Below are 144,179 nucleotides of genomic sequence, written 5' to 3'. Positions count from 1 at the left end.
ACAGTTCACTGCAAAGGGACAGTCTGACTTTTCAGCCTAATTTCCTGCAACCTTGTTATATTAACGGACACCTGCTCATTATTTCTATCTAATGAGTTCAGGATTTACAACTCGTTGCGGGCGATTCATAACCACTGGAATAAAAAACGGTGCATTTATGTAAATTGTGCTATTTTTTCAGTATGTGTTTCATTATTGACCAAGAGCATAGAAGGTCACTAGAAATTGGACATGGACTGTGGAATATGGAACATGATGATTAAAGACAGCCAAATTTCCATTTTAATAGACTATACATTGAAATGTTTTGGCTAATAGGAATGAATCGCTGAATCAAAAATTATGCTTTAATGCCATATTAACACATGGGATGTTACCCTTAACTAAGGATAGTTTTATACAACCATATTAAAGCAGATAAGTAGCGCCAAGGACAGGATACAGTAGACCCTGTCCTCTAAACTAGATCAGGAAAACTTCAAAGTAGGTTTGGTAAAGGCTTGGCGTTTCTGATATCACAGGGCAGGATTGAATCCCATTATAGGCCCTAAATGTATGGTTCCTGCACTGAACTGCAGTAAGTTAAGCACCCCAGAACAGGGTTACTGCAAAAGGCTAATTGTTGTAATGTTGCATTGTGTATTGTAAGGGTATTTTTAAGTACTGATTGGTTATATACCCTATAATTCTGTCCTCTTTTATATTATGTTTAATACTGTACTGTGTGTAATAGTTTACATTACAAAGTTTTCCTTGTAATGTAGTGGGTTAGAGATAGTACCCATTTCCCATTGTGCTCATAAGAACACATTCCGAGTGATCTCAGATACATGCGTAATGCACACTGGAGGAGGGTCTGATGGGAATAACTGAGGTGTGCACTAACAATTAATTGGGATTCCACCTGGAACTTCATCCTAGGTAGGATGTAAGTATTGATTTGCCCTATGTCTTGTACACCCTGGGGTGTCGGTTCTGTCATAACATGGTAGACAGCTGTTATAGCATGATTCACGGTATCTCCATTTAGGCTAGTGATGTTTATTTTCTTTTTATTATTCAGTATGTGATTTGTTTGTGTTATTGTATATTTAATCACACTTAGTAAATATATTTCTTCACTTAGCCGGCATAACTTTATTCATTCACAAATCTTTTTAATTCACGTTACTTACATATTGCTAAGTTACACCTTGACTCAACCCCTTTAGGTTGCTAGAAAATTAACCAGTATGTACCTCTTATTTAGTCAGTTAAAAGTATGTGCTTAGCTGAGGAACAGAGAGGACCTATGTTGTACAAGCTCCTCAGAGCTAGACCCAAGTTTCAATTATCTCTGAAATTATAGCTACCTAAGCAAGCTACTCTTCAACAAAAGTACTCCAGAGAAAGAGAGGAAACCAGACCATCAAGAATCTACAATGCTGTGCATTGTCATACAGCAAGGTATTGTGCACGCTTATGGCAGAGAGAGAGAACATTGCTAATCCTGTATGTAGCACTTCCTGTTGCTGTAGCCAACCAAACCGATGATGCATTTGCTTTTATCCCAGCTCCAGCACCGCTCCTAACAATGTCCAGCTAGTTTATAGCTCCTCCCACCCAGCTAGTTACATAGACACTCCTGGGAAGGTCTAGTAAGAGGCTGCCCAAGGCCTCTTCTAACAGCTGATCGGCATCCCGGGTGTCGCATCCCTGCTGATCTGATGACCAATCCTAAGCGTAAGGCCTCTTTCGCACGAACGTATTGTTTCCGTTCCGTGCATTGGGGACCACAACTTGAATGGGTCCGTGATCCATCCTTTCCGCAAAAATATAGAAGTTCTATTTTTTTGCGGAAGGGATGCACGGATCAGAACCCTACGGAAACACTCCGTAGTGCTTGCGTTGGGTTCCGTGCTTTCGTTCTGCACCGCATCTCTGGATTTGAGGACCCATTCAAGTGAATGGGTCCGCATCCGTGATGCGGAATGCACACGACTGGTGCCCAATGTATTGCGGAACTGCCGTATGCGTCCCGCAATATGGCCACGGGAGCACTACGGCCATGTGAAAGAGGCCTAAGTCATAAATATATTTTCCTGGATAATCCCTTTAAGACTGCTGTCAGATGTGCCAAATTTAGCCTCTTAAAACATTTGGCACATTTTGAGATGAAAGACTTTATACTAAGACTGGCATACGTAACGTCCATCTTAGCATATCTGCCCCAATATGTTTTGTAATGTCCAAAATGACCTACCGTATTTGGATTCTACTACAGATTGCCAAATAGTTTTTCTTTCACTGTACATTAGTTGCACATGCTTATATTAAATGCTGTATATAGCTTTGCATTCCCTCTAGGTATGTAAACTTGCCAAAGAACTGCTAAGTCAGAAATAGAAGTCCTTTGGGTACAAGAGTTTTCTAGTTTGGATGCTCAGCTATCTTGCATACATGGAAATATTCACAACTGTCAGCCTCTTTGAACTTTTTAAAGCAATTGCCACCTGGAGAAGGAGATAATATAATCGTGATGAAGCAAAAGGATATTTGCGTAAGCTGTTAAAGATTTTCTGAAACTAATTATCACAAATTATTACATTAGAAGCCAAACTACTTAATATAATGCAGCCTTTTCCATATAACACAATGTACCTGTATGTCATGTTCTTTAAGGAATCCCATAAAAGTACAGAAGACTTTGTGAGGCTGGCGGGGGAGATAATTACACTGTTTCCAGCCATCTTTATTCTTGTCAGCGAGGTATGCTTCTAATCTTCCATTTTTTTTCTAATTGGCTATATATAGCAGCATATCTCGAAAAGTGAAAATGTCAAGGTCCCACAAAGCTCATTTCATATTTAGTTTTTTTTTTATCCCTTTGCTTATTAAACTAGGCCCAAAAATATTGGAAACGCGTCAACTGGGAGTCCTTTCTTTTATGAATGTACAGTACAGAATGCAAATGTTATACCCAACATTAAGTACAAATGAAAGACATTTACTGGAAAGGAAACTTTGTCAGCCTATTGTCTTCTTGATTTACTGAACAGGGTAGAGAGAGTGAAAGCTCTTCAGAAGACCACCTCTTTGAGAAGACCATCCTTATATCTGGAGCAGATGTCCTGTGTCAGAGTTCCAATTTCATTATATACTATGCATGCTGATCATCTTTTTTGAAAGGACAATTCTACAATTTTTGATGGTTGTCTCAAAGAGGTTTCATTGTACAAGAGGCATTAATAAAGCATTAGGAAACCTCTATTTGGGTGACCTAGGATATCACATGGCACTAGGGGAAGAAATTCTCTTAGTGGCTCCACAGGGAAGGTGGTTGTCGATTTTAAGTTGCGGATACTGTGCAAATGGTATTATTAACAATTTTATTTTGTACTTTGGGAGGAATTAAAAAAGTAGTATTTTTCTTTCTTCATTTACACCGCTATACTTTAATTTCTTAAAAATAAAAAAAAAGTGGATTAACATGGAAGGTAAAGTGGGAGCCCTTTGAGAATAGTGTTGTCTTGCTTTGCCAACTATCCAATGTGTGTTTTGCATAGCTTGATGTGGTGCCAGCTTTACGTATAAAAGAAACATGTTTTATTCTGATCATCAAGGAGCATTATGTTTTTTCCAAGCAAAGCGAGCAATGTTTATCATCTCCCATATGCACAGGATTAACCATTCTCTCTGTGCATTCAAAGCAATGAAATGGAAATTCACACAACTCTTTTGTCTTTCAATAGAGTTGAAACTATTAACCCTAATAAAGATCACAGTGTCTGCCAATACATTTGATTACTATGTTAATCCAAAGTAGCGCATCTACTTTTTGCTTATAAATATGTCAGGCCGTCTGGCACACTGTGGCAAGTTGCTGTCAGTGGAGCTTAATAGACTCCAAATTGACAGACTGTATTATGAATCAACAGCCTGGGGTTTGCTCTGCTCACCAAGGTCTTTAGGCCTTGGCCTATTAGATTCATTTGTTTCTATCCATTTTTATTAATCTACACACCAATCCTGATATTGCAGTATGTAGAGATCAATTTGAAAAGCAAATCAGAAATGGATCAAATACATAAATCTCCTGACAATGGTTTTGTGTCGTGCTGTCTGATTCCTGCACAATCCTCTATCTGCCCACTAACTATGATGGTGTTTTCCATAGGGTGGGATATTCGCTGTTAATTTTCTCTGCAGCAATACTGAGAGTTCTAGGACACAAGGGAGAAGCAATTCCACTTTCTCTGGCTTTAATAATTGGATGGTGCAATTCAATCTACTTTGCCAGAGGATTTAAAATGCTGGGCCAATTTTCAATAATGATTCAGAAGGTAAGACGCCTGCATATGTAATGGGAAAAAAGAGCAGAAAATAACTAGCATGACTAGTTTTCCTGCAAATAAACTAAGGGAAGGCTCAACATAGTGTGTGCTGTATATATGACTGTATACAATTAAATGAAAACTGTGAAAGCATCTCAGCAGCACAGGTCCCAGTTCACACTAGCACTAGAGGGTATGCTCATCCTTCCATGGGAAGTGATGTACGGTAAAATTTCCTAGAGAAATAGGAATCAGCCAGTTAACCCCTTTAGGACACAGCCTTATTTCACCTTAACCACTTCCCATCTGGGCCATTTGCCCCCTTCCTGACCAGGCCAAATTTTGCAAAACTGACATATCTCACTTTATGTGGTAATAACTTTGGAACGCCTTTATTTATCCAAGTCATTCAGAGATTGTTTTCTCGTGACACATTGTACTTCATGATAGTCATAAATTTGAGTCAAAATATTTCACCTTTATTTATGAAAAAATCCCAAATTTACCCAAAAATTTGAAAAATTCGCAATTTTCTAAATTTCAATTTCTCTGCTTTTAAAACAGAAAGTGATACCTCATAAAATATTTATTATTTAACAGTCCCCATATGTCTACTTTATGTTGGCATCATTTTGGAAATGTCATTTTATTTTTTTAGGACGTTAGAAGGCTTAGAAGTTTAGAAGCAATTCTTCAAATTTTTAAGAAAATTGCCAAAACCCACTTTTTAAGGACCAGTTCAGGTATGAAGTCACTTTGTGGGGCCTACATAGTGGATACCCCCATAAATGACCCCATTGTAGAAACTACACCCCTCAAGGTATTCAAAACCGATTTTACAAACTTTGTTAACCCTTTAGGCGTTCCACAAGAATTAAAGGAAAATGGAGATCAAATTTTTAAATTTCACTTTTTTGGCAGATTTTCCATTTTAATCAATTTTTTTCTTTAACACATCGATGGTTAACAGCCAAACAAAACTCAATATTTATTACCCAGATTCTGCGGTTTACAGAAACACCCCACATGTGGTCATAAACTGCTGTATGGGCACACGGCAGGGCGCAGAAGAAAAGGAACTCCACATGGTTTTTAGATGCCATGTCCCATTTGAAGCCCCCTGATGCACCCTTACAGTAGAAACTCCCAAGAAGTGACCCCATTTTGGAAACTAGGGGATAAGGTGCCAGTTTTATTAGTACTATTTTTGGGTACATATGATTTTTTGATCATTCATTATAACACTTTATGGGGCAAGGTGACCAAAAAATTGGTTGTTTTAGCACAGTTTCTATTTATTTATTTTTACAGCGTTCACCTGAGGGGTTCAGTCAAGTGACATTTTTATATAGCAGATTGTTACGGACGTGGCGATACCTAATATGTATACTTTTTCTCATTTATTAAAGTTTTACACAATAATAGCATTTTTGAAACAAAAAAATTATGTTTTAATGTGTCGATGTTCTGAGAGCTATAGTTTTTTTATTTTTTGAGAGATTTTCTTATGTAGGGGATCATTTTTTGCGGGATGAGGTGACGGTTTTATTGGTACTATTTTGTGGGACATACGCATTTTTGATCACTTGGTGTTGCACCTTTTGTGATGCAAGGTGACAAAAATTGCTTGTTTTGACACAGTTTTTTTTTTTTTTTTTACGGTGTTCACCCGAGGGGTTAGGTCATGTGATATTTTTATAGAGCTGGTTTTTACGGACGCGGCAATACCTAATATGTATACTTTTTTTTATTTGTTTCACTTTAACACAATAATAGCATTTTTGAAACCAAAAAAATGATGTTTTAGTGTCTCCATGTTCTAAGAGCTATAGTTTTTTTTATTTTTTGAGAGATTTTCTTATGTAGGGGCTCATTTTTTGCGGGATGAGGTGACGGTTTTATTGGTACTATTTTGTGGGACATACGCGTTTTTGATCACTTGGTGTTGCACCTTTTGTGATGCAAGGTGACAAAAATTGCTTGTTTTGACAGTTTTTTTTTATTTTTTTTACGGTGTTCACCCGAGGGGTTAGGTCATGTGATATTTTTATAGAGCTGGTTTTTACGGACGCGGCAATACCAAATATGTCTATTTTATTTCATTTTTTCTATTTTTAATTTTTTTTTTTATTCCTTACTTGGGAAATTTTTTTTTTTTTACATGTGAAACTTTATTTTATTTTATTTTTTCAACCCTTTATTTTTTTTAAATTTTTTTACACTTTTCGTCCCCCATAAGGTCATACAGCGCAGCGCTGTACAGCCTCACAGCAGGGCTGATCGAGGTCTCTGAGAGACCTCACACAGCCCCTGCACTCTCCGGTCCCGGCGGTCACATGACCGCCGGGCCGGAACAGGAAGCGCACAGCGGACGTGAAGCGGTTAAGGACCAGGCCATCTTTTGCAAATCTGACCAGTGTCACTTTAAGTGGTGATAACTTTAAAACGCTTTGACTTATCCAGGCCATTCTGAGACAGTTTTTTCGTCACATATTGTACTTCATGACACTGGTAAAATGAATTTAAAAATTTTAATTTTAATTTATAAAAAAATACCAAATTTACCAAAAATGAGTAAAAAATTGCAAATTTCCAAGTTTCTATTCTCTACTTCTATAATACATAGTAATACCTCCAAAAATAGTTATTACTTTACATTCCCTATATGTCTACTTCATGTTTGGATCATTTTGGGAATGATATTTTATTTTTTGGGGATGTTACAAGGCTTAGAAGTTTAGAAGCAAATCTTGAAATTTTTCTGAAATTTTCAAAAACCCAATTTTTAGGGACCAGTTCAGGTCTGAAGTCAATTTGTGAAGCTTACATAATAGAAACCACCCAAAAATGACCCCATTCTAGAAACTACACCCCTCAAGGTATTCAAAACTGATTTTACAAACTTTGTTAACCCTTTAGGTGTTCCGCAAGAATTAATGGAAAATAGAGATACAATTTCAAAATTTCTCTTTTTTGGCAGATTTTCCATTTTAATATTTTTTTTACTTTTACAAAGCAAGGGTTAACAGCCAAACCAAACTCAATATTTATGGCCCTGATTCTGTAGTTTACAGAAACACCCCATATGTGGTCGTAAACTGCTGTACGGGCACATGGCAGGGCGCAGAAGGAAAGGAATGCCATGCGGTTTTTGGAAGGCAGGTTTTTTTGACACCATGTCCCATTTGAAGCCCCTCTGATGCACCCCTAGAGTAGAAACTCGAAAAAAGTGACCCCATTTTAGAAACTACGGGATAGGGTGGAAGTTTTGTTGGTACTAGTTTAGGGTACATATGATTTTTGGTTGCTCTATATTACACTTTTTGTGAGGCAAGGTAACAAGAAATAGCTGCTTTAGCACCGTTTTTATTTTTTGTTATTCACAACATTTATCTGACAGGTTATATCATGTGGTATTTTTATAGACCAGGTTGTCACGGATGCGGTGATACCTAATATGTATACTTTTTTTTATTTATGTAAGTTTTACACAATGATTTCTTTTTTGAAACAAAAAAAAATCATGTTTTAGTGTTTCCATAGTCTGAGAGCCATAATTTTTTACATTTTTGGGCGATTACCTTGGGTAGGGTATGATTTTTGCGGGATGAGATGACTGTTTTATTGGCACTATTTTGGGGTGCGTGTGACTTTTTGATTGCTTGCTATTACACTTTTTGTGATGTAAGGTGACAAAAAAAGGCTTTTTTTACACCGTTTTTATTTTTATTTTTTTACGGTATTCCCCTGAGGGGTTAGGTCATGTGATATTTTTATAGAGCAAGTTATTACGGTTGCTGTGATACCTAATATGTATACTTTTTTTTATTTATGTAAGTTTTACACAATGATTTCATTTTTGAGGCCAAAAAAAATCATGTTTTAGTGTTTCCATAGTCTGAGAGCCATGATTTTTTCAGTTTTTTGGCGATTACCTTGGGTAGGGTATGATTTTTGAGGGATGAAATGACGGTTTTATTGGCACTATTTTGGGGTGCGTGTGACTTTTTGATCGCTTGCTATTACACTTTTTGTGATGTAAGGTGACAAAAAATGGTTTATTTAGCACAGTTTTTATTTAAAATTTTTTACGGTGTTCATCTGAGCGGTTATGTCATGTGATATTTTTATAGAGCCGGTCGATATGGACACGGCGATACCTAATATGTATACTTTTTTTATTTATGTAAGTTTTACACAATAATATCATTTTTGAAAAAAAGAAAATCATGTTTTAGTGTTCTATTTCCATATTCTGAGAGCCATAGTTTTTTCAGTTTTTGGGCGATTATCTTAGGTAGGGTCTCATTTTTTGCGGGATGAGGTGACGGTTAGATTGGTACTATTTTGGTGAGCAAACGCCTTTTTGATCACTTTCTGTTGTACTTTTTGTGATGTAAGGTGACAAAAAAATTGTTTTTTCAATACTTCTGTATTGGAATGCATTGGTTGTATGAGTAATACAGTGCACATACAGCTTCCAGCCTGTGAGATCCAGGCGGCTGGATGTTACAGGCTCGTCACCGGAAAGCAGCGCAATGCCTTCCTTAGGCATCGCGCTGCCTTCCATGACATCGGGTCCCCCCTACAGCCGCATAGGGACCCGATGGCACTGCCGCCTGACGTCGCAACTGCAGGTAAAAGCCGCAAACTGCAGGACTAAATTGACCTGCGGTTTTCAGCGATCGCTGACTCGGGAGGGGGGGGGGTCACAGGACCCCCCCCCCCCGCGCATTTAGCCAAGGTGCCTGCTCAATGATTCCGGGCGGTGATCGGAAATACGTCATGTGTCCTTAAGTACCAGGACAACGTGCCGTACCGGTACGTCATGTGTCCTGAAGAGGTTAAAGGGGTTGTTTCACAAAACATATTCTACAATTTTCTAACCAGCACCTGGATCTGAATACTTGTATTTGCATGTAGTTAAACATTTAGTATAGCCAGTGAGCTATTCAATAAAATGTATCTATATAGCGCCACCTGCTATTTGTTGTTTTCCTTATTTTTTGTCCATCTCATTGAGCTGGTCGAATGTGCTCAGTTTAAATCTTCAGCTGCCACCAGTTAGATGTTCTGTTAGAAGCTGTGGCAGTTACAGGGAGAGAGCTGCAGCCAGGCTAAAGATAATCTAGCAGAGCAGTTGAAGCAGTGATTGTGGAGATCTCTGAACCCATGTGTAGTACAGGGCTGGTTCTAGCTTTGTTAGAAAGGTATTGTCATGTACTATATGATGTTTTCATTTTCTTCCATCAATCATGGCATCAATGTTAGCAATGTCACACATTCAATCCTGTTAAAGGCCCCATGAAGAAAATCAGCCCGGCTCTGTTTGACCCCATTCCCCTAATTATGTGAACCATCACGTACATCTTCATTGCCCTATGTCCAACGAGGTTATTAATGGAATACTAAACCTAGAAATGAATGCTAAAAGTAGAACATTTGATTTGTACCATGTTAGCCAGAAAATTGTCATCATCTGTTCAGTTAGCCATTAAAAGGTATCAAACACTGAGGAAGCTCAATTTTTATTTTTCTTATCTGCTAAAAGTAGACAAGATATATAGTTGCCCCTACTAACTGACTGTCTGCAGAATTTTCAGCATGATACTGATAAAGACAGTCTTGGAGAAATGACACAGAGGTTGGGAGACTAACCAAGGGAATGGGTCTTAACCAGGGGAGTAGCTAAAGGCTCATGAGTTCAGCTTGGGCCTTCCTTCCCCCAGTGCTTTGTGGCCAGGGGCATTGCCTTTGTGCTGCCTGAGGCAAAAATTGAAACGGCACAGGATTGAAAATACCCCCCCCCCCTTGCCAAATTCTTGACCTAAGGCCTCTTTCACACGACAGTATGTCTTTTTCAGTGTTTTGCGGTCCGTTTTAAACGGATCCGTTGTTCCGTTTTTTGTTTCCGTTCCGTTTTTCCGTTCCGTTTTTCCGTATGGCAAATACAGTATACAGTAATTTCATAGAAAAAATTGGGCTGGGCATAACATTTTCAATAGATGGATCCGCAAAAAACGGAACGGATACGGAAGACATACGGATGCACTTCCGTATGCATTCCGTTTTTTTGCGGACCCATAGACTTTAATGGAGCCACGGAACGTGATTTGCGGCCAAATATAGGACATGTTCTATGTTAAAACGGAACGGAAAAACGGAAACGGAATGCATACGGAGTACATTCCGTTTTTTTTGCGGAACCATTGAAATCAATGGTTCCGTATACGGACCGTATACGGACCGCAAAAAACGGCCCGTAAACGGGGGGGAAAAAACGGTCATGTGAAAGAGGCCTAAGTCCTTCCCTCCAGCCAGAGTGTCACTACCAGAGCTTTGAGACGTTCTCACAGCTCTGTTTCTCCACCCCTGTCATGATGTCACTACTAGAGCTGGGAGGAGTTCTCACTACTCTGTTTACTTTTGGTTTCTTTCACCACAGCTGTTCTTCATGTGTTTGATTTCCCTCTCTTTATATCACCCCTCCTCCTATGATAGGATGTGGATTATAGTTCTCACTTCAGTTGTAGCTCTTGCTTTAGTTTCTTCACTTGTGGCTATCAGTTCACTGGACCTGTGTTCTGCTGCAGCTAGCTCTCCGGATATTGCCAGCCTGTCCTTGGATCCGTCTTCTCTGCGGCTGCAACACCTCCAGCTAAGTGTGCAGACATTGTTGTGTTCCTGTTTATTTCTGACTGGATCTGAGGTGGCCACGGTTCCCTCCATATACTGAGTAGGGCACTGGTGGCCGTGCCCCTTCCACTATTGTAGGGGTTACAGTGGTCATTAGTCTTAGGCACGTGGGCATGCCTCGTTCCGCCATTGGGATCCGGGCATGTGCTTTAGCAGAATAGGGAGAGCGTTGAAGGTTGGACAGGGGTCACCCTTTATCCTCCCTAGTTCTGGGTCCAGTCAGTAGCTCTGTACTGTGTATTACTATTGTTGCTCACAAACAGCCGTGACATTATAATCCACCAAAACCGTCCTTTTTTGACATGGATCCACTTTCTGACCTGTTTGACCGCATGCAGGGTCTTTCTTTGGAAGTAGCGGATCTCTGTCAATCTATGACCCAGCTTCAAGCATTGGGCCCTGCTCCGGCTCATGGAGTCTGTTGCGAGCCAAAGGTCTCACTTCCGGAGACGTTCTCCGGGGGCAGTGAGAATTTTGTTCGTTTCAGAGAGGCATGCAAACTCCATTTTTGCTTGTGTCCTCACTCTTCTGGTAATCAGGAGCAGAGGGTGAGGATTGTCATTTCCCTGCTCAGGGGTAATGCTCAGACTTGGGCTTTTTCGCTGCCATCAGGGGATCCCTCCCTTCGATCCGTGGAGGGATTTTTTGTGGCCCTGGGGCAGATTTATGATGACCCGGATCATGTTGCTCTGGCCGAATCTGACCTACGTGTTTTATGCCAGAACAAACGGTCTGCGGAGCTTTATTGTTCAGAATTTCGGAGATGGGCAGCTGATTCGGGTTGGAATGATGCTGCACTCCGGAGTCAGTTCTGTCATGGTCTCTCGGAGAGATTAAAAGATGCGTTTGCTTTCCATGAGAGACCAACGTCCTTAGAGTCTGCCATGTCCTTGGCGGTACGCCTTGACAGGCGTCTAAGAGAAAGAAACGAGACCTCTCTGTCCAGCCATTGTCAGTCTAGGGGCAGTGGTGCGGACTCATTCGGTGTGCAGGGGCCTCATCCTGTCTCGCTCCCCTCTGAGGAGGAGCCCATACAGCTGGGTCGACTTGCCCCTGATAGAGGAGGATTTAGTCCTCAGAGTATGGTGTGTTTTTGTTGTGGGGGCATAGGTCATTTGGCAAATGTTTGTCCGTCTAGGAGATTCTTGAACCGTACTAAGAGCGATAATAAGAGAAAAATCTCAAAAGGTGAATCATCAAGTTCTGCTTCATCTGCTACTTTGGGCAAAGTTGATGTAGGATTTGATGCTTTTCCTCTGACCTGCAGTTTCCGTTTTCTCCTGTCTGCCAGGGTGGCGCTAGAGAGCAAAGTAATTTCTTGTGAGATTTTTGTCGATAGTGGAGCGGCCGTCAATCTTATTGACACTCAATTTGTAGCCATGCATGGTTTTCAGGTTTGCACATTAGATAAAGATATACCTGTTTTTGCTATTGACTCTGCTCCACTCTCACAGAGATCTCTGAAGGGCATTGTTCACAATATCCGGCTAGCTGTAGGTGACACTCATGTGGAGGATATATCTTGTTTTGTCCTTAACGGATTGCCGTCTCCTCTAGTTTTGGGGTTACCCTGGCTCACTAGACATAACCCCACTATTGATTGGCAAGGAAGGCAAATAAATGAGTGGAGTGAATTTTGTAGAGAGAATTGTCTCACAGCGACTTTTGCAGAGGTGTCTGCTAAAACGGTGCCATCATTTCTCTCTGATTTCTCGGACGTGTTTTCCGAGAGCGGTGTTCAGGAGCTACCTCCTCACCGGGAGTTTGACTGTCCCATTAACCTCATTCCCGGCGCCAAGCTGCCAAAAGCACGCCTCTACAATCTCTCACAACCGGAAAGAATCGCTATGCGAACTTACATCTCCGAGAGTCTCGAAAAGGGGCATATTCGTCCCTCAAAGTCACCTGTGGCCGCGGGTTTTTTTTTTTGTTAAAAAGAAAGATGGCTCTCTGAGACCTTGCCTAGATTTTAGGGAACTGAACCGTATCACGATTCGCGATCCCTATCCCCTTCCTCTGATCCCGGACCTCTTCAATCAAATTGTTGGGGCCAAGGTGTTTTCCAAATTGGATTTGAGAGGCGCGTACAACCTGGTCAGGGTCAGAGAGGGGGATGAATGGAAAACGGCCTTTAATACCCCTGACGGGCATTTCGAGAATCTCGTTATGCCTTTCGGCCTGATGAATGCTCCGGCCGTCTTTCAGCATTTTGTTAATAGTATTTTCTACCATTTAATGGGGAAATTTGTATTGGTGTATCTTGATGATATTTTGATTTTTTTCCCTTGATGTTCAGACCCATCAGGATCATCTTTTTCAGGTTCTGCAGATTCTGCGGGAAAATAAATTGTACGCCAAGCTGGAGAAATGTCTTTTTATGGTATCGGAGATTCAATTTCTGGGTTTTCTCCTCTCTGCTTCTGGTTTTCGCATGGATCCCGAGAAGGTCCGTGCTGTACTTGAGTGGGAGCTTCCTGAGAATCAGAAGGCATTGATGCGCTTTCTGGGTTTTGCGAACTATTACAGAAAGTTCATTTTGAATTATTCCTCTGTTGTCAAACCCCTCACTGACATGACAGAAAAGGGGGCGGATTTTTCCTCTTGGTCGGAGGAGGCGCTTACAGCCTTTTCTAAGATTAAAGAGAATTTTGCGTCTGCTCCCGTCTTGGTGCATCCCGATGTTTCCTTACCTTTCATTGTTGAGGTGGATGCTTCCGAGGTGGGTGTGGGTGCGGTTTTGTCCCAGGGCCCTTCCCCTGCCAAGTGGCGACCCTGTGCCTTTTTCTCTAAAAAACTCTCCCCAGCAGAGAGAAACTATGATGTGGGAGATAGGGAGTTGTTGGCCATCAAGTTGGCTTTCGAGGAATGGCGCCATTGGTTGGAGGGGGCCAGGCACCCTATCACCGTTTTTACCGACCATAAGAATCTGGCATACTTGGAGTCGGCCAGGCGTATGAATCCGAGACAGGCCAGATGGTCTCTGTTCTTCTCCAGATTCAATTTTGTTGTTACATTCCGACCTGGGATCAAAAATGTGAAGGCTGATGCTCTCTCTCGCTGTTTTCCGGGAGGAGGAAACTCTGAGGACCCGGGTCCCATTTTGGCGGAGGGGGTAGTTGTTTCTGCTCTATATTCCGATTTGGAGGCCGAGGTCCAGGCTGCCCAGACTGAGACACCTGCCCGTTGTCCTTCTGGGAAGTTGTTCGTGCCTCCTGAGCTACGTCACAAACTCTTTAAGGAGCATCATGATACGGTTCTTGCTGGTCACCCCGGGAGTAGAGCCACGGTGGATCTCATTGCTCGGAGATTTTGGTGGCCAGCTCTTCGTAAGTCGGTGGAGGGTTTTGTGGCTGCTTGTGAGACGTGCGCTCGCGCTAAGGTCCCTCGTTCACGGCCTTCAGGTTCCCTTCTCCCGTTACCCATTCCTTCCCGTCCTTGGACACACCTGTCCATGGACTTTATTACGGATCTTCCTCGTTCCTCGGGGAAGTCGGTGATCCTGGTGGTGGTGGACCGTTTTAGCAAGATGGCTCATTTCGTACCTTTCCCTGGTTTACCCAATGCTAAAACGTTGGCGCAAGCTTTTGTCGACCATATTGTTAAATTGCACGGCATTCCCTCTGATATTGTTTCCGATAGAGGCACGCAGTTTGTGTCCAGGTTCTGGAAGGCTTTCTGTTCTCGCCTGGGGGTTCGGCTGTCCTTCTCTTCTGCTTTTCATCCGCAGTCGAATGGTCAGACTGAGCGCCTCAATCAGAATCTGGAGACATATTTGCGCTGTTTTGTGGCAGAGAACCAGGAGGATTGGTGTTCATTTCTCCCTCTTGCTGAGTTTGCTCTGAACAACCGTCGTCAGGAATCTTCTGATAAGTCACCATTCTTTGGTGCATATGGGTTCCATCCGCAGTTTGGGACATTCTCGGGAGGGGCTCTTTCTGGTTTACCTGAGGAGGAGAGATTTTCCTCGTCTTTTTCTACCATTTGGCAAAAGATTCAGAGTAATCTTAAAAAGATGAGTGAGAGGTATAGGCGTGTGGCTGATAAGAGACGTGTGCCTGGTCCGGACCTGAATGTGGGTGATCTGGTGTGGTTGTCTACTAGAAACATTAAGTTGAAGGTTCCCTCCTGGAAATTGGGTCCCAAGTTTATTGGGCCTTATAAAATCTTGTCAGTCATCAATCCTGTTGCCTTCCGTCTTGATCTTCCACGGGTTTGGAAGATACATAATGTATTTCACAGATCTCTCTTAAAACCATATGTCCAGCCCACGGTACCCTCCTCTTTGCCTCCTCCTCCGATTTTGGTTGATGGCAATCTGGAGTTTGAGGTTTCCAGAATTGTGGACTCTCGCATTGTCCGCGGTTCTCTTCAGTACCTTGTTCATTGGAAGGGTTATGGTCCTGAGGAGAGGATGTGGGTTCCGGTGTCGGACATTAAAGCCACTCGCCTCATCAGGGCATTTCATAGGGCTCATCCTGAGAAGGTGGGTCCTGGGTGTCCGGAGTCCACCCGTAGAGGGGGGGGGGGACTGTCACTAGCAGAGCTTTGGGACGTTCTCACAGCTCTGTTTCTCCACCCCTGTCATGATGTCACTACTAGAGCTGGGAGGAGTTCTCACTACTCTGTTTACTTTTGGTTTCTTTCACCACAGCTGTTCTTCATGTGTTTGATTTCCCTCTCTTTATATCACCCCTCCTCCTATGATAGGATGTGGATTATAGTTCTCACTTCAGTTGTAGCTCTTGCTTTAGTTTCTTCACTTGTGGCTATCAGTTCACTGGACCTGTGTTCTGCTGCAGCTAGCTCTCCGGATATTGCCAGCCTGTCCTTGGATCCGTCTTCTCTGCGGCTGCAACACCTCCAGCTAAGTGTGCAGACATTGTTGTGTTCCTGTTTATTTCTGACTGGATCTGAGGTGGCCACGGTTCCCTCCATATACTGAGTAGGGCACTGGTGGCCGTGCCCCTTCCACTATTGTAGGGGTTACAGTGGTCATTAGTCTTAGGCACGTGGGCATGCCTCGTTCCGCCATTGGGATCCGGGCATGTGCTTTAGCAGAATAGGGAGAGCGTTGAAGGTTGGACAGGGGTCACCCTTTATCCTCCCTAGTTCTGGGTCCAGTCAGTAGCTCTGTACTGTGTATTACTATTGTTGCTCACAAACAGCCGTGACACAGAGGTATAAATTGACCATAAAACTAGGTGTTTTCTTATGCACCACAAGGGTCTTTGGGCCTCCTCAGGCTCCTGGGCCTGGTAGCGACTGCTACCCCTGCACCCCCTATAGCTACGCCCCTGGTCTTTACCAAGAGAAGGGGTCTTAATTATATTTTTGTCTTACTGCAGACTCAACACAGTAGGGAGGTTCGTGCTCCTGCCACTTGTCTTATAACTAACTATGCAGGGTTCAGAACCCTACAATCTGATAATGATGGCCTATCCTAAAGAAAGCCATCAAAATCAAAAGCATGGTCAATCTCTTTAACCCACGCTACAGTTGTAGCCAGTCGGTCCATAGTAATCTATTTTTTCAAATGTTAATGGAAATTACTCTAACAAATTCCAAGGTTATCATTTGGTGAACTAACACGATACACATATTAGGGAGTCATGCATACACAGTGACAAGATTGCCGTGACAGGAAGAGAGACGTATTTGTGTATTCTTGACACTTCTCTAGACTAGGTGACCAAAACAGTTTTCTATAACTTCCCAAATGTATGGCTGTAATCGCAACTTTTTGTCCCAGTTTAGGAAAAACAACTCAAGAGCACAAATAGGTAAAAGTAGCTAGTAAAGTACTTTGCAGAATATTCAAGAAGTTGTAACATTTTATTATTTGGGATTACAGGAGACATAAGGATCAAAGTCTCCATAAACAATTGGCTTAGGGAATATAAGGCGTTCCTTCATATATCAGTAAATGTACTTACAATATAAACCACTAAATTGTGTTTTTTTTCTTAGTCAATTCATGAGGATAATGCAATTGTAAAAGTGTATTCGTGGTGTTTGTGATTGTAGTTTCCTGGCACAGTCTTACATTTCACGTTTTACTTTTGCATATAATCTTTGAGGATCTTCTCTGTCGGTTCTGCTTAGTGTTCATTATTATAATTGGATTTAGGTCTGGTAGGGGATGACTGGTTTATACATTATTTCAATGTAAAAAGTTTTCTGTTATTTGCACAGTTGAGTTGCAAAGAGGTAGAGAAGGCAAACTATACAGTTACATACCTATACAACTTTAATTAAATAGATTGCAGATAACATTCATTGATCTAGTGTCTTTAAAGGGGTATTCCCATCTTCACTTTTCATACTTACCTTTGTTGAGCGCGAAGTTCACTTCCTGCATTCGGCTGGGCTTGATTGACGTCTTCCGGGCCGGGCCGCGCAATGTCCTGAACGCGCACGCCGCCGCGCATACGCCATGGTGACTTATTTCTGGCCTGTATAGTACAGAGCCGGCGTGTGCGTTCGCGGCTCTGTACTATACTGGCCAGGAAGAAGTCATCATGGTGCATGCGCGTCGGCGTGTGTGTTCAGGACAATGCGCGGCCCGGCCGGGAGAAAATCTTCAGTCTTCTGCGCAAGCGCGGCCCGGCGGGATTCGACAGGAGAGGTGGCTGTAACTATTGTAGACGAAAGACAACGATCAGGTAAGAGGGGACTTATTTTTTCAAAAATGGTGGGAATTGGGTAATTAAATGTATTTACAAAAATGATCACTGTCAAATCATTAACAGATTTAACTGTGATCATTGTGATGGCAATACCCCTTTAATGATAATTAGATTGAAAGCTCCATAGATCGAAAGTTTGAAAATGTTTGGGTAAATTATTTGCTGCATATTTTTTCTAAGCTATATGTATTTACTACCCAAATAACCATGTTGTTTAACCCTTCTAGCCCCGGAAGCTTTTTCATTTTTGCGTTTTTGTTTTTTACTCCTTGCCTTTCTGGGGCGATAACTTTTTTATTTTTCCGTTCACATAGTCGTATGAGGGCTTGTTTTTTTTCAAGACAAGTTGCACTTTCTAATTCCACTTTTTAATATTGCATACAATATAGTGGGGAGCCGGAAAAAAAATTCCACATGGGGTGAAATTGTAAAAAAAAAAAAAAAAAAGCAATTCCCCGACAGTTTTATTGGTTTTGTTTTTACAGTATTCCCTATATGGTAAGACTGACCAGTTACTTTAATTCTCCAGGTCAATATGATAACAGCAATAACACATAGAGGTGAAACTCGAAAAATTTGAAAATCGTGCAAAGTTCATTTATTTCAGTAATGCAACTTAAAAGGTGAAACTAACATATGAGACTCATTACATGCAAAGCGAGATATTTCAAGCCTTTATTTGTTATAATTTGGATGATTATGGCTTACAGTTTATAAAACTCCAAAGTCACAATTTTGAGGTACCCTTTGCTCAGGGGTATGGACTAATTAGCTGACTAGAGTGATACTTTGAGCCTAGAATATTGAACCTTTTCACAAAATTCAAATTTTAAGCTGTATTAATGCAATTCCTTTTAATTTGCATTACTGAAATAAATGGACTTTTGCATGATATTCAAATTTTTCGAGTTTCACCTGTATGTAGTTTTTCTTTTGTTTTTATACTGAAAAAAAAACCTTGAAAAAAATAGTTTTTCTTTTCATCTCCTTATTATAACACCTATATCTTTTTTGTAGTTATGTGTATGGAGCTGTGTGAGGGCTGATTTTTTGTGGGGCGATCTGTACTTTTCACTGATACCATTTTGGAGTGTTTACAAAGTTTGATCTCTTTTTATTTATTTTTGTGTGGGAGGAGAAGAGACAAAAATGCGGCAAATAGACCATTTTGACTTTTTTTTCTGTTTTGTTGTTTTCTGTATGGTTAAATATTTTTAGATTTGATTAGTTAGGGGCATTTCTGCAAATAATGTTGTCCATGATATGTATTTTTTTTATTTGTTATGCTTTTTTATTTCCATTTTGGGGAAAGGGGTGATTTGAATTGTTATATTAATTTTATTACTGTTGGTAATACCGTCGGGGAAATTAACTGCAGGTATCTACTTTATGAAACAGCAGGCACCCAGTTGCTATGGCACCCACTCCACTCCGAAGGGGGCACCATCTTTAACCACCTCAGCCCCTATGCAGGGCCGTCTTTAATATTGATTGGACCCTGGGCAAGAATTTACTTGGGTCCCCTGTATCCCGCCTTCCCACACCTTAAAAAAAAGCAAAAATCTTATACTCACCTGTTTCCTTTCACTGGCGCTCACTAGCTGCTGGTACGGCGAGGGATGGTGCAACGCAGACGCGCACACCTCACCGCATCCTGGCACAGGCGGGCGTGATGACATCATCACGCCTGCCTGCGCTGGGATTTCACTACCAAATAGACCTCAGGCCTGTAGTCTATGACAAGTCTTGTCGCCATCTGCAAATTTTAAGGCACATTGGCGACCATTTTGCTCGCCATCTGGAGCGCTGTATTGCATCAGTGACATGAACACTCTCCACATATAATGTTATATTACATCAGTGACATCACCGCTCTCCACATATAATGTTATATTTTACATCAGTGACATCACCGCTCTCCACATATAAGTGATATATTACATCAGTGACATTACCGCTGTCCACATATAGGCGATATATTACATCAGTGACATCACCGCTCTCCACATATATGTGATGAGCGGTGATGTCACTGATGTAATATATTACTTACCGGTATATGTGGACAGCAGTGATGTCACTGATGTAATATATTACTTATGTGTGGAGAGTGGTGATGTCACTGATGTAATATATCACTTATAAGTAATATATTACATCAGTGACATCACCGCTGTACATATATAGGTGATATATTACATCTGTGACATCACCGCTCTCCACATATAAGAGGCATATTACATCAGTGACGTCATCCCTTGGCGCTGGGGTGCGCAGCCATGGCCGGCCTTAGGTGTTCAGGCGCCCTGTGCGAGCTAATCTTGTGGTAGTGTTACCTGCAGTCCTATGTAAAACCACAGATAACACTAGTGCTAAATAATGTAGTAGTGTTACCTGCAGTCCTATGTAAAACCACAGATAACACTAGTGTAGATCATGTGGAAGTGTAACCTTCGTCCTTAGTGTGCCTCCCTGTGTCTATCGCACAGACTCCATGCTGGCGCTGCCTCCTCTTCCATCTTCTTCCTCTTGTCCCGCACAGAACGTTCTGAAGCAGCTGCGTCAAGACATAGGAACACTGTGGGCATGGTGATACACACAGGGAGAGACACACACACACACAGGGACTGACACACACACACAGGGACGGACACACACACACAAAGGGACAGACACACACACACACACACACACAGGGACGGACACACACACACACACACAGGGACGGACACACACACAGGGACGGACACACACACACACACACATGGCCGGACACACACACACAGGGACGGACACACACACACACACACACACACACACACACATGGCCGGACACACACACACAGGGACGGACACACACACTGGCACACTCAACATCAGCAGCAAGGAGTTAAAGTCCAACCCTTAATGCCCCCAAGATCCCTGGGGGAGGGGGGGGTTGATGTAGTAGCAGGAAAGCACACACTGTCCCCCTGTCCTATATGAGCCCCCCCCCTGTCCTATATGAGCCCCCCCCCTGTCCTATATGAGCCCCCCTGTCCTATATGAGCCCCACTCTGTCCTATATGAGCCCCCCTGTCCTATATGAGCCCCCCTGTCCTATATGAGCCCCCCTGTCCTATATGAGCCCCCCCTGTCCTATATGAGCCCCCCCCCTGTCCTATATGAGCCCCCCCTGTCCTATATGAGCCCCCCCCTGTCCTATATGAGCCCCCCCCATGGCTACCACATACCTGTAAGTTCTGTTAGTTGCTTGGCTGGCTCAGGCTGTGTCTGTTGTGGCTGCCGGCTGGGGCTCCGCCTCCTTCTTCTCTCTGCCTGTGCGGCAGCTGCATCATGCTCCAGCAGCCACTGGTCTGCTCTGTTAAAGAGACAGGCAGGCCAGGCAGCAGAGCGGAGCGCAGAGCGGCCCCGGGCCACGCCCCCTCCTCACTCTCTCTTTCTATAGTCCGGACCATGACTTTGTTATGTTACAGGGCCGGCGGGCGGCGGTCGGCGGCGGCGGCGGCAACAAAATATAGGGGGCCCAAGTAAAATCCAAGTAAAATGCTGCTTGGGCCCCCCAGGAGCAACTGGGCCCGGGGCAGCTGCCCCTTTTGCCCTGCGGTAAAGACGGCCCTGCCCCTATGGCTTAAACACCCTGAAAGACCAGGCCACTTTTTACACTTCTGACCTACACTACTTTCACCGTTTATTGCTCGGTCATGCAACTTAACACCCAAATGAATTTTACCTCCTTTTCTTCTCACTAATAGAGCTTTCATTTGGTGGTATTTCATTGCTGCTGACATTTTTACTTTTTTTGTTATTAATCGAAATTTAACGATTTTTTTGCAAAAAAATGACATTTTTCACTTTCAGTTGTGAAATTTTGCAAAAAAAAACGACATCCATATATAAATTTTGCTCTAAATTTATTGTTATACATGTCTTTGATAAAAAAAATGTTTGGGTAAAAAAAAAAATGGTTTGGGTAAAAGTTATAGCGTTTACAAACTATGGTACAAAAATGTGAATTTCCGCTTTTTGAAGCAGCTCTGACTTTCTGAGCACCTGTCATGTTTCCTGAGGTTCTACAATGGCCAGACAGTACAAACACCCCACAAATGACCCCATTTCGGAAAGTAGACACCCTAAGGTATTCGCTGATAGGCATAGTGAGTTCATAGAACTTTTTATTTTTTGTCACAAGTTAGCGGAAAATTATGATTTTTTTATTTTATTTTTTTCTTACAAAGTCTCATATTCCACTAACTTGTGACAAAAAATAAAAAGTTCTATGAACTCACTATGCCCATCAGTGAATACCTTGGGGTGTCTTCTTTCCAAAATGGGGTCACTTGTGGGGTAGTTATACTGCCCTGGCATTCTAGGGGCCCAAATGTGTGGTAAGGAGTTTGAAATCAAATTCTGTAAAAAATGCCCAGTGAAATCCGAAAGGTGCTCTTTGGCCACCTAGGCTGCAAAAAAGTGTCACACATGTGGTATTTCCGTATTCAGGAGAAGTTGGGGAATGTGTTTTGGGGTGTAATTTTACATATACCCATGCTGGGTGAGATAAATATCTTGGTCAAATGCCAACTTTGTATAAAAAAATGGGAAAAGTTGTCTTTTGCCAAGATATTTCTCTCACCCAGCATGGGTATATGTAAAATGACACCCCAAAACACATTCCCCAACTTCTCCTGAATACGGAGATACCACATGTGTGACACTTTTTTGCAGCCTAGGTGGGCAAAGGGGCCCACATTCCAAAGAGCATCTTTCGGATTTCACCGGTCATTTTTTACAGAATTTGATTTCAAACTCCTTACCACACATTTGGGCCCCTAGAATGCCAGGGCAGTATAACTACCCCACAAGTGACCCCATTTTGGAAAGAAGACACCCCAAGGTATTCGCTGATGGGCATAGTGAATTCATGGAAGTTTATTTTTTTGTCACAAGTTAGTGGAATATAAGACTTTGTAAGAAAAAAAAAAAAAACATCATTTTCCACTAACTTGTGACAAAAAATAAAAAATTCTAGGAACTCGCCATGCCCCTCACGGAATACCTTGGGGTGTCTTCTTTCCAAAATGGGGTCACTTGTGGGGTAGTTATACTGCCCTGGCATTCTAGGGGCCCAAATGTGTGGTAAGTAGGTAAATGACCTGTGAAATCCGAAAGGTGCTCTTTGGAATGTGGGCCCCTTTGCCCACCTAGGCTGCAAAAAAGTGTCACACATGTGGTATCTCCGTATTCATGAGAAGTTGGGGAATGTGTTTTGGGGTGTCATTTTACATATACCCATGCTGGGTGAGAGAAATATCTTGGCAAAAGACAACTTTTCCCATTTTTTTATACAAAGTTGGCATTTGACCAAGATATTTATCTCACCTAGCATGGGTATATGTAAAATGACACCCCAAAACACATTCCCCAACTTCTCCTGAATACGGAGATACCACATGTGTGACACTTTTTTGCAGCCTAGGTGGGCAAAGGTGCCCAAATTCCTTTTAGGAGGGCATTTTTAGACATTTGGATACCAGACTTCTTCTCACGCTTTGGGGCCCCTAAAATTCCAGGGCAGTATAAATCCCCCACATGTGACCCCATTTTGGAAAGAAGACACCCCAAGGTATTCAATGAGGGGCATGGCGAGCTCATAGAAAAAAAAAATTTGGGGCGGAAATTGATTTTTTTGATTTTTTTCTCACAAAGTCTCCCTTTCCGCTAACTTGGGACAAAAATTTCAATCTTTCATGGACTCAATATGCCCCTCAGCGAATACCTTGGGGTGTCTTCTTTCCAAAATGGTGTTATTTGTGGGGTGTTTGTACTGCCCTGGCATTTGAGGGTCTCCGCAATCATTACATGTATGCCCAGCATTAGGAGTTTCTGCTATTCTCCTTATATTGAGCATACAGGTAATGAGATTTTTTTTTCCCGTTCAGCCTCTGGGCTGAAAGAAAAAAATGAACGGCACAGATTTCTTCATTCGCATCGATCAATGTGGATGAAAAAATCTCTGCCAAAAAAGAAAAAGGAGGGGAAAGGCGTCTGCCAGGACATAGGAGCTCCACCCAACATCCATACCCACTTAGCTCGTATGCCCTGGCAAACCAGATTTCTCCATTCACATCAATCGATGTGGATGAATAAATCATTGCCGGGATTTTTTTTTTTAGATATATACAAAGTGTTTGCCAAAGTATATGAACACCGCCACCTCCTCAGCTCATATGCCTCGGCAAACGTATCTTTTACTGCAGAGGAGAAATCTCGTCTTGCAGCGCCGCATACACCGACTTGCGTGTAATCTGACAGCAGCGCAATGCTTCTGTCCGAATGCACATCAGTGCTGCAGCTAGTCGATCGGTTGGTCCACCTGGAAGGTAAAAAAAACAAAACAAAAAAGAAAAAACCAGGCCGCAACGCAATAAATTTATTAACTTTTGAACAGAACATATAAACTTTTTTTAACTTTTTTAACTGAACGTTAACTTTTTTACTTACCGGTAATTTTTTTTTTTGTTTAGTTTTTTTTACCTTTATAGAACAAACCTCTCCTTCCCCATGGGACAATGTGCAAAGCGCAAATCGCCCAAAGATGTGGTGAAGTACGTTATGCACTTTATCCCAGGTGAAAGGAGAGGTTTGCAGCAGCTGTGAGTAAAAGGGCCCTAATAGCCCTGTGTGCCTGTCCTGTGAGATGCAATCCCTATGCTAAGAGTACCTGGGTGTGGTACTTCCGGAAACACTCTCCAAAGCATAGGGCAGGGTGGTCAGGACAGTCAGGACAGAAATAGCGGGTGTCACGCCTTATTCCACTCCTGCTACAGACACGACATCTTTTTCGGGGTGACGGTTGGGTTGAGGTACCAGGAACGACACTGGGGAAATGTCGCTCGTGTAGACGGCTAACTACACTGGTGGATGGGGCCACGGAACCTCCTGGATAAAGGAGGTTCTCGATGATCTCTTCCTGGAATTTGAGGAAGGATCCTGTTCTCCCAGCCTTACTGTAGAGAACAAAACTATTATACAGCGCCAATTCAATTAAATATACAGACACCTTCTTATACCAGCGTCTGGTTCTGCGGGAAACTAAATACGGAGACAACATCTGGTCATTGAAGTCCACCCCTCCCATGAGCGCATTATAGTCGTGGACTGAGAGGGGCTTTTCAATGACATGGGTTGCTCGCTCAATTTGTATTGTCGTGTCTGCAAGAATGGAGGAGAGCATGTAAACGTCACGCTTGTCTCTCCATTTCACCGCGAGCAGTTCTTCGTTACACAAGGCAGCCCTCTCCCCCCTTGCAAGACGGGTGGTAACGAGCCGTTGGGGGAAGCCCACGCGACTAGTTCGCTTGGTGCCACAGGCGCAAATCTGTTCTAGAAACAAATGCCTAAAGAGGGCCACACTTGTGTAGAAATTGTCCACATAAAGATGGTACCCCTTGCCGAATAAGGGTGACACCAAGTCCCAGACTGTCTTCCCACTGCTCCCCAGGTAGTCAGGGCAACCGACCAGCTCCAGGGTCTGATCTTTTCCCTCATAGATCCGAAATTTGTGGGTATAGCCTGTGGCCCTTTCACAGAGCTTATACAATTTGGCCCCATACCGGGCACGCTTGCTTGGGATGTATTGTTTGAAGCCAAGGCGCCCGGTAAAATGTATTAGGGACTCGTCTACGCAGATGTTTTGCTCTGGGGTATACAAATCTGCAAATTTCTGGTTGAAGTGGTCTATGAGGGGACGAATTTTGTGGAGCCGGTCAAAAGCTGGGTGGCCTCTGGGACAGGAGGTGGTGTTGTCGCTAAAATGCAGGAAACGGAGGATGGCCTCAAATCGTGCCCTGGACATAGCAGCAGAGAACACGGGCATGTGATGAATCGGGTTCGTGGACCAATATGACCGCAATTCATGCTTTTTAGTTAGACCCATGTTGAGGAGAAGGCCCAAAAAAAATGTAAGTTCGGAAACTTGGACTGGTTTCCACCGGAAAGGCTGGGCATAAAAGCTTCCCGGGTTGGCGGATATAAATTGTGTGGCATACCGGTTTGTCTCTGCCACGACTAAGTCCAAGAGCTCCGCAGTCAAGAACAGCTCAAAAAATCCCAGGGCCGAACCGATTTGAGCCGTCTCAACCCGAACTCCAGACTGGGCGGTGAAAGGGGGAACTAATGGTGCGGCTGAAGTTGGTGACTGCCAATCAGGGTTTGCCAGCACCTCAGGGATTCTAGGGGCTCTACGGGCCTGTCTGTGGCTGCGACGGGGTAACTACTGCACGTGCCACCGTACCAGCTTCAACTGCCCTTCTGGTGCTCGCCACGTCACCATGTTGTACGGCAGTGCTGGTACTAGGTCCAGGGAGGGCTGCGCTGCTGGTGTATGCCTCACCACGTGATCCGGCAGCGCCAGCCCCACTCTGCTGCTCTTGAAGTGGATCCTGCACAACCTGTGGTCTAGCGACACAGGGCCGGGTACGCCTGGTTCTATCAGGGACCTCCACCTCCTCGTCCGAACTTTGGGTCAGAGAGCCACTGCTTTCTACAGGTTCATATTCTGACCCGCTAGATTCGTCAGATGAGGGTTCCCATTCCTCATCCGACTGGGTCAGAATCCTGTAGGCCTCTTCAGAAGAATACCTCCTGTTTGACATTTTGGACTACTAAATTTAGGGGTATTCCCTGAGACTACCCAAGAAAAAAAGCAAGCCTGTCTTACAAAGGGGAGGCTAGCGAAGTACCGGAGGCCGCTGCGGTTGATAAAAAATATCAAAACAGATTTTTTTATCGCCGCAGTGCGTGTAAAATGAATGTACAGTGATCAAAAAAATATATATTTTTTGTCACTGCGGCGGGGCGGGCGTGGGTGAACGCACGTGTGGGCGACCGATCAGGCCTGATCGGGCAAACACTGCGTTTTGGGTGGAGGGTGAGCTAAGGTGACACTAATACTATTATAGATCTGACCGTGATCAGTTTTGATCACTTACAGATACTATAAAAGTACAAAAGCGAATCAGTGACTGCGGTGCGGTGGGCTGGGCGCTAACCGATCGCTAACTACCTAACCAAGGGGCCTAAACTATCCTAAAACCTAACAGCCAATACTAGTGGGAAAAAAAAAGTGTCAGTTTACACTGATCACTTTTTGTCTTTCACTAAGTGATTGACAGGGGCGATCAAAGGGGTGATCAAAGGGTTAATTGGGGTGCAGGGGGTGATCTGGGGCTAAGGTGTAGTGTTGGTGCTACTCGCTGTGAAAGTCTGCTCCTCTGCTGGATCCAACCGACGAAAAGGACCAGCAGAGGAGCAGACAAGCCATATAACAGATCATATTTACTAATATGATCTGTTATATGGCTTGTGATTGGTTTTTTTGAAAATCGCCAGCCTGCCAGCCAATGATCATTGCTGGCAGGCTGGTGACGAAATTGTTCTTTAACTTTTGCCGGCCCGCGATGCGCATGCGCGGGCCGGCTTTGAGTGAAATCTCGCGTCTCGCGAGATGACGCGTATATATGTGAGACTGTGTGCAGCGCTGCCACCTCCGGAACGTGAATCTGCGTTAGGCGGTCCGGAGGTGGTTAAAGACCCGACATGTGACATTCTACTATATCACATGTCGGGAAGGGGTTGAAGGCAATATCCATACATACCATAGAAGACTGTTTGTTGAGCATTTGCAGAACTTTTGTAGAGGAGGTATGTGATGACAGACTTCCTTTAATTAGAATGTATGACTTCTAGGGTTACATGCTTAACAGGTTCTACTGCTAGGTTTGCACTGTTAAAATCAGGGGTATTGCTAGGGTCTCTATATGATCTGGAGCCAAAGCATATTTGCAAAATTCTTGATCCAACCTCCCCCAGCCCAAACATACAGGGGAATACAATACTAAATACTCATTACATCCAGTGATGTCTCCTTTGATTAAACACATTCTCTTACCTCATCTCCTCCATTCGGCCCAGACTGCAGTGATGACTTCATTAAGCCACATCTTGTCTCTGCACAGTTTGACACACAGACAGATTAGATTGCTCACTTTTCCATCATTCTCCCCCTCCTGGTGCCCCAACTTTGCTATCCTTCTGCTAAACCCTATACTGTGCTTCCAAATACCCCCAAATTCTATACTGAAGATGTAGTGCCCTGGAGCAGGTGGTACTTTGACATTTGGACATTTGTGGACATTTGTCTATTTCCCCTATGCAAAGTTAAAACTTCTTACTTTAATTCTTTTGAAAAGGTTAACTTATACTGTGTATTACTGTGTTACTGCATTTTATATGTATGTTGTGATTAGGGATTAGCGAATCGACTTAGGATGCTTCTCTCACTGCTGTGTCATTGCCATTGAGTATCATTGAAGCTCTAATGTAAGTCTATGAGAGACAGAAAGTGTTACAATTTATCTGTTTGTGCTGAGATTCTCCACTCCACCCCTCCCACTAGAAGATTCTAGTCTAGCTAAAACTGTATATACGGAGAGCAGTCAGAGCCCCTAGTGTGCTGCAGTTAGGGAGCAGTGCTTAGAAGAGGAGACTCTGCCAGACTACTTACTGAGTGACCAGAAGAAGACGCTGAGACGGAGATACGCCGCCACACACCCTGGATCACCAGCCTTGGACCAGAGTACCAACCTTCTGAAGAGAGAGGACAGCTAGCTCAGGCCTTTCGTCAGCATCAAACCCTTCTTCTGCCAGGGAGGAGTCTGGAGAAGCAAGCCCTATGCCTCACCTGTATTGTTTTGTACCTGAATTGCACCCTGGTTACTGCAGAGCATGACTCTCTGGACTTATTTCCCATTGGGATGCACCACACCTTACCATCCCTTCCAGAGAGCAGCAACATGTGGTGACACCTCAGCGGTGTCCAGGGGATTTAGCGTAGCTCTGGGGCCACCCCAAACCCGGCCACTGCAAAGAGTCAAGAGTGCCATACAGATACTCCACCCATAGTAATAGTGCTACCAAAAGTTCCACCAGTAGTAATAATTGTCTCCCAGAGGGCCCTCTTTGGTAATAGCACCCCATGAGTAGTAGAACCCTCCATATTGTGTCCAATAATAGTAATGCTCCCACAGTACCCCCAGTAGTTCTATAGTGCTTGTCTGCAATTATGGACTAGAATAGGACATGTTCTATCTTTTTTGCGGGGCCATGGAATGGAAGTACGGATGCGGACAGCACATGGTATGCTGTCTGCATCTTTTGCGGGCCCATTGAAATGAATGGGTCCTCATCCTGTCCGCAAATGTGAATGGTCCCCTACTACAGATGACTGTTGACTAGAGTTGAGCGGACACCTGGATGTTAGGGTTCGAAGAGTTTGGCCGAACTTGAAAAAAAAGTTGGGGACCCGAACTTTTGGGCACTAAAATGGTTCTAAAATAGTCCTGGAAAGGGCTAGAGGGCTGCAAAAGGTGCTTAAGAGCATGGCAACTGTTCTGCAAACAAATGTGGATAGGGAAATGACTTAAAATAACAGAAAATACAGAAAAATTGAAAATAACAATCTGGATCTAGGAGTAGGAGCTTGAGGAGGCGGTGGATTGGTGGATGTGGCGGTGTAGGTGGAAGCGGCGGTGAAGGAGGAATAGGTAGCCAACACTGATTTGTGTTATTTTTTATTTTTAAAATTGGGACATATAACAAAATAAAACAAAGAATAAGTGCACTTGAGTACAAGAATGAATGGTTGAGGCTGGTATAAATGTCTATTCTGCACAAGGTACGGACAAGTCCTGTGGGATCCATGCCTGGTTCATTTTAATAAACGTAAGCTTGTCCACATTGGCTGCAGCCTGTGATAATGCTCTCTGCCGTGCTAAACACACATTCACACTATACACTGGCTGCAGGGCAGGTCAGCACCTCCAAGGCTGACAAAGCTTTTCCACATTTTGGCCATGCTAACCCTGCCATCTCAGGTGCTGGCGGTGCCCCAGCAGCATTGGCGACCTCTTCCTCCTCCTCTGCCTTCACGTTGTGCTTCCACTGTGCCCCCGCTGTCAGGTGGGAATGCCATCAGCAGCGTGCGCTTGTAGTCGCGCATCTTCTGAGAACGAGGCCCATGTCACCCAGGCACAGCAGGGGTTCATTCACGGCAAAAGGGGGTTCATGTCACCCAGCAATAGAACAGAGGATTTTGAGAGATTTAGGCCCCTGTCACCCAGGCACAGTAGGGGTTCATTCACGGCAAAAGGGGGTTCATGTCACCCAGCAATAAAACAGAGGATTTTGAGAGATTTAGGCCCCTGTCACCCAGGCACAGCAGTGGTTTATTAACGGCAAAAGGGGGTTCATGTCACCCAGCAATAGAACAAAGGATTTTGAGAGATTTAGGCCCCTGTCACCCAGGCACAGCAGGGGTTCATTCACGGCAAAAGTGGCTTCTTGTCGCCCAGCAATAGAACAGAGGATTTTGAGAGATTTAGGCCCCTCTCACCCAGGCACCGCAGGGGTTCATTCACGGCAAAAAGGGGGTTCATGTCACCCAGCAATAGAACAGAGGATTTTGAGAGATTTAGGCCTCTGTCACCCAGGCACAGCAGGGGTTCATTAATGGCAAAAGTGGGTTCTTGTCACCCAGCAATAGAACAGAGGATTTTGAGAGATTTAGGCCCCTGTCACCCAGGCACAGTAGGGGTTCATTCACGGCAAAAGGTGGTTCATGTCACCCAGCAATAGAACAGAGGATTTTGAGAGATTTAGGCCCCTGTCACCCAGGCACAGCAGGGGTTCATTCGCGAAAAAAGGGGGTTCATGTCACATAGCAATAGAACAGAGGATTCTGAGAGATTTAGTCCCCTGTCACCCAGGCACAGCAGGGGTTCATTCACGGCAAAAGGGGGTTCATGTCACCCAGCAATAGAACAGAGGATTTTGAGAGATTTAGGCCCCTGTCACGCAGGCACAGCAGGGGTTCATTCACGGCAAAAGGGGGTTCTTGTCACCCAGCAATAGAACAGAGGATTTTGAGAGATTTAGGCCCCTGTCACCCAGGCACAGCAGGGGTTCATTCGCGAAAAAAGGGGGTTCATGTCACATAGCAATAGAACAGAGGATTCTGAGAGATTTAGGCCCATGTCACACAGGCACAGCAGGGGTTCATTCACGGCAAAAGGGGGTTCATGTCACCCAGCAATAGAACAGAGGATTTTGAGAGATTTAGGTCCATGTCACCCAGGCACAGCAGGGGTTCATTCACGGCAAAAGTGGGTTCATGTCACCCAGCAATAGAACAGAGGATTTTGAGAGATTTAGGCCCCTGTCACCCAGGCACAGCAGGGGTTCATTCACGGCAAAAGGGGGTTCTTGTCACCCAGCAATAGAACAGAGGATTTTAAGAGATTTAGGCCCATGTCACCCAGGCACAGCAGGGGTTAATTCTCGGCAAAAGTGGCTTCTTGTCACCCAGCAATAGAACAGAGGATTTTGAGAGATTTAGGCCCATGTCACCCAGGCACAGCAGGGGTTCATTCACGGCAAAAGGGGGTTCTTGTCACCCAGCAATAGAACAGAGGATTTTGAGAGATTTAGGCCCCTGTCACCCAGGCACAGCAGGGGTTCATTCACGGCAAAAGGGGGTTCTTGTCACCCAGCAATAGAACAGAGGATTTTGAGAGATTTAGGCCCATGTCACCCAGGCACAGCAGGGGTTCATTCACGGCAAAAGTGGGTTCATGTCACCCAGCAATAGAACAGAGGATTTTGAGAGATTTAGGCCCCTGTCACCCAGGCATAGAAGGGGTTCATTCACGGCAAAAGGGGGTTCATGTCACATAGCAATAGAACAGAGGATTCTGAGAGATTTAGTCCCCTGTCACCCAGGCACAGTAGGGGTTCATTCACGGCAAAAGGGGGTTCATGTCACCCAGCAATAAAACAGAGGATTTTGAGAGATTTAGGCCCATGTCACCCAGGCACAGCAGGGGTTCATTCACGGCAAAAGGGGGTTCATGTCACCCAGCAATAGAACAGAGGATTTTGAGAGATTTAGGCCCATGTCACCCAGGCACAGCAGGGGTTCATTCACGGCAAAAAGGGGTTCTTGACACCCAGCAATAGAACAGAGGATTTTGAGAGATTTAGGCCCCTGTCACCCAAGCACAGCAGGGGTTCATTCACGGCAAAAGGGGGTTCATGTCACCCAGCAATAGAACAGAGGATTTTGAGAGATTTAGGCCCCTGTCACCCAGGCACAGTAGGGGTTCATTCACGGCAAAAGGGGGTTCATGTCACCCAGCAATAAAACCGAGGATTTTGAGAGATTTAGGCCCATGTCACCCAGGCACAGCAGGGGTTCATTCACGGCAAAACTAGCTTCATGTCACCCAGCAATAGAACAAAGGATTTTCTGAGATTTAGGCCCCTGTCACCCAGGCACAGCAGGGGTTCATTCACGGCAAAACTAGCTTCATGTCACCCAGCAATAGAACAAAGGATTTTGAGAGATTTAGGCCCCTGTCACCCAGGCACAGCAGGGGTTCATTTACGGCAAAAGGGGGTTCATGTCACCCAGCAATAGAACAGAGGATTTTGAGAGATTTAGGCCCCTGTCACCCAGGCACAGCAGGGGTTCATTCACGGCAAAAGGGGGTTCTTGTCACCCAGCAATAGAACAGAGGATTTTGAGAGATTTAGGCCCCTGTCACCCAGGCACAGCAGGGGTTCATTCACAGCAAAAGGGGGTTCTTGTCACCGAGCAATAGAACAGAGGATTTTGAGAGATTAAGCCCCTGTCAACCAGGCACACCAGGGGTTCATTCACGGCAAAAGGGGGTTCATGTCACCCAGCAATAGAACAGAGTATTTTGAGAGATTTAGGCCCCTGTCACCAAGGCACAGCAGGGGTTCATTCACGGCAAAAGGGGGTTCTTGTCACCTAGCAATAGAACAGAGGATTTTGAGAGATTTAGGCCCCTGTCACCCAGGGACAGCAGGGGTTAATTCTCGGCAAAAGTGGCTTCTTGTCACCCAGCAATAGAACAGAGGATTTTGAGAGATTTAGGCCCATGTCACCCAGGCACAGCAGGTGTTCATTCACGGCAAAAGTGGGTTCTTGTCACCTAGCAATAGAACAGACGATTTTGAGAGATTTAGGCCCATGTCACCCAGGCACAGTAGGGGTTCATTCACGGCAAAAGGTGGTTCATGTCACCCAGCAATAGAACAGAGGATTTAGAGAGATTTAGGCCCATGTCACCCAGGCACAGCAGGGGTTCATTCACGGCAAAAGGGGGTTCATGTCACCCAGCAATAGAATAGGCGATTTTGAGAGATTTAGGCCCCTGTCACCCAGGCACAGCAGGGGTTTGTATACGCCAAAAATGGTAAAAAGTCACCCGGCAATTGAAAATAAGAATTTTTTCAATTTAGGGCACTAAAATTGGCACTTTTTTGCATTAAAATGTGTATGCCTGAAGTAAATATATCTTTGCACAAAAAGGCTGTATTTCAAATGGCTGTATTTCAAATGCCTAATTCAAACCACTGTATGTATAGGGGGGATCACACACGCCCTGAATCAGTGTAGGCCTGAAGTAAATATATCTTTGCATAAAAAGGCTGTATTTCACATGGCTGTATTTCAAATGGCTGAATCAAACCCCTGTATGTATAGGGGGGATCACACACGCCCTAAATCAGTGTAGGCCTGAAGAAAAATATATCTTTGCACAAAAAGGCTGTATTGCAAATGGCTGTATTTCAAATGGCTGAATCAAACTCCTGTATGTATAGGGGGGATCACACACGCCCTGAATCAGTGTAGGCCTGAAGTAGATATTTCTTTGCACAAAATGGCTGTATTTCGAATGGCTGAATCAAACCCCTGTATGTATAGGGGGGATCACACACGCCCTGAATCAGTGTAGCCCTGAACTAAATATATCTTTGCACAAAATGGCTGTATTTCAAATGGCTGTATTTCAAATGGCTGAATCAAACCCCTGTATGTATAGGTGGCATCACACACGCCCTGAATCAGTGTAGGCCTGAAGTAAATATATCTTTGCACAAAAAGGCTGACTTGTAAATGGCTGTATTTCAAATGCCTAATTCAAACCCCTGTATGTATAGGGGGGATAACACACGCCCTGAATCAGTGTAGGCCTGAAGTAGATATTTCTTTGCACAAAATGGCTGTATTTCAAATGGCTGAATCAAACCCCTGTCTGTATAGGGGGGATCACACACGCCCTGAATCAGTGTAGGCCTGAAGTAGATATTTCTTTGCACAAAATGGCTGTATTTCAAATGGCTGAATCAAACCTTTGTATGTATAGGGGGGATCTCACACGCCCTGAATCAGTATAGGCCTGAAGTAAATATATCTTTGCATAAAAAGGCTGTATTTCAAATGGCTGTATTTCAAATGGCTGAATCAAACCCCTGTATGTATAGGGGGGATCTCACATGCCCTGAATCAGTGTAGGCCTGAAGTAAATATATCTTTGCACAAAAAGGCTGACTTTTAAATGGCTGTATTTCAAATGCCTAATTCAAACCCCTGTATGTATAGGAGGGATCACACACGCCCTGAATCAGTGTAGGCCTGAAGTAGATATTTCTTTGCACAAAATGGCTGTATTTCAAATGGCTAAATCAAACCCCTGTATGTATAGGGGGGATCACACACGCCCTGAATCAGTGTAGGCCTGAAGTAGATATTTCTTTGCACAAAATGGCTGTATTTCAAATGGCTGAATCAAACCCCTGTATGTATAGGGGGGATCACACACGCCCTGAATCAGTGTAGGCCTGAAGTAAATATATCTTTGCACAAAAAGGCTGTATTTCCAATGGCTGTATTTCAAATGGCTGAATCAAACCCCTGTATGTATATGGGGATCACACACGCCCTGAATCAGTGTAGGCCTGAAGTAAATATATCTTTGCACAAAAAGGCTGTATTTGAAATAGCTGTATTTCAAATGGCTGAATCAAACCCCTGTATGTATAGGTGGCATCACACAAGCCCTGAATCAGTATAGGCCTGAAGTAAATATATCTTTGCACAAAAAGGCTGACTTTTAAATGGCTGTATTTCAAATGCCTATTTCAAACCCCTGTATGTATCGGGGGGATCACACACGCCCTGAATCAGTGTAGGCCTGAAGTAGATATTTCTTTGCACAAAATGGCTGTATTTCAAATGGCTGAATCAAACCCCTGTATGTATAGGGGGGATCTCACACGCCCTGAATCAGTGTAGGCTTGAAGTAAATATATCTTTGCACAAAAAGGCTGTATTTCAAATGGCTGTATTTCAACTGCCTAATTCAAACCCCTGTATATATAGGGGGGATCTCACACGCCCTGAATCAGTGTTGGCTTGAAGTAAAGATTTCTTTTCACAAAATGGCTGTATTTCAAATGGCTGAATCAAACCCTTGTATGTATAGGGGGGATCTCACACGCCCTGAATCAGTGTAGGCTTGAAGTAAATATATCTTTGCACAAAAAGGCTGTATTTCAAATGGCTGTATTTCAACTGCCTAATTCAAACCCCTGTATATATAGGGGGGATCTCACACGCCCTGAATCAGTGTTGGCTTGAAGTAAAGATTTCTTTTCACAAAATGGCTGTATTTCAAATGGCTGAATCAAACCCTTGTATGTATAGGGGGGATCACACACGCTCTGAATCAGTGTAGGCCTGAAGTAGATATTTATTTGCACAAAATGGCTGTATTTCAAATGGCTGTATTTCAAATGGCTGAATGAAACCCCTCATTCTCAGAGGCTGCCTCTGAGAATGAGACTGTGCACAGGCGCGATGCGATCCCGGCCAGTGAGGGTGCCGGGCGCATGCGCTGAAGATAGCCGGGGACACTAGTTAGCCGCCCAGCGAAATGAATATTGATGAGCTGGGCTTCAAACGGCAGTTGTGGCGAGGCTGGCTGGGCGCAAGCTGAGGTGAAACACCGCCCCTTGGGCAGATTGAACCCGATTCCAGCAGGTTATAAAACTTCACATTACTGTAGTTATAAGGTGGACAGGGGGGATACTTACATGATTCTTATACACTTTATAAGACCTGTACGGTCATATATATACCTTAATATGCTTTTTGGCCCTGTCAGTGTCCCTTTAAATTGCACACTGACTAATCCAGATGTTGTAGTTTGCCCCAAAAAAATGGTGATTTGCAATGTCCCAAAAGCTCAGATGCAGTGCTGGTGAACTGAGCATGCATAAAATGGCCGCTGCCGCCACCCACCTAACTAACAGAATTATAAAAGTTATATTTTTTTTGGTCAGTGGCCTCAGGGCAGGGTAAAACGATTGTGTCCTTCACCCACACAACTATTTCTAGGTGGATTGCTGAGTTAGATTCTCTCCTATTCTCTCCCTGAAATCACAAGTCCAGCAGCATCCTCTCTCTACACTTGTAACAGCAGAGTGACGTACAGCGCTACGTGACTCAAGCTTATATAGAGCCTGGCCATCACATTAGTAGGCATGGCTGTGATGGCCTCTTGGGGCAAGTAGTATGACGCTTGTTGATTGGCTGCTGTGCAGCCTTTCAAAAAGCGCCAAGAAAGCGCCGAACACTGAACCCGAACTTTTACGGAAATGTTCGGGTTCGGGTCCGGGGTCCAAAAATCCTAAAGTTCGGTACGAACCCGAACTTTAGAGTTCGGGTTCGCTCAACCCTTCTGTTCACTCATACAGTCATGTTTTCATTTTTAGCCGGGGGTGCACTTTAATGGCTCATGCACATAGCACATATTTTAACAGGCTGCTTGGAGGCTATACCGCTCCTTACTAAGAAGCCACACAGCCAGTGTACACTGCCATATACAGGCTTATATGTATTGCTATATCTCTTTAACCAATTCCTCTATTGGAGAGTACCTCTATAACTGGTTATGGAGCGCTGCTAATTTTCTTGGAATTGGACTGGAAAGCCTCCATGTGAAATTTGAGACACACGGATGTGCAGTAGAGGCCCATTTTATTGCTATGTAAGCATTGTTTGGGCACTGTTCAATACGGAGCCGTTATATGGCCATGTGCATAAGCTATTAAACTATATTTATTTTTATCTGGTTTGTGGTTTCATTTTTACTAGTTTGGATAAAATTCAATGCATAGTCTGTCTCTTGTGCTCTTAAAGGGAATGTGTCATCAGAAAATAACTGACTGTTTAAAACACGTTTTTATGTGAAACATTTGTTTTTTTACTTTTTAGCAAATAAATTTTTTCATTTTTACATGTTACTATCTATAATTTAAAACAATTATATAACCCTGCAATTTTCACAGTGCCTAAAATATGTTAAGACATTCTGTCTTTTGGGCCCTAGACACAATTGAGAGGAGCTGACCCCATTGACTTCTAAGTGAGAGTTTTCTAGGCATGCCCGTGATCCGGTGCAGATAAACTGTGATATCACGTATTGTAAATGGTGGAACATGTGTTATCTATATAGAGGTGCCACTTGTCATTGTAATTTTGCCTCTGGTGATAATAATAGGTACTGTAAAGTTACTTGTACAAAACAGGAAATCATGACCTTAGGCCTAGTGGCCAGTGCGAAAATTGCAGGATTATATACATTATAGTGACATGGAAAAATGTTTAAAAAAACTCACCCAAAATTAAAAAAAAATATGTTTTTATATAAAAATGTGATTTAGACAATAAGTCATGTTGCGATAACACATCCCCTTTAAGGTACTAGAGTAACTATGGGGTGGCCGGGGCCTCCCAGGACGGCTGACGTTGGGGGGAGATAAGGATCGGCATGCTTAATTTAAACTGCCCAAATAGCGCTGCCAGTGAAGTCTACATATGCATGCTTGGTCACACTAAGGTTTCATATGTATGGGAGGATTGGGTGAGAGAACTTTTGGCTGAATGTTTGCTTGACTGACAGTTATTTCATGTGTATGGCAAGCTTTAGTCACATATGGCTCTGCTCACACAAAATATATGGTACACATTTTGATTAAAAAAGAAAAAAAAAACACCAAGAGATATGCCTTGTCTATGGACATGTTCAGCGCATACTGTAAGTATATGTGGACGTCATCTAAGTTGCATAGTACGTTTTTTCTCTCTCTGCTTTCTGGCTTCTCAACAAACAGATTGGTGGGTGGGATATTGGATTTTTCTTTTTTTCTTTCTTATATAGATGTTTTTTGGAATTTGTTAAATGTCTTGATTTGAAATAAAGATAATTAAAAAAAATGTATAGTACATGCATGAGTCTAAAAATCTAATCTCTAAATACCTAGCAAATAAGACCAGACTCAATGTGTTGACAGGGAGATATACTTTTGCTAAAATGTACATAGTGTAAAACTCGTGTAAAGGAAAACTGGTTTAGTTGCCCATAGCAACCAATCAGATTCTATCTTTCATATTACAAAGGAAAAATGAAAGGCGGAATTTGATTGGCTGCTATGGGCAGCAAAGCCAGTTTTCCTTTACATCAGTTCTAATAAATCTCTCCAACTCAAATTCCATAAAGGCATGAAAACCTTAGTACCACATTATGCAAGAATTTATGTAGCGAATGTCCCGTACATCAACTCCATACCGTTTCCCCTGCTCAATGACCCTGGGATCGCCTAGGACTTTTTGTGATATTCTAAGTAACCCCTGTGTACTCATAAGTCAGGTTATTTCCTTCCGTACCCAGGCGGTAAACAGTGACAATACTGAACTGAATGGAGAACTGTTTTATATGTAGTGGCTACAACGTCCCAGGTGTCTTCAGCACTTAAGAATAGGTTTTATCGTGTCCGAGTTCTTCATCTGCAGTGCCCTGTCAGTGTATGCGCTGTTTTCTGTGGCATATACATTAATCACCTCAAGGCTAGATTACAGCAATGTACTCAGTGTTGGGATGCTTTGTAACTCATTTGCAGGCTGAAGTCAATGCTGAATGCAGAAATGAGACTAGAGCGCTGTAGAGTATTAATCAACAAGAGCCTTTCGGTGCCACTGAACTGACTGGGCACTGCTAGCTGCTTCATTTACGAATCTATATTGATTTTGTCAGAAATGACATATCCACCCATTTTTGCCCTTCATTCTTTCATGAGACATCAGCTCTGCTTATTCTAGCACACTTTTCTAGGTGAAACTCTTACATGTGTCCTTTAGGCTCCATGCACATGGCCATGTCCTTATGTTGATCCGCAAAATATGGATACCTCCCATGTATATTCCGCATTTTTATCACTCTCATCAATAGAAAGGACTATTCTCCTCCATAATATGGAGAAGAATAGGACTTGTTCTATAATCTGTGGAATGCCAAAATGAATCTGCAAAAAAGATGAATATGAGCATCACCCTATGGTGTGCTTTCCGAAAAAAAATGTTCACATAGATGAAAAATACAGCTGTCTACATCAGACCTTATTGATAAAGGACCAAGCTCTTATTAGACGCATCATAATTTCCATGACTAGGTACATATGCTGCAAATTCCCGAGCAACGGAGTGGAGGATGGGAGTAATAGTGGCTCTGGATGCAATAGTTTTTCACAGTGGCAATCCTTACACTGATGCTCCATAGGGCAGGGGCCCGCTGGCTGGCCATAGACCCTACAGAAAGATTTCCTGGTGGGCTGATGCTCAGCTAGGAGCATCTGGCACTTATGCACCTGGCTGGCAGAAGAGAGTACCCTCCTGCATTCAACTGTATTTGGTTCTGCTGGGGCAGTATTTTGTATTTCTGGCCACCTTAAATTCCTAGTCCGCCACTGCCCTAGGGTCAGGGTAGTGACAGGAGGGCACACTGTGATGTTGGGGCTCCTGGCTGATGGTAGTTGGAGTGCCCTTGGTGTTATGGATTTTCATGGGTCCAAGGCATGGCGTGTTAGTGCAGTGGCAGGAAAATGGTGCTTGAATCAGCAAGCAGGCCAAAAGTAGTATAATAAACGTCTCTCTTTACTTAAGTGCAGGATGGGAGTTGTAGTACATCCAACAATAATCAAACAGAGTTCTAAATAATTCACAGTGCAAATTTTCCTAGATAGCAATGTATGGATATAGGCCAGGATGGGGATTATGGTACTCCTTCATCTCTATCTCTCCATCTTCTCTATCAAAGTAACTCTTTGCAGAATCTAAGGCTGGCAGCATGGCAGTATTTCTCTTGCAATGGTCGCACTCGCTGTATTTTCAGTTTTGTCCTAATGCATTCTGAATGGAAAAGGATCCGCTCAGAATGCATCAGTTTGCCTCCGTTCAGTCTCCATTCCGCTTTGGAGGCGGACACCAAAAGGCTGCTTGCAAACAGATCCGTTCTGACATACAATGTAAGTCAATGGGGACGGATATGTTTTCTATGACACAATCGGACACAATAGAAAACGGATCCGTCCTCCATTGACTTTCAATGGTGTTCAAGACGGATCCGTCTTGGCTATGTTAAAGATAATACAAACGGATCCGTTCTGAATGGATGCAGATGTTTGTATTATCTGAACGGATCCGTCTGTGCAGATCCATGATGTATCCGCACCAAACGTGAGTGTGAAAGCAGCCTTAAACAGCAAATAAACTACTGACTGACTCCAATGCTCAGCCACACAGATTCTGGACGTCCTTGGTTCTTTCCTTTCTCTGTCTCTTTCTGAAGAACTTTCCTCAGGTAACACACTACTAACTGAGTTAGGGCTGGATCGAAGTCCCTCCTACAAGAGCATCATTAACCCTGACTGATCCATACAGAGATATGTTGGTACATTACAAGGCATTAACATATTAACTAACAGTAAATATCATTATGCAACAAGAACAGTTTGCAAGTACCCTATTCTGGGGTAGTGCACATACCTGGTTTAGTAGCATAATATGGACAAATATATCATACTCACCTACAGTCCTATTTTTTCCTGAGGCAATCCCAGCAACCAAACTACAAAGGGGTATGGTTTATGATATTTTGGATTAAAATGGGACTTTCTGTGCGTTTTGGCTGGTACATGGGCCCTAAAATGTCCTGTGATTTTAGATTTAAAGGTTAGAAAATATGTTATAGTATATATTTGTTTGCTAGGGGGTGTCCAAGAAATAAAATTAACTATAGGAAATGTTAAAAAATAAAAATAAAAACATTACACGCCAGTTAAGTCACTCACTGCTCCAGCACTAATGCTCCACTCGCCCTGCCAGCCTTTGTTTATTTTCCTGGAGCAATGATGACCACTGGATCCAATCACTGGCCTCAGCGATCTTGTGCCAGAATTGCTAGCATCATTGCTGAGGCCAGTGATAGGCTTCAGTAGTCATGTAGCTGTACCAAAGAAACAGAGACTCTCAGTACCAGGGGAACATATGTAGAAGGCAGATAATTTAATTGGTGAGTAAAGTTCATTTTTTATTTCATAACATTTACTGCAACAAGTTTTAGTTTTTAAAGGGTTTGTCCAATACTTATATACTGAAGGCCTATTCTCAAGATAGGCCATCAATATCTGATTTGTGGGAGTCTCATACCCCCACCAATCAGTTGTTCTGCAATTGTTCCCATGCTGGAAGTAGGCACTTGAACTACACAGCTCCATCCTTGTGTGTAGTGGATGATGCTGGTTACACAGCTGTATCATTCTTGTGCCTACTTCCAGCACCAGAGCTACTCCGGAACAGCTAATCAATGAGGGTGTGGGCACCACCTCTTCCCTCAAGCTCCAAGGTCTGATGGCACCGAACCATCTGGCTCTGCTGATACTGTGTATTATACTTTCAGTTTACTTGCCTTACCCTACCTGGGTATATTCTGCATGCAAATAAAAGCCAAGATTGGAAATGCTAATTATATTGTGTGCCGTTGAATTATACAGAACATGGATTGACTGTTACAAGTCCTACATAGTCGGAGTGCACCTGTTTCATGTTGAAAACTATAGACAAGGGGGTGTAACATGTGCCAAAACTGCAGATGCACCAAATTTATCATATAGTGTGACCCACTGAGATAAATTTAGAGCACCTTTAGACTGACCGCTTAAACTATGTCCATATTAGACAAGACTTGTAAATCTGCCCCATTCTTTGACATCTCTTACATGGCGTGATAAGACAGAGTATGTTCACATATTGTGGATTATGTCTGGATTTACTCCTAGAATACACATGTGAATCATTTTTTATCCATTTGTCTTATTAACCAGAGTTCTACAGTTACGAGGGGCTGTCCGCGCAGCTGAAGACGCACCCCCTGCTACTTGATTGACAGAGCCGGACATCTCAGCTGGCCTTGAGAATCTAACGCTTGCTCAGATGCTCTGAGTAGCAGTGCAAGCGCAGAGGCTGTGCTTCTGAAGCAGCTTCTCCAGTAGTGGAAGCAGAACTTCATTACTTGCTCCACTATTCTGAGCAGCAGCGCAGGTGCGAGATTGACAGGGCCGGCTGAGATGTCCGCACAAGTGTTCTGGTCTGAGTGTAGGTATAGAATGGGCATCTATGATCCTGTGAATTTGGTTCACTCATCTATAATATGTGCGCATAAAGGTGCCAGTAATAGGCTCACGTAAAACTGGCCTAGTGCAAATCCTGAGTGAGTGAGCAAGGCATTGTGTGCTATTCCAGTAGTAAAACACTACAGAACACAGTTAAATATTGTACAGATTTTTTATTATTGTTATAAAAAATACAATTTGCTCAGCACCTTGAGAAAATATACTGCTCGTTACCGATCAAATCTGCCTTGCTTGAATAGTTCACATTTCAGGCACCAATACAGAAAATGGTTACAAAATTGTACACTTGCTTGTTAAAAAATGACTTTCTTCTGTCACAGACCAATCCTCTGGAAGTTTTGGAATTCCATCTAAAGTTTTCAAGTTTGGCAAAATGGAAAACACTCTGAAATATTAAAAAACGTATATCATCATGAAAAATAAATGAGCTGCAAACATGGCTCTAATGACATGTATATAAGTTAATATCTGTTTGCATTTCATGAAATTCTTGGGCTGGCCTTCAGTATGGGTGCAGATGAATCAGCATACTGAAGCAAAGACAATCTTCTGCAAGTCCCCAACCTTTAACTAAAAAGGTGACCAGGGTTTATTCGTATGTTATGGTTATGCCAGTTTTTACTAGGGTTTTCCTGAAATAATGGCAAAATACATTTGAAGCTTGGGCTACAAAGTTGATGTTTTTGAATGTCAGTCCCGGTATAAAACAGTTCAGTTGAGTTCACTGGGACATTTTCATTCAGAAAGATGACATTAATTAAATAAAGTTCACCATAATCTTGTCTTTCAATAAATTGTCTGATTAAAAAAGCTGATTTTAAAACACTCTATTATGGAATTTTGAGTTAGTAGAGGTTTTTTTTTTTTGTAGCTGTGTTTGTTTTAAGAGTGACATTATGAGCGATATGTTTTGAGGCTAATGGCCACAGCAAAAGTGTACACTTCTCAAAAAAAATTATAATAAAAATTTCCAGAGCATCTCCTTCGAGTGGTCAGTGAAACACTGAAAGAACACAAATACCATCTGTGTTGTCAGTGGTTTTTTTTACAGACCCATAGACTTCAATAGGCATGTTTGGTCCGCATCACAGACCAAAGTAGTGTGTGTCTCTCAGTGAAAACCGCTAATGTGCGAACAAATAGATTAAAATTAAGGATGAGCAAACTGGTTCTACCAGTTTGTGATTTTGTCCGAATTTTGTAAGACGTTCGGATCCACCCAAAAAATTATTTTTGAGAGAGAGAGAGTTTTTAAAGTTGCAAGACCTTAGGAGGAACCCCTGGGTGGGTACTACTTCTGTTATGGAGACCGGTTGATATACATGAATAGGCTAGACAACGCTCCACTTGATTTCTGGGGAAAATATAATGATCATGTCTAACATTCTCTGACATTAGATGTAAATATTTTTCCCAGAAACCCAGAGGGGCATCGCCTGGCCTACAATATTGCACACATGTACTCGGCATACTAGGGACTTTCCATAATGAGAAAGAGTACCCCTTAGACAACACATATATAAATTGTTAAGGAACACACATTTGTATACTAGGCTTCTCTCTCTCTCTCTCTCTCTTGTTGAAACCAGCCGTGCGACTTAGGGCTGTTTCACACGAGCGAGTCCATTGCGGGAATCACGCTCCATGTGTGAGTGTGATCCAATGCTCTGGACTTGCAGGAACGCACAGCATTATACTGATTTATGATGCTATGTGCCTCTACTTGACCTTATTTCCACAAAATCATACTGACAGCTTTATGTCACTATGATTCTGGGGAAAAAAGGCCATGCAGAGACACATAGCATTATAAATCATGATAATGCTGTGCGTTCCTGCAAGTCCAGAGTGGAGCGCTCATGTGAAACAGCCCTTAGTGATGTCACATGGCATTAAAAAAAGGGGTTTGCGGCTAAAATAGTGTCAAGTCCCTTGAAAAATTACCCCTATGATCTTTTGTAATTGTTACAATGTGTAACCTAATATATTAACCACTTCCAGACTGGGCCATTTACCCCCTTCCTGACCAGGCCTAATTTTGCTAATCTGACATGTGTCATTTTATATGGTAATAACTTTGGAAGGCTTTTACTTATGCAAGCCATTCAGAGATTGTTTTCTCATGACACATTGTACTTCATGTTAGTGGTGAATTTGAGTCAATATGTCTTACCTTTATTTATAAAAAAAATTCACTGTTTTCTAAATTTGAATCTCTCTGCTTCTAAGATAGATAGTAATGCCTTATAAAATATTAATTAATGATCATTCCGCATTTGTGTACTTTATGTTGGCATCATTTTTTAAATGTAATTCAGATTTTTTAGGACGTTAGAAGGTTTAGAATTTTAGAAGCAATTTTTGAAATTTTTAAGAAAATTTTCAAAGTCAACTTTTTTAAAGACCAGTTCAGTACTGGTCACTTTGTGGGGCTTACATAATACAACCAACCCATAAACGACACCCCGCAAACTATTCAAAACTGGTTTTAGAAATGTAACCCTTTAGGTATTCCATAGGAATTGAAGCAAAATAGAGGTGACATTTCAACATTTTACTTTTTTTGCAGATTTTCCATTTCAATCATTTTTTTCCTGGAACACATCAAGGGTTAACAACAAAACAAACCTCAATATTTATTACCTTGATTCTGCAGCTTGCAGAAACACCTCATATGTGGTCATATACCGCTGTTTGGGCACACGATAGGGAACAGAAGGCAGTGCTTGATGGTTTTTGGAGCGCAGATTTTTCTGGAATGGTCTTTGGGCACCATGCTGCATTTGAAGTATCCCCACAGTGAAACCCCCCAAAAAGTGACCACATTTTGTAAACTACACCACTCAAGGAATGTTTAAGGGTTGTAGCGAGCACTTCACTTAACAGGTGTTTCATAGAATTTGTAATTGTAATACTTGGACATGAAAATAAAAAAATTACATTTTCTTTTTTTTTTTAATGGTGCTTTAGGCCCAAACTTTATTTTTCACAAAAGTTAACAGGAGAATATCCCACCCCCCAATTTGCTACCCACTTTCTCCTGAATACAGTAGCACCCCAATTGTGTTCGTAAACTGTTATTTGGGGATACGCCAGGGCTCAGAAGGGAAGGAGCGGCATCTGGATTTTCTAGCATGGAATTTTCGGTCATGGTTTTTAAGAGCGATAACTGTTTTTTTTTTTTGTTGAATGAGCTGTGTGAGGGCCTATTTTATGTGGGAAAAGCTGTAGTTTTATTGGCACCATTGTATTGTACATTTGGCTTTCTGATTAGCGTGCAGCTGCCATCTCTGAAAGGATGTTCAGAAACATCCGATCAGAGATAAATCCGACCGCCCAGGACGTTTATAGTCAATGGGCGGTTGGGAAGTGGTTAAAGCATTACAGATACTGAACTTGGGTCCACCAAAAATGCTAACCATTCTAGCAAATGCCCCCAGAAATATGCTCCTTAAGATCACAAAGGTATTGACTATAAAAGCACAAAGCATTAAAAACTCTGCAACACTATTAAAAACATGCTGTACAGTAGTTCATAAAAGCTGCGATAAGGTGGACAGTGCAGGAAGGTGTGCATATCCCACTCAGATACCTCAGCTGGGTGGGATAGCTAAAATCCGGGATGCAATAGTCTCAGCAGCATGTAGGTGGCTGAGACAAGGTTGTTTCTGGTATATTCTGGGCTGAATTTTAGTTGGATTGGCAGATAGGACTGCAAGTGGGATCTGCCAATCCACACCCTTCTAGGATGGGTGTTTCCATGGTCCAGAAACGATTGGAGTTGAGGTCTGCGATAATCAGACTGGGATAAAGCACCTCCCAGGGTGTCAGTTAGGGGAGGGTGTTATCCGGAAATAGAGGCCTGCTGAGGCTCTGTGTGTGTGGTCTCAACCGGGCTAGGCTGATTGACCATGAGGCTAAGTGACAGCCTGGAATTTGGGGGACGCAGTGATGCCTGCGGCACAAGGGTCACAAGACCAGAGTCGGGAGAACTGCTGGACCACAATCGCCCAAAGGGACTCGTATTTGCTGCAGCCTGGAGGCTGCTGTACTATTGGACTGAGAAAGCCGCACCTGAGACAGTGTGTGAACTGTGATGTATAGGTGAGTCAGAGAGACACGTCATATGTTTTAGTTAGAGCCTAGACAGGCAAGTGTTTATTATTTTGTGTGGATGTCACACGTGATGAGTTGAAGCTGCGACTTTATAACCTGTTTTTGCTGAAATGTCCGGAATAAAGCACGAGTTTGGACATTCTACCCTTGTCTAGTGAAGTAATCTGTGATGGCGACAATTTAAGAGTAAACTATCCCTTACAATTGGTAGATGATGCTGGCACCAGCAAGTGTGCACCATGCTGAAGACTGCGGAATTGCTGGGCAGTGTCCATGCTAAAAAAAAACTGGTTGCTAGGGGCAACGACATGACGGAAAAGAGCAGGTGCCGCTGATTACTGCTGTGTTGGAGTTAAAGGGCCGGAAGCCTGTTTTTCCGGTGGAGCAGGTGCTGCTCATGTTATTCTGGACTATTTTTGCTATGTTGCAAAGAAAAAGTTTGGCGGCAATTTAAAGGGCCAGAAGCCCAGAAAAAAATAAAATAAAGACTGACCTGTTGAAAAAAAAATTGGGGGTACTAGTTGTTAGAGGACTGTGTGTTGCTATGGGGTGGAAGGAGGATTTCACTAAGCAGCTGATGCGGGCCAATCTGAAGGCTAGCCAAAGGCAAGTGATGAAGCAACCGGAGCAGGAAGAGCTAATGGGCGGGTTCGACAAACAAAGATGTCCTAACCCAAGGCGTTTCCCATGGTAACAGCTGTGCTGAGGAACTGGGCAAAGACTTTCCATTGTTTTGGCAGCTGTGGAGCAGAAAAAATGATACAAATCCTGCGGCTGGAGAATCAGAGAAAAAGGTGATGTGTGTCTTTACTAAGGGCAACCAACGGGAGCCAAGTGAGATGGAGAGAGGTTTTGCTCTCAGGAGTTCATACCGATTTATATACTTTAGCCTAAAGTCTAATACAAGAATAAGAAAAATGGACCTGGACCGGTGGATGTGCATTCCATGTGTGGAACGCACCTCCGGTTCCGGGTCACATGATCGGGAGGAAGCAGTCCACCACATGGTGCGCCCTCCCTTGTGTGCTTACCTATAAAATGCTGCTTATTATCTGTTTTATTGTTATGGCAATATGCTCCTGAGGAAGGGGTTTTTATACACCCCGAAACGCGTCGAGCTTACCCAATAAAGGATGCCTTGTGCAACATCTGGAGTCCACCGAGTCATCTATTTAGAGGACGACAAGGGGATTTAACACTCTACAGGCGATCTTTGCGAGGGGGGGGTCTGGCGTCAAGTGTCCTCAGTTTATCTTGCGCCCCTCCCCCTGGTGAAGTGAGTAAAAATATATACGACTGTACGAATTTATTTAGTTTATGTTATTTTATTTACAGCCCTAAAACGTTTAAATGCTATTTATCCCTTAATTACACTGGGCTGCACAACATATGGCCCCTCTTTTAACCACCTCCCGACCGCCTAACGCACGGATGCGTCCGGAAGGTGGTTGATTCATTCCTCCTGGACGCATCCGTGCGTCATCTCGCGAGACGCGAGATTTCGGGTATTGCCGGCCCGCGCATGCGCATCGCGGGCCGGCAAAAGTTAAAGAACAATTTCGTCACCAGCCTGCCAGCAACGATCATTGGCTGGCAGGCTGGCGATTTTCAAAAAATCCAATCACAAGCCATATAACAGATCATATTAGTAAATATGATCTGTTATATGGCTTGTCTGCTCCTGTGCTGGTCCTTTTCGTCGGTTGGATCCAGCACAGGAGCAGACTGAACTGTGAGTACACCAAACACTACACCTTAGCCCCAGATCACCCCCCTGCACCCCAATTAACCCTTTGATCACCCCTTTGATCGCCCCTGTCAATCACTAGTGAAAGGAAAAAAAGTGATCAGTGTAAACTGTCACTTTTTTTTTTCCACTAGTATTGGCTGTTAGGTTTTAGGGATAGTTTAGGCCCCTTGGTTAGGTAGTTAGCGTCAGTTAGCGCCCAGCCCACTGCACCGCAGTCACTTTTATTCGCTGATTAGCGTATCGCTAATCAGCATTTGTACTTTTATAGTATCTGTAAGTGATCAAAACTGATCACTGTCAGATCTATACTTGTATTAGTGTCACCTTAGCTCGCCCTCCACCCAAAACGCAGTGTTTGCCCGATCAGGCCTGATCGGTCGCCCACACGTGCGTTCACCCACGCCCGCCCCGCCGCAGTGACAAAAAATTTTTTGTTTTTTGATCACTGCACATTCACTGTACACGCACTGCGGCGATAAAAAAATCAGTTTTGATATTTTTTATCAACCGCAGCGGCCTCCGGTACTTCGCTAGCCTCCCCTTTGTAAGACAGGTTTGCTTTTTTTCTTGGGTAGTCTCAGGGAATACCCCTAAATTTAGTAGTCCAAAATGTCAAACAGGGGGTATTCTTCTGAAGAGGCCTACAGGATTCTGACCCAGTCGGATGAGGAGTGGGAACCCTCATCTGACGAATCTAGCGGGTCAGAATATGAACCTGTGGAAAGCAGTGGCTCTCTGACCCAAAGTTCGGACGAGGAGGCTGAGGTCCCTGATAGCACCAGGCGTACCCGGCCCCGTGTCGCTAGACCACAGGTTACGCAGGATCCGCTTCAAGAGCAGCAGAGTGGGGCTGTCGCTGCCGGATCACGTGGTGAGGCATACACCAGCAGCGCAGCCCTTCCTGGACCTAGTACCAGCACTGCCGTACAACATGGTGAAGTAGCGAGCACCAGAAGGGCAGTTGAAGCTGGTACGGTGGCACGTGCAGTAGTTACCCCGTCGCAGCCACCGCACAGACAGGCCCGTAGAGCCCCTAGAGTCCCTGAGGTGCTGGCAAACCCTGATTGGCAGTCACCAACTTCAGCCGCACCTGTAGTTCCCCCTTTCACCGCCCAGTCTGGAGTTCGGGTTGAGACGGCTCAAATCGGTTCGGCCCTGGGATTTTTTGAGCTGTTCTTGACTGCGGAGCTCTTGGACTTAGTCGTGGCAGAGACAAACCGGTATGCCACACAATTTATAACCGCAAACCCGGGAAGCTTTTATGCCCAGCCTTTCCGGTGGAAACCAGTCCAAGTTTCCGAAATTAAAATTTTTCTGGGCCTTCTCCTCAACATGGGTCTAACTAAAAAGCATGAATTGCGGTCATATTGGTCCACGAACCCAATTCATCACATGCCCATGTTCTCTGCTGCTATGTCCAGGACACGATTTGAGACCATCCTCCGTTTTCTGCATTTTAGCGACAACACCACCTCCCGTCCCAGAGGCCACCCAGCTTTTGACCGGCTCCACAAAATTCGGCCCCTCATAGACCATTTCAACCAGAAATTTGCAGATTTGTATACCCCCGAGCAAAACATCTGCATAGACGAGTCCCTAATACATTTTACCGGGCGCCTTGGCTTCAAACAATACATCCCAAGCAAGCGTGCCCGGTATGGGGTCAAATTGTATAAGCTCTGTGAAAGGGCCACAGGCTATACCCACAAATTTCGTGTCTATGAGGGAAAAGATCAGACCCTGGAGCCGGTCGGTTGCCCTGACTACCTGGGGAGCAGTGGGAAGACAGTCTGGGACTTGGTGTCACCCTTATTCGGCAAGGGGTACCATCTTTATGTGGACAATTTCTACACAAGTGTGGCCCTCTTTAGGCATTTGTTTCTAGAACGGATTTGCGCCTGTGGCACCGTGCGACCTAGTCGCCGGGGCTTCCCCCAACGGCTTGTTACCACCCGTCTTGCAAGGGGGGAGAGGGCTGCCTTGTGTAATGAAGAACTGCTCGCGGTGAAATGGAGAGACAAGCGTGACGTTTACATGCTCTCCTCCATTCACGCAGACACGACAATCCAAATTGAGCGAGCAACCCGTGTCATTGAAAAGCCCCTCTCAGTCCACGACTATAATTTGCTCATGGGAGGGGTGGACTTCAATGACCAGATGTTGTCTCCGTATTTAGTTTCCCGCAGAACCAGACGCTGGTATAAGAAGGTGTCTGTATATTTGATTCAATTGGCGCTGTATAATAGTTTTGTTCTCTACAGTAAGGCTGGGAGAACACGATCCTTCCTCAAATTCCAGGAAGAGATCATCGAGAACCTCCTGTATCCAGAAGGTTCCGTGGCCCCATCCACCAGTGTAGTTAGCCGTCTACACGAGCGACATTTCCCCAATGTCGTTGCTGGTACCTCAATCCAACCGTCACCCCGAAAAAGATGTCGTGTCTGTAGCAGGAGTGGAATAAGGCGTGACACCCGCTATTTCTGTCCTGACTGCCCTGACCACCCTGCCCTATGCTTAGGAGAGTGTTTCCGGAAGTACCACACACAGGTACACCTAGCATAGGGATCACATCTCACCAGGACAGGCACACAGGGCTATTAGGGCCCATTCACTCACAGCTGCTGCAAACGTCTCCTTTCACATGGGACAAAGTGCATAACGTACTTCGCCACATCTTTGGGCGATTTGCGCTTTGCACATTGACCCATGGGGAAGGAGAGGTTTGTTCTATAAAGGTAAAAAAAAAACAAAAAAAAAAAAAACACCAGTAAGCAAAAAGGTTAATGTTCAGTTCAAAAAGTTAAAGTTTCTATGTTCTCTTCCAAAGTTAATAAAATTATTGTGTTGCGGCCTGGTTTTTTCTCTTTTTTTTTTTTTTTTTTACCTTCCAGGTGGACCAACCGATCGACTAGCTGCAGCACTGATGTGCATTCGGACAGAAGCATTGCGCTGCTGTCAGATTACACGCAAGTCGGTGTATGCGGCGCTGCAAGACGAGATTTCTCCTCTGCAGTAAAAGATACGTTTGCCGAGGCATATGAGCTGAGGAGGTGGCGGTGTTCATATACTTTGGCAAACACTTTGTATATATAAAAAAAAAAATCCCGGCAATGATTTATTCATCCACATCGATTGATGTGAATGGAGAAATCGGGTTTGCCAGGGCATACGAGCTAAGTGGGCATGGATGTTGGGCGGAGCTCCTATGTCCTGGCAGACGCCTTTCCCCTCCTTTTTCTTTTTTTGGCAGAGATTTTTTCATCCACATTGATCGATGCGAATGAAGAAATCTGTGCTGTTCATTTTTTTCTTTCAGCCCAGCGGCTGAACGGAAAAAAAAAATCTCATTACCTGTATGCTCAATATAAGGAGAATAGCAGAAACTCCTAATGCTGGGCATACATGTAATGATTGCGGAGACCCTCAAATGCCAGGGCAGTACAAACACCCCACAAATAACACCATTTTGGAAAGAAGACACCCCAAGGTATTCGCTGAGGGGCATATTGAGTCCATGAAAGATTGAAATTTTTGTCCCAAGTTAGCGGAAAGGGAGACTTTGTGAGAACAAAATCCAAAAAATCAATTTCCGCTAACTTGTGCCAAAATTTTTTTTTTTCAATGAACTCGCCATGCCCCTCATTGAATACCTTGGGGTGTCTTCTTTCCAAAATGGGGTCACATGTGGGGTATTTATACTGCCCTGGCATTTTAGGGGCCCCAAAGCGTGAGAAGAAGTCTGGTATCCAAATGTCTAAAAATGCCCTCCTAAAAGGAATTTGGGCCCCTTTGCCCACCTAGGCTGCAAAAAAGTGTCACACATATGGTATCTCCGTATTCAGCAGAAGTTGGGGAATATGTTTTGGGGTGTCATTTTACATATACACATGCTGGGTGAGATAAATATCTTGGTCAAATGCCAACTTTGTATAAAAAAAATGGGAAAAGTTGTCTTTTGCCAAGATATTTCTCTCACCCAGCATGGGTATATGTAAAATGACACCCCAAAACACATTCCCCACCTTCTCCTGAGTACGGAGATACCAGATGTGTGACACTTTTTTGCAGCCTAGGTGGGCAAAGGGGCCCACATTCCAAAGAGCACCTTTCAGATTTCACAGGTCATTTACCTACTTACCAGACATTAGGGCCCCTGGAAAATGCCAGGGCAGTATAACTACCCCACAAGTGACCCCATTTTGGAAAGAAGACACCCCAAGGTATTCCGTGAGGGGCATGGCAAGTTCCTAGAATTTTTTATTTTTTGTCACAAGTTAGTGGAAAATGATGATTTTTTTTTTTTTTTTTTTTTTCATACAAAGTCTCCTATTCCACTAACTTGTGACAAAAAAAAAAAAATTCCATGAACTCACTATGCCCATCAGCGAATACCTTGGGGTCTCTTCTTTCCAAAATGGGGTCACTTGTGGGGTAGTTATACTGCCCTGGCATTCTAGGGGCCCAAATGTGTGGTAAGGAGTTTGAAATCAAATTCTGTAAAAAATGACGAGTGAAATCCGAAAGGTGCTCTTTGGAATATGGGCCCCTTTGCCCACCTAGGCTGCAAAAAAGTGTCACACATCTGGTATCTCCGTACTCAGGAGAAGGTGGGGAATGTGTTTTGGGGTGTCATTTTATATATACCCATGCTGGGTGAGAGAAATATCTTGGCAAAAGACAACTTTTCCCATTTTTTTATACAAAGTTGTCATTTGACCAAGATATTTATCTCACCCAGCATGGGTATATGTAAAATGACACCCCAAAACACATTCCTCAACTTCTCCTGAGTACGGGGATACCAGATGTGTGACACTTTTTTGCAGCCTAGGTGGGCAAAGGGGCCCATATTCCAAAGAGCACCTTTCGGATTTCACAGGTCATTTTTCACTGAATTTGATTTCAAACTCCTTACCACACATTTGGGCCCCTAGAATGCCAGGGCAGTATAACTACCCCACAAGTGACCCCATTTTGGAAAGAAGAGACCCCAAGGTATTCGCTGATGGGCATAGTGAGTTCATGGAAGTTTTTATTTTTTGTCACAAGTTAGTGGAATATGAGACTTTGTATGAAAAAAAAAAAAAAAAAAAAAATCATCATTTTCCACTAACTTGTGACAAAAAATAAAAAATTCTAGGAACTCGCCATGCCCCTCACGGAATACCTTGGGGTGTCTTCTTTCCAAAATGGGGTCACTTGTGGGGTAGTTATACTGCCCTGGCATTCTAGGGGCCCAAATGTGTGGTAAGGAGTTTGAAATCAAATTCAGTAAAAAATGACGAGTGAAATCCGAAAGGTGCTCTTTGGAATATGGGCCCCTTTGCCCACCTAGGCTGCAAAAAAGTGTCACACATCTGGTATCTCCGTACTCAGGAGAAGGTGGGGAATGTGTTTTGGGGTGTCATTTTATATATACCCATGCTGGGTGAGAGAAATATCTTGGCAAAAGACAACTTTTCCCATTTTTTTATACAAAGTTGTCATTTGACCAAGATATTTATCTCACCCAGCATGGGTATATGTAAAATGACACCCCAAAACACATTCCTCAACTTCTCCTGAGTACGGGGATACCAGATGTGTGACACTTTTTTGCAGCCTAGGTGGGCAAAGGGGCCCATATTCCAAAGAGCACCTTTCGGATTTCACAGGTCATTTTTCACTGAATTTGATTTCAAACTCCTTACCACACATTTGGGCCCCTAGAATGCCAGGGCAGTATAACTACCCCACAAGTGACCCCATTTTGGAAAGAAGAGACCCCAAGGTATTCGCTGATGGGCATAGTGAGTTCATGGAAGTTTTTATTTTTTGTCACAAGTTAGTGGAATATGAGACTTTGTATGAAAAAAAAAAAAAAAAAAAAAATCATCATTTTCCACTAACTTGTGACAAAAAATAAAAAATTCTAGGAACTCGCCATGCCCCTCACGGAATACCTTGGGGTGTCTTCTTTCCAAAATGGGGTCACTTGTGGGGTAGTTATACTGCCCTGGCATTCTAGGGGCCCAAATGTGTGGTAAGGAGTTTGAAATCAAATTCAGTAAAAAATGACGAGTGAAATCCGAAAGGTGCTCTTTGGAATATGGGCCCCTTTGCCCACCTAGGCTGCAAAAAAGTGTCACACATCTGGTATCTCCGTACTCAGGAGAAGGTGGGGAATGTGTTTTGGGGTGTCATTTTATATATACCCATGCTGGGTGAGAGAAATATCTTGGCAAAAGACAACTTTTCCCATTTTTTTATACAAAGTTGTCATTTGACCAAGATATTTATCTCACCCAGCATGGGTATATATAAAATGACACCCCAAAACACATTCCTCAACTTCTCCTGAGTACGGGGATACCAGATGTGTGACACTTTTTTGCAGCCTAGGTGGGCAAAGGGGCCCATATTCCAAAGAGCACCTTTCGGATTTCACAGGTCATTTTTCACTGAATTTGATTTCAAACTCCTTACCACACATTTGGGCCCCTAGAATGCCAGGGCAGTATAACTACCCCACAAGTGACCCCATTTTGGAAAGAAGAGACCCCAAGGTATTCGCTGATGGGCATAGTGAGTTCATAGAACTTTTTATTTTTTGTCACAAGTTAGTGGAATATGAGACTTTGTAAGAAAAAAAAAAAAAAAAAAAAAATCATCATTTTCCGCTAACTTGTGACAAAAAATAAAAAGTTCTATGAACTCACTATGCCCATCAGCGAATACCTTAGGGTGTGTACTTTCCGAAATGGGGTCATTTGTGGGGTGTTTGTACTGTCTGGCCATTGTAGAACCTCAGGAAACATGACAGGTGCTCAGAAAGTCAGAGCTGCTTCAAAAAGCGGAAATTCACATTTTTGTACCATAGTTTGTAAACGCTATAACTTTTACCCAAACCATTTTTTTTCTACCCAAACATTTTTTTTTTATCAAAGACATGTAGAACTATAAATTTAGAGCAAAATTTCTATATGGATGTCGTTTTTTTTGCAAAATTTTACAACTGAAAGTGAAAAATGTCATTTTTTTGCAAAAAAATCGTTAAATTTCGATTAATAACAAAAAAAGTAAAAATGTCAGCAGCAATGAAATACCACCAAATGAAAGCTCTATTAGTGAGAAGAAAAGGAGGTAAAATTCATTTGGGTGGTAAGTTGCATGACCGAGCAATAAACGGTGAAAGTAGTGTAGGTCAGAAGTGTAAAAAGTGGCCTGGTCTTTCAGGGTGTTTAAGCACTGGGGGCTGAGGTGGTTAAATATGTTTAGGAGGGCGCTATAAGTCGTGATTTGATATATAGATCAAACATTCCTCATATTTCCTTTCACCACTTGGCGCTCCACTGGTCTTTTCTTTTCTTGCTAGTCATGCCGTTTCAACTCTAGTTCTATTTGGTGTGAGCAGCCTCACAACTGTGCTTCTTCCTACGGTTTAAGCTTTTGGAATCCCTTGGCGCCCCTTTTCCCTCTTCATCCCTTCTCTCTAAAACCCCCCCTTCTCTTTTTCCACCCATTTCTAGTCCTCTCTCCTTGTCCCATCACCCAACTAATTCCCCCATTTACGCTCCCCTTTTTTAAATTTTTTTTCCATTGTTTTGGCAGCTGTGGAGCAGAAAAAATGCTACAAATCGTGCAGCTGGAAAATCGGAGAACAAGGTGATGTGTGCCGTTGCTAAGGGCAACCAATGGGAGCTAAGTGAGATGGAGAGAGGTTTTGCTCTCAGGAGTTCAAATGTTCCCTGCAAGTGTATACCGAATCCTAGAGAGGATGTCCGGAGGTGCCATAAGGCTGTTGCTGGGAGCAACCAACCACGACAGCATGCATCTGTCCTGCAACAGAGAGAGAGCTGCTGGATATGCTGTCAAGTCGTAAAATGTGCACCTGATTGTCCAATAGTCAGGAGTCATGTGACCAGGAATCAGAGGTGGGAGGTTCCTAATATCCAGGAGAAGGATGATCACCTCCCGCAACTGACGAACCCGTGACGTCAATGAGTAACACTGTTCCTATTGTTGCTTGTATAGCAGATAAAGTGACAGTGAGCCGGCAGCAGTTGTTACCTGCTGGGCCGGGAGGTGTTGAGACACCGGGACTAGAGACTGCGCCGAAAATGTGCAACATTGTGGTGAATGGCAGTTCAGTCCAGGCGTTGTTGGACGCAAGGTGCCAGGTGAGCCTGGTAAATGCCTGTTTGGTAGCTGGGGACTATGTGTGGGACAACCATGTGGATAGTAAGGACTATCCGGTGGCACTCACTGAGTGTGAGACTCCAGGGGAAACTGGAACTTATAAGCTTGGGGTGGCTCATGCATGATATAGTTTTGGGCTGTGATTTCCCCTTGTTTTGGAAGTTGTGGGGTAGTGGAGACACTTCTGCAGCCAGTGACAAAACTCCTGCAGAACTTGTACCTAACCCTTTAAGTAAAGTGACCATTGGAAATAATGGAGCCAGTAAGGTGCAAAGTGAATGTGCCAAGTTATCTGAAATTCATAATGACAATGTGGATTTATGGGAAATGTGTGATGATGATGATGATGACAACCCTTATCCTTTTCAGGCTGTGATTGGGGAAGAAGCTCCCCCTGCTGGTAAAAATGTAAATGATGTAGAAATGCTGATAAATGTTGAGGGCACACAGCTGTGATAAGTGTGCAGGAAAGTGGGGCAGTGCTAGCGTATGTACCACACGTACCAGAGGAGAGTGTGCAGTCTCTGCAGTGTTCTATGTTTAATAAGGAAATGACCTAGGTGGCGATTAGCTCATTGGTGCCCCTACAGGTCAGGATTAATAATAACATGAGCGGTAAATGTGACGTATGTGCTGTAACCGATAGCAACTCAGAGAGTGAAGCTACCATGTCAAGGTCCTGCGAAACTAAGGTGGTTACTAGAGAGTTAAGTGGGGAGATGTCAACCTAGTGTCTGAGACCCATGCCCAGGCAGTGATAGATGACCTGACAGGTCAGTACAGCTGCAACCAGGAGGATTATTTCTCTCTTTCCACACGGTACCTAGATACGATAGAGAAGGGACTAGCTGTCTTAGCAGAGCAACTGAATAAGGCTTCAGAGGGGTCAAAGGAGGAGACCCAGAAAGAGATGAGTGAACTGAATGGTCTACTGCCTGATGTCCAGGAGAAGAGTAAAGACTCCAGAAAAACACCAAGGACTACAGTAGACATCGACAAAGGGCTTGAAGAGTCCCTGAGTGGAACTCCCACAGGGTTGCCAAGAGAAAATGTGGGTACTCCTGTGTCTGCCAATGTTCAGGAGAAGGAGACCAAGGCCCTCTCTCTGGCTAGGGCCCTTGAAGAAGCGCTAGAGGCTCGAGATGAATTAGAGAGGCTGAACAAGCAACTAAGAACAGAGATGGAGGATCTCATGAGCTCAAAGGATGACGTCGAGAAGAACGTCCATGAGTTGGAGAAGTCTAAGTGTACTCTCGAGCATCAGGTGGAAGAAATGAGGATTCAGCTTGAAGAGTTAGAGGCAAGAGATTTTCGGGATGACATGTTTTCTCAATCAAGGGAAAATGAGAAACCTTATGGGCAGAGTCTTCTGAAAGATGCCAAGAAGTCCAAGCCAGAGCCTGTTAAGAATGGGTCTAGAGATAGTGGCGCTACGGTGCTGGCCTAGGCAGAAAAGATGGAAGATGTCTCTGCTGAACAAGTTGATGGGGCTGATATGGATGCAGAAGCCAAAAGACTCATGGTACAGTGTAGCCCGGGCCTGAAAGATGTCTCCTCCGCCTACAAGCCCTTCCAAGTAGCCAGCAGCTTGCTGGGGAAGAAATACAAGTAGGTAGATGACCAGTATGCGGTTCCGGTCTACTACGATAGGCTGGCTCTCCTGAATCCTGCCCAAAAGGAGAACAATATCCTGGGTGAGCCTATAGAGAAAATACAATAAGACTACGAGTCTGGTGAAGTCCCCGGTGCCTCCGCCCGAGGTGAGAAAGAGGAGGAGGAGTTAAGAGGGCAAGTATATGCTGCCGTGCCCAAGAAGAATTAGAAGGCCAACAAAGGGGGCGTGGCCTGACTGCTATGGTGTGAGGACGCAAGTTCCTTCGGCTCCGTTATCATCCTGGCATTATCCTGTCTTTCTGACTGCACAGATCCTAATTTTTTTCAGTAAAGACCCTCGGTGAGGACCAACAACCGGTCTGCTTACCAGAGACCCGATCATCTATCCTGCGGCTGTCTCCGTCGCCGCCTGGCTGATCCCCCCTTGTGTGCGGCCTGCACGCAGCAAGACGCCCTGGACAGTGGACCTCCTGGTGAGAGCAGGAGGAGTGGGACGTGCGGACATTGTGCCTGCTGGTGCCGGTGAGTGAGCGGAGCCTGGTGTTGCAGGTCAGAGTGACCCCCGGGCTCTCTGCTGGCTGGCCGGCTGAAGTTAAAAGTTTCCCCCACGTGTCTACGGTGACGGGCGCCATCTTGACCGCGAATCGGTGGTTCGGGGCCTACTCTTTCCACCTCTGGCCTGGCGGTGCTGTGGATCCTCCTGACTTTCTACCATTCGGAGCCTGCAATATAAGAGGTACATACCTGGAGGAGAAGGTTGATGTGCTGGAGGTGGTGAGGCGATCCCTTGTGCTGCAGAGGGGACACTTTCAACTCAGTGGCGCAGCTGAAGTGCGTTTGTTCCTGGGGGAGGGGAAGGCTGGTGGTCCGCTGTTACTGTCACTAGCAAAAGCGTGGCTGCCTTATGGGCCGGAAAACAGGCACCTCAGGGCAGGCTATCCCGCCTAAATTAATGCTGGACAATATGAGTCAAACGGAAGATAGAATGGTTGGGGCCCTTTCTGCACAGCCGGAGGGTGATTTGGCGAAAGTTATGGCGGCCATCACTGGTTGTCAGACTGCGCTCACAGTTAAAATTGACCATGTACAAGCGGATCTAACTCTCCTCAGGCACGATATTGACCAGATAAGAGAAAGAACGACTGAGGTTGAAAGGAGAATAAGTGACGTGGAGGATAGAGCTCAACGTGAAGATTCTGAAATTCACACCCTCCAGAATCAAGTCAAGACCCTAATGGCGAAAGTTGAAGACGCGGAGAACCGTAACAGACGGAACAATGTCCGCATTATGGGTCTACCCGAAAGAGCGGAGGGCACTGCACCTGAGGAGTTTGTGGAGAACCTCATTAAACAAGTCCTGAATCCAATAAATCTCTCAGGGACTTTTGCAATTGAACGGGCCCCCAGGATTCCCACTCGGCCTCTGCCTCCGGGGGCCCCACCCCGTCCTTTTATTTTTAAAGTCCTGAACTACAGGGATCGAGATGCTGTGCTGGCGGCTGCCCGCCGTCTAAAAGACATACGTTTTGACAACACTAGGATCTCCTTCTATCCGGACTTCTCTGCAGAGGTGCAGAAGCAACGCAAACAATTTACAGCGGTGAGGACCCGGCTGCGGGAAAAGGGACTTGTCTACGCCATGATGTATCCAGCGCGGCTCAGAATCCAGGACGGTGATCTGGTGAAATTCTTCACTAACCCTGAGGAGGCCTCGGACTGGCTTGACCGCAGGGGCTGAGTATAACGAGACGTCTGAGCCGGGGGTCTCATTATTTTCTTTCAGATGACTACACTATATGATGGAGCTGAATGTGTAACGGTGAAGATACTTGGCTGTCTAGGTTAGGTTTAGTGGTTTACCTAGATTAGTTGGTTGACTAAGGGTCTTCGTCCCTATTTCCTCTGAGAGACGAATGGGGGGTGGGTATTTAGGCTTGGATGTGTTGGGGTTATCTAGGCAGGGAGGGGGTTGGGGCCAGATGTTCTGGGCTTTTGGGAAGTTTTTGGATTTGAATGTGATGACTGGGTATGAGTGCGTGAGTGTATGGCTTGGGTGGTGCAGGTTCTTTTGGGATTATTGTGCTTTCAAACCGCCATGATGACAGTCTGTCGGTTGGTCTCCTGGAATGTCAGAGGTCTTAATGACAAAATTAAACGATCTCTGGTCTTTAATTTTTTATGTAACCATAACCCGGACGTGCTGATATTGCAGGAGACACATCTGCAAGGGCGCAAACTCTTGGCACTACGGAGGCCGTGGGTGGGCGCAGCATATCATGCTACATATAACTCTAGGGCTAGAGGTGTGTCAATTTTGGTGGCGAAATCCCTTTTCTTCCGGTTGCATTCTGTGCATAATGACATGTTGGGACGGTTTGTGGTTCTTCATGCTGCAATCAGAGGCATTGACTACCTTGTGGTAGGTGTTTATGTCCCCCCCCCCTTTCGGAGGGAAGTTCTAGATGAGATTGTGAGACATGTAGCATCCTTGGCCCCGGTGCCTCTGATTGTGCTTGGAGACTACAATGCGGTCTTAGACCGTTCACTCGATCGGCTTCGCCCCAGTGACACCCATAATGAAGCGTTAAGCTCCTGGGCCGAGGTGTTTGATTTGACGGAGGGTTGGAGGTATTTGCATCCGGAGAGACGTCAATATTCCTGTTATTCTGCCTCCCACGCAGCTCTCCCCCGGATAGACTTAGTGTTCCTTAGTAGGGACCTGTTGTCCTCTTTGACGGTAGCTGATTACTTACCAAGAGGTATCTCTGACCATGCCCCCCTGCTGGTAATCCTGAAACAACCTCTTACGCCGGCTGAAAGAATATGGAGACTCAATAGTAAATGGCTGGAGGTCCTTCCTGTAGCTTGGTCTGCACAACAAGGTATGAAGGACTATTGGGAATTTAATGAGGGCTCAACTAACCCGTCAGTCGAGTGGGAGGCCTTTAAAGTGGTATTACGTGGCACTTTGATTCAGGCGATAGCTACACACAGGAAAGAGTTGAGTGCTACTAGGACTAAGCTGGAAGGAGAAGTGGTAGAGAAAGAACAGGCCTTTATTGTAAACCCAAATGCAGAGGGTCGTAGACTATGGGATGGGGCACAGAGGAAACTTAGTTTACACCTAACTGAGTATACCCAGAAGAAACTATTGTATCAAAAGCGCTTAGTATTTGCTGACAGAGATAAGAACGGGAGAGCTTTGGCCTTCCTGGCTAGGACTGAGACGCCTCAGACGGTGGTCCCGCATATTACATGTGGGGATGGTTCGAGGGTATATCGGCCGGAAGATGTATGTGAGCAGTTTGCCCAGTTTTACGCGGACCTGTATAGCTCTAAAATTAGCTTGACCCCGGAAGAGATCCGATCTTTCCTTCAAGCCATTCCCCTTACAAAATTAGCGAGGGCGGACTGCAAGTATTTAGATGGAGCTATTGATGAAGGGGAGATTAAAGCTGCGATTGGAGACATGGCAGTGGGGAAATCACCTGGTCCGGATGGCTTCCCAGTGGAATGGTATAGATTAGATGCTGAGTTACATTCTGCACGTTTGCTAAAATTGTTTAACTACGCCTATGAATCCGGTGGGCTGCCTTTATCCTTTGGAGAGGCTACCATTGTGGTTATTCATAAAGCTGGGAAGTCTCCGGACCACTGTGCGTCGTATAGGCCTATTTCCCTACTGAATACTGACGCCAAAATTTTAGCCAAAGTTTTGGCCAAGCGGCTTAGTGGAGTAATCTTATCTATCATTGATCCTGATCAATCTGGTTTTATGCCTGGGAAGACAACGGATATTAACCTTAGAAGGCTATTTACAAACTTGCAGGTCAGGCATGATAATGCGGGCTCAAGGGTCCTGGCGTCCCTCGATAATGAGAAAGCCTTTGACTCGGTAGAATGGCATTTTATTTGGGAGACAATGTCCTGTCTTCATTTCCCTCTCTCCTTTATTAAATGGGTCCAACTACTGTATCAGGCGCCCACAGCGCGCATTAGAGTAAATGGATTTACTTCCCGATCTTTTAGACTGTATAGGGGCACAAGGCAGGGTTGTCCCATGTCACCGCTGTTGTTTTCCCTGATAATGGAACCCCTTACACAATTAATCAATAATAGCTCCTTGATAGAGGGGTGGTCGATAGCCGGGATACAAGAGAAGGTGTCGCTATATGCGGATGACCTGTTGGTGTACTTAGCTGACCCTGGCCCTTCCTTAGAAACCCTGCTAGACGTGGTAAATGGATATGGGAGATATTCTGGCCTGCGAGTGAACTGGGCTAAATCCAGTCTTTGCATAGTGGATGTAGATGAAGGGGTAGATATTTCTCCGGTGTCTCCCCTGAGAGTGGTGGACAGCTTTATTTATTTAGGGATTCATATTCATAGAGACCCTTGGCAATTCTGTCTTTTGAATCTGAGGCCCACTATGGAATACGTTACACGTAAACTGGAAGCCTGGGAAAATTTACCATTGACCTTAATAGGCAGAATTAACATTATTAAAATGGTGTTGTTGCCGAAGTTATTATACGTGTATAGAGCAGCTCCAGTAAAGATTCCTAAGTCCCATTTTGATGTTTTAGACAAAGTCATGTCTCGATTCCTATGGGGTCATCAGTCCCCAAGAATAGCAAGAAAGACGTTGAAAGCCTCCTACTTACAAGGGGGTTTGCAACTTCCAGACATGTATATTTACTATATAGCGACGCGCCTAATGTATGCATCCTGGTGGATTAGAGCGGATGCCAATAATCCAGCGGTAGTGTTGGAGGCGGCGCTAGTTGGGTCATATGAGGCTCTAACGAACCTGGTTTATAGGGGAGGCGGAACTCTGCTTTGTGGGAGATATACGGAGGCCATGGTGACGGTTATAGAGGCCTGGGCGAGATTTGTGAACACACACATGGTCACCCAAGTAGGAGAAACCTGGTCTCCGTATGTCCCACTATGGCGTAATAGGCACCTCCCTGAGCTTTTACACCTATCAGATTTTGAATTTTGGCCTAAGAAAGGGCTTAAATATTTTACGCAGTTGTTCCAAGATGGGGCCTTTCGCTCCTTTGGAAGTCTACAGTCAGAGTTCCTATTACCTCGGACGAGTTTTTACCGGTTCCTCCAATTGAGACACGCCTGTGAGAAGCAGTTCCAATCTTTGACTTTAAGCTTAAAGTGTGGTCCTCTTGAATCTATAGCCAGGAGAGTACAACCACACAAGCCAATTTCTTCCTTTTATGTTGAAATTATTAAAATGCAAGAATCCCCAATCCAGCGATCATTCGTTAGATGGTCGGCGGATATCCCAGAACTAGAAGACTCTCACTTGGAGGAATGGTGTCTAGGGTGGAGGAAGTCTGTTATAAGCGCTCGGGACCAACTCATTCAGGTCAAGTGGATACATAGAGTATATCTGACCCCGGTGCGTTTGTGCCAGATGCGGCAGTTATTGAGTCCTGGATGTGACAGATGTGGAGGGGACAGAGGTTCCTTTTTTCACATGGTTTGGAGGTGTCCAACAATGCAGATATACTGGAAGGGAGTGTGCAATTTTATTAGTGTTAAGTTGGGGCTTCCTGGGATCTGTGATCCAATAATATGCGTTATGGGGCTGGTTTCTGATGTGACCCCATCCAAGTATAGTAGAATCTTGCTACGGTTACTAATGTTTTATGGTAGGAAGAACATATTGTTGAACTGGAAACCGCCTAAATGCCCCACAGTGGATCAGTGGGTGCAACTCATTAATAAAGACCTCCAGATGTACAAATTGACATACGAAGCTAGAGGGGTGCCTGATCGATTTGACAAAATCTGGGGAATATGGGTACAAGCGGAGGGCACAGTTTGAGATTCATTGCTGATTGGGTCTGCACTACCCAAGCGTGTGATTGTGTGTGTGGATGAGGTGTGAGCGAGTGCAGAATTCTTTTTGTGATGACAGTAATATTCTGTAATAAAGATACATTGCTGTTTTTTACTGTTGCGCAATATGATAATGACGGATTTATCTGCACCTGCTTATGTGTATGATTGTCATGCTGATTGTTTTTCCCTTTGGGATTGTTGTATTAACTGTTTTTAAAAAATTAAATAAATAAAGGCTATTAAAAAAAAGAAGGCCAACAAAAAGAATGGAAACTCAAAAAAGACAAGGGCCGAAGAAGCTAAGGCCAGTGTGTTGGAAGACATAAAGTCCCCAGGTGCTGCAGAGCCCAAAGAAGAGTCTGACGAAGTGGAAAAACTCTAAAACTGCCACCAAATCTAAGGAAACCACTGCTGAAGAGAAAGAAAAGTGTGAGCACAAGATCCTCAAGAATCAGAATGTGGAAATGAAGAAGCAACTGTCTGACTTACAGGTGAAGCACAGCAATCTGAAGCTAGAATACCGCAAGAGCTTAAAGCTGCGCAATCAGCAGCTGACCCAACTGCAGAGGCAAAGAGAAAGGAAAGTAGAGAAACAAAGACAGCAAGATCAAAGAGGGCGAAAGAGCATCATTTTCGCTCATAAAAGAGTAGAAAGAGAGTATCTAGCCATTCGATGGGCACCTGAGTCTCCTAGGGGCTATCTGTTAGGCAGAACATCAGTTTTGGTGATAAACCAAGCTCTGCTGACATGGGTGTGGAGAAATTAAGGGAAAGGTGTGCGGCGGATGCCCTCTCATGAGAATCCGGGTTTTACAAGTGTTCACCCCGACAGGTGTGAACAGACGGAGGGGATATGTGATAAGGTGGATAGTGCGGGAAGGTGTGTATATCCCACTCAGATACCTCAGCTGGGTGGGATAGCTAAAATCCGGGATGTAATAGTCTCAGCAGCATGTAGGTTGCTGGGACAAGTTTGTTTCTGGTATATTCTGGGCTGGATTTTAGTTGGATTGGCAGATAGGACTGGAAGTGGGATCTGCCAATCCACACCCTTCCAGGACGGGTGTTTCCTTGATCCAGAGAGGATTGCAGATGATGTCTGCGATAATCAGACTGGGATAAAGCACCTCCCAGGGTGACACTTAGGGGACAGTGTTATCCTAAAACAGAGGCCTGCTGAGGCTCTGTGTGTGTGGTCTCAGCCGGGCTTGGCTGAGGGACCACGAGGCTAAGTGACAGCCTGGAATTTGGGGGACGCAGTGATGCCTGCGGCACAAGGGTCACAAGGCCAGAGTCTGGAGGACTGCTGGACCACAATCCCCCAAAGGGACTTGTATTTGCTGCAGCCTGGAGGCTGCTGGACTATTGGGCTGAGAAAGCCACACCTGAGACAGTGTGTGAACTGTGATGTATAGGTGAGTCAGAGAGACACGTCATATGTTTTAGTTAGAGCCTAGATGGGCAAGTGTTTATTATTTTGTGTGGATGTCACACGTGATGAGTTGAAGCTGCGACTTCATAACCTGTTTTTGCTGAAGTGTCCGAAATAAAGCACGAGTTTGGACATTGTACCCTTGTCTGGTAAAGTAATATGTGATGGCGACCCCCTAAGAGTAAACGATCCCTTACATAGCATAATAGTTATTACTCACCGTAGCCTGTAGTCTTCCAAAAACTCACATGGATTTGTCTTCAGAACAAGTGACTCTAGTGGAGAATGCTTCAAGTCTGCAAGCCCACTCAAAGATTCAATGTTATTCTCTGCAAGTGATAAGTGCTGGATTGCAGGAAGCTTTGGCAGCTGCTTAAAGGACCTAAAGTGATTTTTGCTTAAGTTTAACTCTTTGCACCTGTAACATTCAAAATCAGTCTATTATTTTCAAATCAGTCAGTTTTAAATCATTAGATACCTCTAAACAAACAAAATTGAAAACTGTAGAAAGATGTCACATCCTTAAAGAGGTTTTCAGCATTCAGAATACTGATGGTCTGTCTTTAGGATAGGCCAGTGGTCAGCAACCCGCGGCTCTGGAGCCGCATGCGGCTCTTTTGAACCTTTGCCGCGGCTCCGGCATGGGCATGAGCAGTGTGTGTGCGGCATGAGCAGTGTGTGTGCGGCGGCGGCGGCGGGGCAGGCACTGTGCGGCGGCGGCTGGGCAGGCACTGAGATGAGTGCTTCCATTGTGGAAGCGAAGCGCTCATCTCCATAGTGATCTGTTTGCATCGCCGTCCTCAGGACAGCGATACAAACAGAAGGCTGTGCGGATGAGCAGGGCAGGGAGGTGTGTCCCTTTCCTGTTCCTCTGATAGGCTGCCGGCACTACTAGGGCAGCAGCCTATCAGAGGCCGGCGTAGGCGCCACCTGAGCCGTACAGCGCTGGAGTCGGGACACAGGCCGGAAGAGGCCTGCATCGCATCGCTCCAAAGAGGTAAGTATAAGTGTTATTTTTTATTTTTTTAACTGGCAGTCTGGCACATAATGGTATTATACTGGCACATGATTGGGGAATTTGGGGGGGCCCCTGGAATTACTGGCACATGATTGAGGGGGGGGGGTCTGGTATTACTACTGGCACATGATTGGAGGGGGGTCTGGTATTACTGGCACATGATTGGAGGGGGGTCTGGTATCACTGGCACATGATTGGAGGGGGGTCTGGTATTACTGGCACATGATTGGAGGGGGGTCTGGTATTACTGGCACATGATTGGAGGGGGGTCTGGTATTACTGGCACATGATTGGAGGGGGGTCTGGTATTACTGGCACATGATTGGAGGGGGGTCTGGTATTACTGGCACATGATTGGAGGGGGGTCTGGTATTACTGGCACATGATTGGAGGGGGGTCTGGTATTACTGGCACATGATTGGAGGGGGGTTTGGTATTACTGGCACATGATTGGAGGGGGGTTTGGTATTACTGGCACATGATTGGAGGGGGATCTGGTATTACTGGCACATGATTGGAGGGGGTCTGGTATTACTGGCACATGATTGGAGGGGGGTTTGGTATTACTGGCACATGATTGGAGGGGGGTCTGGTATTACTGGCACATGATTGGAGGGGGGTCTGGTATTACTGGCACATGATTGGAGGGGGGTCTGGTATTACTGGCACATGATTGGAGGGGGGTCTGGTATTACTGGCACATGATGGGGGGGGTCTGGTATTACTGGCACATGATTGGAGGGGGTCTGGTATTACTGGCACATGATTGGAGGGGGGTCTGGTATTACTGGCACATGATTGGAGGGGGGTCTGGTATTACTGGCACATGATTGGAGGGGGGTCTGGTATTACTGGCACATGATTGGGGGGGTCTGGTATTACTGCCACATGATTGGAGGGGGGTCTGGTATTACTGGCACATGATTGGGGGGTCTTGTATTACTGGCACATGATTGGGGGGTCTGGTATTACTGGCACATGATTGGAGGGGGGTCTGGTATTACTGGCACATGATTGGAGGGGGGTCTGGTATTACTGGCACATGATTGGGGGGTCTGGTATTACTGGCACATGATTGGAGGGGGGTCTGGTATTACTGGCACATGATTGGGGGGGTCTGGTATTACTGGCACATGATTGGGGTGGTCTGGTAAAGGTAAATTCAATATTTTAATTAGCTATTAATTTGCAAAAATATATTTTACATTGTTAAGTGAAAAAGTCCTTTATTTCTTCAGATTGACAGCTGACTGCATGATCCTGTATATAGCATTAAGGTAAGAAACAATATATGCAGTGTTATATTTGTTTTAAATGTCGCAATGGTTTTGCGGCTCCCAGTTTTTTTTTTCCTTCGGAAACGGGTCCAAGTGGCTCTTTATGTCTTAAAGAGGACCTTTCACTGATTATTACACTATGAACTAACTATACAGACATGTAGAGCGGCGCCCGGGGATCTCACTGCACTTACTATTATCCCCGGGCGCCGCTCCGTTCTCCTGCTATGCCCTCCGGTATCTCCGCTCACTAAGTTATAGTAGGCGGAGATTCCAGTCACTAAGTTATGGTAGGCGGAGTTCTGCTCTAGCGCTGGCCAATCGCAGCGCAGAGCTCACAGCCTGGGAGGTTATTTTCTCCCAGGCTGTGAGCTCTGCAATGCGATTGGCCAGCGCTACAGAAGAACAAGGGCAGACTCCGCCTACCATAACTTAGTGAACGGAGATACCGGAGGACATAGCAGGAGAACGGAGCGGCGCCCAGGGATAATAGTAAGTGCAGTGAGATCCCCGGGCGCCGCTCTACATATCTGTATACTTAGTTCATAGTGTAATAATCGGTGAAAGGTCCTCTTTAAAGGTTGCAGACCCCTGGGATAGGCCATCAATATCAGATAGGTATTTGCCAGAATTCTGATGCAAACTTGCATCAGTGTGTCTCAAAAAGACCTGGCATACTGTAGTTGAAAAGAAGCTCTTAGTCTAACGTCAGGGGCCTCTGACTTCTACTGTCATATCCACACTTGTCACAAGATATATCTTTGGATAACAGTCGACTGTTGCGGTGACTAGAAGACTAAAATTATGAGGTATAACACAACTGTAGTATAACAGTGGCTCTCCCACTGGATACCCCAGTAACCAAGGATTAATTTACTTGGAGGTTCCTTCATCTACTATTTCTTTGAAGGAATCTCTATCAAACCTGTTCGAACATTCATCAGTACTCTTAAAGTTACCCTTTTTTTTATTCCCCCCGGCCAGTGGAACCTGTGGTGAAATTTTAACTTACATGCCCCCCACTGCTGTGTTCCAACTTTGTGGCTCCTGGGCTTTCTTTACTGGACTTCCAGTCTCTGTCTCTCAACCCCAACATGAAATTCTTATGGACATATCACCGCTGAGGCTAGTCATTGACTGCAGTGACACACTTGACCCGGTCTGTGTGGATGTTGACAGGCAGGAACCCAAAGAACAGTGAATAGAGCCTGGGAACCACGTAGCTGGAACAGAACGGATAGGAGCAGGTTGGTATGGATTTCTCCACAGACTGCACTAGCTGAGGGAGAATTAAAAAAAAAAAAAATGAAAAATAGTAGGCACACCCAAATCTGGATAAAGGTCTCAGAGTCACAAATAAATAACAAAATACATATACACTATACTACTTTGCTATTATAAAATATGTTGTATCCAAAAAAAAGGGATATAAAATAGACACAAGTCTTGTGATCCTTTATAGTAACTCTGTTGTCATAATAGATATGTAAAGAGGTTAATCCAATATTGGTAGTAGATCGATAATATATTAGTGTATATGTATTTTGTTATTGTTCAGTAAACAATTTATTTTATAATTTATTTGTGACTCTGAGAATTTTATCCAGATTTGGGTGTGCATACTATATTACATTTTTTCTATTGCATTTGTTAAACTGGGACAAGTCTATTAGTAGTGCACCCTTATTCCATATCAGCAGCAAACCGTGAGCCACTGACTCTTTTTTCCTAAAAAACAAAACAAAAAAACTGGACAACCTCTGTAAAGCCTTTTTTTAGCCTTCAAAAGACCCTTAGCAAAAGTAAGTTATCTACCTTGGCAATCGAATGGCACTCAAGTCTTTTAATGAGTTGTCGACCAACCAAAGTCTTTCTACTCTTATTAGACGGCGAAGAATACGCAGAAAGTTGTTTTCTTGGTAAGGATCCCCAAGATCTTGATAAGACAGATTTATATTCTGCAAATGAACAATCATAAGTCAATCACAGGGTTCAGGTGACCTTCCTCATCCCATTCTTGATGTTCAGTGTTCAGTCTTACACATTCCTCATGTTTTGCAATTTGCCCTCCTTATGAGGAATTTATACACTCCCCATAAATAACAATGTAGGGGAAAAAACGATGCCCAGAGAAATTATACTATGAAAAACAGCAATATATAATTTTCACGGAAATATATTATTTCTTGTAGATTTCTGACATTTATCATACTCACTAACAGGCTGCTAAAAGTTCCACTTCAGCTGCTCTCAGAGAAAATTGGATTTCTTTATAACAATCAGGGATTACGTAACAAGTCATTTGCACATAGTCAGTCATGGTTTACAGTTTGTTATGTATGAATCCATTGTAAGCAGGCAACACTGAAGCTGGAGTCTTCACCACTCCCTGGGGCAGTCTACAACACCTTGCCAATTCTGTATGCACCAGTGAAGGAAACCAGCCACTGAGACATGCCATACTGGTTTTATTGTCTCTAATGGTTTCAAGCTTTCAGAGACACCAGACAACTCTTTGTAATATTAATATATATATATATATATATAACATTTTCAAGGAATGTTACACTGTGTTCAGACCAGCCAAGGCCAATTTATGTCTTTATGGAGTGCTCAAACATGATAAAATATCACTTCAAATGCATTGTGAACATGTTTAACAGACTGAAAACTTGTAAAGTCTGGCTGCCCGGAAACAGGACTACAGTTCTTATGCATCTACTGACCCAGTTCTTTCCTTCTAGCAAAGTTTCCCTTTAATCTTTTCACCTTTTACATAACTATGCAATTCCAGGATTGCACTTTCTTCACTTTGATTGACAGGACCAGACGTGTTGATGTTTACACTGCCTGGCCCTTTCAAAGTGGAGATGGTGCAGGAGTTGCAGAGAGAGCAGAGCATCTTGGTGTAATGACAAGCCCCCCCCCCCCCCCGTTGCTCCTAGAGGCTCATTTGCAGAAATTAAAACATCATTTTTCTCAGCAATGCGAGCACATAAATATGGGTGGGAGGAGGAAGCTGCTAACAGACAACTCTGGCAGTGGAATATCTCCCCAAGAACAAAAGAATCAGGCAGTTGAAATACAACTGCTCAATCCTCTACCCTGACATCTGCTGTTGCGCAAGAGTTGGCTGATATATATATATACACCGTGTGCAGAATTATTAGGCAAATGAGTATTTTGACCACATCATCCTCTTTATGCATGTTGTCTTACTCCAAGCTGTATAGGCTCGAAAGCCTACTACCAATTAAGCATATTAGGTGATGTGCATCTCTGTAATGAGAAGGGGTGTGGTCTAATGACATCAACACCCTATATTAGGTGTGCATAATTATTAGGCAACTTCCTTTCCTTTGGCAAAATGGGTCAAAAGAAGGACTTGACAGGCTCAGAAAAGTCAAAAATAGTGAGATATCTTGCAGAGGGATGCAGCACTCTTAAAATTTCAAAGCTTCTGAAGCGTGATCATCGAACAATCAAGCGTTTCATTCAAAATAGTCAACAGGGTCGCAAGAAGCGTGTGGAAAAACCAAGGCGCAAAATAACTGCCCATGAACTGAGAAAAGTCAAGCGTGCAGCTGCCAAGATGCCACTTGCCACCAGTTTGGCCATATTTCAGAGCTGCAACATCACTGGAGTGCCCAAAAGCACAAGGTGTGCAATACTCAGAGACATGGTCAAGGTAAGAAAGGCTGAAAGACGACCACCACTGAACAAGACACACAAGCTGAAACGTCAAGACTGGGCCAAGAAATATCTCAAGACTGATTTTTCTAAGGTTTTATGGACTGATGAAATGAGAGTGAGTCTTGATGGGCCAGATGGATGGGCCCATGGCTGGATTGGTAAAGGGCAGAGAGCTCCAGTCCGACTCAGACGCCAGCAAGGTGGAGGTGGAGTACTGGTTTGGGCTGGTATCATCAAAGATGAGCTTGTGGGGCCTTTTCGGGTTGAGGATGGAGTCAAGCTCAACTTCCAGTCCTACTGCCAGTTTCTGGAAGACACCTTCTTCAAGCAGTGGTACAGGAAGAAGTCTACATCCTTCAAGAAAAACATGATTTTCATGCAGGACAATGCTCCATCATACGCGTCCAAGTACTCCACAGCGTGGCTGGCAAGAAAGGGTATAAAAGAAGAAAATCTAATGACATGGCATCCTTGTTCACCTGATCTGAACCCCATTGAGAACCTGTGGTTCATCATCAAATGTGAGATTTACAAGGAGGGAAAACAGTACACCTCTCTGAACAGTGTCTGGGAGGCTGTGGTTGCTGCTGCACGCAATGTTGATGGTGAACAGATCAAAACACTGACAGAATCCATGGATGGCAGGCTTTTGAGTGTCCTTGCAAAGAAAGGTGGCTATATTGGTCACTGATTTGTTTTTGTTTTGTTTTTGAATGTCAGAAATGTATATTTGTGAATGTTGAGATGTTATATTGGTTTCACTGGTAAAAATAAATAATTGAAATGGGTATATATTTGTTTTTTGTTAAGTTGCCTAATAATTATGCACAGTAATAGTCACCTGCACACACAGATATCCCCCTAAAATAGCTAAAACTAAAAACAAACTAAAAACTACTTCCAAAAATATTCAGCTTTGATATTAATGAGTTTTTTGGGTTCATTGAGAACATGGTTGTTGTTCAATAATAAAATTAATCCTCAAAAATACAACTTGCCTAATAATTCTGCACTCCCTGTATGTATATATATATATATATATATATATATATATCTAATGTGTATGGACGGCTTTAGGTTGGCTGTACATATAAAATACCTGTCAACTGAATGATTGTTTGGCCAACAGTTATCTCTCCTGAAAACTCCACACGCATGCATGCTTGGCTTGGATGTACCAGAATTCTGAACATGGAAAGGAGAGAGAGATCTACTGCCAGACACCTCTGGTGCCAGCCTATCTTCTCCTCCTTAACAAAATTATTAGGCATGTTGAAATCCAACAGCCCAATCCTTATCTTCCCTGATATCTGAATTCAAGGGACTGTCGAAAGGCCTCCTTACAAATCACTTGATCGGCCAGTCCCAAAGATCACTGATCTAGTACTGAAAAAATAAGAGATGACAAAATAATTAACCACGATTGTGCCTAATCATCATTTATAGCTTTCAATTCATGAGTCATTTCTGAGACCATACAGTATATAGTTAGTATTAGTTTATGGGATTTCAGCAGAATCATGGACCAGCATTGGGGCAGCAGATACATTCTGGTATTTATAGGAATTATTTATTTATACATTTATATAGCGCTACTATATTCCGCAGCACTGTACAGACATTGACATCACACTGTCCCTAATGGGGCTCACAATCTAAGTTCCCTGTCAGTATGTCTTTGGAGTGTGGGAGGAAACCGGAGTACCAAGAGGAAACCCACGCAAATACGGGGAGAATATAGAAACTCCATGTAGATGTTATCCTTGGTCGGATTTGAACCCAGGACCCCAGCGCTGCAAGGCACCAGAGCTAACCAATGAGCCACTGTGCTGGTATCACCACAGCAGCATTTAGAACAGTAGATATTATACCTCCACTAAACAAGAGTAGCGTACTCAGACTTACCAGACAATTCTCCCAGTTTTCTTGCAGTCTCTGTCTCCATATCTCTTTATCGTTTGTGTGTGTCTCTTCTTGGAACAGATGAGCCTCTCCTCTTGTTACAAGTTCGTCCTCGGTCGGCCCTATGTTCATATAAAATGTATGCACGTGTTAAAAGAATAATCAGCTAGAACGTAGACATCAGCTAATAATAATAAGAGGGAGACATTACATGGTTTGGGTTGAGTGGGTGTACATTTTAGTAAGACTTTAGCAAATGCTTTTTTGCAGATAAGAGGTTTCTTACTTTACCTTCTCTAACTCTAGGACAACGAATTAGAGTCCCCTGCACATCATGTTCTTTTAACTTGTGCCAAGTTAGATATTTGAACGCATCACATGGAAGCTTTAAATGCAGAGAAGAAAGAGAGCTAATTATGTTTTGAAGTGTTTTCATGTGCATTAACGGAACATTTGAAAATGATTAAACCACGGAAAGCAACACCTTGAAATCACCAAAGTCACACAAGGACAATTGAGATTAAATATGCAAGTAAAAGTTATCTCTGGTTTGATATAAGAAGCATTGAAATTGATGCATTCAGGATGTGCACACTTATGGCATTTGACATGAAAACAAATGTAATCAACAACCATCCCTTACAGGAGGTTTAAGATTTTCAAACGCTCTCACAACCAACTGCTTACCAAGTTAACTACACTTCATGCCATCATATCCATATTACAATATACACACTGATTACAAGCGTGCAGCACAACTCTCACCTATTCATTTTTCAGAGATGGTGACAAATAACATGACCAATAACAAAAAACTTGAGGAGAACACAAGGCAGTGTCAACATTAACCATCAGAAACTCTTGCCTCTATATCTTATCCCTTCTATACCAGACAGTTCTTCAGTTATATAAATGGTAAATCTAAAAGTGTTGGCCCTTTAAGGAGTGATGAGGGAGGAGTTATAGACAGTGATGAGGAGAAAGTGAATTTTACATACTGTTTCGCCATTGTGTTTACTGAGGAAAAAGAAATGTCAGATGAAATGCAGAGTGTCAAAGTAAACTCCCCAATAAATGTGGTCTGTCTGACCCAGAAACAAGTGCAGCATCTTAAAAAGATTAAAATAAATAAATCACCGGGTCCAGCTAGCATACTCCCCTGTATCCTAAGATAATCATTTAATGTAAAAGACAGACCCTTATTTCTGATATTTAAGGACTCTATAAGGACAGGGTCTGTTCCACAGGATTGGCGCTTAGAAAATGTTGTGCTAGTATTCAAAAAGGGGCCAGAAAAAGAGCCTAGAAACTATAGGCCAATAAGTCTAACATCTGTTGTGGGTAAACCGTTTGAAGGTTTTCTAACAGATGCTATCCTTGAGCATCTCAATGAAAATAAGTGTATAACTCTGTTTCAGCACGGGTTTATGAGGAATCGGTCCTGTCAAACTAATCTAATCAGTTCTAGACTGGACTGGGGTGAGTTATTGGATGATATATATCTTGACTTCCCCAAAGCATTTGATACAGTGCGACATAAAAAGTTAGTACATAAAAGAAAATGCTTGGACTGGAGGAAGATGTATGTATGTGGGTAAATAACTGGCTTAGTCAAAGAAAACAGAGGGTGGTTATTAACGGTACACACTCAGATTGGGTCACTGTCACTAGTGGGGTACCACAGCGGCCAGTATTGGGCCCTATTCTCTTCAATATATTTATTAATGATCTTAAAGAAGGGTTGGACAGAAACATATAAATTTTTGAAGGCGATGCTAAACTGATTAAAGTAATTACCACAAAAGAAGACAGTATACTGCTACAGATGGATCTGGATAGATTGGAGGCTTGGGCAAAGAAGTGGCAAATGAGTTTTAACACCGACAAAAGTATGGTTATGCACATGGGAAGGAATAATGCAAGTCACCCGTACATACTAAATGGTAAAACACTGGGAGAAACTGACATGGAAAAGGACTTAAAGGAATTTTAGTAGTGGGTAAACTTAACTGTAGAAACCAGTGTCAGACAGCTGCTGCAAAGGCCAATCAGATTATGGGTGCCATCAAAAGGGGCAAGAATGCATGTGATGAGAACATAATCCTGCCACTTTACATATCACTAGTCAGATCGCACATAGAGTATTGGGTACAATTCTGGGATCCTCTGCACAAGAAAGACATACTGTAGCAGAGCTGGAGAGGGTACAGAGGAGGGCAATTGAAGTAATAACTGGAATGGGTGGACTACAGTACCCAAAAAGATTATTAAAATGAGGGTTATTTCATTAAAAAAAAAAAAAAAGACGACTGAGAAGGCGATCTAATAACTAGTTATTATGTATAAATAACTCTGTATAAATATATCGGGTCAGTATAGACATCTCTCCCATCATCTATTTATCCCCAGGACTGTGACATCCTCTGTGTCTGGAGGAAATAAGGTTTGTGCACAAACATAGAAGAGGATTCTTTACGGTAAGAGCAGTGAGACTATGGAACTCTCTGCCGAGGAGGTGGTGATGGTGAATTCACTAAAAGAGTTCAAGAGGCGCCTGGATGTATTTTTGGAGTGTACTAATATTACAGGTTATAGTTACTAGAGATGGGTTGTTGATTCAGGAAGTTATTCTGATTGCCTGATTGGAGTCAAGAAAGAATTTTTTCCCCTGAAATTTTTTTTTGCCCTCCTTGTGATCAACTTTGCAGGATAACAGGTTGAACTGAATGTATGGATTTCTTTTTTCGGCCTTATAAACTACATTACTATGTTACTAAGAGAAAAGAGATATAGCGCCTCATATGAAAACACATTGGTACAATGAACAGAAAATGTAGGAGAAGGCATCCTACTCCCTGAGGATGTTGTGTAAGACTCAAACCCTCTAGAAACAGTGTATAATTGGTAGAGTTGTGAAACCTTAGACTGCAGCCCAGGATCACGACCAGCAAGATGCCAGCGAAAACTGGGGAAGGTAAATAACTGAAACTTTACTATGTCTTTACCTGCATATTTACCAACATAATAAAATTTCAGTTCACAGGAAACCATTCTGAATTATCTTCTTGAACTACCAATTGACAGTGCCACACGAGTATAGCCCTTTTTTTTTTTTTACTTACCTTAAGCCACCATTCAATAGCTGTAAGCTGAATGATAATTTGGCCAATAGCTATCTCCTGTCTCCCCAATGCACACACGTATTCATTTAGCCCGAGCATGTATGTGTTGCCAATTGTGAGAGAGTAGAAAGTCGCTGCCAGAAGTGTCTGACGGAGGCTTTCTCCTCTCTCACCTTTGAGAGCTCATCTCCAGAAAGAACAACAGGATCAAGTGGAAAAATTCAGTCTGCACAATCATTCTCTTCCCTGATCTCATCTGTCAGAGGAGACTCCCTGCATACATTAGATTGTCAGCCAAACTTGCAGTTCTTGGTGGGTTCGCCAATACATTCATGTGTATGTGGGCCTTTATTCCTTATAGACTTTGTTCTGTCTCCAGCAGTGGGAGATTCATTTCAGTATCATTACAGATAACATCTGCTGTATTCTGTAGTTATTAGTTAGGTAATAGCACCATCTAGCGGTGGTAAAAATGAACTGCGCTTTGTTTTCTTGTTAATAAAGTTTATAGTATTGTGCGGAGTGCAATGCATTCTGGGAAGGAGAAGCCCAGTCTACATACAGACTACAGGACATCAGCAGAGCTGTTCCATGTAGCTCTCCTTAAACTCCACCATCTTTGTGCAAGTATATCTGGTTAGTGAGATCTACCTTGTCTCAGGGATAATATGTTATGCAGTGATGTTTAGTTAGCTGTAGTATTACTCTGGGAACATGTTGTAGCTGTTAGATGTTAGCTATGCAATCCTATGTACAGGCAGCCATTTTGGGACATGTGCTCAGAGTGATTGTAATGTTGTAGTACATGCTGTTCTATGCTTCCTGCTGTACATGCTATCTTGTATGCTTTATACTTATACAAGCTATTTGTATTCTTATAGTTTTACCACATCAATACTCCTGTTTTGCCAATAAACAAGTAAGACTACAGAAAACAGTCCTCTTATTTGGAAGACAGGAATGGTTTATACTGAATGTCAGACTGCACACTGTGTGAACGTGTATGAAGACAGAACACTCTTTATATCTAATGTATTACTCCGGGTAATAGACTCTGTGAATAAATATTACGGACCATTTGACCATCTAATGTGTATAGGGGCCTCCTGACTCTCCCTTGATGTCAGATATCATGGGACATAAGGATCCAACTGCCCGATCCTTTTTTTCTCTAGGAGATGAGCCACTGCCAGGGCTTTTTGGAGGTAGCTTTCATCTCTTTCCCCAGGCAAAATTTGGGCTAGCAAGCATGTGTATGGTACAGTCAGGAAACTAGAAATAGGAAAAAGACACTTAACCCCGAAGTACGCGAGCAGGAACTCAGAGGAGAACCAGACACCAGCACTTACACAACCAGAAAGGAGCTATCAATCGCAAAGCATGATGGGTGAGACCAGACTAAATAGAGGAGTTGGAATGACCACTTGAGCTACACCTAAGACAAGAGGTGTGGTCATAACCAGCAACAACACAGAAACAAGTGAAACCAAAGAGGCTCTCAGATCACATCACGTGCAGCCAGTCTCTTAGATCTTATGACCCCTGTCATGGGAGGGACCGTGACAGGATCTGTCAACAGCAACGTCCGTGTTCAACTTTTTGCATAGACAAGTAGCTGAAGGTCACTTTGCCACTGTCAATTAAAGCAGCAAAGGAGGGGCTGGTCACAGAAAAGCTAAGCTTGAGTGCAATGAGAGCAACAGTGACATGCTTTTTGCACCAAAGGCCAAATTTGCATATTAGGAAAAGTATCATAACTCAGGAATGGAGCTTCAGATCGACAAAATAAAGATAGCCCTTTATTCAGGTGAACGACAGCTACAATGCATTCGGAAAGACTTCAGACCCTTTAACTTTTTTTACATTTTGTTATATTCAGGCTTTGTGCTAAAATAAAAAAGTTCAAGCTTTTACCGTCATTCTGTACTCAGTACCCCATAATAAACTGAAAACAGAATTTATTGAAAAGGAAAAACTAAAATATTGCATTGAGTATTAAGAGTCCAGACCCCTAATACACTATACGACCCAATGCTAATTTTATCATATATTATTTGCTAACATTATTTCTGTAACATGATGTAACAGATAATTTTCCAGTAGGTTGAATGCATTAAGAAAAACAAAAGAATATTAACAATGTGAAAGTTAGAGAGTTTTGACTGAATCTACTCTCTCTCGCACGTACAGTGAACCCTCTAATGTCAACCAATACTGTACTTAGCTACTTAGCTATTTTATTAATATTGTAGACAAATGTCTGTTGTCTGCAAATTAAATGTCAAAAGGTTTTTTAATGTTTAACAATATGCTTGGGATTGCCCCCAGACTTCACAACAGCCCTTAATAAAGGACTGGGGTTCAGCCTTGTGCAGCAATTCGACCGGGCAACATTTGAGATTGAGTTATACAAATCCATAAGAAAAATGTACCTTCAGAAGGCGTTTCATGATACCCCTGCTGCTTCCATTCCCCCGAGACAGGGCGAGATCCCTGTAGCGGCTGGGCATGAAAGCGAGATGTTTACGATGAATTTTAATGAGTTAGAAGTTGCCTGTTTAGAAATCCTGCCGGATAAAAAATTCGCTAAATGTGAAGAAAGGGATGGTGGATGGAAAAGATTCACTGGGGGAATTAAATCTACATATTGCCCCTCCATACCTGCAGGTAGCGGCATCGATACCTTCTATAAAAGGATACTCCGTGATGTAAAGGCATTGGTTTACCCTTGGACTCCCTTTAATGTTAGTCCAGGGGAATTCAGGGCCATACGATGGCTACGGAATCACCCTGATATTGTAGTAAAACCTGCAGACAAGGAGGGGAACATTGTGTTGATGTCCCTTGAATACTATAGATCAGAAGTTTTGAGGCAATTGGAAGATATAGGGACATATCCAAAACTACCAAGTGATTCCACCTCCGCCTTACAATTACAATTAAAAGAGTTGCTACAAAAATACATAAGCATTGGCTTCCTTGCTGGTACTAGTATTCACAAATTGTTACCAGCATATCCCAAAAAGCCTTCATGGTATTTTTTGCCAAAGGTACATAAGTCACCTCCCCGACCCCCCGGCCGCCCGATAGTGGCGGGGATCGGGTCGGTGACTGAACCTTTGTCGAAGTACCTTGATTGGCTGTTGAGACCTGCCCTGAAAAAATCAGTTACTTATCTAAAAGACACCAAGGATTTTCTTTTGGCACTGGAGGATTTCCAGTGGCAAAGTGATTGGAACCTGGTGTCATTAGACGTAGAAAGTTTATATACCCGCATTCCCCAGCGTGCGGGAGTAGAGGCTGTGGTGGATATGCTTAAATCCACAGACAAGGATGAAGTCTATGTCCATTTTGTTGAAGAAGCACTATTGTTTGTATTGGGTAACAACACTTTCAGGTTTGGACAACAGTGGCATCGGCAGGTACACGGCACGGCGATGGGGACGCCAGTGTCGTGTACCTTTGCCAATATATACCTCAATAACTTTGAGAACAGATATGTGTTTAATACAAAGAATCCCTTTCTGATCAATATACAGATGTTTTTGCGCTATGTGGATGATGTCTTCATGGTGTGGAGGTGAACTCGTGCTTTATGCGAGGAATTTGTTTCCTATTTAAACCGCGAGAATGACATGAACATGCGTCTCACCTTAAATTTTGGGGGGGGGGGAGACTTTAGATTTTCTTGATGTTCGTGTCATTATACGCGATGGGGAAATCATAACAGAGGGTTATCGGAAACCCACTGCCTCCAATTCCCTTCTACACCATGTAAGCTTTCATCCACGTAGTGTGAAAGAGGCCATACCTTATGGACAATTCACATGGTTAAGGCGCATCAATAGCAGGAGGGATGGTTATGTAAGACAGGCAACTGAACTCAAAAATCGCTTATTGAAGAGGGAATATCCTTTGAAAATTCTGGATGAAGAGTTTATTAGGGCAGATAGAAACACACAGAATGAATTACTACATCAAAATAAGAAAGTGGAGCAAGACAACCGATTTGTGTTTGTATTCAAATACAGCCCCATGGCCGACTCGATTAAAAAAATTATCCACGATAACTGGGATCTGTTAAAGAATGAGAGCAGTCTAGATAAATTTACGGACAAAAAAACTCTCATTGCTTTCCGCAAAACACATACCCTGAGGGATCATTTAGTTAGTAGCCGCATGAAATGTGAACAAAATCCAAATCAGTGGTTAGGCGTGAAAGAACCTTTAGGAAACCATTGATGCGGTAATTGCTCCTTCTGTGGATATATCCTCCGGGACAAGGTCCTTACTTTAGGAGGTGTATCACACAGAATGAGACAATTCTGCACGTGTAAAACCACGTATGTTGTCTATCTAGTTAAATGTGAGTGCGGAGCATTCTATATAGGCAAGACAATTAGGCCCATGTTAGAGAGATTCCGGGAACACCTCAATTCCATCAGAACAAGGAAAGGCTGCCCCCGTCTTATAGATCATGTATGGCAGAAACATGGGGGAGATAAAAAATGCCTGGGTTTTGCTGGAATTGAGGTGATTCCAGCAATGACACAAGGAGGTGATAGACATCGCCTCTTATTACAAAAAGAAGCGCGATGGATAATCCGTACGGATGCCATGGGTCCTTTAGGCCTTAATGATCGCAATGATCTTAGTGTATTTGTCCGAGATGTAATTTGATTGCTATGGATGATTGTTTTATAACACGCATACAGGTGATGCCCTTTGCGGATGAGAGTTATGCCCCTTTGGGGTTTAATCTCACGCTCCTCCTTAAATAGGCTGGCACACCTGCCTGCGTCATACAGGTAGCCGGAAGAAGCACATCCGTGCGAGACGGCCGTTGCTGCCCCTCGCCGCTTAGGCGGCTTTTGTTCATTGTGAAGGCTTGTCCGCCTCAGCCCAACTATATTTGTAGGCATTTTCTGCCATCGCAATAAAGAATGAAATGATGACATCCTGCAGCTGGTGAGTGCCGCTGATTTTCTTACTTCTCTTTTGGTGGATCGTATTCTATTGAAAACTTACCTAAGCAGGCACCACCGCAAGCTTGCATATTATATACCCAGTATAAAGTAGAAGTGGGGCACTCTCTTAAGTAAAGGGATCTTTATTGTACAGCAGTAGTATATATATAAAATGACATTTATTACAACAGCGAATAAAAGCAAAGTAAAAGCAAAGTATCAGTCTTACAATAGTATAAAAATTGTGTTAAAAATGAATTAAATAGTAATCAATATAAATATGGATCCCAGATAAATATAAAATAAATAGATTATTGCATAATTATTCCCCTCTCCAGAGGATATGGATTCATAAAGATATTTACATGGACGTAGTAAATTTCAATAACAAGCCTGCAGGCAAATGAAAAAATAGTCCATTGATATAACCAGTCTTCTATAACCTTCAGTCAGTGACTGTGCGGAAAGTTCTCCTATTGGGAATAATAGCAGGTTGCAGTTCAATGTGTCTGCAACTTTATATCAACACATGTGCGTAATTATCCACAGTTCAAAGAAATGTAGCTATTCAAATAGTTGCATTATATATTAGAAGAGCTACTAATACTTGCAGCGGCGTCCCGCTGTATTTGATAAAGCGATCGCTGTAGGATCAATGCAATCTTACCCGGCGGTCTTCTTGTCTGGACAATGAGCCCTCGACTCGGCACACTTTACTTATGAAATCCCGGTCTCAAGGGCTGTTGTTTAAGGATTTGAATTATGGCGCCAATTGGATCTGTGTAATCCACGTGTTCTCGGCGTCTCCAGTATCGCAGTTAGATATAACAAATCCTTTTTTAGTATACGGCAGTGTCCAAGTCACCGGAGTTGCACGGTCCTTTCCTTCTTTAAGGGGGGATTCCCCTTAAAGAAGGAAAGGACCGTGCAACTCCGGTGACTTGGACACTGCCGTATACTAAAAAAGGATTTGTTATATCTAACTGCGATACTGGAGACGCCGAGAACACGTGGATTACACAGATCCAATTGGCGCCATAATTCAAATCCTTAAACAACAGCCCTTGAGACCGGGATTTCATAAGTAAAGTGTGCCGAGTCGAGGGATCATTGTCCAGACAAGAAGACCGCCGGGTAAGATTGCATTGATCCTACAGCGATCGCTTTATCAAATACAGCGGGACGCCGCTGCAAGTATTAGTAGCTCTTCTAATATATAACGCAACTATTTGAATAGCTACATTTCTTTGAACTGTGGATAATTACGCACATGTGTTGATATAAAGTTGCAGACACATTGAACTGCAACCTGCTATTATTCCCAATAGGAGAACTTTCTGCACAGTCACTGACTGAAGGTTATAGAAGACTGGTTATATCAATGGACTATTTTTTCATTTGCCTGCAGGCTTGTTATTGAAATTTACTACGTCCATGTAAATATCTTTATGAATCCATATCCTCTGGAGAGGGGAATAATTATGCAATAATCTATTTATTTTATATTTATCTGGGATCCATATTTATATTGATTACTATTTAATTCATTTTTAACACAATTTTTATACTATTGTAAGACTGATACTTTGCTTTTACTTTGCTTTTATTCGCTGTTGTAATAAATGTCATTTTATATATATACTACTGCTGTACAATAAAGATCCCTTTACTTAAGAGAGTGCCCCACTTCTACTTTATACTTGTTCTACTATTTCAGACTGGGTGTTGTCTGTCAGTGGGAGCACCTCTGTTGGATCTCCACCTCACTCTAGTGCGACATTTCTTTATATTTATATTATATACCCAGTGTACACAGAGGACTTGTTAATTATCTATCAGCGATTTGTTGGGTGTAGTGCCGCCTGAATTCTTCTTCTGTTGTGGTGAATTGCTTGGGATTGTGTGTTTATTACCTAATTTCTGCTATTTTATGAGAAAATACACAGGGAGCTGAAGTAAACATAACAAGGACACTTGCCCTGTGCCCACCATGCCTGCCAATAATCTAGTCATAGGATTGATTTAAGAAAATGCTACTTATGCACTAATTATAGCTTCTAATGTGGAATGTGCCCTTGATTTTGGCGCCACAGTGGGGTAATGATTGGAAGCATAACACACAGAAACAGATGTATGATTATGTAGATGCATAGTTGGAAAAGCACACAGGTCCAACCTATAATTTGTTATGACATTTGTTCATAAATTCCAATGTATGCCGTGTGGACTGGTTGCCATATACTGGTGGTGTGTATCTAGGGCCTTGTGTCGGTGTGGCAGTGCACACCTGTTCCCTGCATACTGGCTACGGATACTTGTGGTGTCCAATTGTATTCCGTGTGATTGCCAGATACTGGTGGTATGTATCTAGGGCCATGTGTCGACGTGGCAGTGCATATTCGTTTGTGTTGTGTGGATAATTTGTGGTGTGAACATGACTATTGTGTATGTCTCTCCTCTCAGTTCTGTTCAGCAATTGCTGTGTGTTCTATGTTCCTTGCAGATTTCTGTTTGTGTGTACGTGTGGGTACTTTGGGCTATTGAGCACAGCTATATGTTCTGTTTATGCATCTCTCCCCTTGGCTGAGCAACAGCAATTGTTCCTGTATCTGATTCTGTTGCCTGTTTAGTCTTGCCAGTCTGTATGTCTGTTCTGTGTCCGTTGTCATGGCTGACCTTACCCTGCCTGAGTTCCTGCCGTGGTTTGTCTATGCCCTGCTTGTCTGCTCTCTGTTTAGTTCTGTCCATATTTTGTCATTCAGTCTGGTATTTCTGCTTTTGTTCCAGTGACCGGTGTTTTAGACTTAGTTCCTGTTCAAACTTTGCATGTGGTTTTGTCCATTTCCTGATCCAAGTATAGTCAGCTGCTAAGTATACCAGGACCATCCCAGGAAGTAGCAGTCTGGTCGTTAACCCGCAGCAAAGTACACATCCCTGTATAGGGGTTAAAGGGTGAATACCAGGATGCGCCCTTAGGGTTTGGCCCAATGTCAAACTGGTTACTTGGCATAGTGGTTCCACCTTACCACTCATTGGTCTTGATCCGTAGCATAATCTTACAGTGTTGATTTAAATAAACACCAAAAAAAAACAAAAACATAAAATTCCTTCCTGGCTTCAAATCTTGCAATCAGAATGAATCCCTGGATCAACAATACACCTTCTTATTTCTAGTGCCCATAATCTGCAATATTGTACATTCAAGAAAGGCATCCAACTAGGGTTGCCACCTTTTCTTCAAGCCAAACCCGAACAGAAGGGAGGGAGGGCCCCCTTCCAGGCTCCACCCATGTCCCACCTCCAGTCATGCCCATGTCCCGCCTCCACCCCTGGTCGCTGTCACACCGCGATCGTTACGCCCCTGAAGAGGCTCATTAGCATATTATAAGTCTTTATTTTAAGAGAACGGCGGCAGCGGCAGGCAGCGAGTTATAAAACACACTGTTATGTACTGCTGACATCAGCCCATCGCTAATGTCAGTCAGCTACATAACGTAACGTTTTTTCTGATGATTGACAGATTCAGAAACCTGTTTAAAGGGTTTCTACCACCAGAAATACTGTTATGTAGCTGACTGACATTAGCGATGCGCTAATGTCAGCACTACATAACAGTATGGTTCTAACGTTAGTCCCTGCAGCCGTTCTGATAAAATAAGCACTTTTATTATATGCTAATGAGCCTCTAGGTGCTATGTGGGCGTAAAATCAGCACCTAGAGGCTCCGTCCACTCACGCTTTATCCCGCGCAGTGTTGTGCCCACCCCGCTCCTCTTGATTGATGCCACTGTTCCCTGCATCGATGACGAAATCCCGCGCCTGCACCGTTCACTTCTGTCTTCGGCGCAGGCGCAGTGAGTGGATGATGCGCTCCTGGTGCCGGATTCCTCACTGCTCCTGCGCCGACTACGTCACAGTGAGGAAGCCGGCATCAGGAGAGCGGCCTTCACTCACTGCGCCTGCGCCGAAGACATAGTGAACGGCACAGGCGCGGGATTTTGTCAATGCTGCTGCGAGCCGTCACATCAATCAAGAGGAGCGGGGCGGGCAGAACAGGGGACCTGGGCGGGATAAAGGGTGAGTGGACGGAGCCTCTAGGTGCTGATTTTACGCCCACATAGCACCTAGAGGCTCATTAGCATATAATAAAAGTGCTTTTTTTTAGCAAAAACGGCTGCAGGGACTAATGTTAGAAACATACTGTTATGTAGTGCTGACATTAGTATTTCTGGTGGTAGAAGCCCTTTAAACACTGTTACATTTACACACTTCAAATGTTTTATATACCTTTTTAGGAGTGCCTAGCACAGGTGTCGGAACTGTCTTGGTAACAAACAGGTTGAGGCAGGCAGGGCACAGTGGGCACTGGGCTGGGCACTACTTGGGCAGGGTGCTGGAGCTGGACTGGAGTCTGGAGAAGAAGAATGATTTCAATTCTCCCTCCCTGCCTCTCTCTCTGATGTCACTTCCTGTGTGGACTTCACTTCCTTATCAGAGAGAAGGAGGAGGGACTGGGAGGCAGGGGAGGAGCGAGGAGTCCGGAGACTGAACAGTGAGTGAGCCGCTGCGCTGCCTGGCATCATTCACTGTTACACTGTAGTGACTGTAGACTAGAGGAGGGAGGGTGAGGGAGGGACTAGAGGAGGGAGGGTGAGGGAGGGACTCGGGGAGGCTCGGGAGGAGTGCTGGCTGCGCTCAGCTGATCACCCGTCCCCGGCCACCGCAGTGAGTGACAGCAGCTAAGCTTATGCGATCGGAGTCTGTCTCACTCTCGGTCGGACTGTCTGCAGTTTGAATGAATAATCCTGTGCCCGGGTCTAAGAAAGGCTTGTACCCGGGCACAGGATTATAAACCCGGACTGTCCGGGTCAATCCCGGAAGGGGTGGCAACCCTACATCCAACACCAGTGATGAGCGGCAGGGGTAATATTCGAATTTTGGCGAATATTCGTCATATATTCGCGAATTCTTGATCTCATCATTATTTTCTTGATTGCAAAAATCGGCAATTGGAAAAAAATTTGCGATAAAAATTAGCAATACGAAAATTTGCGATCAACACTACTCCTAAAGTCAAAGATACTGCAGCCTTCTCATTGGCCCACAAGCAATAAGCAGTAAGGGATCATGGGTACTGATGAAAAAAAATCTAGAATATTCGCGATTACAGTGATAGAGCACTATATTCTAGATATTCGCGAATTCTCGAAGTGCCAATATTCGCAATAAAAATTTGCAATTAGAATATTCAAGATCAACCCTATCCAACGCCTTCTATAACTTGTTCAATGAGTCAACCAACAAGCTTTAGGCAGAACAAGCTTTTGTTTTCAGGCCGCTGAGGCTAACAAGTGGCTCCTAATAGCTAAAAAAAAGACTACCGGCCAGATAATGCAAAAATTTGTCTCAGTCCTAAAAGCCCAAAACTTGTGCTGATTTTGCTTACAGATGTCCAGTTAAATAAGCTCAAGTCCAAGATAGGGGTATACCTAAAGGCTTATGGGCCTTGGTGTAAGAGTTCAGCTTGGGCCCCCTTCCTCAGTGCTTTGTGGCCTGGAGCAGGAAACCACATGGAAACTACCCCCCCCCCCCCCTTATGCCAAATTCCTGACCTAACCACTTCCCTCCAGCAGTGGCGTCTCTAGCTTTCAAATTTTGGGGCGGCACACTGGGGGCCAGGACAAAAGTAGGGGGGGGCAACTATAACAACGATACATTTACACAAGTATGCTTAGAAATGCTGCGATACTTTAGCCAATACCTAAAACCGCAATGGGGAAGAAAAACCCCAATCACGCATTGAGGATGGAGGGGCCGAGCGAGCGTCCTCCCCTCAGTGCGCCTGCGCCGGCTGAAGACATGTACGGTGCAGGCGCCAGATTTTGAACGCAGACAGGGCCAGCCAGAGGACGAGCGCGTTCGCTGGCCCTGTCAATCAACATGAGGAGGGGGCGTATTTATGATAGGAGGATGCGGCTGCTTCCAGCAAGTAACCGCCCTACTTGCTGGTAGAGAGCTCATTTACATATTATAAAAGTCTGTTTTTTTAAGAAACTGCCCAACCAAAATGAGTAAGAGCATTATATATTGATATATCGCATTATAAGGAATTTAAGTTGACAAAAAAAATAATAATGACTTTAGTGGGGTGACAGAAGCCCTTTAAGCAGCTGCTGCCAGTAGTTGAATGAATCAGAATCAGCTAGTCTCGTCTAGCGGCGTGCTGATTTATGCACAGCACTGCCACTGAGTCTGACTGAGTCTGACTCAACTGGTCAGGTCCTGGGGCCGGGGGCGGGGCTGGGTACGCGGCGCGTCGGCGGTGGGTGGAGACTAGAGAGTGAGACCGCAACGGCACCGAGTCCGAGACTCAGTCAGATCAGATCATCAGATGTGAAGAAGATGTCCGGTAGGGCTGCCTAGTGCCTACGCAGTGCGCAGCACAGACCAACTAGTACCAAAATGAATGGGGGACATTTTAGTTGGGGGGGCACATCTTGATGTAGGGGGGCCGTCGCCACTGCCTTCCAGCCAGAGATGTAACTAGACCAGCAGGCACTTTCTATAATACCAGTGTCTTCTTATGTGGCACAAGGGTCTTTGGGCCCCCTCAAGCTCCTGGGCCCAGTAGCGACTGCTACCTCTGCACCCTCTATAGCTACGGACCTAAATTTTATTACATTTCAAGGAGGATAGATGCATACAATTTTTTTAAATCATATGTAATATGTTTTAAAATATCATATCATCATGTTCCTAGCACACATTTTTACCAAAAGCAAATTTGCTACTTCTCTACATCCTCATTCAAGTCTGTAACATTAGGGCAGGACAGAAGGAGACCAACACAACAACACAGCAGTCCAACATCACTGAAAGGCTAAGCCTACTTGGTTTCTGGGCCAAAGTATCAAACCACAGCATCAAAGACTGCCACAAAGCAACGCATCCATGTAACCAGACAAAAACCTCCACCTCTGCAACTTCCCTCAGTCTGGCCTGCTCCCCCTCAGGTGTTGGCATTGGTCGTCTTACATCATGTTACACTTGACTAAGGTGGACATGAAGTGGCAAGTGGACTTAACCAACTCAAAGTGCCTAACAGCAGAAAAAAAATAATCAAGACTTAATGATGTTTCACCGCGATCTAAGACAGCTCTATATAGATCTTCATACTGCAGCAACCTAATGACACTGTATGGTCTCTTCAGCAGGGATGCAACTAAAATGATGAACTTCCTAGGGGTAAACATGAAAGGCGACATAATACTGCTCAGTGCAAGGTTTGAGAGTCAGGATACATGGCTATACACATAAATCAGCCATATTTTTGCAAGCTTCTTTACAGCAAATTTACAATGGTAAGATGAAAGTATGTACTGCCATAACGCACTGACAAAGGTTATTTTCGAAGCTGTAAACTATACTGATGACTTTGATACTATCCATATATAAAGAGAGAGATCCTTTTGATGGTAAATGGGGCTGAGATACAATATCACACAAAACCCGTGGACTGGTGTGTCACTGTTTTTAGAAGAATGCAGCTATGTTTTTCTACCCTGACAACACCTTTAAAGGGAACCTGTCACCGGTTTTTAACAATAAGAACCATCGGCATCCTGAGATAGTTCTCCCCTACCCTAATAATCCTAGGTTTATTTTTTTTAAACACTTCCAAGTACTTCTTTTACAGTCCACTTTCCCTTTTTTAAAGTTATGTAAATGAAATGCTTACCTCATCACTTCCCATTCCTAACCCCACCTCCGGTTACATGAGTGACAGAATCTAAAGCTCCTACCCTCCTCCGGAACTCACGTCCCAAATCCCGCGCATGTGCAGAACCAGTCACCTCACTCCTCATCTCACACTGATCATATAATGTATACTGCACAGCTGCGAGACTTGGAAGAGAAGGGGTGGAGATGAGCAATCGTAGAGGGTGTGTCTTATTCGTTTGTGGGCGTGGCTGGACTCATCTCTGAAGCGTGGAGGAGACAGGACTCATCTAAGGTGCATTTACATATATGGCGGGAACATTTATTTTAGGTTTTTCTCTGAACTGATAGTTTGTTCAGAAATGATTTTAATATCATTATTAATGTATTATAAAGTATGTATCGAAAAGTGAGTCGATGAATAGGCTTAGAAAGTGCTGACAGGTTTCCTTTAATCATGTTTTTCATATACTTCCTAGACCTCGAGGGGGATGTCTTCTGTTATTATGGAGTATATGTGAGAAGGCACAAGAAACAAGGTGCCATAGTAGACGATAGATATTTTTCACCCCATAAGACGCACCTTTTACCCCCCAAAAGTGGGGGGAAAATGCCCCTGCGTCTTATGGGGCGAATGCTGCCATTTTACATCGCAGTCTGCGATGCTGCAGCATCGCAGACTGCGATGTATCAGCTGGAGGGGGGAGAGAGGAGGGGCCGGTGTTATGCAAATGCGGCGGGGCCAGTGCGGTCACTGTACTCCGGCCCCGCCTCTCACTCACTTCCTTAATGCCTAAACCTTTTATAATAATAACTTTTATTGAAGTTCCGATCCCCAGCCCCATCTGTACTACTTACTAAATGTCCTGTAGCAGGCAGAGCAGGGCGGACAGCCGGTCATAACTCACTGATGTCACGTGCCTGCGCCGCCTACTTCATTCATAAAGTAGGCGGCGCAGGCACGTGACATCAGTGAGTTACGGCCGGCTGCCCGCCCTGATCTGCCTGCTACAGGACATTTAGTAAGTAGTACAGATGGGGCTGGGGATCGGAACTTCAATTAAAGTTATTATTATAAAAGGTTTAGACAATAAAGCAGTGAGTGAGCGGTGGGGCCGGAGTACAGCGACCGCATCGGCCCCCGCCGCATTTGCATGCCACCGGCCCCTCCCACAGGTTTAGCTCCGGTATATTAGGGCATCTGTGGATGCCACTATTATGGGGTGGGGGATATGTGGACAGCACTGTTATGGGGTGGGGGATCTGTGGGTGACACATATATAGCAGTGCCATCCACAGATCCAACCCCATAACAGTGCCATCCACAGATCCCCCTTCATAACAATGCCATCCACAGATCACCCCCCATAACAGTGCCATCCACAGATCACCCCCCATAACAGTGCCATTCACAGATCACCCCCCATAACAGTGCCATCCACAGATCTTCCCCATAACAGTGCCATCCACAGATCTCTCCCCCCATAACAGTGCCATCCACAGATCTCTCCCCCCATAACAGTGCCATCCACAGATCACCCCCCCATAACAGTGCCATCCACAGATACCCCCTAACAGTGCCATCCACAGATCCCCCCATAACAGTGCCATTCACAGATCCCCCCATAACAGTGCCACCCACAGATCCCCCCCATAACAGTGCCATCCACAGATCCCCCATAACAGTGCCATCCACAGATCCCCCATAACAGTGCCATCCACAGATCCCCCATAGTAGTGTCATGCACAGATCACCATTAGTTCAAAACCCACCAAAAGCACACCTTTTGGTTAAAAATATATTTTTTCTTATTTTCCTGCTCAAAAACCTAGGGGCGTCCTATGGGCCGGTGCGTCTTAAAGGGCGAAAAATACGGTACATGTCACCGGGGTGCATGGCCTCGGTGAAAAGAACTAGTAACGTTTTGTAAGTAACCCGGGCCGGGTTTCATTGGAGTAGTCAAAGAGCAGGGTGGGAAGACTACTCCCACGTATCCAGACAAAGTTTTCAGTGGCCTATATAAGCTAGGAAGCACAGGAGAGCTGGGGGTGTGGTTTCCAGTCTGGAAGTGTGATAGACTGGGAGTACAGCTGTTTGGAGTGTTTCAGCGGAGAAGCCTGCTATTGCCAAGTCTTTTCCCCCTCAGGCTGGTGGTGGAAACCAGCAACTACACAGGACTGTCAGTCAGACCACTTCACATGGACTGTGTATTTTGTGTAATTACATGCTGAAGTAAGCGAGTATTTGTTGAATCCGTTTTTGGACAAAATAAAAAAGACTATTGTTTGAACTATATCTAAAGTCACCATTTGAGCTGATCGCCACAATATATATATATATATATATATATATATATATATATATATATATATATATATATATATTTATTGTGACACAGTGAGAGGTTTGGTCTGGGAAAACAGGTATTTTCCTCCCAGCATGTGCTGCTGGACTGATTTACAGCCAGGGGAGGTCAAATACCAGAACGGATTTTAAATACCGGTCCGGGTTTTGGCAGCACCTGGCTGTCCTTAAATAGGCAGCTAGGTTCAGAAGCCATGTCTCTGTGTTGAGATCTTGGCGCCTTGTGTCTACCTTACTACCTGTTTGGCGTGAAAACAGGTTGGTGCTGCTATCAGCAAGGACTCTTTGAGGCAGAATTGCCGCATGGCGTGAATTATCACCAACATCGCAAGGTGACTTTTTGTTTGAATATGACTGCTTGTTTTGTCACTTGCCTAAAGTGTGTATAAAACACTGAACTGTTTGATCCAAAGAACTTGTTGTTGCCTCTATACTGCATCCGCTAATCTTGTCTACAAAAGCGAGTCCCCACAATTGGTGGAGGATAGGTGCAAGAGCAGTGAGGCTGGAGTGGTTTTTGGTTTCTGCATTTTTTTCAGGCACAGTTGTATGTCGTACATTACACCAGCTGTATTACAACCAGTGCCCCACGACAGAATGTAGGCTGTTGTGAAGGCTCTCATGGAGGCTAATCTGCAGCAGCGAGAGACAAACCTGCAGCAACACAAGGCTAATAAGCAGCAGCAGGAGACTAACCAGTTGCTGCTACAACACATATTGGCTTTGCAGACAGCAGGGGCAACCCCGAGCGTCCACGATGCCCGGAAAGCAGTCCGTGCCGTGATTCCTAAGATTACCCCCGCATATGACATCAAAACCTACCTGGCGATGCACAAGAAAGTGGCCATCAGGGAAAAGCTAACCCGTGACCAGTGGGCTGAGGTCGTCGCTCCATTCCTGGCATCCGATTCCCAGCGGGTATATTTCGACTTGCCGGACGATCAAGCGGCCGACTACCAAAAATTAAAGGGTGAGATTTTGGCAAGACTGGGGGTGAATGTGTTGGTCCGGGCCCAACGGGTACATCAGTGGGGGTTTAAGCCGGCTGACCCTGCGAGGACCCAGTATTATGACTTACTCCACCTCTTGCAAAAGTAGCTACAGCCTGATGTGCTGAGTCCCCCGGCTATGCTGGATAGACTATTAGCCGATATGTTCTGGAGGGCTTTGCCATACCCTCTCCAGCACTGTATCGGTCAGGTGTCTCCTGGCAATGCCCTTCAGATGGTGGACCTGGTAGAACGCTGTGAAGCTACAAGGAATCTAAAGGAGGGTTCTGTCGGGAGGGGGTCGGCAATTCACGGAAATCTCCACCCCAGGCCCAGAGATTTGAGCCGATAAAACCCGCCGGGATGTACACATGGCAGACCTGGCTCAGATAGTCTGCTGGCGGTGTCAGGAGCCTGGCCATGTAAGGGCTGACTGTCCCCATCGTGTTGAGCCCATGGACACTAACTATGGCTACCGTCAGTCGCTATATGCCAGGATGGATGTGGAAAAACCAGCACTCTCTCAGGTGCACGCTGCCCGGGAGAGGACGTCAATCCACAACAATAATATAAGAAAGGATTCCCAGCACTATATGCCAGGAGGCTGTGTGCAACAGGTACCCCAGATCACTTGTGCCAATTGGAAGTGGGAGACACTCCAGCGCAGGCTCTGCTGGACTCAGGGAGTCTGGTGACCCTAGTAAGGGCTACCCTTGTGCGGTCCACTGAGTATACTGGCCAGAAAGTCTGGGAGATGTGCATCCACGGAGACTTAAAAGACTACCCAAACCCACTAGGGTCTCTAACCACGGTGGCCGGTAGATGGACCCACGAGGTGGCTGTCGCCACAAATCTACATTATGAACTCATAATAGGGAGAGACTTCCTGGGCTTCCCAGCACTGTGGCCTGCTATAAGAGTGACTGATACCCATGAGACAGGGGTAACCCTAGCAGAGTGGCCCGGCTCAAGGGGGAGACCAGAACCCTGGGAACCTGAGACCGAAGGGCCAGCGGTTGGGGTGACCGCCACTTCGGTGGAAGAGGGGGGAGACAACCCCGCTAAGTGTTTCTCGGGGGTCACCTGGGGCTGCAGTAAACTCAGGATCGTATTCTACAGCGGTTTTACTGGCCCAGCATATTCAAAGAAGTGGAAGAGTTTTGTAAGTCTTGCCCGACCTGCCAGATAACTAGCCCCCAATCACATTTCCGTAGTCCCCTAGTACCTCTCCCAATTATCGAAGTACCGTTTGACCGAACAGCTATGTACCTCATAGGCCCAGTACCGGATTCCTCCAGAGGGCATCAACAGATGTCATTCTAGACTACGCCACTCGGTACCCGGAGGCGGTGCCACTGCGACATACCTAGGCCAAACTCATAGCTAAGCAGTTAATGGAGATGTTTTCCTGAGTAGGACTACCTAAAGAGGTTCTGACCGACCAAGGGACCCCTTTTATGTCCAAGGTGATGAGGGAACTCTGTAAGTTGCTGCACATAAAACAACTACGGACTTCCGTTTACCATCCGCAAACTGACGGTCTGGTAGAATGGTTTAACCAAACATTAAAAAATATGTTGAAAAAGGTAATGTCTAAAGATGGGAAGGCCCGTGACCTCCTTCTGCCCTATCTCATGTTCGCAGTGCGAGAGGTACCCCAGGCCTCTACTGGGTTCTCGTCCTTCGAACTGCTATATGGCAGACACCTTTGCAGTCTCTTGGACGTGGCCAAAGAGGCGTGGGAACTCCACATAAAAGTGTTATTGAGTACGTTACCCAGATGCAAGAGACAGTGTTGCCTCTTGTTAGGGAGCATATATAGGCAGCTCAGCGAGCCCAGAGTTGGGTCTATAATCAGCAGGCTCGGGTCCTGATCTTTAACCCGGGTGATCGGGTTTTGGTTCTGGTGCTGACCGTGGACAGTAAGTTCCTGGTTAGGTGGCAGGGGCCCTACAAGATACTCGAGAAAATTGGAGATGTAAACTACAAGGGACACAAGCAAGGGCAGCGAAAGCCGGAGCAGGTTTACCATGTGAATTTACTCAAACCGTGGAAAGATAGGGAAACCTGTACAGAAGACAGCCCGCGGCAGTGTTTTCTAGGAGAAGAGGTACCGGCCCCTCTGTCTGATGCAAGAGAGGCGGCTGCCACAGCAAAAATTGCTGACAGCCTCTCCTCTAAACAGACTCAGGAGGCGAGGGAGTTCGTTAGTCGGAACACGGATGTGTTCTCTGACCTCCCTGGACGCACTTCCATAATCAAGAATGACATTGTCAGTGTCACTGAGCCTCAGGCAAAAGTCAGATTAAAACCATAACGGGTTCCCAAGGCTCGGTGAGTGGGCCAGTCCTATAGTCTTGATTCCCAAGCCGGACAGGACGTTGCGGTTTGGTAACGACTTTTGAAAACTTAACGAGGTTTCCAAATTCGATGCGTATCCCATGCCCGGGGTGGATGAGCTCATCGGGAGGTTAGGACAAGCCTGGTATTTTTCTGTTTTGGACCTGACGAAAGGGTACTGGCAGGTGCCCTTAATGGAGGCTGCCAAAGAGAAAACTGCCTTCATTACGCCTGAGGGGCTGTATCAATATAAGGTCTTACCCTTTAGTCTGCATGGCGCCCCCTCCACTTTTCAGCAACTAATGGACATTGTGCTTTGTCCACATCGTCGGTACGCTTCGGCTTACCTGGACGTTATTGCCATCCACAGTACCGACTGGGAAAGTCACCTACACAAAGTGCAGGCTGTAGTGGACTCCCTTCGGAATGCTGGCCTAACCGCTAACCCAAAAAAATGTGCGATAGGGTTAGAAGAGACTAAGTACCTGGGGTAATGTCATTGGGCACAGAGTCATCAAACCCCAAGTGAACAAAATAGAGGCGATACGGAATTGGCCCCGACCTGTCACCACTAGGCAAATAAAGTCATTCCTGGGAATGGTGGGCTATTACACTAGGTTTGTTCCCCACTTTGCTACTCTAGCCACGCCCTTGACAGGACTCTTGAAGGGACACAAGTCAATGATGGTTCGCTGAAATGATCTAGCGGAAGAGGCTTTCTCCGCTTTGAATTTGGCCCTGTGCGGGTCCCCGGTTTTGGTGACGCCTGACTTCAAAAGGGAGTTTATAGTACAGACCGATGCCTCCAAAGTAGGCCTCGGTGCTGTACTGTTTCAGGAAGTCAAAGGGGAGGAGCATCCCATTGTCTTCCTCAGCCGTAAGTTCACCCCAGCCGAGACCCGGTATAGTATAGTGGAGAGAGAGTGCCTGGCTATTAAGTGGGCACTAGAATCTGTCCGCTATTATTTATTGGGGAGAAAATTCCACCTGGTGACTGACCACTCACCTCTCAAGTGTATGAGCCAGGCCAAGGACAGAAATGACCGGGTCACGCGATGGTTTCTCTCCCTACAAAACTTTGCGTTTTCGGTGGAACACAGGCAGGGCCGGTGCAAGGATTTTTGCCGCCCTAGGCAAGATTAAAATTGCCGCCCCCCCCTTATCAGATGATCAGCCCATATCATGACATCACATATGTTCCACCCGTTTCTCAGCATTTAAATTAAAACAGAGTTATATGTTGCAATAAAGCCCCCTATTAAGAATGGTGGAGAACAACTACCATAACTTAAGCCATAGCTAAAGAAACAAGCCTGGGGCGAAAAACAATAAGGCGCCTGCCCCCCTTCCCCATGACACTTGATGACTTTTACAGAAGAAACTGTATATTGTGAGGCACGGTGTATGCTATACAGTGGGGAAAATAATTATTTGACCCCTCACTGATTTTGTAAGTTTGTCCAATGACAAAGAAATGAAAAGTCTCAGAACAGTATCATTTCAATGGTAGGTTTATTGTAACAGTGGCAGATAGCACATCAAAAGGAAAATCGAAAAAATAACTTTAAATAAAAGATAGCAACTGATTTGCATTTCATTGAGTGAAATAAGTATTTGAACCCTCTAACAAAAAAAGACTTAATACTTGGTGGAAAAACCCTTGTTTGCAAGCACAGAGGTCAAACGTTTCTTGTAATTGATGACCAAGTTTGCGCACATTTTAGGAGGAATGTTGGTCCACTCCTCTTTGCAGATCATCTCTAAATCCCTAAGGTTTCGAGGCTGTCTCTGTGCAACTCTGAGCTTGAGCTCCCTCCATAGGTTTTCGATTGGATTAAGGTCCGGAGACTGACTAGGCCACTCCATGACCTTAATGTGCTTCTTCTTGAGCCACTCCTTTGTTGCCTTTGCTGTATGTTTTGGGTCATTGTCGTGCTGGAACACCCATCCACGACCCATTTTCAGTTTCCTGGCAGAGGGAAGGAGGTTGTCGCTCAGGATTTCACGATACATGGCTCCGTCCATTTTCCCGTTTATGCGAATAAGTTGTCCTGTGCCCTTAGCAGAAAAACACCCCCAAAGCAAAATGTTTCCACCCCCATGCTTGACGGTGGGGACGGTGTTTTGGGGGTCATAGGCAGCATTTTTCTTCCTCCAAACACAGCGAGTTGAGTTAATGCCAAAGAGCTCTATTTTGGTCTCATCAGACCACAGCACCTTCTCCCAGTCACTCTCTGAATCATTCAGGTGTTCATTGGCAAACTTCAGACGGGCCTGCACATGTGCCTTCCTGAGCAGGGGGACCTTGCGAGCCCTGCAGGATTTTAATCCATTGCGGTGTAATGTGTTTCCAATGGTTTTCTTGGTGACTGTGGTCCCTGCTAATTTGAGGTCATTAACTAACTCCTCCCGTGTAGTTCTAGGATGCTTTTTCACCTTTCTCAGAACCATTGACACCCCACGAGGTGAGATCTTGCGTGGAGCCCCAGAGCGAGGTCGATTGATGGTCATTTTGTGCTCCTTCCATTTTCGAACAATCGCACCAACAGTTGTCACCTTCTCTCCCAGCTTCTTGCTAATGGTTTTGTAGCCCATTCCAGCCTTGTGCAGCTCTACAATTTTGTCTCTGACATCCTTGGACAGCTCTTTGGTCTTTCCCATGTTGGAGAGTTTGGAGTCTGCTTGATTGATTGATTCTGTGGACAGGTGTCTTTTATACAGGTGACTAGTTAAGACAGGTGTCCTTAATGAGGGTGACTAATTGAGTAGAAGTGTCTAACCACTCTGTGGGAGCCAGAACTCTTAATGGTTGGTAGGGGTTCAAATACTTATTTCACTCAATGAAATGCAAATCAGTTGCTATCTTTTATTTAAAGTTATTTTTTCGATTTTCCTTTTGATGTGCTATCTGCCACTGTTACAATAAACCTACCATTGAAATGATACTGTTCTGAGACTTTTCATTTCTTTGTCATTGGACAAACTTACAAAATCAGTGAGGGGTCAAATAATTATTTCCCCCACTGTATGTGTATAACATAAACATATTTCATATGAAAACTTACAGTTACTTGGCTTGACCCTTGGGGATCTCGGACACCACTTCAACACTTTGGCCGGGGGCTCGGTGGAGCTGATGTGTTTTATCCTAATGAGAAAGATTTCATAATAAGGATTCGGAGAATGGGCAGAGGGATAGCAGAGCAGGGAGAGGCTGGTGCTGCTACTAGGGGGTCATACCATGGGGGAGTAATAAAGCCCACCATAATGCCCCCCCCCCCCCCAGTAGAAATAATTATCCTTATAATGTGACAGTGCAAAAAATACCCCCTTGTAATGCCCCCAGTTGAGCTAATGTCCCCATAGTGCCCACATAATGTGCCAGTATAAAATACCCCTATATAGTGCCCTCAGTAAATGCCCCCATAGTGCTCCTCTCCCCCCTCCCTCCTAGTGCCCCCATAATGTACCAGTATATAATGCCCCATATTTAGTGCCCCAGTAGATGCCCTCAGTGTCCCCCATAATTTGTAAGTGTAAAATACCCCTTCTCAGTGCCCCCGTAGATGACCCCATAGTACTCCTCTCTCACCTTCCCCATAGTACCCACCATAATGTGTCCCAGTATAAAATGCCCCTATACAGAGCCCCCATATAAAATAGCCGTTCTTTGTGGCCTCAGTAGATGCCCCTATAGTGCCCACCAATAATGTGCCAGTAATAAGTGCCCCCAATGTGCCAGTAATAAGTGCCCCCATAGATGTCCCCCAATAATGTGCCAGTAAAATGTGCCCTCATAGATGCCCCCAATCATGTGCCAGTAATAAGAGCCCCCCCCACCATCATGTGTCAGTAACAAGAGCCCCCCCATATCATGTGCCAGTAGCCAGAGCCCCCCCCTATATTATGTGCCAGTAGCCAGAGCCCCCCTATATCATGTGCCAGTAGCCAGAGCCCCCCTATATCATGTGCCAGTAGCCAGAGCCCCCCCTATCATGTGCCAGTAGTCTGAGCCCCCCCATCAACATGTGCCTGTAGCCATAGGCCCCCCCATCATGTGCCAGTAGCCATAGTGCCCCCCCTATCATGTGCCAGTAGCCATAGGGCCCCCCTATCATGTGCCAGTAGCCATAGGGCCCACCTATCATGTGCCAGTAGCCATAGGGCCCCCCTATCATGTCCCAGTAGCCATAGGCCCCCTATCCCTATCATGTCCCAGTAGCCATAGGCCCCCCGATCATGTGCCAGTAGCCAGAGCCCCCCATCATGTGCCAGCCCAGTAGCCACCAGTATTGACAACAACAAAAAAAAAAACACTTATACTTGCCTGCATCGCTGACATGGAGGTCTCTTCCGGCCTGTGTCCCGCGCTGTACGGCTCAGGCGGCGCGATGACGTCATTGCTTCGCCTGCGGCGGCCTCTGATAGGCCACAATGGAAGCGCTCATCTCCCTGTGACACGTGTCCACTCCTGCTTATAGTTAGTTGCCGGCCACTTAACCAACGTTTTTTTTTTAAACCGCACGGTTCCGGCGCCCCCTGCTAAATTGCGCCCTAGGCGTCTGCCTAGGTCGCCTTACAGGTGGCGCCGGCCCTGAACACAGGGGAGGCCGGTTACAGGGAAACGCGGAAACTGTCTGGCGAGTGTTCACCCTCTCAGGGTTAAACAAAGGGGGGAAGGGGGGGTATGTGACACAGTGAGTGGTTTGGTCTGGGAAAACAGGTATTTTCCTCCCAGCATGTGCTGCTGGGCTGATTTTACAGCCAGGTGAGGTCAAATACCGGACTGGATTTTAAATGCCGATCCGGGTTTTGGCAGCACCTGGCTGTCCTTAAATAGGCAGCTAGGCTCAGAAACCATGTCTGTGTGTTGGGATCTGGGAGCCTTGTGTCTGGATGAAGGCTTGCTACCTGTTTGGCGTGAAAACAGGTTGGTGCTGCTATCAGCAAGGACTCTTTGAGGCAGAATTGCCGCATGGCGTGAATTACCACCAACACCGCAAGGTGACTTTTAGTTTGAATATGACTGCTTGTTTTGTCATTTGCCTAAAATGTGAATAAAACACTGAACTGTTTGATCCAAAGAACTTGTGTAGTGTACGGGGACTGTAATGCCCGTCACTACAAAAGTGTCACTTGGTGTGCTGTCGTCCCTCCTTAATTATGGAGAAGTTGGTACATGTCAGTTTTATAAAATGTCATATAATGTAATGCATGTATTTCCCTGTTACTGTGAAACTTGCATGTACAGGCCTGCTAGGGGTGTCATTCCAGCTTCTAGTCATTAGAGGGAGCTAGAGAGCCCTAGTTTATATAAGGCCCAGTCAGGGAAGTAGAAGGCAGACGGAGTCTAGTGTCTGTAATCTACAGTTGGAGATTAGACAATGTCAGAGACAAGTCCAGGCCTGAAGCCTGCTGTCCAGGAGAAGATTCCCTCCTGAATTCCCATATGCAGAAACAGGAATATCTTAGCTAAAAAGCCTGAGGAAGCTGAGAGAGAGACCGAGGCAAAGCTCATGAAAGCAAGAGGTACTCAAGAGAACAGAGGAGGTACTTTATAAAGCTATAGCCAAGGATATAAAGCCAGAACTAGGTTATTGGGCCTTGGTGAAGAATTGCTATATTCCAGGATCAGACAGAAATAGAGTGCAAGCTTCTGTACTGCAAGTCCTGTGTCCAACACTCTGTAATCACCTTGCTCCATCTGTATTGCCTGCATCAACCGTATTGCAAAATCGACTGTATGCCAAGGAACTGCGATTCCAATATTGTCTCTGCATGAAAACTACTAAAGTTGGAGTTCTGTTTTAATACCACGTGTTCCTCAATTTATTCCTGCTATCCGCAAACGGCGTGCCACCGTTTAATTGGCACTGGCGTCACGAACCATTTCTACCATCACCTGCCTATGCAGAGAGTCAGCCGTCTCAGGTTAGTGTCTATTGCACTACTACACCCAGGAACACCTTTACACACAACTTGAGTACGCTGCACCTCTCTTTTGGCGTCACGAACAAGATACGCACGCTTTCTAGTGCAAGAAGCGTGAACTTTGTGCCTTATACAGTTGCCCTGTGACCAAAGTGACAATTTGCCCGTTTTATTCAAGTGGACTTTGTGGACTGAAAATCATACCCAAAGTGTACCAAAAAACTCTAAAAAGCGCTGTGCAGTGTTGCGCTACCAAGAGGAAGAAAATCGCCGCATTGGAGTGTGGTTTTGTGGACTTTTTACAATCCTGCTTGCTGTCAGTGAATAGACAGCGTTTTGCTAAAGATGGCCGCTGAGCTTGCTGAATTTACTGCTGCGTCACCTTCATCCCGAAAAGGCGGGAAAAATTGGCGCCTTTCTGAGGAAAAAGCGGGAAAGAGTTCAAGGTCAGGCGCCACTGCTTATCTGGACATTTGCATGTCTGCCAGCATGGACACCGCCTTCCATATACTGGAATACCTGGGGGGCGGCCTCCCAGTGCAATGGGAGGAGCTGGCTGCTGTAATTGACGCGACCCTATCGCTCTCCTCAGAAGGATCGAGCATGTTGGAAAGTGAGCATCATTGTGCTGCAATGTCTACGCCTAAAATACCGCAAGTGCCTGATGTTGGTGTAGAGCCAGAGGAGGCTCCACCGGCCTACTCTCCGGGACCGGAGACACCCGCCTGCCGCCCAAGGGAGAAAGAACCAGAGCCCTACTATGGCTCGTGGAGAGATTTTTTTCAGCCCTCGTTCAAGTGGTCATCACTTATGGCGGAGATCCGGGAGGCCGCTATAAAGCGGAATACGAAGACCAAAATAGTTTATGAAGAATTGACTAAAACAATCCATGAAAAGCATGCTAACACCCAACCCCGCCTGGAAAGGAGAAAGGGAGTGGTGCTGTCATTCGACAAAACCCGTGGCTACGGGTTCATCCAGGACTATCTAACTGGCAGAGACCTCTATGTGAATCGAAGGTCTGTCAAAAGAGACTACCTCCCTTCTTACCAGCACAGCCTCCGCGAGGGAGAGGAAGTGGAATACACCCCTGCCGAGAGCCTGCGAGGCCCTTATGCGACTGCTGTGACCCGTCCCAAGGGAAAACCTGAGGACTGGGGGGCAGAAGAAGGAGAAGACTACTCTGGCTGCGAGCGGGAACCTGAACGCTCTCCAGAGCCGGCCCATCACGCCTTTCAGGAGCGGAGCTCCTTCATTGGGCCTAACGTCTTCTGGCAGCCAACCGTGTTGGAGAAATGGGTGAGCCCCTATCCTTCCCCCGAGCTGCCTCGTCGGGAAAGGACCATATCAGAGATGGAACAGTTAAAAGGACTTAGTGCTACCTTTGAAAACATCCGGAGGGGTCGGAGACCCGATGTATCACCAGAACCTGCAAAGGCCGAGTCCGAGCCGTCACTTCCTGTACCTGCGCCGGCGGCGCCAGCAGATGACAGCGACTCCGACACAGAGAGCATCGGTGAGCAGATTGTCCGGCTGGAGGAGAAGTTGCGGGAGCTGCGCAAGATCGCGACCGCCAGGATCCAGACGCCGCCAAAGAAGGACGAGGTAAGGGTGCCTGTCACCACCCGTAGACCACCTTCTGCTGCCACCGCTCCGCCAGTGTCCCAAAGAAGGCCTCCTGTTGCTATGAATAGCTGCGCAGAGCCCACCGGACCGCTTGAGACGGCGGTAACCACTCCGTTCCATCCCACCATTATCATGCCGGGACCGGTACGGTCCACCCAAGGGTTTACCCCTAGGCCCATGGGGCCAATACCTATTAGGGGCCCCTTCACCTTGCAGCTGCCCCCCAATACAGTTATGTGGGCCCATCCTCCTGTAGAGGACTACTACAGACGGTACTTGCCAGCGGAGCCAAGTGGTTATGATATGCCACTGTGAATCAGCCTGCTAGGCCTTTGATGTATTTCACTACAGAAGTTTGATGTTAACCCTTCCAGGACAGGAGTCCTACGTTTCCTGGTCCTTTGTTGCGGCTGCCAGTTCATCCACGGCTCAGTGGTAGGTGTTGACCACTGAAGTAATAAAGCTAACAAGGCCAAGTTTGTTTCCAGGACCTCCTGCCTGCTTTTGCTACCCCACACCAAGTTGTGCCTGTTCCTTAGTTGCACCTTTTACCGTTCACCCCCTTTTCAGGTTGATCAGGGGTATTACAGCACTTGTCTTTGCTGTCCTTTTATTGTGCAACTTCATACTAAGGAACCGTGCCCGGAGACAGACTCAAAAGAACCTGAGCCTCTGAGATTTTTGCTCTTTTAAAGGAAATGTGCCCAGAGATGGACTCCACCGCATGAGAGCCTCTGTGATTTAATAGGAAAATAACCTGGGTACGGACTCATGTTTGTTCTTTGAGCCTCCAAGAACTTTTATACTGTTTTATCCATTTTGCTGTTCTATCATGGACTTATTCATTGTCATGGACTATCCTGGTTATAATGTTACGCTGTGCCAGGTCAGCGCCCCCGTTCCATTCATTATCCTGAGAGAAGAGAACGACGCCCCTTGTCACTACCCTTCACCTTTGCCAATTGGACCTGGTGTAAATGTAAATGCAGATGAATTACATGTATGTATGCCTGCATGTCTCTTTTTCTATTTCAGGTAGAGATTCCAGTTGGGCGACCCATGATGGAGTACGAGGTCGTACTCAGCTTAAAGCAGTGGGGTATGTAGTGTACGGGGACTGTAATGCCCGTCACTACAAAAGTGTCACTTGGTGTGCTGTCGTCCCTCCTTAATTATGGAGAAGTTGGTACATGTCAGTTTTATAAAATGTCATATAATGTAATGCATGTATTTCCCTGTTACTGTGAAACTTGCATGTACAGGCCTGCTAGGGGTGTCATTCCAGCTTCTAGTCATTAGAGGGAGCTAGAGAGCCCTAGTTTATATAAGGCCCAGTCAGGGAAGTAGAAGGCAGACGGAGTCTAGTGTCTGTAATCTACAGTTGGAGATTAGACAATGTCAGAGACAAGTCCAGGCCTGAAGCCTGCTGTCCAGGAGAAGATTCCCTCCTGAATTCCCATATGCAGAAACAGGAATATCTTAGCTAAAGAGCCTGAGGAAGCTGAGAGAGAGACAGAGGCAAAGCTCATGAAAGCAAGAGGTACTCAAGAGAACAGAGGAGGTACTTTATAAAGCTATAGCCAAGGATATAAAGCCAGAACTAGGTTATTGGGCCTTGGTGAAGAATTGCTATATTCCAGGATCAGACAGAAATAGAGTGCAAGCTTCTGTACTGCAAGTCCTGTGTCCAACACTCTGTAATCACCTTGCTCCATCTGTATTGCCTGCATCAACCGTATTGCAAAATCGACTGTATGCCAAGGAACTGCGATTCCAATATTGTCTCTGCATGAAAACTACTAAAGTTGGAGTTCTGTTTTAATACCACGTGTTCCTCAATTTATTCCTGCTATCCGCAAACGGCGTGCCACCGTTTAATTGGCACTGGCGTCACGAACCATTTCTACCATCACCTGCCTATGCAGAGAGTCAGCCGTCTCAGGTTAGTGTCTATTGCACTACTACACCCAGGAACACCTTTACACACAACTTGAGTACGCTGCACTTGTTGTTGCCTCTATACTGTGACCGCATCCCGTCTACCAGAGCGAGTCCCTACAATATATATAATCAATCAGGGATGGCCAACCTGCGGCTCTCCAGCTGTTGTAAAACTACAACTCCCACCATGCCCTACTGTAGCCTGATAGCTGTAAGCGGTGTGGGCATACTGGGAGTTGTAGTTTTGCAACAGCTGGAGAGCCTCAGGTTGACCATCCCTGAAATATATAAATAAAGTAACAATAAAGTTAGCTACACTTTAGTGAGGATACATATAGAAATGGAAAAATACTCACTGGAGACGAAATGCCGGAATCACAGCTCTGCTGCAATGCCCTTCTGTTAAATGACAAGACTGGAAAAAATGTGTTGGTTTCGCTTAGATCAGAGCAGTGCGATGAATAGGATTTAGAGAAGCTGTTATTGCTCGTGTTCACACCTGAGGAGCTGAAGAGATAATATTATAAGCAGAGCATGGAAATCACAAGCCACGCTTCATTTTCGCATTATATTCCTAGTCAACATGCTTGTCCCTCAAACAGATGTCAGCCTTCTGCTAATGCATACCATTTCATTTCATTTCACAAAGCACATTATTTGAAAAGTTACGTCTAAGTATAAGCAGCTGGAGAAAATGGAAGCTGAAAACTGTCTTTTCTGTGCCATATCATTTATTTCTGAGAGCTGTATGTAATACAAATGTAGCATGGTTTACAACTATATGAGATTATGAATTGATCTGACGTCACTGACAATGAGAGAGGCTCCTGGGCCTTAATACAGGATCTAACCCCCAACCCATTCTACCATGTTGTGTCTTCTTATGTAGCAGAGTAGCCTTTGATTCCCCCCAAGCTCCAGACCCGGTGTGACTGCTATCTCTACACCCTATATTACTATATAATACAATGTCCTCTTATGGGGCAGATCTTTGACCCCCGTTGGTACCAGCGCACAACAGTTGGTCCCCCCTAGCAGTAATACGAGCGACACTAACAGCTCAGCGATACGTGCAGGACATGTGCTGCCTCTCATGGCAAGGCTGCCAACTTGCTTTTTTCAGCAGGATAATGCTGGCTCACACACAGCAAGGTTTTTCCAGGAATGTCTTTGCCAGATTGTAACATCTCCTTGGTCTGCACGGTCGCCAGGTTTATTGCCAATTGAACATTTATGAGACCAGCTAGGACGCAAGGTTTGGCAAATTATGAGTGTGCAGGATCTACAGGCTCATCTGCAACATCTGTGGCCAAGGTGGCACTCGATACCAATCAGAACCTGGAAGCTGCCCAACCACATCTCATCTTGTATCCCTTTTTTTTCCCCTGACATAAGCCAAATGAATGGCAGGCTGACATAAGATGGTTGAAATTGACGAGTTTGGCCAACCTAAGTCTAATGTGTGTGGGCACATGTCATGTCTGGCTGACTTGCTTTCAGACTGTCTAGGTGATGCATGCATGTACAGAGCTTTCATCATAATACAGAAAATATACTCATTCTCATTACTTTCATACTTTAATTACAAACCAGCAATTATAAAGTATACTTTAATTACTGGTTTTATTTATAGGCCACAGTCATATTTATGTGAAACATTAAAGCGAACCTTTCACCAGGATTTCACCTAATAAACTATTACCAGTACCTTATAGATTATCCTCATTCTGTTTAAATGCATTCTTGTCCCGCTTTCCTGGGATGTATATTAAGTAGTGTAACTGACACCCGGCTCAGTCGCCGGGACCGCGTTTGTACTGGTGGCGCATGCGCCGTTGGTCTCAGCAGCAGTGCGATCGGCGCATGCGCGATTCACTTACAGGATCGCGCTTCAGTCCGTGCGATAGACGGGATCGCGCTGCTGCTGAGACCAACGGCGCATGCGCCACCAGTACAAGCGCGGTCCCGGCGACTGAGCCGGGTGTCAGTTACACTACTTAGAGGAGGGGTTAGGGCAGGGGAGTTACAGCCCGGAGTGAGGGAAGGGCTACCCCCTTGACTTCTAGCGTGACTGCAGGAGCTGGAGACAAGGACTTTATAAGTTGTTTTTTTCATCAATATACATCCCAGGAAAGCGGGACAAGAATGCATTTAAACAGAATGAGGATAATCTATAAGGTACTGGTAATAGTTTATTAGGTGAAATCCTGGTGAAAGGTTCGCTTTAAAAGGGTTTTATAAAATTACATTTATGATTTTCCAGGAGTGGAGACCCCACAATGCTCTGAATAGTGAGGTCCCTATACTCTGAAAATGGGTGGACCCATGGGTGACTCCGTAATACCTATTGATTTCAGTCAGTTTAGCTTCCCTTGAGTTCAATGAATCTCCATGCTTGCCGTTTCTATATTATGCCATGTACACTTAGCATGTATGCTGGGAAAAGCCCCTGGTGTGTGTGCTGAGCATATCCATAGGGCTCCAGTCAACCAACAGAGGCTAAAAGAGTTTTCTTTGACCTCCATCAAGCAGGTTTATGATGCATACCGCAATAAAAGGTATGTAATAGCATAGTAGAATGCACTATTCCACAAAAAGGTATAAAGGAAAATAAAGTATACCACCTTTTACTATGGAACCCATGAACGATGCATCACACCATATGCCTTTAGAGTGGGATATATCACAACCTTGTGTCAGAGGTATAAATCAGGAGCTTTTCCCTCTATATATGTTAAAAAGAGCATATATGCATAATGTGAACAATACCTTACAGAAATCAGCAAGCCAAAGCAAATTATAGGCAAAGTGGTTTATTGAGTGCTGGGATTCCATTGCTCAGTGCATTTAAAGGGGAATTCTGGTTAGATTAAGTTATCCCCTATCCACAGGATAGGAGATAAACTACTAGATCAGTGGGGGTCCTACCACTGGTACTCCCACTGATCACGAGAACAGGGGCTCCGTACTCCATGCAGCCCCCCTGAAATGAATAGAGCAGTCGGTGGCACATGCGCATGGCAGCGCCATTCATTTCTAAAGGATTTCTGTAGATTGCCAAGTACTGCGCTTGGCTATCTCCAGAATTCCCATTGAAATGAATGTAGCGGCTGCACGCATGCCTGACTGGCCGCTTTGTTCATTTCAAGGGGGCTGAAGGGAGTATGGGGCTCCCATTCTCGTGACCATGGGGGCTCCATTGGTAGGACCCCCACCGATCAAATAGTTATCCCCTATTCTGTGGATAGTGGATAACAATCTAACCAGAATACCCCTTTAGCATGTCTAGATTAACTAAAATTGTACCAAATTTGCACCAACATTTCAGACTTTCCTACGGGAGGGACCTCAGCAGCCTGAATCATATAAACACAATGGGGTAATTTGCTAATCTGAAATGCGCCTAATCTCAGGCGCTATCTGCGACTTTTCCCTACTTACGCCAAGTCTAAAATTGTGGGCATGGCACGGGAAGAGGACAGGCCGACAAGCGTAGAAAAAGGTCTAAATGTAGGACAATAAGGAAGCTGTCTTACATTTAGAACTGGCGCTGGAACCACCGGCAGCTTAGTGGTTTATTAAGACTGGTATCTAAAACACCGGTCTTAATAAATGTGCCCCAATATCTGCACCATAAAATTGACACACATTACACCAGAAAGGTACATAGTGCTTTGCCAGCAAGGGGGTTGACGTTTCTTGTGTAATGTGTGCCAAATTTCTGGTGCAGATATTGAGGGACTTTTATGCCATTCTTGATCCTTCTGCGCTGGAGTGAGATGCATCTAATTTATTAAGAGGAAGATGCCTCTTAATAAATGAGGCCCATCTCTGGTCTCTGCAGTCCATGCACCAAAAACTCAAGTATATGTCAGCCAGGAGTAGGCATATACTTCAGCTATAACTTACGTCAAAGTAAATCTATCAGGTTGTGCTAAGCCCCCCCCCCCACTAAGCCCCTTCCCTTTCACACCACTTTAGAAATTTGGCGAGGAGCTTCAAAAGTTGCAAATTATTGCGCACATATGGCATGCGCCAAAATTTGCAACATTTTTACCCCACTACTGTGACATAAAGACATTAGTAAATTCCCCTTGTGTTTATATCATTCAGAACGCCGAGGTGTCATCCAAGCCCTGTCCAGAGCTTGCGAACATGGTGAGGCTGGAGGAGAATTCCAAAAAGTCTGTAATTTTGGTGTGAACTTGATCCAGTTTTATTTAATATCGAAATTTTAAATGGTATTTGCTTTGGCTTGCTGATTTCTGTAAGGTACACTTCTGTGTTAGAACTACTTTTCTGGCACAGGGAACTCCAGACAATGACCTAGAATTATTACCATTAAAGGTCAGCAGATTTGTACCTATGAAACTGGCTGACCTGTTACATGTGCGCTTGGCAGCTGAAGGCATCTGTGTTGGTCCAGTGTTCATATGTGCCCATATTGCTGAGAAAAATTATGTTTTATTATATGCAAATGAGCCTCTAGGAGCAACAGGGGCGTTGCTGTTACACCTAGAGGTTCTGCCGCACCCTCTACACTTTGATTGACAGGGCCAGGCAGTGAAAACGCTATCACGCCTGGCTCTGTCAATCAAAGTGCAGAGGGTGCGACCGTTGCAGAGAGAAGAGCCTCTAAGTGTATTGGCAATGCCCCTGTTGCTCCTAGAGGCTCATTTGCGTATATGAAAGCTTAACTTTCACCAGTAATGCGGGCACACATGAAAATGAGACCACCACAGATGCCTTCAGGTGCCAAGCACACATGGAGCAGGTCAGCCAAGTACAGTTCTGCTGACAGATGCCCCTTTATAATTCTGGGGCACTCTACGCCAGTGAGGTTTGAAATTAAGACAGGCGTACAAAACACAAGTCTTAATTAATTCCCACATGATTAATGTTCGAGGCAAATTTTGATTGAACTACCTGGTAGACCACTCAGTTTTCATGTCTCCTGGTCATACACTGCAGTATATTTGACTCCACATCCTTAAAGTCTTCTATTTCTGTTGGAATCCTTCTAGTCCTTTTGGTACCACAAGGTGATATACACTTGACTCTCCACACTGCAGCAATACAATAGTTTCTGTCCTGCACCACAACATGCATTTTTCATAAGCGTCCTCTTTTAAAGGGAAGGTCTACTAACCCACATAACGTGATCTATGAGATTCAACCTTCCACACATACACTGCTCATTCATTCATTGTAAATCTACATTTTGTAATAGATGAACCATGAAGAATGACACGACCATAATCTGTATTCATTGCTGTTCAATGCCATATGATATAGGCTGCACAACAAGTGATAGTGATTGCGTTCAGGAATCACGCAATTAGGAGGCAACGTATGGCATGGTTGTCCATTCGGTGTAAAATTATCCGTAATGCAGATTTTATTATACACATTTAATGTTACATTATTTCAAGGCCATTCTGAACGAGATGTAATGAAATTGCATAGCTCAAAATGATAACATTGTATTTTTACATTCCTGGGAGCAATTAGCTGTTATTAGGGATAATGCTGCTCACAGGGCCAGGCCAAACAGAAGAGATTTAAAGCTGTAAAAAAAAAAAAAAAACTTCATTCCAAGGACTTTTTAATGGTGCTTGAATTGAAGAAATGATTTCAATCTATTTCCAAGGGCACTTAAATCGGCTCATATAAAAACCCTCCGAAATAAGCCGCCATCTACAGTTTAAGGGTAATTTAATTAGATCGAACATTCAATTAAAGAGCCTGTTTTTTTTCTGTTCATTTCGGCCACTATCAGCTGTTCAGGTCTCTGAAATAAAGACACTTAATCCTGTAACAGTAGATTGTCTTTCATTTGTTTTCCGAAATGATAGTAGGGAAATAAGAACATCTCCTCCTGCTTTCTTACCTTTCTGACATGTCTCCTTGCTTTACTTGGTGTCTCTGGATGTGATGGTCATCTGCAGAACTTCTTTGTCCTTTGTGTTCACCATAGCGGACCCACTGCTGCCGGCATTGTGCACTGACTGTGGGATGTTTAGGAAGACTCCATGGATCTAGTTTCCGCAGGGACAATATGTGTTACTTGATAACATGCCGTCATTTCCGCTGTCCAGAGATCCATGTGTCTTCTTATCAAAGAACTCATCCTTGTCTATTCAAGCGTTCTGCTAGCACCTGGGCATTGCCACCAGTGCCTGTTAGTAATAGGAAGCAGGTTCATAAACTATATACGTCCATTATTAATACTGTAAATGCAGACCATTACCAATTCCGTTTTCGACCTGTAATACGTTGTAGCTGTACGTTCTACCCAAATCTACAATCAGAACTACGAGCACTATGTAAAAACAATCATATGTAAAGATGTCATTCCTCATGGCGACTCTATGAGTTTATGAATTGCACCGGTATTTGGGGGATATGTTTACCTGTCCATCATTATTGGAAATGGATCCAAGAAATGAGGAAAATAAACAATTTAAAGGGCATCTGTCAGCAGATTTGTACTTATTACACTGACTGACCTGTTACATGTGCGCTTGGCAGCTGAAGGCATCGGTGTTGGTCCCATGTTCATATGTGCCCACATTGCTGAGAAAAATGATGTTTTGATATATGCAAATGAGCCTTTAAGAGCAATGGGGGCGTTGTCGTTACACTTAGAGGCTCAGCTCTCTCTGCAACTGCCATGCCCTCTGCACTATGATTGAAAAGGCCAGGTGTGAAGATGTTTACACTGTCTGGTCCTGTCAATCAAAGTGCAGAGGGTGCGGCAGTACCAGGGAGAGAGCTAAGCCTTTATGTGCAATGACAACGCCCCCAATGCTGCTAGAGGCTCATTTGCATATATTAAAACACCATCTTACCTAGCAATGTGGGCACATATGAACATGGGTAATAAATTACTATAGATTAATATTAATTTTAAAGGCACTAAGGGGGCATGTGTGTGGTGGAAACTAAGGGCCATCATACTGTGTGGCGAGGCACTAAGGGGACTTTTTTTTACTGTGAGGTGGCACTAAGGGCATAACTACTGTGAGGAGGGCACTAAGGGGACAGTCTTACTGTGGGGGGGCACCAAGAATGCATCATTGATGTGTTAGGACACTTACTATATACCACAAAATAGATACTCAGATGATTTGGGGCACAAAAGAGTGCAGTTATTGTGTTTGGGGGCACAAAGGGGAATGGGCAGCATTGAGTGTGTGTAGACAGAATTGAGCGCGATTCGAGGCATTTTAGATATTTTTTTTTTAAACATAGAAAGTGACATGGAAAGTTAAAAATAACATCAATAAAAATTCTTTAACCCCCTTCCCGACCTCTGCTGTAATAGTATGGCTCAAGTCGGGTCTTTAAAGATGGTGCCTGCTCACAAGCGGCATTGGCGCCATAGCTGCTGGCTTTTTGCTGTTTCATACAGCAGACTCCCGGGGCTAATGTCTGCGATTGGCAGTAATGCCGATTTCAGGCACTGAACCCCTCAGATGCCCAGGTCAAATGTGACCACGGCATCTGAGAGCGCACCACTTTCATTCTATTAAAATATAAAAATAGTTATTCCATATGACAAGCTGCGTACCGGAAAAAATAATAAATGGCCAATTTGTCTTTTTTTTTTCACCTCCCCAAATAATTGACAAAAAAGTGACCAAAAAGTCACAAACTCCAAAATGGGATAACTTAAAATTACAGATCGTCCTGCAAAAACTGAGCCCTCACATAGCCGAATAGACATAACTATGAAAAAGTTATGGGGGTTAAAATATGGTAATGGGATTAAAAGACAAGAAAAACTATATAAATGTGGAATCGCCATAATGGTACTGACCTGGAGAATGAAGGTCTCGAGTCAGTTTTACTGCTTAGGGAACGCAGTTTATTTCACCTCATTTGGCCCTCATTTAACCCTGAAATATCTATGTGAATAGTATAATAAAAAAGTTATGGATCTGGGAAGGCAGAGAGTGAAAAATGAAAATGCAAAAATGGAAAATTGCTGGGGGTTGAAGGGGTTAAAATGTTTAACATAACACTTGGTTTAAAACTATAAAAACTGTCATTTTCTGATGACACATTTCTTTTACATTTTTGTAATGCCAAACATTTTTCAGATAATTTTGGTGTTTTTATTTTTTTATTTGTAACATGCATTTTTCAAGCCCTTTAGCAAAACTCACTGTGATTGCATTTTCTGCCATTTCTTGGTCATTCTAAGGCCTCTTTCACACTACCGTTTTTTTTTCCGTTTTGCGGGCTGTTTTTTGCGGTCCGTATACGGAACCATTCATTTCAATGGTTCCGCAAAAAAAACCGGAATGTACTCCGTATGCATTCCGTTTCCGTATTTCCGTTTTTTCCGTTCCGTTGAAAGATAGAACATGTCCTATTATTGCCCGCAAATCTCGTTCCGTGGCTCCATTCAAGTTAATGGGTCCGCAAAAAAACCAGAACACATACGGAAATGCATCCGTATGTCTTCCGTATCTGTTCCGTTTTTTGTGGAACCATCTATTGAAAATGTTATGCCCAGCCCAATTTTTTCTATGTAATTACTGTATACTGTATATGCCATACGGAAAAACGGAAAGGAAAAACGAAACGGAAGCACAACGGAAACAAAACACGGAACAACGGATCCGTGAAAAACGAACTGCAAAACACTGAAATATCCATACGGTAGTGTGAAAGAGGCCTCAAGCTGTTGCCGCAGCCTCAGGACATGAGGCTGGCGGCTCCTATGTTTGTCTACCCCCATTCATACTTTGCTCCTGATGAGCCTGCAAAAACGCATCGAGCAGGGAGTGGGGACAAACTGAGTAGCTTAGTTAGCCTAGTCAATGACCGTTGATTCCTGTTCACACTGCAGTGGCTGTGTGCACGTGCCCAACTGCGCAATAGGGGGCATGTGCTTACTTTTTATTATCAGCCAATTGTCAGTGTGGGCAGATGTTTATCAACAGGTGAGTTTAGACCCAGGGCAATAGGTTTATCAAGTCACCAGATTGCCGGGCTATTGACTAATGGCACTGACGCTGCATACACCACTGTGAGATGCCTGAGGTGTAATTAACACAGGAGCAGTCATACACTGCTAGAGACTACATGTGGGTTAGGGTGCTATCACTTTGATTGCACCACCTGTTTAGTAGTAATACTTACATGGTTCTTGTACTTGATTCGTGTCCACACCATTGCGACTGTGCACGTGGTGTTACGTGGGCTCCAGGCAAGACAGCTGACTGCTTGAGAGCTTGTCACCTGAGTTGGTTTGGACAGATGTTTATCAACTAGAATTTTTTTAAATTTAGGTAGAGTTTATCCGTCCCGTTGACACATATTTTAGAGTGTTCTAATAAAAATTGCTTTTTAGCTTTTTCACACAGCATTCCCTTTTTTCAGTGATTACATTTCTTGGTAAGTGTGAAGACTAGACCAGAAAGCTAAGATCAGTGGGGACCTGGTAAGCATCAGAACAGCAGCGGGAGATGAGCAAGGTGAGTAATGCTTCTTTCATTTTTTTGTTTCTTTCCAAGAAAAAATGCATCCCTCTGGATAACCCCTAATTTTCTAATAGAAATGTATGATTTCAGTAATTAAAGTATATTACAAAAATGGTTAGTATCACTGCCCTTACACATTACACAAATAAAAATAGAATGGCAGTTACACTAAAAATAGAAAGTCCAGTAGTGTTGATCGAGCATGCTCGGCCGAGCACCAGTTCGGCTCGAGCGTCTCGATGCTCGGCACATGGCGGTATTAGGCTGAATACCACAATGTGCTCGAGCGCAATGCTTGAGTCTCCTCCCTGCACGCTTGTTGGCTGATACGCAGCCAATAAACGTGCAAGTAAGAACTGCCGTCACTGTAATGCCGAAGCCATGTTGGTTATTGGCATTACAATGATTGGCTGGCCGGAATGCTTAATCGGGTGATATATATAGCACCTGATGTCACGTGTTCGGGAGTGAAATAATTTTTTTTTAGTTGAAAAACTTGTCAGAGACCAAAAAGTCATTTTAAGGACTATTGATGTGTGTGGCAGCAGCAATATATATTTTTTGCGTAACCTGCGCTAAATTGCTAAAACTTTACAGACCAAAAGTCCTTTTAACCCCTTAAGGACTTAGGACGTATCGGTACGGCATGGATCCCGAGTCCTTAAGGACCCATGACGTACCGGTACGTCATAACTTGAAATCTGTATTCCGGCGCCCGAGGGGTTAATCGGAACGGGATTTCGGCTGAAATCATTCAGCCGGCATCCCGTAACAATGCAGGGGGGGGTCATTTGACCCCCCCGCATCGGCAATCGCAGAAAACCGCAGGTCAATTCAGACCTGCGGTTTGCTGCGCTTTGTGCAGTTTCTGATCCCCGCGGGCCCTGACCGCGGGGATCAGAAGATTTAGTGTCCCTAAAATATATATTTTACACCCCCCCCTGCACCCCTGCATGATTTTTTGCCGGCGGGTGGTGCAGGGGGGGAGTTGTGGGCGGTGGGGGCGGTGCGGGAGGCGGGCGGTGCGGCAGGCGGGATCGCGATCCCCCGCCCGCCTCCCTTTGTATAATCGTTGGTCTCTAGTGGGTATACCAGGGTGCCAGCACATTGCTGGCACCCTGGTATAAACGGCTGACATCGATGATGCGATGTCAGCCGTTTAACCCTTTCCATACAGCGGTCCGTACAGACCTCTGTATGGAAAAAGTTAACAGTAAGAGGGAGCTCCCTCCCTCTCCCATCGGGGGGCTGCTGTGCCTTTGCAGCCCCCCGATGGAGAGGGAGAGAGCCCCCAGACAGCCCCCCGAGAGATCCCCTCCTTACCCTTCCCCGTCTGCGAAGTTCTGAGCAGACGGGGAAGGTTCCCATGGCAACAGGACGCCTCTCAGGCATCCTGCTGTCCATGGTGCTGAACAGATCTGTGCTAAAGGCAGAGATCTGTTCAGACAAAGTGTAAGTAAAATACAGTACTGTACAATATATATTGTTCTGTACTGTATTATACAGACATCAGACCCACTGGATCTTCAAGAACCAAGTGGGTCTGGGTCAAAAAAAAGTGAAAAAAAGTGAAAAAAAAGTAAAAATCCAAAAACACATTTATCACTGATTAAAAATGAAAAAAAATAAAATTCCCTACACATGTTTGGTATCGCCGCGTCCGTAACGACCTGATCTATAAAACGGTCATGTTACTTTCCCCGCACGGTGAACGCCATAAAAATAAAAAAATAAAAACTATTAGGAAATTGAAATTTTGCCCACCTTACTTCCCAAAAAAGGTAATAAAAGTGATCAAAAAAGTCGCATGTACGCCAAAATAGTACCAATCAAACCGTCATCTCATCCCGCAAAAATCATACCCTACCCAAGATAATCGCCCAAAAACTGAAAAAACTATGGCTCTTAGACTATGGAAACACTAAAACATGATTCTTTTGGTTTCAAAAATGAAATCATTGTGTAAAACTTAAATAAATAAATAAAAAGTATACATATTAGGTATTGCCGCGTCCGTATCGACCGGCTCTATAAAAATATCACATGACCTAACCCCTCAGGTGACCACCGTAAAAAAATAAAAATAAAAACGGTGTAAAAAAAGCTATTTTTTGTCATCTTACGTCACAAAAAGTGTAATAGCAAGTGATCAAAAAGTCATATGCACCCCAAAATAGTGCCACTCAAACCGTCATCTCATCCCGCAAAAAATGAGACCCTACTTAAGATAATCGCCCAAAAACTGAAAAAACTATGGCTCTTAGACTATGGAGACACTAAAACATTTTTTTTGTTTTAAAAATGAAATCATTGTGTAAAACTTACATAAATAAAAAAAATTGTATACATATTAGGTATCGCCGCGTCCGTGACAACCTGCTCTATAAAATTACCACATGATCTAACCTGTCAGATGAATGTTGTAAATAACAAAAAAAAAAACGTGCCAAAAAATCTATTTCTTGTTACCTTGCCGCACAAAAAAGTGTAATATAGAGCAACCAAAAATCATATGTACCCTAAACTAGTACCAACAAAACTGCCACCCTATCCCGTAGTTTCTAAAATGGGGTCACTTTTTTGGAGTTTCTACTCTAGGGGTGCATCAGGGGGGCTTCAAATGGGACATGGTGTCAAAAAAACCAGTCCAGCAAAATCTGCCTTCCAAAAACCGTATGGCATTCCTTTCCTTCTGCACCCTGCCGTGTGCCCGTACAGCGGTTTACGACCACATATGGGGTGTTTCTGTAAACTACAGAATCAGGGCCATAAATAATGAGTTTTGTTTGGCTGTTAACCCTTGCTTTGTAACTGGAAAAAAAATATTAAAATGGAAAATCTGCCAAAAAAGTGAAATTTTGAAATTGTATCTCTATTTTCCATTAAATCTTGTGCAACACCTAAAGGGTTAACAAAGTTTGTAAAATCTGTTTTGAATACCTTGAGGGGTGTAGTTTCTTAGATGGGGTCACTTTTATGGAGTTTCTACTCTAGGGGTGCATCAGGGGGGCTTCAAATGGGACATGATGTCAAAAAACCAGTCCAGCAAAATCTGGCTTCCAAAAACCATACGGCGCACCTTTCACTCTGCGCCCTACTGTGTGCCCGTACAGCGGTTTACGACCACATATGGGGTGTTTCTGTAAACTACAGAATCAGGGCCATAAATAATGAGTTTTGTTTGACTGTTAACCCTTGCTTTGTAACTGGAAAAAAAATATTAAAATGGAAAATCTGCCAAAAAAGTGAAATTTTGAAATTGTATCTCTATTTTCCATTAAATCTTGTGCAACACCTAAAGGGTTAACAAAGTTTGTAAAATCTGTTTTGAATACCTTGAGGGGTGTAGTTTCTTAGATGGGGTCACTTTTATGGAGTTTCTACTCTAGGGGTGCATCAGGGGGGCTTCAAATGGGACATGGTGTCAAAAAAAACAGTCCAGCAAAATCTGGCTTCCAAAAACCATACGGCGCACCTTTCACTCTGCGCCCCGCTGTGTGCCCGTACAGTAGTTTACGGTCACATATGGGGTGTTTCTGTAAACGGCAGAGTCAGGGCAATAAAGATACAGTCTTGTTTGGCTGTTAACCCTTGCTTTGTTAGTGGAAAAAATGGGTTAAAATGGAAAATTAGGCAAAAAAAAGAAATTCGCAAATTTCATCCCCATTTGCCAATAACTCTTGTGCAACACCTAAAGTGTTAACGAAGTTTGTAAAATCAGTTTTGAATACCTTGAGGGGTGTAGTTTATAGAATGGGGTCATTTTTGGGCGGTTTCTATTATGTAAGCCTCGCAAAGTGACTTCAGACCTGTAGTGGTCCCTAAAAATTGGGTTTTTGTAAATTTCTGAAAAATTTCAAGATTTGCTTCTAAACTTCTAAGCCTTATAACATCCCCAAAAAATAAAATATCAATCCCAAAATGCTACAAACATGAAGTAGACATATGGGGAATGTAAAGTAATCACAATTTTTGGGGGTATTACTATGTATTACTGAAGTAGAGAAACTGAAAGTTTGAAATTTGCTAATTTTTCTAAATTTTTGGTAAATATGGTATTTTTTTATGCAAAAAAAATTAACTTTTTTGACCCAATTTTAGCAGTGTCATGAAGTACAATATGTGACGAAAAAACAATCTCAGAACGGCCTGGATAAGTCAATGCGTTTTAAAGTTATGAGCACTTAAAGTGACACTGGTCAGATTTGCAAAAAATGGCCAAGTCCTTAAGGTGAAATAGGGCTGAGTCCTTAAGGGGTTAAGGACTAATGTTGTGTGTGTGGCAGCAGCAATATATATTTTTAGGGCAACCTGCACTAAATTGCTACAACTTTACAGACCCAAAAGTCCTTTTAAGGACTATTGTGTGTGGCAGCAATATCTATTTTTAGCGCATCCTACGCTAAATAGCGTGCAATAGTTAGGCCACTGCAGACAGCAACATTAGCTGTGGTACATCTCCTGTGTAATGTGTGCACATCCCAAAAATATCAGTGACGTCCAGTGTATTTTTTCCGTAGACGGTGTCCGCTGCGGACAGTGACATTAGCTGCGCTACAACTCCTCAGGGCCGTCTTTGCCGCAGGGCAAAAAGGGCAGCTGCCCCGGGCCCAGTTGCTCCTGGGGGCCCAAGGGAGCTCCGTTTCCCGACTCCCATTCACTAGTCGCTAGGTTAAAACATTCGGGGCCTGGGCCCCTGATGTTTTGTCTCAGGCCCCGAATGTCCTGCCTGCCTGCTAGATACAACTGTATTGCCGTACACAGAACGGCAATACAATTGAATCTAATATACACTGTCTGGGAAGAGGTGAAGGACCTGTGGTGACATCACAGGTCATGTGATCAGCAAAACAGGCTGTGATATGATGACCTGGATGATGTGACCATCATGTGACCAGTGCAGGATTGGACCGGAGTGAAAAGGAGAAGGAGCCTAATGCTGATGTCTGTACATGAGGAGAGGTAAGTTAAGGGAGAGGCAGAGCAATGCTGGGGGTTGTAGTTATTTAACTGGGATGTATGTTAGGGCTGAAGGGAGGGATGTTATTGACATGGAACTGTGTGCTTGAGGTGGCTGGGGGAGGGACTGATGTTATTTACATGGGACTGTATGTTGAAAGTGGATGGTTGGGGGAATGATGTTTATGTACATGGGACTTAATGTTTAGGCTACGTTCACACTTGCGTTTGGGGATCCGCTTGTGAGATCCGTTTCAAGGCTCTCACAAGCAGCCCCAAATGCATCAGTTTAACCCCAATGCATTCTGAATGGATGCGGATCCATTCAGAATGCATTCGTTCGGCTCCGTACGGCCCCCCGTTCCGTTTTGGAGGGGGACCCCAAAATGCTGCAAGCAGCGTTTTTGTGTCCGCATGGCCTTGCGGAGCCAAACGGATCCGTCCTGACTTACAATGTAAGTCAATGGGGGACGGATCCCTTTGCATTGACACAAAATGGTGCAATTGTAAACGGATCCGTCCCCCATTGACTTTCAATGTAAGTTAGGACGGATCCGTATTGGGACTTAGAAATTCAAATCTAATACAAATGAATCGGTCCTGAACGGATGCATTCGTTTGTATTATCGGTGCGGATCCGTCCTGTACAAGTACAGGACAGATCCGCACGAACGCAAGTGTGAAAGTAGCCTTAGGGGGTGATGTTTACATGGGATTGTGCGTTGGAGGTGGCTGGGGAGGAGGTGATGTTATTTACATGGGACTGTATGGTGGAGGGAGGATTATAACTGCAGGGGGCACTGCAGATCCAGGGGACATTATAGGTGGTCTTATTACTACTGGGGGCTCTATAGGAGGGTCTTATAGATCCGCCTTTTTTCTACTAAGCGCACTATAGGGGCCTTACTACTACTGAGGGGTCTGTAGGGAGCTTTATTACCACTGGAGGAACAATAGGGGGGCCTTATTTCTACTGGGGACTCTGTGAGGGTATTATTAATATGGGAGGGCTCTTCTAATAATGGGGGCATTGCTGAGGAGCATTATCACGGTTGGTGCAGTGTTACTAATGAGGGCATTCTAGAAGGGAATTACTATTGGTGGGACTATGAGGAGCACTATTACTATGGGGGGCAGTAATGGTTCTTCAGGATAGTATTTGGGGGTATTGGGGGGGGGGGCAGGGGCGTAACTAAAGGCTCATGGGCTCCGGTGCAAGAGTTCAGCTTGGGCCCCCCTTCCCTCAGTGCTTTGTGTGTCTTCTTATGTGGCACAAGTGTCTTTGGGCCCCTTCAGGCTCCTGGGCCCGGTAGCGACTTCTACCTCTGCACCCCCTATAGCTACACCCCTGGGGGGGGGGGGGGGGGGTACAGCAAGCAGCAGGATAACACGGTGGGGACTACAGTTGGGGGATAATGATAGAATGTGAGGAAGCTAATATGTCTGTGTGTCACACTCTGCAGAGACGAGGCGGCTGAGAGAAGTTGTCCAGACCGAGTGGATGATGAGAGAGAAGATCTACACCTGGAGGCCCTGGACGTGACAGGTAAGTGCTGCTGTATAGCAAGTACAGCAAAAAGCGCGGGGGGGGGGGGGGGGGGGGGATCCAGGGGGCCCAAGTAAATTCTTGCCCAGGGTCCAATCAATATTAACCACCTCCGGACCGCCTAACGCAGGATCGCGTTCCGGAGGTGGCAGCCCTGCGCAGAGTCACGCATATATGCGTCATCTCGCGATGGCCGAGATTTCCTGTGAACGCGCGCACACAGGCGCGCGCGCTCACAGGAACGGAAGGTAAGAGAGTTGATCTCCAGCCTGCCAGCGGCGATCGTTCGCTGGCAGGCTGGAGATGTGTTTTTTTTAACCCCTAACAGGTATATTAGACGCTGTTTTGATAACAGCGTCTAATATACCTGCTACCTGGTCCTCTGGTGGTCCCCTTTGTTTGGATCGACCACCAGAGGACACAGGTAGCTCAGTAAAGTAGCACCAAGCACTACTGCACTACACTACACCCCCCCCCCGTCACTTATTAACCCCTTATTAGCCCCTGATCACCCCTGATCACCCCATATAGACTCCCTGATCACCCCCCTGTCATTGATTACCCCCCTGTCATTGATTACCCCCCTGTCATTGATCAACCCCCTGTAAAGCTCCATTCAGACGTCCGCATGATTTTTACGGATCCACTGATAGATGGATCGGATCCGCAAAACGCATCCGGACGTCTGAATGAAGCCTTACACGGGCGTGATCAATGACTGTGGTGATCACCCCATATAGACTCCCTGATCACCCCACTGTCATTGATTACCCCCCTGTCATTGATTACCCCCCTGTAAAGCTCCATTCAGATGTCCGCATGATTTTTACGGATGCACTGATAGATGGATCGGATCCGCAAAACGCATCCGGACGTCTGAATGAAGCCTTACAGGGGCATGATTAATGACTGTGGTTATCACCCCATATAGACTCCCTGATCACCCCCCTGTCATTGATTACCCCCCTGTAAAGCTCCATTCAGACGTCCGCATGATTTTTACGGATCCACTGATAGATGGATCGGATCCGCAAAACGCATCCGGACGTCTGAATGAAGCCTTACAGGGGCATGATCAATGACTGTGGTGATCACCCCATATAGACTCCCTGATCACCCCCCTGTCATTGATTACCCCCCTGTAAAGCTCCATTCAGATGTCCGCATGATTTTTACGGATCCACTGATAGATGGATCGGATCCGCAAAACGCATCCGGACGTCTGAATGAAGCCTTACAGGGGCATGATCAATGACTGTGGTTATCACCCCATATAGACTCCCTGATCACCCCCCTGTCATTGATTACCCCCCTGTAAAGCTCCATTCAGATGTCCGCATGATTTTTACGGATGCACTGATAGATGGATCGGATCCGCAAAACGCATCCGGACGTCGGAATGAAGCCTTACAGGGGCATGATCAATGACTGTGGTTATCACCCCATATAGACTCCCTGATCACCCCCCTGTCATTGATCACCCCCCCTGTCATTGATTACCCCCCTGTAAAGCTCCATTCAGATGTCCGCATGATTTTTACGGATGCACTGATAGATGGATCGGATCCGCAAAACGCATACGGACGTCTGAATGAAGCCTTACACGGGCGTGATCAATGACTGTGGTTATCACCCCATATAGACTCCCTGATCACCCCCCTGTCATTGATCACCCCCCTGTCATTGATCACCCCCCTGTCATTGATCACCCCCCTGTCATTGATCACCCCCCCTGTCATTGATCACCCTCTGTAAGGCTCCATTCAGACATTTTTTTGGCCCAAGTTAGCGGAATTATAATTTTTTTTTCTTACAAAGTCTCATATTCCACTAACTTGTGTCAAAAAATAAAATCTCACATGAACTCACCATACCCCTCACGGAATCCAAATGCGTAAAACTTTTTAGACATTTATATTCCAGACTTCTTCTCACGCTTTAGGGCCCCTAGAATGCCAGGGCAGTATAAATACCCCACATGTGACCCCATTTCGGAAAGAAGACACCCCTAGGTATTCCGTGAGGGGCATATTGAGTCCATGAAAGATTGAAATTTTTGTCCCAAGTTAGCGGAACGGGAGACTTTGTGAGAAAAAAATAAAAAATATCAATTTCCGCTAACTTGTGCCAAAAAAAAATAATTTCTATGAACTCGCCATGCCCCTCATTGAATACCTTGGGGTGTCTTCTTTCCAAAATGGGGTCACATGTGGGGTATTTATACTGCCCTGGCATTCTAGGGGCCCCAAAGCGTGAGAAGAAGTCTGGTATCCAAATGTCTAAAAATGCCCTCCTAAAAGGAATTTGGGCACCTTTGCGCATCTAGGCTGCAAAAAAGTGTCACACATCTGGTATCGCCGTACTCAGGAGAAGTTGGGGAATGTGTTTTGGGGTGTCATTTTACATATACCCATGCTGGGTGAGAGAAATATCTTGGTCAAATGCCAACTTTGTATAAAAAAATGGGAAAAGTTGTCTTTTGCCAAGATATTTCTCTCACCCAGCATGGGTATATGTAAAATGACACCCCAAAACACATTCCCCAACTTCTCCTGAATACGGCGATGCCACATGTGTGACACTTTTTTGCAGCCTAGGTGGGCAAAGGGGCCCATATTCCAAAGAGCACCTTTAGGATTTCACAGGTCATTTACCTACTTACCACACATTAGGGCCCCTGGAAAATGCCAGGGCAGTATAACTACCCCACAAGTGACCCCATTTTGGAAAGAAGACACCCCAAGGTATTCCGTGAGGGGCATGGCGAGTTCCTAGAATTTTTTATTTTTTGTCACAAGTTAGTGGAAAATGCTGATTTTTTTTTTTTTTTCATACAAAGTCTCATATTCCACTAACTTGTGACAAAAAATAAAAACTTCCATGAACTCACTATGCCCATCAGCGAATACCTTGGGGTCTCTTCTTTCCAAAATGGGGTCACTTGTGGGGTAGTTATACTGCCCTGGCATTCTAGGGGCCCAAATGTGTGGTAAGGAGTTTGAAATCAAATTCTGTAAAAAATGACCTGTGAAATCCGAAAGGTGCTCTTTGGAATATGGGCCCCTTTGCCCACCTAGGCTGCAAAAAAGTGTCACACATCTGGTATCTCCGTACTCAGGAGAAGTTGGGGAATGTGTTTTGGGGTGTCATTTTACATATACCCATGCTGGGTGAGAGAAATATCTTGGCAAAAGACAACTTTTCCCATTTTTTTATACAAAGTTGGCATTTGACCAAGATATTTATCTCACCCAGCATGGGTATATGTAAAAAGACACCCCAAAACACATTCCTCAACTTCTCCTGAATACAGAGATACCAGATGTGTGACACTTTTTTGCAGCCTAAGTGGGCAAAGGGGCCCATATTCCAAAGAGCACCTTTCGGATTTCACAGGTCATTTTTTACAGAATTTGATTTCAAACTCCTTACCACACATTTGGGCCCCTAGAATGCCAGGGCAGTATAACTACCCCACAAGTGACCCCATTTTGGAAAGAAGAGACCCCAAGGTATTCGCTGATGGGCATAGTGAGTTCATGGAAGTTTTTATTTTTTGTCACAAGTTAGTGGAATATAAGACTTTGTATGAAAAAAAAATAATAAAAAATCATCATTTTCCACTAACTTGTGACAAAAAATAAAAAATTCTAGGAACTTGCCATGCCCCTCACGGAATACCTTGGGGTGTCTTCTTTCCAAAATGGGGTCACTTGTGGGGTAGTTATACTGCCCTGGCATTCTAGGGGCCCAAATGTGTGGTAAGGAGTTTGAAATCAAATTCTGTAAAAAATGACCTGTGAAATCCGAAAGGTGCTCTTTGGAATATGGGCCCCTTTGCCCACCTAGGCTGCAAAAAAGTGTCACACATCTGGTATCTCCGTACTCAGGAGAAGTTGGGGAATGTGTTTTAGGGTGTCATTTTACATATACCCATGCTGGGTGAGAGAAATATCTTGGCAAAAGACAACTTTTCCCATTTTTTTATACAAAGTTGGCATTTGACCAAGATATTTATCTCACCCAGCATGGGTATATGTAAAAAGACACCCCAAAACACATTCCTCAACTTCTCCTGAATACAGAGATACCAGATGTGTGACACTTTTTTGCAGCCTAGGTGGGCAAAGGGACCCATATTCCAAAGAGCACCTTTCGGATTTCACTCGTCATTTTTTACAGAATTTGATTTCAAACTCCTTACCACACATTTGGGCCCCTAGAATGCCAGGGCAGTATAACTACCCCACAAGTGACCCCATTTTGGAAAGCAGAGACCCCAAGGTATTCGCTGATGGGCATAGTGAGTTCATAGAACTTTTTATTTTTTGTCACAAGTTAGTGGAATATGAGACTTTGTAAGAAAAAAAAAAAAAAATCATCATTTTCCGCTAACTTGTGACAAAAAATAAAAAGTTCTATGAACTCACTATGCCCATCAGCGAATACCTTAGGGTGTGTACTTTCCTAAATGGGGTCATTTGTGGGGTGTTTGTACTGTCTGGGCATTGTAGAACCTCAGGAAACATGACAGGTGCTCAGAAAGTCAGAGCTGCTTCAAAAAGCGGAAATTCACATTTTTGTACCATAGTTTGTAAACTCTATAACTTTTACCCAAACCATTTTTTTTTTACCCAAACATTTTTTTTTTATCAAAGACATGTAGAACAATAAATTTAGAGCAAAATTTATATATGGATGTAGTTTTTTTTGCAAAATTTTACAACTGAAAGTGAAAAATGTCATTTTTTTGTAAAAAAATCGTTAAATTTCGATTAATAACAAAAAAAGTAAAAATGTCAGCAGCAATGAAATACCACCAAATGAAAGCTCTATTAGTGAGAAGAAAAGGAGGTAAAATTCATTTGGGTGGTAAGTTGCATGACCGAGCAATAAATGGTGAAAGTAGTGTAGGTCAGAAGTGTAAAAAGTGGCCTGGTCTTTCAGGGTGTTTAAGCACTGGGGGCTGAAGTGGTTAAAGACAGCCCTGCAACTCCTGTGTAACGTTTCCACATCCCAAATACCTGTGACATTCCCTGTAATTTTTTATTAGCCATTGCTAACATCAGTGACATTATCTGCAGTATTTTTCCTGTGTAACGTTTCCACATCCCAAATTCCTGTGACATTCCCAGTAATTTTTTATCAGCCATTGCTATCATCAGTGACATTATCTGCGGTATATCTCCTGTGACGTTTTCACATCCCAAATACCTTTTTTAGCTTTTTGCGCATACACTTACAAATCCTACGCTACTGTATGTGTGACATAATTTCAAGCATATATAACATTTAATATAAAGAAGACGAGCAGATGCTGATGGTGCACACAAAAGCCGTGGCCCTGGGCGCGTTGAAACTATGCCTGCTGCCAGAGCGCAAGAAAAACAATCATCCACGATACCTAGCTTCAAGTCCCAGTTTGCAGGGCGGCGCAGGACAACGCTCTCGAAGTCAGACTAGTGGGACCAGGTGGTCGGTTGGATTGCAGCAGATAATGCTTCCAGTCGGTTAAGCACCACCCTGTCTTCCACCAAGTCCAGTCTCAGTAGCCAAGGATCTGGTCAACACAATCCTCACCCTGATCCTCCTTCCTCCCACCATGGAGAGTCTTGCCAAACAAGTGACCCCACACTCGGATTTTCCGAGGAGCTCTTTTCAGCACCATTTCTTCATTTGGGCCTCTCGACAAGCCCGCTTGAAGAGGGACATGAGATATTGTGCCCTGATTCCCAAACTCTTCAGCATCCACAGTCACAAGAAGATGACGGTGGGGAACGGCAATTAGTGTTTCACAAGGTGGATGATGATGATGAGACACAGTTGGCAATAAGTCAATGGCAATTAGTGTCTCAAGAGGTTGATGATGAGGATAAGACACAATTGTCAATAACTGAGGTTGTTGTTAGGTCAACAAGTCAGAAGGATGAGCAAGTGGAAGTAAGGAAGTGGAAGAGGAGGTGGTGGACGATGAAGTCACTGACCCAACCTGGGAAGGTGGCGAGCCGAACGAGCACAGCATTAAAGAGGGGAGGGATCCGCAGCACCGCAACAGGCTGGAAGAGGCAGTGGGGTGGCAAAAGGGAGAAGGCGGGCCACACCAAACAGGCCTACAACTGTTCCCCAGAGCACACCCTTGCGTAAATCTCCCTTGCCAAGGGGTAGGTGTTCCGCAGTCTGGCACTTTTTTGAGGAAAGTGCGGACGACAAAAGAATTGTAATTTGCAACCTGTGCCATACAAAAATGAGCCAGGGCGTGAACACTAGCAAACTCACCACCACCAGCATGATCCGCCACATGGCATCAAAGCACCGTGGGCGGAATGCCTGGGTCTACAATATGTGTCTGCGGGTCACACCACTGCCTCCTCTTCCCCTGTGTTACGTGCTGGCCAATCTCCTTTCAAAGGCGCAGGCCCGGATGCCTCCCTCCCTGCACCTGGACCTTCGTAAGCACCATCAGCGACCACATCCACTTCCGTGTCCCAGCGCAGAGTACAAATGTCCTTACCCCAGGCATTTGAATGCAAGCGCAAATACACAGCTACCCACCCACAGGCCATAGCACTAAATGCGCAACTTTCCAAATTACTGGCCCTGGAAATGTTGCCATTTATGTTTGTGGACACTGAGGCCTTCCGCAGCCTGATGCCGGCGGCCGTCCCTCGATACACAGTCCCCAGCCGCCACTATTTTTCACGGAGTGCCGTGCCCGCCTTACACCTGCATGTGTCCTGTAACATCACCCGTGCCCTGACCAACGCAGTTACTGGGAAGGTCCACTTAACCACTGACATATGTACAAATGCTTTCGGCCAGGGATGCTAAATTTCCCTGACTGCACACTGGGTGAACGTTGTGGGGGCCGGAGCGACTGGTACCCTGGGATGGCACAAGTGCTACCAATGCCAAGGATTGCGGGCCCTAATTCCATCAGGGTTTATGCCACCACCTACGTTAGTAGCTCCAACCCCCACTTCTCCTCTGCCTCCTCCTTCACTTCCACCTCAGAATTATCCGTGTGCAGCACCAGTCAGCCATCAGTCGGTAGCTGGAAGCAGTGTAGCACTGCAGGCCGTGCTTAAGCTGATCTGCTTAGGTGACAAACTGCACACCGCTGCAGTGCTGTGGCAGGGGATAAGAGACCAGACTGAGCTGTGGATCTCTCCACTCAACCTATAACCAAGCATGGTTGTGTCTGATAATGGCCGTAACTTGGTGGCGGCTTTGAAGCTTGGCAAGCTCACACATATCCCATGCCTAGCCCACGTCTTCAACTTAATGGTTCAGTAGTTTCTCAAAACCTACCCCAATTTGCATGAGCTACTGGTGAAGGTGCGCCGTATGTGTGCCCATTTCCGCAAGTCATCGACAGCTTCCACCGGTCTGTCAATGCTGCAGCAGAGCTTACAATTGCCAGCTCACCGACTGTTGTGTGACGTGAGCACGCGCTGGAACTCCATATTCCACATGTTGGCCAGGTTTGGGAGCAGCAGTGGGCAGTTGTGGAATACCAGCTGCAACATGGTCATCGCCTTTCCAGTCAGCTTCCGCTCTTCACAAGCGAGGAGTGGGCATGGATATCTAACCTCTGTGAGGTTTTAAGAAACTTTGAGGAATCAACACAGATGGTGAGCGGCGATAAACGCTATTATCAGCGTCACCATCCCACTTCTGTGTCTACTCAAACGCTCGCTGTTTACAATTAAGGCCGACGCTTTGCATGTGGAAGAGGTGGAAATGGGGGAAAACATTACACAGGGTGATAGCCAGACCACCCTCAGTTTGTCTTCTCAGCGCAAATTGGATGATGATGAGGAGGAGGAGGAGCAGGAGACGTAGTAGTACCCATGGAAATTAAATTCCATCTGTTGAGCGTGGATGGGCAGAAGTGGAGGAAGAGGATGAGGAGATTAAAAGTCATCCTCCTGATGACGACAGCGAAGTCTTGCCTTTTGGGACTCTGGCACACATGGCTGACTTTATGTTAGGCTGCCTTTCCCGTGACCCACGCGTTTTACGCATTTTGGACAACACCGATTACTGGTTGTTCACCTTTTTCGACCCCCGCTACAAAGAGAACTTCTCATCTCTCTTTCCTGTGGTGGAAAGGACGAGCAAAATACCAGAAGGTCCTTGTGGAAAAATTGCTCCAAAAATTTTCAGCTGACAACGCTGGCGGCAGAGTACGTAGTTCCTTGGCCAACCGAGAAGGGGAGACAATGGGGAACACACAGCAGTTCCAACAGAGGCAGGGCAACACTCTCCAAAGCTTGGGACAGTTTCATGGCACCCAGCCAGCACCCTAACCCTGATGCACGGCCTAGTGTCACAAGGAGGAATATTTTTTGGAAGATGGTGAAGGAGTACGTAGCAGACCTTATCAGCATCCTTAATGATCTCTCTGTGTCTTACAACTACTGGGTGTCAAAGCTGGACACGTGGCATGAACTGGCGCTCTACGCCTTTGAGGCGCTGACCTTCCCTGCCGCCAGCCTTTTTTCAGAGCGGGTATTTAGTGCTGCTGGGGGCATGATAACTGATAAGCGCATCCACCTGTCAACTGAAAATGCTGACAGGTTGACTCTTATAAAAATGAACAAGGCCTGGGTAGCCACTGACTTCTCTACTCCACCAGAGCAAAGCGTCTGAACATAAAGGCACTTTAAATGTGTTTTTTAAAATGTACTGAATACACTGTATTCCCATGCACCCCTTCCACCACAAAAAAGGGTATATGGTTCAATCTTCTTTTTCTCTTCCTCCTCCTCTTCCATCATATCAACATGCTTATTAGTCTACCCTCGCTCCTAATGTTGTAGAGGGTCAGCTCACCAGCAGGTCCTCAACCATAATGTTTTAAACGGTCAGCTCACCAGCAGGCCCTCACCTACAATCTTTTAGAGGGTCAGCTCACCTGCAGGCCCTCACATAAAATGTTTTTGAGGGTCAGCTCATCAGCAGGCCCTCAACCATAATGTTTTACAGGGTCAGCTCACCAGCAGGCCCTCACCTACAATCCTTTAGAGGGTCAGCTCACCAGCAGGCCCTCGCATATAATATTTTTGAGAGTCAGCTGACCAGCAGGTCCTCAACTATAATGTTTTACAGGGTCAGCTAACCAGCAGGCACTCACCCATAATTTTTTTGATGCTCAGATCAGCAGAAGGCACTCACCCCTAATGTTTTAGAGAGTCAGCTCTGCAGCAGACCCTCACCCTTAATGTTTTAGATGGTCAGCTCAGCAGCAGGGCCTCGCCCATAATGTTTTAGAGGGTCACCAGCAGGCCCTTGCTCCTAATGTTTTTGAGGGTCATCAATCATAATTTTTCAAGGGTGTATGATGCCCTTCTTTATGTGTAATAAAGGGTGTATTGGAGTGCCGGTTCCTTGTAATTTTTGGAAGCCCTTTCACTTAGTACATAGGCTTTATGAGTGTAGGAGTCCCACTACCTGAACAATCTTACCACAATGTTAATGAGGCCTTCCTTTATGTGATATACAGGTTGTATCGGAGTGCCTCTTCCTTGTAATTTTTGCCAGCACTTTATATACAAGTAAATATACAGGAAAGAATGTTTCCTAACAATTTTTCCTCTAAAATTGATTTTATCTTCGGTTTTGAGCGTATTATTGTCAGTCTGTAAAAGTGGCGTTCTACTCGGACAACATAGTTCCTATCAGCGACCTATAAGTCCAAGATGCATCCAGACATCCTCCCTGTGCTGTTCCCGAACCATTTCGATGGTGTTTCCATCAATTTCTGACCTTTTCCTATGAACCAGACACCCTGCCCTCTTCAGAGCAGGGGGTGCCTGGTTTAATGCAACGGGTTCTCCCATTGACTTCCATTGTGCTTGGGTGCTCGGTAGAGCACCCGAGCATCCCAAAGTGTTCTACTCGAGCACCTGAGCAATTTGGTGCTCGATCAACACTATCCAGGAGTGGATGCACAAAAAAATGGGAAACATTAAGGCACTTCTGCTCGATGCATTTCTGGATTTGTCAAAAAAGCTCCTCCAAAAATGCATTAAAAACTTTACTGTGCTTCCAGCTATAGAAAATCGTAATCTGGGTCAGTTGAGGCACATACATTGTGAGAAGTGATCCCAAATGAAATAGCTTTTAGATCAGGGACTTTGCTAGGCCTAAACATATAGGGCTTGGCCCTTGGTCTCTAGATCTTTTGTCCAGGCCCTGAACATAGTAACCGCTGCACATACAAAAGTTGAATAAAGCAGTGGGGCATAGGAGGCAATGGCTCCTATCCCTGCCATTCGCTCACATAGGCCACAGGCCTGCAGTCTATGAAGCAGGAGAATGGTGCATGCGATTGTAAAACAATTAAGTCATTTCGACGAGTATTGTAGTTTTCATCGCAGATGGTATCATGGAGTTGGAGTTAAGTTAGTATTTTTTTTTTTTGTCACTTTCGGGGAACATACTACTGGGGCAATATAGGGGCTGTTATAACTACTGGGGGCACTATAAGGAGGCATTATAAATACTGGGGGCACAACAGGAGGCTTTAAAACTACTAGGGAACTACAGAGGGCATTATAACTACTGAGGCATAATAGGGGATATTATAACTACTGGGGACACGATAGAGAACAGTATAACTACTGAGGGCACTAGAGGGGTGCACTATAAGGGGCATGAAAACTACTGTAAGCACTATAGCAGACCTTATTACTACTGGGGCACTACAGAGTCATCTAATTACTACAGGGGTCTCTAGAGGTGGGTCTAATAAGTACTTGGGTACTATGGAGGCATTATTACTCCTTGGGCTACTGTAGACATAGGATACAACCTTTCGGGCACTGCTAAAAACGGGCACTCTTGGGGAGCATTATTACTATTGTGGGAACTGTAGGGGGCCTTACTATGGAGTTACTATCTGTATGGTACTATTATTTCTGCATTATAATATTGAGGGCATTTGGGAGCATAGAGGGCAGGGTATTGGGTTTAGCAGGGCATGCTTACACTGTTGGGGCACTAGGACGGGGAGGATGATCGAAAAGTGAGGAACCTAATATATCTGTGTACAAACTCTACAGAGACTACAAGTGGCTGAAGGAAGTCATCATGGTGGTCTGGGCCAAATGGAGAACATGAGGAAAAAGAATGTGAATAATCACAGGAGATTTCACTGAATGTAGCAGGTATATAGTGCTGTATAAATTTGAGCTGGGGGGACTAGATTAGGAATTTGGTATATATGCACTGGGGCACAAGCCCTGGATCTTTTGAGACCCTAGCAACGCTCCTTGTTTTTTATACTATTATTTCAAATATTTACTTTGCAAAATTGTTGAGAACAAATTATGTAGCCAAAGGCAAAATTAGCATGAGACATGAAACATGAAGTATGACAGCTGCCATGAAATTAATGTACAGCATTGTATTTAAATTCCTGTGAATCAATGACTTATGATGAAGACATAAGTGGTGCAGAAAAAAATCTAACAACTGAACAGAGACAGCTATGATTTAATGTAATATTCATCACTAGATCCAAAATATCTTCCTTTTATATATTTACATAAAAAAGGAGCAAGGTAAGCACAGCAACATATGCTGATAATTTCTGGCTATTGCCTGTGTACATATATATATTTATAATACTCGTACATGTATAACACAAAATATGTACAAACCGGATTCCAAAAAAGTTGGGACACTAAACAAATTGTGAATAAAAACTGAATGCAATGATGTGGAGATGGCAAATGTCAATATTTTATTTGTAATAGAACGTAGATGACAGATCAAACGTTTAATCCGAGTAAATGTATCATTTTAAAGGAAAAATAAGTTGATTCCAATTTTCACGGTGCCAACAAATCCCAAAAAAGTTGGGACAAGTAGCAATAAAAGGCTGTAAAAAGTAAATTTGAGCATAACGAAGAGCTGGAAGACCAATTTACACTAATTAGGTCAATTGGCAACATGATTGGGTATAAAAAGAGCTTCTCAGAGTGGCAGTGTCTCTCAGAAGCCAAGATGGGTAGAGGATCACCAATTCCCACAATGTTGCGCAGAAAGATAGTGGAGCAATATCAGAAAGGTGTTACCCAGCGAAAAATTGCAAAGACTTTGCATCTATCATCATCAACTGTGCATAACATCATCCAAAGATTCAGAGAATCTGGAACAATCTCTGTGCGTAAGGGTCAAGGCCGTAAAACCATACTGGATGCCCGTGATCTCCGGGCCCTTGAACGACACTGCACCACAAACAGGAATGCTACTGTAAAGGAAATCACAGAATGGGCTCAGGAATACTTCCAGAAACCGTTGTCAGTGAACACAATCCACCGTGCCATCCGCCGTTGCCAGCTGAAACTCTACAGTGCAAAGAAGAAGCCATTTCTAAGCAAGATCCACAAGCTCAGGCGTTTTCACTGGGCCAGGGATCATTTAAAATGGAGTGTGGCAAAATGGAAGACTGTTCTGTGGTCAGACGAGTCACGATTCGAAGTTCTTTTTGGAAATCTGGGATGCCATGTAATCCGGACCAAAGAGGACAAGGACAACCCAAGTTGTTATCAACGCTCAGTTCAGAAGCCTGCATCTCTGATGGTATGGCTTTGCATGAGTGCGTGTGGCATGGGCAGCTTGCATGTCTGGAAAGGCACCATCAATGCAGAAAAATATATTCAGGTTCTAGAACAACATATGCTCCCATCCAGACGTCATCTCTTTCAGGGAAGACCCTGCATTTTTCAACAAGATAATACCAGACCACATTCTGCATCAATCACAACATCATGGCTGCGTAGGAGAAGGATCCGGGTACTGAAATGGCCAGTCTGCAGTCCAGATCTTTCACCTATAGAGAACATTTGGCGCATCATAAAGAGGAAGGTGCAACAAAGAAGGCCCAAGACGATTGAACAGTTAGAGGCCTGTATTAGACAAGAATGGGAGAGCATTCCTATTTCTAAACTTGAGAAACTGGTCTCCTCGGTCCCCAGACGTCTGTTGAGTGTTGTAAGAAGAAGGGGAGATGCCACACAGTGGTGAAAATGGCCTTGTCCCAACTTTTTGGGGATTTGTTGACACCATGAAATTCTGATTCAACATATTTTTGCCTTAAAATGGTACATTTTCTCAGTTTAAACTTTTGTTCCGTGATTTATGTTCTATTCTGAATAAAATATTAGACGTTGGCACCTCCACATCATTGCATTCAGTTTTTATTCACGATTTGTATAGTGTCCCAACTTTTTTGGAATCCGGTTTGTAGTACATCTTACTAAAGTGGCATCACATCTTTAAATTGCCAACAACATAACCCATTATACAGAACATGTGATAATATAATGTATGTTAGGAGTCTGACTATATAGACTGTAGGTATATTGTATGTATTAAAGTCTAAAAACAGCAAGGAGGAGGAAAATAATTACTGAGCGAGATTAAGTACAATGCTATCAGACCACAATGAGTATGTCACCTTAAGATTTGCCAAAACTGTGCATTAGGATCTCCAGTTAGCGACCGAATGGTGGAGAGGCAGTCGGGTTACCATTGTAAAGCAGAACCCACAGTCTGATGGACAATTAAATGACTGATTTTTGTGACTCATGTAAAGTATGAATTTTAAATACAGTTATTACTCCACAGAAATACAATGCTGGGAACATTGTGTGAACACATTATGAATTCATTTATTTTCTGCTTTAGGTGCTATGAGTGAATAAAGAAGTAATAAAGAAGCTGTATCTACATTATTGGAAACTTACACTTCTTAATAGGTGCATCAATAGAATGTGACACATTTAAAGGTGAGATGGTGTGATGTATACTGTAAAAATCACAGGACAAACGTACTTTGTGCCCAATGTAGGGTTTTGGAATGCGCTCTCCTCACCCTCAGCTCCTGATGCTTAGCTTGATAGCTGTTTGATCCCTGTAGTGCCTTAGGCAGTCACCTACTCTGCCTGCCCCTTTTCCTGGCCATGCATCAAATAATTTTTTTAATTAGCCCATAATGGAAGATGATAAAACATTTGCTTTATGAATTCTTAAAGGGGTTTTCCAGCAATTTGATATTGATACCCAGGAAGGTCATCAATATCAGATTGGTGGGGGACTGACACCTGGCACCCTCGCTATTCAGCAGTTTTTGGCAGCTCATAGTAACAGAAACAAAACAGTGGACAGAGCCAGAAGCAGAAGGCTCTGTCCACAATGTAGAAACCATGCCGGCGTACTGCAGCTCAGATACCATTCACTTCAATGACTTCCAAAAACAGCTGACTGGTGGATGGTGTCCGAATCCTGAGAATAAGTCATCAATATCAAGTGACTGGAATACCCCTTCAAGGCTGCCATACACATGTGATAAATGCCAGCTGAACCGGACGATCTTAGTTGGGCATATAGGGTTAATGGGGGTTGCCTGCTCCTAGATGTGTTAAAATAATAAAAGAAAATATAATCACCACTTAAAGGCATTATCTAGGAACTATCCTCAGGATAGGCCATCGTATCGACAGGGTCTGACTCACAGGAGCCCCACGGATCAGCTTTTAGAAGAGACTGAGTGCTCCATGAGCACCGCGGCCTCTTCCTAAGCCATGTTATGTCACCGTACATCGGTCACATGGCCTAGTTGCAGCTCCATTAAAGTTGATAAGGCTGAGCTGCCATAGCAAGCACAGCTGCTTTATGATGTAGAGCGCTGTGCTTGGTAAGCGCCTGGGAGGCCGCTGCACTCATCAGCTCCGGTGAATGCCACAGCTTCTGGAAAAAGCTGATCGGCTGGGGTGTCGGGAGTCAGACCCCTGCCGATGTGATATTAATGACCTATTCTGTGAATAGGTCATCAATATTATTATTTAATCCCCTGCCATTTCCAGCGCTGACACTCCACTCTACACCACCAGTTTGTGTTTACAGTCTACAGCAATGACATAAATGCTACAGATAATTACTGGCCTCAACAGTCTATGGCCTCATGCACACGGCCGTTCCTTTTTTGCGGTCCGCAAACAGCAGATCCGCAAAAATAGGAAGCCGCCCGTGTGCCTTCCGCAATTTGCGTAACGGAACGGGCGGCCCATTGTAGAAATGCCTATTCTTGTCCGCAAAACAGACAAGAATAGGACATGCTATATTTTTTTAGCGGGGCCTCGGAACGGAGCACTCCGTGTGCTGTCCGCATCTTTTGCGTCCCCATTGAAGTAAATGGGTCCGCATCCGAGCCGCAAAAACTGCGACTCGGATGCATGAGGCCTTTTGCTGTATATCACCGAGGCCAGTGACTTTTTGCATCTATATAAATCACCACACAGCACTATCCACTTAAAGAGGTTGTGATGCAATAACTGGCATAGCACCTGATAGGTAGAGGTGTTGGCCTGAGAAAAGCCATTGTTAAGATAGGTGGACGTTCCAGCAGTAGGATCCACACTGACCAGACCCTAACCATATCGCTGTTGGCTGCTATAATTATTTACAAGTTAAAGTTATGCAATTTTGTAATATACTATGGAGAACACTGTGTTGGCGATTTTTTTAAAAGCCATTCTGTTCTACGTCATCTGCGCCACTTTCCGAAAAGAGGGTGTGGTGATGGTGGGGAGGGGGCAGGGAAAGGACGTTTATTCTCGGTTATGCCAGTTTCCCAGCTGAATTTAAGATAGAACTCTACGGCAACTTGGAGCTGCTGTAGATTTAAGTTTATGTGCACGGACTGCCAGAGGATGCGCCTAATATATGACGAGGTGTGCTCCATACCGTAAATTAGGTGCATCCTCTGGCAGCAAAGGGGATATCAAGACCAGCGTAGAAAAAGCCTGCCTTGATAAATCGCCTGTCTATGCCTTACCATCTGCACAAACTTCCCACCTTACCACTACTTTCAATGCTTTGCCTGTTGCTGACCCATTACTGTACTTTCAGAACTGTAATTCAAAAATCAGTAATAGTAGCAGACAGATAGTGACTGCCCAAATAAAATTTAAAAATAGTGACAGGAAATGTCCCCAAATGTGCTGTAAGTGACTGACAATAATAGTGCCCCACACAGTAATATTGGATAAATGGTGCTCCACATAATAATACGCTATTATTTCTGGTAAAATCATAGACACCATGATGGAAACCTGACAAGCCCCACTGACTCAGTGCTCTGCTCCACCTTAACTTTCAGGGTGGCTGCCATTAGCTTTACAAATTTATTCTGATGCACTTGTTTGCCTTGTTCCTTCTTTCTTTACTTCTTACTCTTGTCCAATACTGTTCCTGCTCTCTGCACTTCCCTCTCCATCCTCTGGCTGCACCTGAGATTTCCTCTCCACACCTTATGCTAGCCCCTCCACTGCTTTCTGTCTACTAACTCTATGCTTCCCTTCAACTGCTCTTGAAGAACCAAGGTTCTTCTTCACTAGTTGCTTTCCTCTCTGGATGTCCACTGCTCTTAACATCAGCCAAAAGTCAGGGCCTGCTGGGGCTACTACTCATCCTTGCCTGTCTGTGGTACTTGGAGTACAGGCGAGTTCCCCTTCAGGATTTTCTGGGGATGTCCTTCCACCTACTACACAAGCCTAAAGTGGCCTGTTGTCCATATGAGAGAATGGTGGGACAGAAAACGTCTTCCTGTTCTACCAGTTTTCAACCGTGCCAATATCCAGAGCTTGCAAAGACACTTGAACACTGTGATACCTCCACGGAGCTCATTGCCAAGGGGCCCAGTGAACATGCACCATTTGATCTGTGACTAAGGTGGCCCTGCACCAAAATATTGTAGGAAATATTTGCATTACTTTCTATTTTGCAATATATGAAAGCTTCATTTACATGAAACCAGAAACCACTTTACCTGATGGTATATGTACACATAATAGCTATGGAATTTGCATCCCTGACTATAAGATAGCACTGAACACAGAAAGTGCTAGTGGCTTGTTTAGCTTTAGTAATGTGTCATATACGTCTAGCTCTGTAAGGTACGTAGTAGCCAATGAAATGTAGGCTATTATTGAAAAGTTGGCTTGAAATAATGCGCTAATTCAAAACTAATCATTAAAATTTCCAAGATTTGCATGGGTGTAAGTTTAAACACGACTTAAATACCGGCAAGCCATTTGCTGGTACCATCACACTGGAGCTTAATGAATAGGATAATTGTGATTCTATCTTATTAGCAAATCATTTCCCTCAATACCAGAAATGCCCCATTCATTACCTTTGATGCAACATTACCTTTTATTAATATCACATTATCTATTTTTACTGAATATAGTGTTCTAGAAATTAACATGATATTAAACAGTATAAAAGAGCTTCATAAATCTAGAGTTAGGGATGGACAATTATTCCTCCTTGAGGGAGATCAGATGTAGCGTACCTGGCAAGTAGAAGGTTACTTAGTAATGTTATGGGCTTTAAATGAAAGACTTATGATTCTTATCATTGCTTGTACCCAGGGGAGACGGCTTTGCATATAGCGATTGTGAACCAGAATCAAGAGATGATGAAGGAACTGATGGACAGAAAGGAAGGCATGCACAATACACAGAGCACATCCACATGTCATGCATTGATCTACTGCTTTTCAGTATCATTTAGAAACTGTACACGAGGTACTTAGTATATGTTTGATCAAACTGCATAGGCTTAGTATATGTTTGATCAAAATGCATAGGCCTACTCACCAAGTCAAGGTGGTCTCTATTGAGTGGGGTCCTACACTAATTTAGCGCAGTGCCACATGGCGACTACCACCATTGCAACACAACACCCACAGATGTCGAGACCCAGCAGCCCAACAACACACAAGTCTGTTCCCTAATTTTTTATTTTTTTAATGGTACCCACGATCATCCCATTCGATCCAGGTGTTTTCTATTAGCAGAAGACTGCTTAAGTGTTAACAAGCTCCTACTCGGTCTCAGTCTGGTTTCTGAGACCACATGGACAGGTGAGCTTTTGAGATCTGTTGACATTGTGCGGTGCTGCATAGTGGCTGTTGCTGCTGTACTTGTGGGCTGGTGGGCCTAAGTGCTGTGGGTACTTAGTCTGGCAGCAGGGGTTTTGTTGTGCTGCTGGGTCTTGCCCCCTGAAGGTGCTGTGTTGCGGCAGCGGTGGTCAGAGGGGAAGGGGATTGACTTACAGGACAAGTGAGAGTTGCTTAACTAAGATGCAGCATTTTGTCACAAAATCTTTGGCTTGTGCCATGTACTTACAGATATGCCCTCACACGACAGGGCCAGGACAGGGAGGTTACGTTTTTCCAAGGCTGCTTCCAGGGCTTGGTCTCGCATTGTGGTCTTGCAACCAATTAGATCCAACACTAGTGACCCAGGAGTGCTGATGTCAGCGTGGGTATCCAACGCAATGACCCGGGCGTGATAACGTCAACGCCGAATCATGTGACACACTGGACCAACCGGATTCTGCAACGGAGCCGCAATTTATTTAGTGGTTTTCCATCTCTTTTTGTTATGTTTAGGTATATTTATTTAATAAAGATTTTTCAGATATACTCTTTGAGCTATAGAGACTGGTGTCTTCTTAGAGTTAGCTCTGTGTGAGGGGTTTAGATGTCTGTTGTTCCCCTATTTGGGTTTAGATCTGTTTTTTGATGTGTAACCTCTATATAATAATTACTTTTGGTGAACTACCCCAATCCTGACTCCCTTGATGAGACCATGACATTTGATGTACGTCTCGACCGACGACAGAGAACACTGAGAACATCTTCGTCTTTGTCTCTTGAGTGTCATAATTCGGTATTAAGTCGTCACCCAGTCATCACTAAGAATCTAGTTTCTAGGCAGTATTGGTGGCACACTAGAGATATTTCGGTCTATATATTGTTGTGTGATATTTGTACCAGGTTTAAAGTACCCAGGACACATACTGTTGGGGAATTGCGCCCATTGCCCATCCCCAGGAGACAGTGGTCTCACCAGTCCATGGACTTCATTACCGACCAGCCCGTCTCGCAGGGTAATACAGTGGTGTGGGTAAATGTGGACAGGTTCAGTAAAATGTGCTACTTTGTGCCGTTGAGTAAATTACCCAGTGCTAAGATGTTAGCTTCTTTATTTATTGACCAAATTGTATGCTTGCATGGTATTCCAGAAAATATTGTGTCAGATTGGGGTGTACAAATTGTCTCTAGATTTCGGAGAGCCTTTTATTCAAAATTAGGTATTTCTCTTTCATTCTCGTTGGCTTTTAACCCTAAAACTAACAGTCACACTGAGCGACTGAATCAATCTCTAGAACAGTGCTTGAGGTGTTACATTTCTGATTCTCATTCTGATTGGGTTACTCATATTGTGCTTGCTGAGTTCACCATTAATACCCATACTAATTCATCCACCAACACCTCTCTGTTCTTTTGTAATTATGGTTTTTAGAGGAGGCTCTTTTTTGTTGAAAAACCTAGAGATTGATGTCATTGCTGAGGAACTGTACACAGGGTCAAGCAAACCTTAGAAAATCCCAGAATTTACTGAGAAAAAGGGTCAACAGGAAACATTCTCAGGGATTGGAGTTTGTGTCAGGTGATAAGGTTTGGTTACAGTGTCTAAAGGTACCTTCAGGGAAATTTGCTTTGCGTTTTATTGGACCTTATGAGGTCATCAATACTGTCTGAAATTACCGGATTCTTTTAAAATTCATAGGGGCTCATTTATTAAGACCAGTGTTTTAGACTCCGTTCTTGATAAACCTTTAAGCTGGCAGTGGATCTGCAGAAGTCATGAAGAGGCTCTATCCTCTTCATAACTTCAGCGGATCCTCCGCCAGTTCTAAATGTAAATCCAAAGAAGACACAGTCGGCACTCCGTGTATCAGAGATGGGGTGCACGCATCCAGGGTAGAAACCTCACGTACTTGTACAAAGAGGACCGGCACTCGCTGAAGTAGAATAATTCTTATATTTAATGGTCACATACAGAAGGCAAGTACTTGCCTTCTGTATGTGGCAATTAAATATAAGAATTATTCTACATCAGCGAGTGACGGTCCTCTTTGTACAAGTTCTAAATGAAAGACATCTTTCTGAAACAGACGTAGAAAATGGTAAATGAGATGGGCCTGCCGGCCCACCCCCTTCCCCGCCCACTTTTTTAGACCTGCCGTGAGCGAAGAGAAGTCGCAGATTGTGGCGCAACTACAGTAGTTGTTGCATATTTCAGTTTAATAAATTATCCCCATGATGTTTTCCACAGGTGCTTACTCAAAGGATATGTTCCACCACTTACCCCATCATGGAGCCCTCCTCCTCCGCTCAAGGTACAGGGACAATTAGAATACAAAGTTTCTTAGATCCTTTGTAACATTTCTTAGATGTCAGAAAGGTTCAGGGTGCTTTGCAGTACCTCATTAATTGGAAATGAGTATTACACTCACCCGTAATCCGGTTTCCTGGAAGTCTCCATGACACCACATCCTGAGACTGTCTTCCTCTGATAGGACAGGAAAAAACACAGAGAGGTTTAAAACCCCACCCCTTTCCTCCATCGCCAGTGTATTTTAACGAGACAACCCCAGGATGAAGGCATAACGTAACTTAAATTAATTGGAAATCCATCACTGAAAAATTTTGGGTGGGAAGTATGTGGTGTCATGGAGACTTCCAGGAAACCGGATTACCGGTGAGTGTAATACTCATTTCCCCAGTCGTCTCCATGACACCACATCCTGAGAAATATCAAAGAATTATTAGGGAGGGACGACGGCACAAAAGGACTTTACGTCCGAAAGCCATATCCTCGTTAGAAAAAGCATCTAGTTTGTAATGTTTGGAAAAGGTGTGGACCCTCTTCCAAGTTGCCACTCTACAGATTTGTTGTAGAGAGGCTGATGACCTTTCTGCCCAAGAAGCAACCATGCTTCTTGTCGAATGTGCTCTAAGGGAAGAAGGAGCTTCTTTCCCTTTGATCTTATAAGCTTCTGAGATGGCAGTTTTTATCCATCTTGAAATAGAACTTTTTGCTGCCTTTTTACCTTTATTAGGCCCAGAAAATCGGGTAAAAAGATTCTTGTCGATTCTCCACTGTCTAGTTGTTTCTAGGTATTTTAGAACTGCCCGCCTGACGTCTAAAGTATGGAAGGTAGCTTCTTGGTCATTTTTGGGATTGGCACAGAAGGAGGGAAGTACGATGTCCTGTGACCTATGAAAGGTAGATACTACCTTTTGGTAAGAAGGTTGGGTCTAACCTAAATACCAGCTTGTCTGGGAAAATTGAAAGGAAGGGATCCTGAATAGATAAGGCCTGAAGTTCACAGACACGCCTCGCTGAGGTTATTGCCACTAAAACAATTGTTTTAATAGTGAGCCATTTTGGGGAGATCAATTCCAGAGGTTCGAAAGAATCGGAGGTCAGACCTGAAAGAACTGTATTAAGATCCCAAGGGGCTACCATATTTCTGACCGTTGGCCTAATTCTGTCCGCTGCTTTAAGAAACCTGGCTATCCAAGGACGTTCTGCAAGGCTAGTATTGTACGGGGCTCTTAAAGCTGACACCTGGACCCTGAGGGTGTTAGGAGATAACCCCCTGTCTAGGCCGTCTTGTAGGAAATCCAGGATTAATGAGATATTGGGTTTAAACTGATTAAAGAAATTCCCTGACCACTCAGAAAATTTCTTCCAGACCTTGAAGTATGCTTTATTTGTGTTCTGTTTTCTGCTGAGGAGTAATGCGGCGACCACCTTCTCAGATAGTCCTAATTTCAATAGGATGGATACCTCAGAATCTAAGCTGATAGTTTTAGGATCTGTATGTTTGGATGAGGAATGGGACCTTGGTGTAGTAGATCCTACCTTAGAGGTAGAAGGAAGGGGGGTTCCAGGCTGAGTGACCTCATGAGAGCAAACCAGCTCCTTTTGGGCCAAAAGGGGGTCACCAAGATCAGGGTACATTTCTCTTTCAAGAAATTTTGAAGGACCCTGGGAATTAGGGGAATGGGTGGAAATGCATAGACTAGGCGCGTTGTCCAGTCTTGATTGAATGCATCCACTGCTGTTAGACAATCCCTTGGGTTGAGAGAAAAAAATTGAGTCACTTGGAGGTTTACTCGTGATGCAAATAGATCTATTGATGGTCTTCCCTACTTTTGTATTAACATCTGGAAAATTTCCAGGCATAATCTCCATTCCCCCGGATCTAGAGCATGACGGCTCAGATAATCGGCTTTTATGTTTAGTGAACCTTTTAAGTGGACTGCTGATATAGATGTTATTTTTTACTCTGCCCACAAAAATATTTTGTTCGACAGATCCTGGAGTGGACGATATCTTGTCCCCCCTTGATGTTGAATGAATGACACTGCTGTTGAGTTGTCTGAGTAAACTTGGATGTGACGGTTTGATGAGAGATGCTGCGTTTCTTTTAGAGCCTCCCAAATTGCTCTCAATTCCCTGAAATTCGAGGATTGCTGTCATATGGAAACTGTCCATTTTCCCTGGTAAGTTTCGTTCTGAGTTACAGCTCCCCAGCCCCGAAGGCTGGCATCTGTTGTAATTACAAAAGGACGATCCTGATTCCAGAATACCCTGTTTTTTAAGTTGTTGTTTTTGAGCCACCAATTTAGGGAATTTTTTACCCTTACGTCCAGGAAGATCTGCTTGTCTATCGTTGCTTGATATCTGTTCCATCTGGATAAGATGAGTTTTTGTAGGGGTCTTAGGTGAAATTGAGCCCACGATACTGCCAGGATACATGAAGAAAGGCTGCCTAGAACTTTCATTGCTGCTCGAATGGAGCAGAATTTTTTCTTTTTGAATTCCTTTAATAGGATTTGTAGCTTTTTTATTTTCGCAGGTGGCAGGAATGAGATATCGAGTCAAAGGATATCCCTAGGAATATTTTTTGACTGCTTGGAGATAGGTCTGATTTTTCCCAGTTGATGACCCATCCCAGGGACTGGAGATCTTTCAGAACTGTTTGAATGTGGCTTGATAATAGAACCTTGTTGTCTGCAACAATCAGAAGGTCGTCTAAGTATGGGATGACATTGATTGCTTGCTGCCTTAGGTCCGCCACTACCTCCGCCATGATTTTCGTGAATATTCTTGGCGCTGCAGAAATCCCGAAGGGGAGACACGTAAACTGGTAATGTTGGATCTGACCTTTTGATCGGATTGCGAATCTCAGGAATTTCCTCGATTCCCTGTGTATCTGGATGTGATAGTACGCATCTCCTAAATCGATCGAGGCCATTGCGGCGTCTTTTTATATTAGTTTTACCGCCGATCTTAGAGTCTCCATTTTGAACCTTTGATACGTGATGTATTTGTTCAATGGTTTTAAGTTTATTATGACCCGTGATTTCCCATTTGGCTTTTTTACTATAAATAAATGGGAATAATGGCCCTGTTCTAATTGATTTGCCGGAACAGGTTCAATAGCGGCTAAGCTTAGTAAATCTCCTAGTCTTTTTTTTTTTTTTTAAGGTACATAGCTGAGAGGGGAGAAGGTTGGTGAATTTTTGTGGAGGGGAAGAGTCTAACTCTATCCTGTAACCCTCTTTTATAATGTTTAGTACCCATGTGTTTGATGTTACCTGCTCCCATGTTTTTAGAAAGGAGCTGAGTCTCCCCCCTACCTGTCTGGCATCATTGTTTGGGGTTAGTAGAGGAGGGTTCTCCTCTGTTGGGGTTAAATAAAAAATTCCTTCCTTTTCCCCCTTTTGCGTAACTCCATCTCCCGGTTTTCCCTTTGTTCTTTTTATTTTCTGTTTGATACTGTCGGTCACGAAAATTCTGTCTTTTTGACCTATAATTTTCTTCTGGGAAACCTTTCTTTTTATTCGTGGCGACATCTAGAATTTTGTCTAGGTCTGGACCGAATAGATATTGGCCATGAAAAAGAAGGGAGATAAGTTTGTTTTTGGAGGACATATCCCCAGACCAAGGGCTGAGAGCTTCACGGATTCTGCCGCTGCATCAGCTAAAAAACTAGTAGCCATCTTTAACAGGGGAATACTCTCAAGAATCTGATCTCGAGGTGTTTTATTGACCAGGTGAATTTCAAGCTGTTCTAACCATAGATTCAAGGTCCTGGCTACGCACGTGGAAGCTACCCCAGGTTTAAGAAGGGCCGCTGTGGCCTCCCAGGTTTTCAGCCTTCCTGTCCATGGGATCCTTAAGTTGTGCCGAATCCTCAAAGGGTAGTGCAGTATGTCTTGCAACCTTTGCCACAGGTG

General features: G+C 44.3%; 1 protein-coding gene across 1 annotated transcript; it reads right to left on the bottom strand.

The window, feature by feature from the left end:
* Positions 1–42,377: 42,377 nt before the first annotated feature.
* On the bottom strand, positions 42,378–109,938 carry LOC120997866. The gene is made up of 7 exons (XM_040428187.1): positions 109,887–109,938; positions 104,353–104,503; positions 73,288–73,381; positions 73,000–73,118; positions 69,217–69,359; positions 65,327–65,524; positions 42,378–42,536 (listed from the first exon to the last, which is right to left on the bottom strand). Exons 1-7 carry the CDS (start codon positions 109,895–109,897, stop codon positions 42,422–42,424), a joined length of 831 nt encoding a protein of 276 aa, XP_040284121.1. The 5' UTR covers positions 109,898–109,938; the 3' UTR covers positions 42,378–42,421.
* Between the last annotated feature and the right edge of the window lie 34,241 nt (positions 109,939–144,179).

This window comes from Bufo bufo, chromosome 4 (assembly GCF_905171765.1).
Source record: "Bufo bufo chromosome 4, aBufBuf1.1, whole genome shotgun sequence".
Taxonomy (NCBI): Eukaryota; Metazoa; Chordata; class Amphibia; order Anura; family Bufonidae; genus Bufo; species Bufo bufo.
Note: the sequence above shows the minus strand (reverse complement) of the source record. Positions and strands in the feature narration are given on the sequence as shown.

Bases quoted from the DNA above. Each gene is read 5' to 3' on its own strand.
- LOC120997866 (XM_040428187.1), bottom strand. The intron at 73,119-73,287 runs GTAAAGTAAGAA...ATATGAACATAG, and splicing joins TTGTCCTAGAGTTAGAGAAG to GGCCGACCGAGGACGAACTT. The intron at 42,537-65,326 runs GTGAGTAATAAC...TTAATATTTCAG, and splicing joins TTGGAAGACTACAGGCTACG to AGTGTTTTCCATTTTGCCAA.